The sequence below is a fragment of the Heloderma suspectum genome, chromosome 10 (genome assembly GCF_057233095.1).
Source record: "Heloderma suspectum isolate Gila_16-S chromosome 10, 16-S_ref, whole genome shotgun sequence".
NCBI classification, from domain to species: Eukaryota; Metazoa; Chordata; class Lepidosauria; order Squamata; family Helodermatidae; genus Heloderma; species Heloderma suspectum.
The window spans coordinates 40,913,161-41,035,056 of record NC_139467.1 but is presented as its reverse complement, the minus strand read 5'-3'; the positions used below and the strand labels follow the sequence as shown (position 1 = coordinate 41,035,056).

The 121,896-nt window shown below is 45.7% G+C and overlaps 1 protein-coding gene across 3 annotated transcripts; it reads right to left on the bottom strand.

Moving 5' to 3' along the window:
* Positions 1–744: 744 nt before the first annotated feature.
* On the bottom strand, positions 745–68,230 carry NFYC (nuclear transcription factor Y subunit gamma). Of its 3 annotated transcripts, none has more exons than XM_084816032.1 (10): positions 68,092–68,230; positions 27,934–28,043; positions 22,974–23,045; positions 19,886–19,999; positions 18,173–18,268; positions 7,627–7,800; positions 5,665–5,823; positions 3,268–3,375; positions 2,106–2,165; positions 745–1,639 (listed from the first exon to the last, which is right to left on the bottom strand). In XM_084816032.1, the coding sequence occupies exons 2-10, from the start codon at positions 28,033–28,035 to the stop codon at positions 1,520–1,522; spliced, it is 1,005 nt and encodes a 334-aa protein (XP_084672158.1). In that variant the 5' UTR covers positions 28,036–28,043; positions 68,092–68,230; the 3' UTR covers positions 745–1,519. The 3 variants fall into 3 exon arrangements, with proteins under 3 accessions (XP_084672158.1, XP_084672159.1, XP_084672160.1); XM_084816033.1 differs by lacking the exon at positions 68,092–68,230 and adding an exon at positions 56,975–57,356; XM_084816034.1 differs by lacking the exon at positions 19,886–19,999.
* Positions 68,231–121,896: the final 53,666 nt, after the last annotated feature.

Sequence of the window (121,896 nt, the reverse complement as noted above, 5' to 3'; positions counted from 1 at the left end):
CAAAACTCCACTCGGCCATAATCCCTACTGTGTGATCTTGGCCCAATCACTGCCTAGCAGGCTAAGGTATTTCATAGGACTGTCCATTACTCCCGGGAGGAAGGGCAGGATACAAACATGTTAATAACCACCACTGAATGAGAAAACCAACCCCAGCACCATAAGAAATGCAATCCAGTTTACCAATTTGGCAGCCTCTCCGCTTCAGTTATTTGAATTGTTGGGCTACTAAAGCTGATAGAACAAGAGCAGTCAGTCTGCAGTACAGATGCAACACAAGGCTGGGTGGGGACAGGTGGCTTGCGGCACAATGGACAGGAGGAGGAGAGCCTGAGGGCCCAGCTATGGCAAAGGACGAGCCCTACGCGCCTGTGTGCCTCTTCGGCACTGCCCCACTCACCAGACAAGTGGCAAATCTGCTGGGGTGGGGCTGGGGCTGCATAGGAAACACACGGAACAGATATGCAGACGTGCATGCTGGGCTTGGGTTGTGGCACATTTGCCCCCCAAATTGTTTTTAGAAAAAAGAACTCTTTAACAGTCAGGGCCAAATCTACCATCAGACGACCTGCCTCATGTGGAGCAGCCTTAAAACACAGCAAATCGCCCATTTTACCTCCAGATGGGAGGAGCCATTTATATCTTCTGCCTCAGGGACCAAAACGTGTTGGGTCATCTCTGACCAATTGAGGACTTTTTCGGGCCAGGGTCAACTGATAAGTTGAGAGATGCAGAGTACTGAGCTACCATAGGAAAAAAAAAGTTTATTGCATTTCATGCAGCTTTTAAACACATGCATTGACTGAACTTCATACACTTAACCAATAACTCATATCTGCGTATCCAACTGTTAAATACTTCCAAAATAATTCAAGGCCAACTTTAAAGCCTTTAGAAAATAGGTTTAATACAAGAACACCTGTGGTTTGTTTTTTGTCCTTGGAACCTGCAGACAGCAGTACCTACATCTGGGACATTTAAAAAAAACCCTGAGAACCCCCCTCCCCCCCCCACTCTCTCTCTCTCTCACACACACACACACACACACACACACTCTCACTCACACACTTGGTGATTGAATTATAATAGATATGTTCATCTAATGCTAAAGCAGGGGTGATACAGGATACAAGTGGGAGGGACAAAGAAAAGATGCTGGACCACTGAAGAAATAGAGAAATGAAGAGCAGTGACATCGTCTGACAGAGCCTTATAAAAATTTGTCAGTGTGTACAGAGTGGAACTGTCGAACAATGCAGAAGTTGCAACTTCTAAAAAATGAAAGAAAATGTTGCGTCATTGTCAGTTTGTGGGGTATACTTCCTCCCACCAGATTGAAGCAGTTTATACAATACAACGCAGATCACAGCCCTTGGTTCCTTTATACCAAATGAAGATATATCTCGGAGAAGGGGTGGGAAACAGGTGAGTTAAGGAGGCCTTCTGGGCCTGGTTGGTGGCACATCAATCAAGTTGGTGTAAATTCTGCCACAGCAGGAAACCTTCTGGCTGGACCAACTCAGTCTCCTGTAACCTGCGGGGCCTGTCCATCTGTCGTCTGATTGGTGGACTGAATGAACATGGGCTGGGTGATGTCCTGACCGGCAGGCATAGTCACTTGCTGGATCTGGTACAGTTGCTGGAAGAGAACAAGCAATGAGACCTATTCATCCCTTGAACATATGGAATTACACCATCTTGAAAAACTGTTCTGCAGGCAAAAGTGAGACCCGCTATGCTAGATCAAACAACTGAAACACAATGCCGATGCCGTGTACACCTCACCTGCATAATCTGCATTACTCAACTGGGGACAACTCACAATTGCCAGGGCCAATGGGAATCCCTCTGCCCATAAGGAAGTATTCAAAGTGTGGAAAGAACATGGTTGTTTACCATCCCAGTTTTAAATAAGCAGACGGAGCCATAGCATGAACTTCACCCAAGCCAGGAACTCCCTCCACTTTTTATTTTAATGAAAATAGTGGTGGGGAGACGGACGCCTGTTTAGTCAACAAGCGTGAGCAGGCCCACCTCCTTCTGGAGAGCTTCTGCCTACACCAATATGTCCCAACAACAAACGCCATGGCTTCTGAGGCTCATACCTGTCCATCTGTAAACTGGCTGAATTGCTGCTGTCCCTGTTGAACTTCCGTCTGTGCAATCTACAAAAGACATTAATTTATTGACATTTGCAGCCTCATTCTTTAAAAAAGGGTGGGGTATCAAAGGACACATGCCTTAACACACCAAAGAGAAAGAGAATATTGGAGACGACTTTGAATCTTAAGGCTCAACCTGGTGCTTTCCAGATGTGTTAGATCAGAACTCCCAAAGCATCCTGACCAGCTGAGCCACAGGTGTGCTTGCTGAAGCAGCCCTTAGTTGTAAACCTATTCAGATAAGTCGACAGGAGAGGCCTGAAGTCTAATGCTGTAGAAATGGGTGGGTTGGGACCCATACATGGATTGCACCTTGAACTAAAGTGGAAGACACAACTTTTTTTTAAAGAGGAGAAGCAAGGTAGAGGGGTGAGTGTGGGAAGAACAGAGAAATTGAGAAGGGGAAAGGCAATCCTATCTGGCAAAAAAATTAGGATTGATCCCAGGTTGCAGATAAAGGTGTATCCCCGGTCTGAAGAGCTGAAGACTACATGAATGTATTTAGCAGTGCTGAAAATAGTTTTTATGGAGCACTGGAAATTAGTTACATACAGTGCCTCAATACAAACAGTAGCAACCTGATGTCTGGCAGGTGGTCAAAATACAAAAGCTGACTGATACAACAGCCCTGGAAAAAGAGGAAAGGAACAGGGCTTAGCTGAATTTGCTGAACACTGGAACTACTTAACAGCCAGATTTCATATTCCAGCATGAAAACACTAGGTGGAATCTATAGTATCCTGTAATTTTCTTTGATGCGTGTAAGGTACTTCTTAAAAATGGGTATTAATTGTAAAAACATAAATAATGTTTTGTTTAGATAAGTGAACAATATGTAGTTCGTTTCTGGAAGTTGTCTTATGATGGTAACTCCAGTGTGCAAATCTCAGACCCTTGCTTGATATATGAAGGAGCAGGATCAACACAGATTTCCCCGAATGTCTGAGGATTTGTTTTATTTTTTTAACGGAGAACTCCAGCAGCAGAAACTCAAGATCAGCAAGGTGGCCCCCATCCGTTGCTTCTGTGCCTGCACCTTGGAAAAATCTACTGCTTTCCAACAGGCGAGGGATATTTTAAGAGCTTTTATCAAGCCAGTTTATACCTGCTGTGTGTTGGCTGCAAGCGTCTGGATCTGGCCCTGGACCACCTGGGTGCCAGACACGGGCTGAGCTAAGCGAATATACTGCAGCTGGCCGGCATTGAGCTGAACCTACAAAAAGCGGAGGGAGGAAAGGAGGAAGATGACACAGAGTTGGTAACCTGAAACACACAAGCCTGCCCGCTGGTCTCCAAGAGGCACAGAGAGATTATACCGACTGGAGGGCTGAATGGAGTCAGAGTTGAAATGTGAGCACATCCTACCCCGCTACCTCCACCCCAGCACCGTAGAAGAAGAGAAATCCAGGGAAACGAGAAAGAGCCCACTCTCCCCACTCCCAATGCTCCTCTCAGACGCAATAAACACCATTTGGAAAGAACAATTACCCTTACAGAAAGCAAGTTAAGGAGGAGGATTTTCATCCTGGACACTGGGCAATGCGTAATATTTGTGGAGGTGATTTTTTACATGGGATCCCCTCCTCGGCTCCATAAAACCCCATCAAATTTAAGCTTACTGTGGCATCTATAGTCTGCACACTAAAAATCACGGATCTGGCGCTTGCCAGAGGTGCTGTGGTACAAAAACATAGATTCAGGGCATCCTCATGGATCTTTATGTTTTTATATTAGATGCTAACAAACCACAGAGCTGGACACAGAGCTGACCTATAATTTGACGGTTTTGCAGGGAACCCTTGAAAAATGAGGGGTGCTCCTACTCCAAGTGGGGGGGGGGGGGCTTCCACTGTGCATGCATGTGCTCTCTGCGCACTTCCCCCCCAGCACTCTGTCCTCCTCTGCCCACCAGTTGATGTCCGACACCAACATGTACCAGGTGGTGGGAGTCCCTTGTCCTTTCCTCCTCCTCCTCTATTTTTTTTAAAGGAGGCACACTGCAAAGCAAAGTGCCGCCCAAGCTTCCAGTCACCACCATCTTCATTTCCTAAGAATGCCACTAGGTTCAGGTAGCACACCCGGCTGCCCAACAAAAATTTTGAACATTTTTGCCGGGGGCCTCATGGGTGCTGAGGGAGGCCTCGATGGTATCCATGGGTGCCACAGGAGGGAAGGCAGGCACATACATTCTCCCCACACCTTGCCAGAAGCCAGGCTGAGGTAGAACACTGATTTGGAGTAGAAGTGTCTTTTTTTCAGGGCTCCCCTATTTCCACCAGTCCTCTCCTTTACAAAACCTCCTCTCCCCACAGTAATCAAAACCAATGCCAGAGACCCCGGCATAACCATGTACATATATAGGACAAAGCAGCAGACAACTGCCATGGGCTTTTGCATCTCATATTTAAAACCTCCATGAAAATAAAACAAAGATTTAACGGGAGCATCAAGAAATTGGGTGGGACAAACTTCGATGAAGAGTTGTGTGGGGTGGATACCCATATTTATTTATCAAACATTAAGGGGAAACACCCAACCCAACATTTCTCATTGCTCTAAGTTCTACTTAATTACCACATTGAAGTATTTAACTTACTCCCCTTTTAACATCAGACACTAGTATATTATACATAAGAGGCATCTTTTTAAAACGGAGCAGGTGGGGAAGATTTTAGACAAAGTGCCTTAAAATCTGTTGTCAATGTCCAAAACCTCCTGAAGCTTGGAGTTTGCACCTCTGCTGGCTTCCCCATCATGCAATATCTCTCTCTCAAAGCAATCATCCCCTGCAGGCAAAGGACAGCCCCCTGTAGCAGCTATATACTTTCTGCAAGCACAAGCTTCTCTGCAGTTGTCTTTCACCACTGAAATATGCCTGCAGGGGAAAATGCTATTTGCAAGGAGAGGGCCCCTAGTTAGATTTTAACTAGAATAATTAACACTAAATGGACAAGGCAGACTTTCAGAGGTTTAACTTATTACTCTGCTGCAGGCAACCAAAGAGCTTTTGTCTCAGGAGAGACTAGTTAAAGTCCCCCCACACACACACACCCAAACGCACATTCCCCAGCTTTTAAGGAGTCAGTTTCGAGATATACCTGCAAAATATTTTCTTAAGCTGGGTGGGGTATATTTTGCAAACACTCCGGATGGGAGAGAAGGATGAGTGTGGCAGAGTTGGCTTGACTGTGTGTGTGTGTCTGGGGGGAAGGCATTGGAGGGAGCAGCATAGCAAAAGGCAGGTGCAGGAGAAAGCCACAGAGGGGGGCTCCTCGGTTCTTCACTCTATGTTAGTGAGTTCAGACGCAATCAAAAGTAGTGAGGGGCAGGGAGCTGATCGGAGTAAACACGCCTCCCCTGAGCAGAATCAGTGTCATTTTTACATCCTGTGCTGTGCTTAAAAGAAGAGGAAATTAAGAAGAATAAAGTCTGAAGACCAAACATCCCTCTTGAAGTGACGGCTAACAAGAGGACAGCGTGATGGTGAAGGAGGGCCCCTCACCGGGATTTGCTGGATTTCGCCTGTGTTGGTGATGATCTGCTGCATGACTTGCATGGTCTGCCCGGTCCCACTCTGTGCCGGCTGCCCCTGCCCCTGAGGCTGCGCCTGGACAATCTGCACCTGTTGCCCTTCGCCCACCTGCATGGTGACGGGAGTGGTCTGCAGGGAGAGAGCACAAGAGAAGCAGCCTGAGTCTTCTTGGGGCAACTCAGATGCAACTTCAAGCCTGGCTGGAGTCCTGCAACATGGCCAAAAGGAAGAGTCTTTTTCAAACAGTTTAAAGAAGCAAACTGTCAGCCAATTGCCACCAGCCACGACTTGCCAGAGACTGGCATGCTGACGGCCTCCGGGAAGGTGCGAGGGTTACATCTGGGTTTTCAGATGCTAAGCAAGCAACATCCCAAAAGCAGAAGGGGTGGTGCTGCCAGCACTGCTAACGGAAAGCACAAGTGAACCGAAAGCTCCATATGGACACTGGAAAATGGCCATGGCCAGAATGCTCCGTCACAAAAGGGAATTCATCCAAACTGCTTCAGCACCAACACTCGCAGAGGGAAACCATTTCTTCCCACTAGCTTATCTGGATGTGCAGCCTGCCAGATCATGGGGGGGGGGAGGGGGGGAGAGAGACACACAACACAAATGCAGCATGCACCTTATCCCAACTGCACACACACTAAATTAAGACTCTGGGAAAAAGGAGAAGCAGGAACACGAGGCAGGAAAGTTAACACCCTCTTCTGCTCCTGCCTTCCACCTATCTCACCATCTTTATTGTGCACACTGAAGGGATTCCTTCCTTTCTTCCCGAGGCAAACAAGGTCTTAATGTTTTATTATTTCTAGACGTGCCCACTCTATTTTATTTATTATTTATTTATTACATACCTCTATCTGTACATACCTCTGTCTTCCCTGCGTAGGCTTTCCTTGCGTAAGCTTGGGCAGCTTATGGAAAGCTTGAGACTCACAGCTTGCCCTCCAAGCACTTAAGACTTCCAGCCCTCCTAGCTAGCCCTCCTAGCTGCAGAGCTGAGCCAAGACACCACACGCTCGAACTTAAGGAACAGAGCGCAACTGAAGTCACCCTTCAGCCCAGCCCTAACACAGAGCACAGGCCCTCTTCCCTCACTGGCAATTCCACTGGTGCACAGAGGCCATAAACCACTTGGGGTACAAAAAGGAGAACTCCACCTGCCATCTCTGCAACCAGAGAGGCATGACACGTGTTGGCCCACCAGTTTCAAGTCAATCCTTACTCACACACTAAACTCACTCTCTGGTGTCATCCCAACTTAAACACTGGAAGCCAATCATCTTTGTGGACTGAGAATGGAATCCATACTTTAGATCAACCGGTGGGCTCAGGTGGGGATTTTTCAATGTTTTCCGACTTAAGGATTAAGTATAATTTTGCAGCTGAAGCAAACTGGCAACATTTACAAATCAAACACATTTTGGTATCTATGCATGGCTCCTCCAGCCCCAGCCCCTCCCGCTTTGCTAGAGGAATGGATTAACCAGTCCCAAGCAATTAAGCTCACATACCTTTTAGATATGACTAAATTTGACACATAACCGGAGCGGACCAGGGAACTTGAACATCCCATTTGGGAATAGCAATAGAAAATTGTCCTTAACTTCCCCCCGCTTTCCTTTTTCTTTGTGTTGTGTCTTTTTAGATTGTAAGCCTATTGGCAACCGTGGAGTGACGATTATTGGGACATTTGGGCTGCTTATACAGATTTGTATGCCTAACTTTCTTTTTTCTTCCAATATGAGCCTTACAGATTGATACCCAATATAAGGTGTCATTAATATTGTCTTGTCCTTCCAACTCCAAGCCCCCTTCCCTACCCTATTGTTTGCACTTGGTGGTGTTCAGCCATAAATGGAAAACCCCAATTAAAACTGGAAAGTAATAATGCAGAGCATGAGCCCTCTGGCACGGCCCTATACCAACCTGCCCTTGCTGAGGCTGCGCTATGATGATCTGCCCTGGCTGGATGGTGGTGGTGGACGTGGTTGTTTGCTGCCCTTGCTGCTGCCCCTGCACCTGGACAGCTGCGGGCTGCTGAGCAAGCGTGAAGTAGTACTGGACGGGCTCCGCCGGGGTCACAGCCTGGCGCACCTCCTCCTGTGCCAAAGAAGAAGAAAGGGGTGAAAAGGCCAAATTCACCAGCTGAAACCCTCTTCGTGGTACCCAACGCAGCAGCTTCTGCAAAACCATGGGATGGACAGTTTAGATCCTAAGTAACGTTCAGCAAACCTAAGCCTACCGAGATGAAAATGATGGATTCCGCCGGGTGGAAGGAACATAAAGAAATATTTAAAAATCAAAGCGCCTTAGGACTACTGAGAAGTCACCACTGCTCCGTTTGCCTCCCCTCTGACTGGAAAAGTCCTTATGTTTTACTGCATGTGCACATCAATCCTCTACTTTGCCCAGTGTGCCTCATTCACTCCTGTTCTGAAAACAATCTTCAAGTTCCTCCTAGCTACATCATTTCATGGAATCCATGGGTGACTTAAGGTTTTGTATATGGGCTTCCATGCCACGAGAACATCACTAATGGGCAAACCTCCAACTGATGGATTAAGGTGCTGTAAGAGAGAGAATGGTGACTGGGAAAAGGCAGGCCCAGGTTCCCATCTTTGCTCCTCTATGAAGGTCATCTTGGGCAAGTCTCTCAGTTTAATCTACCTAAGCAAGGGTGAAATGGGATGTGCCCTTGGATGCCACCCTGAGCTCCTTGAAGCACGGATGGGATATAACACGTGAGAAATAGAAGTCTAGAATGAGATTAAATCACTCCCATTCCAATGTCTCTAACATGGATTTGGAGAGCTGAGAGAACCTTGATCTCCACTCCATTCTTCTACAAGATGAAGAATTCTCTGTAACTTAAATGTCTTGGGGTAGGGGTGGAAAGTGCCTTCTCCTGGAGCATATAGTACAATCTGGACTAATGCTTCTCCCCCTGAAAGAATACGTAGCACTGGATAAGGCACAGCCCTACCTTTGCGCAGAAAGTTTCAATATGGGGGTGCACAACCTGCAGCCCCTGTAGCCAGCAGGCCCCCCACCGATTTTTCTCCTATGTGGAAACATTCCCAGCCTTCCAAGATCACTGTTTTCCCACTCCCAGTAGCGGAAGAGAAACAGCAATCTCAGTGGTGATCACTGGGGAACGAGAGAGGCTTTTCCTCTGCACCCCTGACCCACCAGTGATCCCTAGGTTTCTGCAGACAGGAAGGGGAGGTGTGTGTCTGTTTGTGCATGCATATATGGCCCTCAGCTGAAACTGGATGCTGCCCTCGGGACAGAAAAGGCTGTGCACCCCAGCTTTAACAGACGGCTTTTTGGTCCCTGCCAAACCTGTGAGTTATTAATAATGAATTAAGCTGCAATTTAAAGCATTACCCAATAAAACCTGATCCATTTCTTTTTTAAAAAAAGCTCTCGTTCCCATGTTGATTCTCTCTTTATATCGCTGAAAGAGAGGATTTGGGGAATAGATGCAAGTAATATAGCCTTCCAGCCACACACAGCCACATTTCCAACCCCACAAGGAATAAGAGCTGGTACTATACGATCACAGATTGAGACGATCAATCCATGGCAGAAGGCGTAAACAACCTTCTCCCAGCCACCACAAAGTCACAGCTGAGAGTGTAGGATGTTTACACGCGCTGCTGCATGGAAAATGCCAGGTTGGTAGAGCACACACAATGACCACTTGCCAAACAACTTCCATTTGCTTTCCCTCCTATCCATAATGGCTGAGAGAGGAGAGTCTCTACAGAGGCCAAAAGGTCATGGAGTTTTTTCACCTTTCAACTGCCAGTTGCAGCTCCTGCTCCAGTCAACTGTGACTGCATTCAGCTCTAGCCCAATGGCAGCTCAAACTTAACATCCAGTTCCTTGTAGGCAGACATGCACATCATACTTCAGAGCTTATGATTACAAGATCCCAAAATATTTTCAAAGCCCTTTCAAGAACCTCTGTTGCATCGAGGGTTAGGGCCCCACCACTATGCCATCCATCACTCTTGCTCAGCCAAGTTCTAATTCAGTGCGTTCCCTGACCCTGAGTAAATTATCTCCATGTACTCTGTATGGTGCATGAAGTGGCTCCACCTTCCAGTGGTCCAAACTGTAGATCCTGGGTTTATTCTTAAGAATCTTAAGATTCTTTACAGAGACAGATAAGAGTATACAAAGCAATCTTCTAACGCGCACTTAAAAAAAAAATTAAGCACAGTTTTCAATAGTTTCTGAAGCACTTTGAAAATGAACAGCTACTGGATTTGAATGAATTACTGCTTCAAAAAAGCCATCAAACAGTCATCAGACTTTTGCCAGCAGCCCTGCAGGTTAGCGGAAGCCAAGAGACAACACTGCAAAGAATGGCCGGAATGGATTCCATCAACATCACATAAGGATCTCTTGTGTGAAGTCACTGGCCTGTGTCAAGGCAGCTGACCCTGCATCTACAGAGTGGAACAAAAATCTTTATGGGGGAGGAAAAAATCCCTTTATGACTCAACAAGGATTGAAGGCTGCTTTGCTCACAGAATGCAGACCTGCAAGGGTCCCCCACTCTTTTGTCTAAACCCCAGACTTATTATCTGTCCACCAAAAGATGAGCGTCAGACACATTCCCATTCACTTAAGGAGAAGCCAACATTTATTTTACAAATGCAAAATGCTGCAGTGTATTTCCCCTTCCCTTAAGAGGAGAGTTGCTGTTTGGGGCTCCAGCCAGTCTGGAACTGAAGCCTTGGGGTGGGGTGGGGGTGAACGCGTGCGGGGAGGGGGCACGGAGGTGAAAAGAACACCTTTTTCTTCCTATCCCCTGTGAGATCTTCCCTGGCTGTGCTAGAGGGCTCAAGATTGTATAGCTACATAGCAGAGGGTGGGAAGAGGCTGGAGAGTGGGAAAGGGACAGTGTCCTTTTTCCTTTCCTTCCTCCCAAAATGTACCTCTACATAGTGGGCGGGGGGGGATTATTTTTTTAAACCACAGAGCACATATCCCACCAACCCCAATCCTTACCTCCATAATATATTTCTTATATAAACGGTTAATAGCTTAAGTAGGCCAATTCCCTCTTCTTTGCGCACCTCAGTTTTCCTCCACCCACCCCCAATATTCTATACTTCCTGAAATCTCACAGGTCTCTGTCAGGCTGTTTCGAGTGTGTTTTTAAATTCACATTTTTCTTGGAGTCTATTAAATATGTAGAAGCTACCTTATTTTTGGGTGGCCCCATCTCATCCCCAAACTGATAGTGAACGTGAATGGCTGAGTGCCTATTACAGGGAATGATGGGCTGAAAACAATCAGCTGACACCGCTGGCAGGATATGGCTTGGCTCAAACTGGTTCAGATGTAAAGCCATTTCTGCCTGAAGCACTGCAAAATATTAACTAGGAATGCAAGTTATACAGAGGCAGAGGGTGACTTCATTCTGTCCAAAAGCTTCATGGATTGTGGTGTTGCAATCCTTGGAATGTGACTGGGAGAAAGAGCTGCAGACATCCCCATCCGTGGTCTCCTGGGGCAGTGGACGGAGAGATTAAAATGGTACCTAACTTGGTGTACATTTGCAGTGAAATCACTGCTGAAAACAAACCAAGTATGCACTGGAATTCACCCAGGAAGGAGGGAAAGTGGAACAAACTTCAGAGTGTTGCAGCCCACCCTGCTGGAACAGGGGTTGCTGGCAATGATGGAGTGTGCACCAAAGCATGGCCCAGTTCTTTGGAACCACTCTGCAGTGAAGCAAGCTCACTCTCCCACTCACACACCTGAATTCTTTAGGGATGAAACAACCTGTCAGTTGGCTGAGCATAAGTTAGGTCTTTGGTTTGAACTACGTTTTGTTTTTAACACACTATTTTCCAGGCACATAGAATGAAATATCAGAATGAAATTTGGTATGCATCCTCAAGATAATTTCTTTCATTTCTGAAATTCAGGGGTGAATACTACTCCTTATGCAACCAAAATGGCACCATCCATGCAGAAGAGGGAGGTATCAGCCAGCCTGGGGAAATCCCAAGGTTTGCAGAAGCACAAAACATCTTTAGTGAGGTGAGGGACAGTTTGGAGGCGGAATGGAATTGAGTATCCTGGAACTGAACAGAAGCACTCCACAATGCAACATACTCTTGCCGGTTCTATTTGTACCACTCTATGCTTCAAGTGTGAACACCAGCTTGAGCCTTGAATCTGTGTTTTTTTTTAATGGAAGAAGAGATGCAAAGTACATCGCAATGTATTTGCTAGAGAGGCCTCCTGAACATTATAATTTGCTAGTATTTAGATCAGCATTCCCCAACCTGGTGCCCTCCAGATGTGCTTGACTACAACTTCCAGAACCCCAACTAGCATAGGTGTTTTTGCAAAAAGCTGGAAATGCTGTCCCTGCTCCCCCAGCCAGAGAGAATTCCAGTATTGAGGGGTGTGCATGTGTGTAGATTTTAAAGTCACAGAGAGCAGGAGATTGCTCCAGCATCAAGAGGCATTCCCTGTGGTAATCAGATGACAGAAGCAGAGGCGGCTGTACTGATGTGGGATTGAATTTCAAAGAGAGCAGGCCGTCCTTGTAGCAATTCTGGAGAGTCAGCTTCCTCAGAGCTATCTTAGGCCTTCCAGCAGAAGCTCTTAGATAACCCCAGATCTCCCGAACAGCAGCCCTGAACAAATGAGCAACAGCTCCTTCCAGAATCTCCTAATCCTCCCAGGTCTGGGGTATTCACAGAGCATTTGCATCACTGTAGACTTCAGGAGAAAGCTAACCAATGATTTGATGGATTATTGCAGGGGCAATGAGCAATCACCATTTACGCATCTACCAACTCCACTTAGATTACTCATTAACCCCATAATTTCCTTCCTACTAGCAAGCAACCTGCAGAAGACCACCAACTAAAGGCTGCTTTTGATATTGCTACAAACTCCCATTAAGATGCATGCCGATATCATTTAAGAACTGCCGCTCCATATAACTAAGCCTAATGATGTGTAGCCAAAGGTGGCAGACATCTATGCAGTTGGTAAAAACAAGACCTGGAGCTGATTGTAGTTCAGATCACAAACTTCTTATTGCACAATTTAGAATCAGACTAAAGAGAATAGGGAAGACCCACAGATCAGTTAGATATGAGCTCACTAATATTCCTCATGAATATGCAGTGGAGGTGAAGAATAGATTTAAGGGACTAGATTTAGTAGATAGGGTCCCGGAAGAACTATGGACAGAAGTTCGCAACATTGTTCAGGAGGCGGCAACAAAAAACATCCCAAAGAAAAAGAAAACCAAGAAGGCAAGATGGCTGTCTGCTGAGACACTGGAAACAGCCCAAGAAAGAAGGAAAGCAAAAGGCAACAGTGATCGGGGGAGATATGCCCAATTAAATGCAAAATTCCAGAGGTTAGCCAGAAGAGAGAAGGAATTATTTTTAAACAAGCAATGCATGGAAGCGGAAGAAGATAACAGAATAGGAAGGACAAGAGACCTCTTCCAGAAAATTAGAAACATTGGAGGTAAATTCCAGGCAAAAATGGGTATGATCAAAAACAAAGATGGCAAGGACATAACAGAAGCAGAAGAGACAGGTGGCAAGAATATACAGAAGGTCTGTATAGGAAGGATAATAATATCGGGGATAGATTTGACGGTGTGGTCAGTGAGCTAGAGCCAGACATCCTGAAGAGTGAGGTTGAATGGGCCTTAAGAAGCATTGCTAATAACATGGCAGCAGGAGATGACGGTATCCCAGCTGAACTGTTTAAAATCTTGCAAGATGATGCTGTCAAGGTGATGCATGCCATATGCCAGCAAATTTGGAAAACACAAGAATGGCCAACAGATTGGAAAAGATCAACTTATATCCCCATACCAAAAACGGGAAGCACCAAAGAATGTTCAAACTATCGAACAGTGGCACTTATTTCACATGCCAGTAAGGTCATGCTCAAGATCTTGCAAGGTAGACTCCAGCAATTCATGGAACGAGAATTGCCAGATGTACAAGCTGGGTTTAGAAAAGGCAGAGGAACTAGAGACCAAACTGCCAATATCCGCTGGATAATGGAGAAAGCCAGGGAGTTTCAGAAAAACATCTATTTCTCTTTTACTGACTATTCTAAAGCCTTTGACTGTGTGGATCATAACAAACTGTGGCAAGTTCTTGGTGGTATGGGGATACCAAGTCATCTTGTCTGCCTCCTGAGGAATCTGTATAACGACCAAGTAGCAATGGTAAGAACAGACCACGGAACAACGGACTGGTTTAAGATTGGGAAAGGAGTACGGCAGGGTTGTATACTCTCACCCTACCTATTCAACCTATATGCAGAACACATCATGTGACGTGCTGGGCTTGATGAAGCCAAGGCTGGAGTTAAAATCGCTGGAAGAAACATTAACAATCTCAGATATGCAGATGACACCACTTTGATGGCTGAAAGCGAGGAGGAGCTGAGGAACCTCATGACGAAGGTGAAAGAAGAAAGTGCAAAAGCTGGGTTGCAGTTAAACCTCAAAAAAACCAAGATTATGGCAACCAGCTTGATTGATAACTGGCAAATAGAGGGAGAAAACGTGGAGGCAGTGACAGACTTTGTCTTTCTAGGCGCAAAGATTACTGCAGACGCTGACTGCAGCCAGGAAATCAGAAGATGGTTACTTCTTGAAAGGACAGCAATGACAAATCTTGATAAAATAGTGAAGAGCAGAGACATCACACTGACAACAAAGGTCCGCATAGTTAAAGCAATGGTATTCCCTGTAGTAACCTCTGGCTGTGAGAGCTGGACCATAAGGAAGGCTGAGCGAAGGAAGATAGATGCTTTTGAACTGTGGTGCTGGAGGAAAATTCTGAGAGTGCCTTGGACTTCAAGAAGATCAAACCAGTCCATACTCCAGGAAATAAAGCCAGACTGCTCACTTGAGGGAAGGATATTAAAGGCAAAATGGAAGTACTTTGGCCACATAATGAGAAAACAGGATACCCTGAAGAAGATGCTGATGCTAGGGAAAGTGGAAGGCAAAAGGAAGAGGGGCTGACCAAGGGCAAGGTGGATGGATGATATTCTGGAGGTGATGGACTCGACCTTGGGGGAGCTGGGGGTGGCGACGGCCGACAGGAAGCTCTGGCGTGGGCTGGTCCATGAAGTCAGGAAGAGTCGGAAGCGACTGACCGAATAAACAACAACAAATTATGTGTAGCTGCATTTGCTCACATTCGTTCCCCTCCTGTTGCCTCCCACACCATCAAAATTTAGTTTGTAAGCCTTTCTGGGGCAGGACCTGCCTTGTTTGCTTATGAAACTCTGTAAAAGTGCCTTGTGCATGGATGGCATGTAGCTGCGAAAAGTTCAGTTGAACTTGTCTCTAGAGATCTTTCAAACATATTGTCTCTGCCATAAGGCAGGCACATTATAATAAGGGAGGCAGGGAAAACAGCACCACCTTGAGCTCCTTAGAGGAAATGTGGAATACAAAAGCAATAAGGGCTAGAAATAAATCAATAAAGCTAAATTATGAAATTATCAATAAAGCAACATCTATTACAGAACCTACGATGTGGGTCTATTTATGTATTAAAAGAAGCCCTGTAACATTTTTGTAAGCAGATATATTTTTGAACTCTAAAGCAGGTTTAGTGCAATGCTGTGGCTTAAAGAATTGATCTGGAACATATTCTAATTCTACAGTTGCCTCCAACCCAGATGTCAGCCCAGAGCGACTCTTCAATACAAACCCGTTTCGTTTCAGGAGGACTGCAGCAGCCTGCCGCTGTAAACATCCGACTGAAAGCCCCTTCGAGCACCGTACAGCTTCCAGTCAAGGATGTTTACAGGAGCAATGACTGCCCAGATAGATTCAGGCCATGATGTTCCTAGGGTGGTTCGTTCCTTGCTGCGAGGAGTAGGTGGGGCCTCCGTGTGATCTGGGATGGTGCTCTGTAGAGCTTCTTGGAGGAACTGGAGTCTTCTAGAAGGTGGCAGTTCTTCTAATTAGCCCAATTCTTTGTTTGTTGTTGCTGTTCTAATAAGTTAATGTTATATATATTTGCCCAGCCGACTGGCCAAGGTTTTTTGACCAGTCAAATGCAAGCGCCCTAATGAAAGTTCCAGATGGCCAAGGGGAAAGTGTCATAAGCCTGTATGCATCCAGTCTCTAAGCATCTGGCATCAACCTACGGCATCGTGCGCAGGTCATTGCTTATGTAACTGGAACCCGCTGTGCAGGTAATCAAGTGCCCAATTGTGGGTCCAGGGAGCGGGGGACACTCACCACTTCAAATCAATACTCATGCTGCTTTTCACAATTTCTGAAGCATTCAATTACCTGTCTCAAAAGCACCAGCAATACCACCTGTCACACTGACATGACAGAAAAACTAAGGGTTTCGGAGAATAAGCCATGTACCATACCGTGTTTTAAAAATATTTTTTAAAAGCAGAGGACTACTGAAGCTGGGTGAATAACTTGTTCCATCCACAACAGGAGAGGATATAAGCCCTGGCAGGCATTCACGTCAGTTGAATTTCCATCTATATTCAACAATTTAAGGCCTGGTTCTACACTGCATCCATTACCTGTAGTAAGTCTGGACCTTGCGTCTCCCCCATCCATTAAAGCTGCCACCCCTATTTTCCCTCAGCCATCTCTGCATTGCCCCTTTAGGTCTTTGGCTGCTCCAGAGGGGAACAGGGGAGAAGGTGTTATGAGGATGCTTAAGGTGCAGCGAGTGCTTACTTTGTGCTTAGTCTCCCACAGCCTCTGAGAATGAACTTGGCCACTCAGGATGGAGGATGGTGCACAGTGAAGAAGTGGCTCTACTGGAAGCTGCTGCCACTGCCACTCAGATCCCCATTCCGAGAAGCCTGCCTGCATATTGCTCTGAGCTTACAGAGCAGCCAAAACTGGGAAGCTGAATCGAGTGCCCATTGCTAGAAGTCTCCCCACCACTCAGCAGCCAACATACGGGCACACCACTAGAACCGATAGCACGGGGGACCCAGAGAGATTGCTGTAAGCTCTGTCTCTTCATCAGCTTTACGCCAGCTTTGTGCACTGCAAAGGATGTTGTCAACCAGCCTTCCCTAACTGGGCGCCCACCAGAAATTTTGGACTACAACTCCCATCACCCCCAGCCATTGACCAGGCTGGTTGAGGCTAATGGGAGTTGTATTCCAAAACATTTGGAGGACCCCAGGTTGAGGAAAGCTGTTTTGGGGGGGAATGGAATGCCACCTATATGGGATTTCAACTGCATAAGATGTAAAGAACCAATGAACTCTAGATGTATACCCAAAGTCCATTGTATGAAGACTGGGGTCAGCTTGTACTACAGCTTAACCTTAAAATAATCTATTATTTATAAAAACACCTAATATATTGCAGATACTATACAAAAACAGAAAAGCTGGAACATGAGTATTGTGTAGGCACTATTTTAGCAAGGGCTACACTGAATGCTTGACCACTTAAGATTCAGGGTGAGGGAGGTGAAGAAAAATGCTTTCTGGCCCTTCCAAAATCCTTCCCTTCCACTGGTAATGTTCACTTTTTAGTGCTCAGAGTCAAACCAAGAGGAATGGTTTCCAGACCACTCAAAACCAAACCACAAAGTAAAAAAAGGCCAGGACACAATTTATAAATTTTACTCAAAAATATCCCTATAACACTAGAATTATTTATAAACATAGTAATACAATGGAGTGCATACAAACCCACAATAAAAGACAACCAAACATTTTTCAGTAGCCAAACATAGCGATAAAACAACTTCTGAACTCCATAGTTACATACATATGGTAACATACAGGGGATACTGAAAGACAGAGAGAATAACCTATTATAAATGACCAATACTTTAGATTCTCAGAAAAATCTACTGCAATTGATAGTGTTCATCTGCAATAGATTCTTCTTGGGAACCTAGAGTGTTTGTCATTTAATAAGTTTTCTCTAAAACTATGGAGTTTAGAGGCTGGTTTACTGCTCTATTTGGCAACTGAAAAATGCTTGGTTGTATTTTGTTGTGAATTTGTAAGCAATGTCTTGGCCTTTTTTACACTGCAGTTTTACCGTTTAGTACTCTCATCATTCCCACAGTTTCCTCCTGCCTTGGTACCACATTTTCCTTCAAGGTCTTCTCTCTTTCATAGAGTGATTCAAGCTAATCAGGCATCACCCAGTGACAATAAGATCAGCACAAGGCTATACAGCCAATCATTGAGGGCAAACAGCTGGTTTAGAATGAGCACACTGATTCTGGACTGGTCATATGTTGATCATTCTAAGCAGGAATGGGAGGGCAAACGAAGCCTGTTTTGCAGTGACCTTATGGGGGGCAGAGGGGAACACAGTAAAATGGGAGACAGCACCGTTCAGCACAGACAAATCTTGGTAAAGATTCACACACATTCCAAATTTTAAGAGACCATACACATGAACACAGCACAGACTCTTGTTCACCCTCACCTGGCGCTTGGGAGGTTTAAGTTCATCCCTTGGAACGATGTCAATGAGAAAGTCAAACTGATCAAACTTTGTGATGGCCATGGCAATATCATTTCTCTGTAATGAAGAGAAGGTAACGGTAACATTTATTACTTGCGTTCTATAACTTTTGCATGTCTATATGCTGTTTTGCCAAGCAACAGTAGTGCCTCAGAAGTATAAGCAGCTCTGGAAGCCTTTTTAGCTAAAGGGCAGGGTAAAAAAAACGCTTAAAATAAATAAATGATATGTTCACCCTTGACTCTGATGGTGAACTCTGGATCCTGAGAATCTCAGCTTTCACTTTGTCCCCTGTACTAAATTTCTAGTTCTCACTGTTGGAAAGACCAGTCTGGAAACTCCAAGGGCATGAAAAATGAATGCTTACAAGTCTGAAGAGGGCAAGGTGAGGTTTTCAGCAGCCAGGGCTTTATTGGCTAAAACAGAGAGTATCCACTCAGTCCCTAGAGCATCATGCTCCTAGTATCAACTAACCTTCATCAGGAGGTGGGACACCAGGAGTGGAAAAATCCCAGGCTTCAGTTGCTCACGCACCAAAGATGTGCTGCTAAATTTTAGCTATGTTTCAACCCAACACAAAGCTGCCATCCCCCCAAAAGTCATGTGGCTCCCAAACAGTTGAAAATATACTTCTGTCCCTGGGGCCACTATATTCTGCTCCAGCAACCTTCTCCAAATGTTTTTCAAGAGCCTTTTAAGAGAAAAAATATATTTGGCGGTATAAGACTCACTAAGTAGAACACAGCTCTTCAAATCCAGTTCAGCTTCTGCAATTCCATGATTGGAGTTCACCCTTTTCTTTGCAATGCTAATTTCAGCCACTGGGCCATCTCATTCAAACTGGGGCCATGATGCTGGGGGGGGGGGGGCGTTTCCCCCCCAGGACTAATTTCCCCCAGTCTGAATTGCTCCACTTGAGCAATTTTCTCCACAGAGGAAAAAACATACATGTTTCAACTTCGGGATCCCAGCAGCTGCATTTTGTGTTTTTAAAAACATGGAAGATATGACCATAGATCTCTCTAGTTTGGTCCTCAATGGAGCTCACAAAAAATCAAGGCTGAATATATTGGATTGATACTGGAATGTGTTTGTTCAACAAGCTACAGACTGGTGGACTGCTAGTTCAGTCAAACAATCACTACATCATTAATTGCAAGCAGGAGTAGAAGCAGTGTTTCAGAAGAGGGATTTTTCCTCTTGCAAAAGTTAGTTGCTTTTGCCTTCAAACTCTTCCTAAATATCAAACCAGTCTAGCAGTCACTAATAACAATCTAGCTGTAGTTGGAAAGACACTGGACTTTGGGGACATTCCACAGATGTTCAGTGGAGGTTCCTGAGAGATCGTTTCCCCCAGCAACTCTATTGTCCCCATCCCATCTAGCATCTTTCTCCTAGCCAGGGTTCCAGATGTGCATGCAATGGATAGATCTGGAAGAGGTAGGTAGGGAACAGGTTAAGCTCCTATCTCCTCCTTCTCCACTGCAAGTCCTGGTACCACTTTGCAGCAGAGAAGCCACAGTTGGGCATTTGCATACCTAAGCTGACTAGCAAGGTATAGTTCAGGTCTCCTATATCCTCCTCCACCCCCCACCCTCCACTGAAGGAATATTCAAAGAGCAAAGGAGACACCATGGCACTTTAAAGGTAACTTAGACATAAGTCTTCCATTACCTGCAAGGTCCTGCGCTTATTGTCTTCTGTGTGTATCCAGGCCCGTAACGTCAGTTCTGTGATAAATATCTGAGCAGCCTTGGCAAACAGAACAGGTGCTTCTGCACTTATCATCTACAGAGAAAAGGGGGCATTTTACTCTGACTATAGACAGAACAACTCGACTGCAGAACCCCTCCCCCATCTTAGTGGTACACCCCACCCCCTGGTTAAGTCTCACTGGTCAGAGTCCAGATACAGGACTTTTTCCATGTACAGGAAAGAGCTGTCAAATCACTTATTTCAGTATATCACATTGGCACCTTGCTCTTCTTCTGCAGAGCTCAGAGTGGCACATGTGGGAGTTATCCCATTTTATCCTCGCAACAATTCTGTGAAATAGGCTGGACAGAGAAAGTCACGGGAGAGCAGACATTTGCCCCTGGGTCTTCTCTATGCTCTTTACCTGCAGGCTTTCAACTGTAAAGGCTGCAAATGTAAAAGCACCTCATGGCCTCTCCAAGTCAAGTTGTTGCATGATTTCAAAGTAAGCTGTGTAGCAAGATTTCTGAAGGGGTATGGAGGTCTGTGGGCAGATGCCCTTAATGCAGGGAAATTGTGGAGAAAGGGCAAGCATGTGTGTCTTGGTCATCCTTGCAATTTAAGAATAGGCATTACATCCTACAAGCCATTGGCACAGCAGGCCAACTTCCTCTCTCACACAGGGAACGTCTCCTTTCGCTCTGATCAAACTGCCAGTTTCAGTTCACCTCCTGCTACTTCTCTAACTAACATTCCAGGTACTGTATAAGTAGGACAGTCACTCAAAGAAATCTTAAAACAAACAATCATGGGTTTAAATCCATGTGCTTCTGAATAGGATAAGCACTCTTTTTTAAAATTCATGCAAACCTGAAAGCAAGCAGCCACCTCAAAAGACACATTCCTTCCTGTGTGTGAGGGGAGCAATATCTCTTTTCAGAATGCATCAGCCACCCACAGATTTGTATGTACTTCCATTAAAGACAATTATTTTAAGAAATCTGTTGCCCATTTTTTTGTGGAGGGTGGGGAGAAAACCCTTTTACTCAAAAGATTTTCTTTATTTGATTGATTAAACATTGTCCCCTAATTAAAATGCGTGTGGAAATGGTCGACATTGGACATTTTATGGCAAGGCTAGGCCTCCACCAACCCTGCTGAAATTTGAAAACAACCTAAATGTGTCCTTTTTAAACCTCCATATTTTTTTGGCCACTGCCACACCACTAAGCTTCAGTGGAAGCAACAGCACAGCCCACTGGGGCAGGAGGTGGAAAGTGGCCACTGGATGCCCCGAAGTTGTCCATCCATTTTCAGAAAATTCTGTCACAGCACCCTGGATTCCAGACATAAAATAGAGGCCTGCATTGCACGGATTTCAAAATTCAACCCTAAATGGGGTGGATGCTAGACCTGGCCCCAAGTGCCTGTGCACCACCTGAAACCAACCCATAACCAACCCATCCAACCCATAACCAACCCATCCACCCCATAATCCCTTGAAAAACTCCAAGATGTCATCCCCCGCCTTCACACTCCTTGAGGGACCAGGTTTATGTTCAAGACCAACAGTGTGACCTGGCCAGTCTCTAAATGGGTAGAGGGCAACTGGCATCTGACTCGTGTATTTGGATCTGATAAGATCAGGATAAGCCTGCAGCTTCTACTGTAAATACATTTTAACACATGGTCAGCACACCCATACTAGATGTGTACAAAAATAGGGAATTTGTTTTTATCAGCCATAAATCATTTGCAAGGGAATGTAGCTTTGAAAGCAAAACACAAATCAAAAACAGGTCAAACAAAAAGGATAAATGGGGCATGGAGACAAAGACAAGAAACATAATTTGGATGCGTCTGTCCAGCTGCATCAACTTGGACATTTTATTGTCATCTGAGGCATGAAAAGCACTGATGTCAGGTCCTGCTCTAGATCTATGGAGTTTTTTTATCTGCTCATGGTTTAGACACTGTCCAAGGGTGAAGCTTTCAACAACCTCTTTCCAATCCTGAGTGCCACCAAGGCCAGTTGGAAGAGGACAAGGCTGACCTGTCCCCCAAGTCTTGCTACTAAGGAAAGAGAATAGAAGGAGCAAGGATGCAAAAACTGAAGACCAAGAAAAGCATGTTTTTTTGCTACAAGATGCAATGACCATTAGCTTAGATGGTTTAAACAGGGGTTAGCCAAATCCACGGACAAAAGGCTTATCAATATCTACTAGTCATGGTGGTTATATAGAACTTACAGGTTCATAGGCCCTTTACTACCAAGTATCAGTTGCTGGGGAGCAACAGCAACAGGATGGGTCTATTGCCTACACATGGGCTTCCCACAGGCATCTGCTTGGTCTGCACAGCTGCAGGAAACAGGATGCTGGACTAGTTGGACTTTTGGTCTGATCCATCATGGCTCCTCTTATGTTCCACAATGCACTTTTATGATAAGGAAACCCAACAGGATCTTCTTCTTTTAACAAAATAGCAGGACTGATCTTGTTGCTGTGGGTTGCCCCAACACTGATGAGCAAAGCTGCCCAACTCCACAAGAGGAGGCTTCTTGCTACAGACTTTCCTCCTTGTATGGAAAATTGACTCAAAGGTGTAACTTTATAGCAGCCATACTGGCAAACACAGGGTGATCCCTTTGACATTTCAAAACACCAACTGCATGCAAATTTTAAAAAGTAGAAGAGAGAAAGGTGACCTACTTCTGCTTGAGGAAGGATGGAAGACCAGATTTACAAATTTGAGAAGCTGAAAAACTGTCCTAAAATGGGAGCCTACAGCATAACCTACTTCCACTTCAGTTAGGAACATTTGGCATTCCGAGTCCACCCTCAAAGAATGAATTGCTCTCACTTGCCACAAGGCCTTTGCCAGAGTCAGCACAACTGCTTGTGCTGCATTTTAACTCGTAGGTCAGCTGTGAGACAGGCTGCACTTTATTACCAACCCCAAAAGAAAGAGGAACCCTCCAGGGAGGTGTTTTCAATAATAAATCAAATGAGCGCAGAACTCATTTTATCGGTTTTACACAGGGTCAAAAATTTTGCAAGGACTTTACCTTCACATCTTCATCTAGTTTCATGATCTTCTTAATGCGTGCCAATGGAAGTTCCTGAACTCTGAAGTCTTTCTGCAGAGGTCAACAGAAAAGAAGAGGGACTTACTATCACCTGGCTACACAACATTCAATACTCAAATGTATCCATAAAAAACCTGGATTTTTAGTGGCACAAGGTAGCTTAGAAATCTGTTTTACCAGTGACTGCCCATATTTCCCCAAGCAATGGCAAATGTAGTAACTTCACCTTTGTTGCTCCTCCTACTCTCTTTTATTAGTGCTCTGTTGCTACAGTTATGCAAGAACCCCACAGGTCTGAAAGAGACAGTTTGATTTCATGTAATACAATCAAGCTCTCCATACATGAGATGAAAAGAAAATATGGTTAAATATATTCTAATGGCTCCTGTCCATGTTCAACCCACAGCGTTCATTAAACTGAAGTTCACTAGAATGCATGCTGGCCACCATCCATCTAAACAAACTTGGGATGACAATTCCTTGGCCTTCTTTTCCCAAATTAGGTAAACGACACAACCTTCAAGCCCTTGAACTAACTCAGGAGCTGTGACGTGCCAGGGATAGACTTGTCCAATTGTAAAAAAAAAAAGTGTATCCAACGTTAGAATATGTAACATAAAACTACCTATGCAAACAAGAAGACAGGCTTAGCAGCAGTAAATTCAACTCCAGATGCCCTAAAAATTAATCCTACTTGAACAAATAATGCTTTGCACATTCAGCCCCCAAAGTCAGAAGGGATAGCCATTTCTAAAGTTCAAGGAGAAAGATGCAATATAGCTCCAGGGTCACTACAAAAGAGACTTTGATCTATCCTCCACCTCTTCTTACAACAAGAGGGTTGGGGGGAGTGGGCAGCGGATTTGCTGTCTCACTTTGCCACCCAAGTTCCCCTGCATTCAGGTAGTGTCTGATGTGCCTATTATGCTACGTTGGCTATATGTCGTTAGCTCATTCCCTCTGACTGTGTAAACTTCGAACAGGCAAACCTCTCCTAGAATGGCTGTGACCAGGGTGCAACCAAAGTCTAGCATAGTTTAGCACCCTGTTTAAGCTATTCTAGGAAAAATTTAAGCCATCACTAGTGCAGGGGCCACTTGAGATCTGCCATTCTACTCGTCTGCATGCAAAAAGGCTCAAGAGTTGGGGGAGTGTGCATTCCATCTGCATTGTACAGGGGAAGTGTACAGCTTTCATGCTCATTTAGGCGATTCTGTGCATTCCAAGAGAAGAGACAGCCTCTATCAACTTCCACCGCTAGTCATTCTCACCCTACTGCCCATAGCTATGGGATCATGTAGAACAGAGCAGGGGGATGCATCACTAGACCAAAGGAAAAGTTTGGTGCATGTCATCACTGTGACTGCTGTTATGAAGATAGGTTTCTAAGCATGCCTTATAACAGGCAAGGGGACTCATACTGGGGAGGGGGGGCAATTTCAGTGATATGCAGGGTCCAGGGTATGAGATGGGCTATAAAAGACCAACATCAGAACCTTGAAAGGGGCCTGGAAGCTAAAAGGATGCAGGCCAGGTGTCATGGGTTAAAGATGTTCATGCATCCTCAGCTTTGAAAGCAGAGCATTTCACACCTATTGAAACTTCCAAATCATTTGGGAAGAACTGCCATTAAGCCAGCAGTCAGTGAAAAGAACTGTGTGGCAAGACCTCCTGAACGAGTCACTGCTATCTGCTCTGCTTCCGGATCGATCTGGTGTGCATGGACATCATGGCTCCATGATCTTGGCTCCATCGCCAAGGCCAAAACAGCCCAAACTGCCACTAATTTCAGTGAGAGAGGAGGGCAGCTTCATCAAGCTCTTCCTTAGAGCTTGATTCCAACTGCCATCAAGCCAACTGTCTACAGGAAAAGCTGTATGGCAGGAGCAAACTCTGACCTGGGAAAAATGCCATTATCATAATTTGATTGACTGATTTATAATTTATGAGTTGCCAATCACCTCCAGATAATGGAATGAAATCCGGTGGCCACAAAGCTGCCAAGAGGCTTAGGACAATGGCTTCCAAAGTGTATTTTGGGAGACACTGTGGTTCCTTGGAAGTTTATCATAGGTTCTTTAGACAGAAGATCAGTAATGGCAAACAACCTTCCCTGAAAGACAGTTGTCCAGCACTTCTCAACTTCTCCTACAATGGAGGGTTGAGTGTTCTCCATGGTGAGCACTTAGCTGTTCACACAAGGTGACAGCAAAGCCCAATAAACCTGGCCAGCATGCCACATGAATTAAGCACTCTAAAGGATGCCTCAGAATCCTCTGCAACATGCAGGGGTTCCTTGACAAACAAGTCAATGTGGAAATGGCCCTCAGAAACTAGAAATATCTGAAAACTATTGTTGAGAGAAAAAGAGAGAAAGGAAAGTGTTTACTTCTGCTGGCCTCTCGATAAAAAACAGGCACTACAACTACCACCAATAAATTCTCTGTCCCAGATCAGGCACCCAACTGAAATGGGTCTTGTTCAGCTCCCATGTATTCCATTGGGTTACATGCAGCCCAATAGCAGATACTGAGGTCACCTCAAACAGCAGGAAACCTGAATGTTTCGTACCCCCAATGATTACAGGGCATGGGTAAAGCAGAAGACTTCTATTTGCATAAGCAGATACACATATGGAACATTCAGTGGATTGTCTATACAAGGCATAATTTCAGCATTGATTACAAGTAGGAAGCTGCAGAAGTCTTTTTTTGTGTTATTATCTTTCTTCCACAGTCCCTATTAAAATTTCCATTCAGGCAGAAGGGTTATGGCTTGACATTCAACGTTTTGTTCACTCGCAATTGCAATAAATGGATTCACATGACTAGGGTGTTCAAAATTAAAAACTGCCCCTTTCTTGGAAAGGTGCAGAATTAAGACTATTTACCATATCAAGCTGAAATTTCAAACCTGCAGCTCCTGCATGGCAGAGCTCTGCATACCAAAGGATCAGAGTAATTAATTCTGTTGTTTTGGTTTTTAAGCATCCAGATCTCTCCACTGGTCCCTGAAAAAAGTGTCACACTGAAAAGGGAACCATATCTTTAGCCGGTAGGTTCTGAGCTGGGCTCTTGGATTTTACAGGGTGCATTTCCTAACCTAGAAGCCTTTTGTTTTTGGAAAATTTTCAATTAAAATACCAGACACTGAAATTTATGACCAACTCTTATAACATGGTGGAGATGCAGGTCTCTAAGAGGGTCTTGTTTGTGTCTCTATTTCTTCTTTTTAGCCCCACACAATCATTTTAAACGAAGTTTGACAAAGACAACAGTATTTCAAGAAGGAAGTTTAACATATACTGTTTAGCTTTTCTTCCTTGCAATCTGGACTGCAGTTAGATGCCATCCTGGATTATTTTTAAGAGTTCAATAATGAAGCAGTGGGAAGAAAGCCACAGAAATATAGCAAAAGGTCGAGTTTCTACACAAATTTGTAAGAGACACAGAACCTCAGTCCAATGGGCCAAATGAAATCCTTCTTGAATGTAAAAGCCCCGCTGGATCACACCACAGCTCCATCTGATCCAGAATCCAGTTTTTAACAGGCCAGAAAGATGTTTTCAGAAAGTCCACAAGCTGAACATGAAGCTTTCCCACTCTGCTGCCTCTGACCCTGCCTCTGACCCTGGAGATTCCATTTAACGATCACGGCTAATAACCACTGAAAACTACTCATGCTCTATGAATTTTCCTAATCCCCTTTTAAAGCCATCAGACTTTACGTTGGCCCACGACAACTTCTCCATGATCCCTATGGAACTTGCCTTAGCCCCTGCCTCCACTTTGTATGTGTGTGGTTGGTTCCAATAAAGGTGGGACTAGCCAGCTGGCCTCTGAAAAGCGCTCCAAGATTCCTCTAACCCTACTATCCTCTGGAGACCTGCTCTATGTGCCTTCATTTAGAGAGTTGTGATCTGCGCATGCACAGGCATGCTGGGCCTTCTCAGTGGGGCCACCAGTATTGTGAACCAACCTTTCAATAGAGGCTTGCCAGGCTTTGTCACTGCTTGAACTCCGTCAGAGGGCAAGGATCTTATTATTTCTCAATGATTTTCAAGTATGATTTTAATAGGTCCCATTATCCTGGTTTTTACACTTGCCTGGCTATATTTAGTCTTTACTGCTGTTAAAATGTATAACTTTCAGCAGCACTTTATATGTACGTCAGTTGTTTTAGATTTCAAATTTAAGTCACCTTGAGCATTTTTAATAGAAAACCATCCAATAAATTAAGCTCAGAAATAAGACGTGAGAAGACTACAGATCACATGTGTTAGCCAAGGGCATGAGTATCTACTCTTAGCCTGGGTTGTGAAGAGATTACAACCATCTCAGCTACACAACATTTTTCCAAACTCATGACTCTACAATCCATTTCTGGCCTGAAGATAGGTATTTTTTACGGTTCTATTAGCAGGCATGGGGCAAAGTCCTGCTACTGGACATCTCCGTAATACTGTATTTTTGTACATTTATTTCAATGGGGAACTGAGCTAAGAATGGTGGAACTGAGCAAGCCACATGCCTGGCATGGCAAATACTGAGTACTTGCCCCTGCACAGACTTCAGTACACCTCTGGCTATGTTCAGGAGCCCTTCTTAGGATCCTCTCTGGAATCCTAAGAAGGGCTCCTGAACTTAGCCAGAGAGTACAGCAAGCCATTTTCTCTTGATGGAAAAGCAGGTAGTGGGTAGATTTCCCACCCGCTAGTTGTACTACTGAGTGACTAACTGTATATCAGGAGACTTTTGGGAGATGGGAAGTCTATGGTCACCAGAAATTTGTACGTCCTAATCTTTTATTCCTTGGAAAGGCAGCATGGAAGTCACCAGGTACCTATAGATACAACTAGTAAGAGGCCTACAACCCACTCCTAAATAGCTGCTCAAAAACTATCTGAGAGTTCTGGAATGCTATGAAAAGAATCTCTTACCACTGTTAGGTTTCGAATCTCTTCCATGACCCGAGGCCAGAAAGACTGAAGGCACTGCTGGGCATCACTGTTACCTCCTGCAAAGCCCCCATCCGTGGACATTATGGTAACTGGAAATAAATCAACAGACATGTTAGAGGGGGAAAGGAGATCAGGTTTGAGGAGATGCAGAGTTCGCTTTTTAAAAAGTCCTCTAAGACAGCGGTCCCCAACCTTTTTGGGACCAGGGACTGGTCTGCGTAAGACAATTTTTCCACGGACCGGGGGGAGGGGGGATGGGATCAGGCCGCAGTAGGGGTATGGGAACCCCCCTTACCTTGGGTCCGCAGGGGGGGAGGCGATCCGTCCCTCCACCCCCCCTCGGAATCCTCATCGGCCCTGGATTCGCTGCGGAGCTGCCAGCCGGCTCCAGCCAGGGGAGGACTTCCGGCCGCTGGGACGCAAATGGCGTCCGCTTAGCGGACACCATTTACATCCCTGTTCTTTGCACTAATAGGCTATTACTGCAAAGAACAGGGCTGGAGCTGGCTGGCAGCTCCGCGGACTTGCCGCGGAGCGGAGCCGGCCAGGGCCGATGAGGATTCCGGGGCGGGGGGGAGGGATGGATCGCCTCCCTCCCCCATGGACCCAAGGTAAGGGGGGTTCCCATAACCCTACTGCAGCCCGATCCCTAACAGGCCACGGACCGGGACCGGGACCGGTCCGCGGCCCGGGTTGGGAACCCCTGCTCTAAGATGGTCTGTAATAAAATACAGACACACACACACACGAACATACAGCCTTTAGTGTCATCCAAGAACCTGGAGAGACACCCCACGATTTCCCTTCATTATCATAAATTGTATTTTTTCAGAGTCTAGGAAAGACAGAAAGTTGGACTTCTCCAGGGATTCTGTAAGATTCCATTCCTATAAACACTATTTGTCTGAAGTAGCTAAAAGTTTTGCATTTGTAACAAGCAGAGTATTTAGGGAGTGTCTTCTCCCACGTGAAGCTTTTTATCTCCTCAGAAAATTTGTGCAAGCACCCCTCCACATCCCCTCCTTCCATGATGCAAGATCTGTGAGAGCCTTCTTTGCCATGGCATCACCTACATTGTATAACAGTCTCCCCAAGGAAGCCTGCCAGGCAACCTCACTACTTACCTTCCACTGTTATGATTCAGATATTTTTGTTCCCTACGGCTGCAATCTAGGTACTCATACACAGATATTACATTCCATTGAATGTAGTGGGACTTCTTTCGGAGCAAATATGAATAAAATTTTGGTGAGGCTCTAAGTTAGCCTTTCCTGGCTTGCCAATACGTGTGGTTGTACATAGCTATATATTTTCAAAGTTACTGTGTAACGTTTTTGATTGTAAAGTTTATTGCTTTAATTGGGCAACTTTATTAAGAACTAGCTTGTGAATGATGTGCATAAACCTCAGGTCCCCTTAGCAGTGACAGTGTTTTACTTTTAGAAGTATACTGCCATATATTCTGGCAGCACAACCCTGTGGTGACACCAGGAGCTAAAGCCACACATATATTTGTGTGTCTGCATCTATATCTATATTATCATTTGATATACAGATACTTTGTTGGTCTCAACGATATTAAGAGATGATATTTTTAACTGGGGTAATATTTGTGTTAAAGCATGAATTCCCAAACTGTGTGCCATGAGAAATAAAATAATAAAATAAATTAAAGGCTCTGGTTGGCCAAGTACCCACCCACAAAAAAGGCAACCCACTGCATCTCCCCATGATTCACCACTCTGCCCTCACCTCTCTCATTTCAGCCACATCACCTCTTTGCAGAGAGTGTGATTAGAAGCAACTGATTGAATGCAGATGCACAGCAGAATAATCAGACCTCAGAGGCTGCACCCTTGGAGGCTGCCCATTATTTCTCTACATGAGTCACTGGTCTGGGGTCGCCTTTTTCCACTCAGGAAGCACACTAAACAGAAACACTAAAACACAAGAGGGGAGCTCCTCTGAGGGCAGGTAAGGGCAGGTTGCTTACCTGTAACTGTAGTTCTTTGAGTGGTCATCTGTGCATTCACACATATGGGCTCTGCGCTTGTGCAGAGCCTCTATTCAAGAAACTTCCATAGCTGAGGAATGCTGTTTTTGCAGCAACCCTCCCCCTGTCCCACTGCGCATGTCCAAGTGGGTTCCCGCTGATCTCCTCAGTTCCTTGAGACCGTGTACACAGTCTCGAATCCAAGGAAGAAATCCTTGGTATCAATACCAAAAAGATACTGACACCAAAGAAGGGACAGTGGGTGGGTTGTGTGAATGCACAGATGACCACTCAAAGAACTACAGTTACAGGTAAGCAACCTGCCTTTCTTCTTTGTAGTCTCTGTGCATCATACATATAGGCGATTAACAAGCCAACTTACTGGTTGTGGGTGTGTGTGTCATCATAACACTGTCGACAAAACTGCTCTTCCAACCTTGCAATCCAACCTTGCGTGCACATCCAACTTGTGGTGTTTCACAAAACAGATGGGGTAAAGGCACCCTCTACCAAATGCTGTAGACGCCAACATCGCTCTCTTCGAGCGTGCATGAATCTGAGACAAAGTGTCTTGACCCATAAGCTGGTATGCTAATTTTATAGTCTGAATTATCCAAGCAGCCAGTTTTTGAGATGATATAGATAAGCCCTTATTGGGGCTGCCATAACAGACAAATAATCTCCAAAATTTTCAAAAAGATTCAGTTCGGGCTTTGTAAAAAGCCAGTGGCCTGTGAACATGCAGGCTTCTTTCCAACTCTGAAGGTGACGAGAAGTAGGCTGGGATAACTACCGGCTGGTTTACATGAATCTCCGACACTACCTTTGGCAGGAACGAACTGTCTGGTTGAAGAACAACCTTGTCCTTATGAAACACAGTAAAAGGACTGTCAATATGGACAGCACACAATTCGCATGCCCTCCAAGCTGAACTGATGGCTACCAAGAAAGCTACTTTCCAAGAACGTACACTAATTTCAATAGTAGCCATTGGTTCAAATGGCTTCGGCTTCAAAGCCTGTAGCACCAAGGAAGGTCCCAATCTGGGACCATCTTTCTTAAGGGGAGAACCAAATTCTGTATTCCATGCAAAAGCTGTTTGGTGAGTGGATGCGTAAACACAGAAGTTCCCTGTACCTGCCCTCTCAGTACTGACACTGCTGCCGCATATACTCTAATTGACAAATACTTAAGTCCCTTCTTAAACAAGTGATGAAGGAATGACAAAAGTTTGTAATGGAACAAGAAGAGGGGGGGGAACCCTTAGACTCTGCAAACTTTTGGAAAGTTGCCCATTTATTATTGTAAGAGCGGCGAGTCGCCTCGCAGCGTCCAATATTTGCTGAACCGGAGAAGGGACTGACCGGATTGAAGTAATCCTCCACACCGTCAGCTTCCATGTTTGTATGTCTGGATGCCAGATTCTCCCCCGATCCAGACTTCTTATGAGTGGGAGACAAATGAAATTGCCTTTGGCCATGTCTGACAGGATTGTGAACCAAGGCTGTCTTGGCCACCACATAGTAATCAACATGCAGTTGGTCCTCTCCTCCCTGATCTTCACTATCCCTCTAGATAGCAGAGGAAATGGAGGAAAGAGATAGAAGAACGCTCCGCTCCAGTGAAGGAGAAATGTGTCTCCTACTGATGAATGGCCTACTCCCACTCTCAAACAAAACGTCCTCTACACCACATTCAACAGTGTTGCGAATAACTCCTCTGACAGACAGCCCCACCTTTGAAATATCTGCATAGGATGACTGGAGAGAGTTCCCATTCGTGGGATGTCCAGAATGTGTGACTGAGGGAGTCCACCAGGAAGTTTTCTGTCCCCACAGTGTAAATCGCCATGATGCGTATCCCCTTGGAGACCACCTAATAAATTTTTAGGGTAACGTCCACTAGCTTGGATGAATGAGCGTCCCCCTGTTTGTTCAGATGCCAAAGAATGGAAGTGTTGTCCATCAGGATTTGAACGTGTCTGCCCTTCAGGTAAATTGCAAAAGCCTGAAGAGCCTTCCATACTGCAAGGAGCTCCAAAAAATGTATGTGATCTTGATGCTCCACTGGCGCTCCATTGACCTTGGATTTGCAAAGGCCTGCAACGAGCTCCATGCCCAGTTAGTTAGGCATCAGTGGTGAGAATTCAAGATGGAGGGAGTTGCAGAAAAGGAATGCCTCGATTGAGGTTGCTGGAATCCATCCACCAGTGAAGGGACTGGGGATGTAGTCTGGAATTCTGAGTCTGGTTCAACGAGCGTCGGTCTCGTTGTGGAAAACCCGGATAAACCAGTTCTGTATGGGGCTGCATTCTCAATCAAGCCCACTCCACTACCAGCACCATTGCTGCCATATGTCCTAATAGATGCTGGATGTCATACGTGGAAACAAGTCTCTTTCAGTATAGAGTGCTTGCCAATTGCACTAGTTGAACTACACGATCCCGAGGAAGGTAAGCACGGCTTGTAGTGGCATCCAAAACCGCCCCCATGTGTTATGATTCCCTTAGCCCCCACTTCACTTCAGTGCCCAAACATACACAGACAAAAGGCTTCAGTCCACAGCTTTTAATCCATTACTTCACTGGGTCATATAGATACAAATTTTCAGAGAAACTCTCCGTCTACAAGGAATGCCTTCAGGGAATCCTAATGGAATTTACGACAGTTGCCTGCCATTTGAAGAGGGAGGCGGTCTCGCTAGCCTAACTTAAGGGAGGGAGGTCCCTCTCTTCTCGTGAGGCCTCTAAGTGCAGCTTCTCACACAAGGCCAATCGAGTAGACCGTCTAAGTTCCACCCCTGCCTTCTCTCTCTTTGCTCTGCGTCTGTGCCTGGCATCTATTAGGTCAACCTCCTGTTCGCTGCCTCTCATGGGGGGGGGGGATGAGGAGGGACACTCAAGCTCAGCCATCTGTACATTTATAACCTGAGAAGCAGGCCTACTCATATCTGGACTAGCCTGGGAAAACACCTCCCCCATGTCTGATGGTTCTCCTTCAGCATCTGAATTGCTATCCCACTCCCTGCACTCAGAAACACCCCTGACACTATGTATTTGATAGTTTGAGTAAGGGATAAGCTGGATTTCTCTTCGTTGAGACAAAGTCCTAGAGCATTGAGAAGACTCCGAAAAAAATTGACAGAACGAATCATGGCCTCCTTGGAAACGTCAACCAGGGGCCAGTCGTCTAAATACAAGTAAACTTCTATGCCTTTGAGCCAGAGATACGTGCAGACTACTGCCATGCATTTTGTAAACACCCTTGGTGCCATGGCAAGGCTGAAAGGCAGCATGCAGAACTGAAACATATCTGGTCCTACAGATAAGCAAAGGTACCTCCGGAATGACTCTTCGACTGCTATGTGGAAGTAAGCATCTTTGAGGTCCAACACTGTGAACCAGATGCCTTTCCGAAGGAGGAGGAGGACTGTTGAAAGCATAGTCATCCTGAATCTCTTGGGTGTAATAAACTCGTTTACCTTCCACAGGTCCAAAATAGGACAAAGACCTCCATCCTGTTTTGGAACTGTGAAGCAGCGGGAGAAAAAACTCTTGTTCTGCTCCTCGGATGAAATACGCTGGATGGCTCCTTTCCGAAGGAGGGACTCCATCTCTAGATGTAATGCTACTGATGGTGGGGTCGCTTGAATGGTTCCCACCGGAGGGAGAAAATCGAATTCAATCTTGTAACCATGTCGAACAATAGCCAACACCTACTGATCTGAGATTATTGGACACCAACTTGGGAAGAAGAACGAAAGACAATCATGAAACTGTAGGCCCCAGAGGGGATGACCAATGTGAGCCGGTACTGAGTCAAAGACGCCATTTGGAGGAGTTGTCTGGCTTATTACAGGAGGTATGAAATCTAATAGCAGAATACTGCTTCCTTTGCTGGTGCTGTTGAGGCTGATACCGAGAGGTATGGTCTGCAGCTTGCTTTTGATAGTATGAAAGCTGTTGTCTAAATCAACAGCGAGGTCTGTATGACTGTTGCTGTTGAGATTGTCCAATTCCCATCTTCTTAGCTGTTGCTCTGGCCTTCTGCACTGAGTCTATCTGGTCACTCGTCTTTGAATTAAATAGGCCTTCTCCATCATAAGGTAAATCCTAAATTCTAGAATAGGCCTCAGGTGTGAGTCCTGCAGACTGGAGCCACACATATTGCCTCAGTGCCATTGAGCCCACCATTGACCTTGCGCTGCTATCCGCTTGATGATGCGTGGTGTTGATTTGTTGGTGTGACCGTCTAACTGCCGCCGCTTGGAATACTCTGGCTAATTCCCTCTGATCTTTTGGCAGGTAAGTACATAGGGAATCCATTTTCTCCCACAAAAATAATTGATAACGAGACATCATGGCTTGGTAGTTAGCAACACGGAGTCCCAACGCTGCTGATGAATAAAATCTCCATCTCACAAGGTCTACATCCTTCTTTATCAACTGGGGACACGTGAGAGCGCTGCTATCGTCCCTGAGCTGATTATTATTGAGTTGGGAAGTAGGTGTGAAAAAAGGAATGCGGCATCCCTCTCCTGTACCTTGTACATTGATTCTAATATTTTAGACACAGGGGCCATCGAAGACAGGCAGACCACGTTTGTTTCACTGTTTGAAGAAGGGTCGGTAGGAACAGGATCACCACTGGTACTGAAGACTCGAATACACCACATCAAAGACTCGATCCTGGACCTTTTCTGTCAGCTGCTGCACCTCTATTCCCAATGACTGTGCCATTCGCAGAACGTGTTCTGAAAAAGGGCTCATATCCTCCAAAGGAGAAGCTCTATCTTGAGTGCCCATTACATCATCAGAAGAAGAGATAGATAGTGGAACAGAGGAATAAGATGAAGAATCTGACTGATAATCTTCTGCTGAGTCTAACTCCTTTTGAGTAGTAGACTTCAAATGTTCACTCTGTTCCTGCACCGGTGGGCTTGGTAAAGGACAACTTGGAAGGCTCCTATCCATGTTATCTCTAGCTAGCTGTAAAGAGGTCGAGCATGGAGGCACTGGTGGTGGCGGCTGAGAAACTTCAGTCTCTGGAGGGCATGAAACAGAAGCTGATGGATGGGTTCTGTATTGAGGAGAAGCTGCTCCTAAATATTTTGCATGAACATAGAACAGGTCATAGTCTCTTCTGAATGACCAATCATCACACTTATAAGATCTTGGGGGAGGCATAGACCAGCCCGGGTATTGATTCCACTCCCAGTGAGGACAGCATGTAATCCTCATCATAACAATGAAGGGGTGACCAGTACCGAGTGACTGGATCCCCATGAGCTGTCAAAGCATGTGGTCTCCCTTATCGAGAGGCTTGCCATCCTTGGTCATGGTATCATGTCTCTGGAGAATGGGAGCGTTGGTCCCAAGGACTGAGATTGGGCTGATGTCGAATGGGGGGGGAAATCTCTAAGCTCCCCTTCTGAGACCGTAGATGGAGGATCCAACGGTACGGTGGCAGTCGGTACTGAAGGCAAGGTCGGGATCAGTGAGTTCAAAAGAGGTGGAGGAGGAGGGACCTCCGACTCCGATGATCTTGGTGGAGTCTTTTTAACCTCCCCTTTCTTCCTTTTTCTAGGCAGAGCCTCCGTCACTGGTTTAGTGTGTTTTGCCTTTTTGAATATTTTCTTGGCCACCAAAACTGCAAGTGAAGGGCCAGGAGTAGGTGGATCTGCTCTCTCCACCTCAGACAAGGATCGAGGGGGAGAGGCTAGGTCAGAGATTGCCATCTTCTTAGCTCCTGTGGTGCCTGAATGAGATCCGGACTTCTGGGTTTCCACCGCTTGAAGAGCCTTTTGCCACAAAATCGCCTTAAGTCTATTGGAATTATTTTTACGGGCTTGCTTGGAGAAAGATTGACAATGGTGGCAGATGTCCAGGACATGAGCCTCCCCAAGACAAAGAAGGCGTAAAAAATGGCCACCAGAGGGTGGCAATTTGCTGCCACAATGGACGCACTTTCTGAAAGGGACCTTCAATGCCATACTCCAATAGGACAAGAAAAAAAGAAATACTCACAAACCTAACCTCCTTTTTTTATATTAGAAAGGAAAAAACAGAGAGAAAAAGTCAGAAAAGATGAACAGACAAAGCAAAAGAGAAAAAAATTCAGCAGTCTAGTCCTAGAAAAAAATGGATGATGTTCCCAGAGAGGCAACTGTAGAGGTGGACAAAAAGGAACTGAGGAGATCGGCAAGAACCCACTCAGACATGCGCAGTGGGACGGTGGGGGAGGGTTCCTGCCAAAAACAGCATTCCTCAGCTAAGGAAGTTTCCTGAATAGAGGCTCCGTGTAGGCGCAGAGTCCATATGTGTGATGCACAGAGACCACGAAAAAGAATTCCTACTTACATACGCCAAACAGTGAATCTTGACAGATCCAACTTTAATTCAGACAACTTTAAGTGTGCCTCAGCTACTGGGGAAATGAAAGCTACAGAAGAACCATACTACATAGCACTCATGTCCCTTCAGGATCCAGCATAGCAGTATGCAGAATGGGCAGGCACCCAAAGGGATTAGGGAGGCACCCAAAGGGATTAGGGAGTCCTTGCTGTGGGAGAACCTTCTGCAAAACCCTTCTACTAACTGCAGCATCTGCAGAAGCAAACACATCACCCTTATAATGCCATGCAAATGTGTGGACAGATGCCCAGATTGCTACTCTACAAATCTAGAACAGAGCTGCTCAAGAGCTGTAGATGATTTAGCCACCACTCTAAGAGAAAGACCCACGTGAGCTCTTGTGGTGCTGGCGGTTTTATCCAATGCTCTGTAGGCCAATTCAATCCATTCTAAGTCACGTAGAGATGTCTTCTTAGATGCATATTCTCCCAGCATCTAATCATGAACGGACACAATCAAGGCCCCCTAGAATCAGCCATCCTGGGTAGGAAGAACCTGAAAGTTCTCCACTTACCTAATATGCCAGCTTTTCTCATGAGGTTGGTCTGGATTTGGAAAAGAGGTGGGAAGAATGACTTCCCAAGACCTAGGGAAGACTGATTTCACGCTGGGTACAAAAAGAGGATCTGGCTGGAAGATCACCTAGTCCCCATGAACGATGTCTAGGTCTGGATGAGAGGAAAGGGCCTCCAATTAGTGATGTGATGTCTGTGAGGAAGACTGCCTTAAGGATGAGCCCTTTTAACAGCACCATAGTCACAGGCTCAAAAAAGGTGGACCCAACAGTGCAGTGAGAATACAATTCAAATTCCAGCTAGGAAATAAATGTACTATGGACAGGTTGAGATGTGCCACCTTTTCAAGGTGTGGATGCAGAGAGATGATATCCCTTTTCCAATATCCTGGGCTGCTACCTGGAACTTCAGAAGATTGGCTCAGAGTCCCCTGGAAAGTCTTTGGAACATCTGTCCTGTAGGAATTCAGAGCTCCGTGGGAAGTAGGCTCATGTGGCAAATACTCCCTACCCAACCGATGAAGGATGTGCTGGAAGGGGAGCAGGAAACAATAACAGAAATTAAAAAAAAGAAAACTGAAATCAGCGCTCTTCAGGGATAAAGCTGTTTCATGGCTCCTAGGCAGAGCCAATGTGGGAAACTGGGGAGCCCTCCCAAGGAAGGGCCAATCAGCTGGCCCTGCCTCAAGCTTACATGGAGATAATGTCCCAAAGGTCAATAAATGCCCTTCTTGCCTTATGGGAGAACTTGTTCCTTAGCAGGGAGGAGAAACTCAACAGGAAAGTGACTATTTGCCTTTACCAGAGGCAAATAGCCAAGGCTGACCAGCAAACTTTTAAGTCTGCTGAGCAATCTCTTGGAAAATAACTCCAAAACTGTTTTTTGAAATGATTATGTTAAATATATCTTTCTAAGTTTGCACAAAGGGGTGAGAGAAACTCCAGATTGCTTTATTTAAAAGTTTGAATACACACAATCTTTCCAAGTAGTGATGTAATGGGAAATGGCTTGAGGCCAAGAACAATTCTGACATAAGTGGGTACGATTCCCATTGACTTATGATCCATTGTGTATGGCAGGTTTTATTTTGGCCTTTTCTCAGGCAGAGAGAGGGAGAAGCAAGAACTTTCTACTCTTCCTCCCCATATACCTCATACACATACGAATAACATGACTGTATTGTTTATAACATAGTTGTCCAGGAGCAATTATTATGAGGACTTTGGCTCACGCTGCGTAAAATAGCGACTTCTTGTAAAAAAAAAAATCACAGTGCTAGATAATTCTATGGTGGAAAATTATTAGTAGTTAGGTTTGCTGATTCAAATCTATGAAGAACAACTGTACTGGTATAGAAAAGAAAAATAATAATAAAAGTCAGCTAGGACGGGTTAGGTTTTCAAAGAGCGGATGTTAAAGAGTTTGCATGTTTTGATGAATACCCCGTAACGGCACAGCATCTATAATACCGTCTGAAATAAAAGTTCTTTTGCAGTCTCTCCAGAGGTCTGGGTAAGAACAAACTTATTTAAATGTAATCAATCCATTCCAATATGTAATAAGTTGACTCCTGTAATAAGTTAAGCAGCCACAGGTACATGGATGCCATTTCCATCATCTATTCCAAACAGAGAATTCATGTGGAGTTGAAAGGGCCAAGGTGGCATGGAGTCCAATCCTCTGCCACAAAAGCAAGTCTAACCACTCGCCAGCTGTGTGCATATTGACCTGGTTCTCACAATCAAAATAAGCCATGGTGTCATGTCGTCTGAACCTGGGTAGCATGGCTTGTCAGAGGGGGAAACAACCCTCCAATAACCCACGTACTGTTGTAGGGCTATTGAAGGGCTGTTTCCCCCTCCAATAAGCCATGCCCCTGCAACACGACCAGCTGCACCTGGGCAGTGATTATGGGAATCATGCCTGACACACACCACAATTTAAATAAGCCACCATGACTTATCTTGATTGTGTGAATGTCTGCTAATGCAATCTACATCACAGGAGGCCACAAGAAGAGAGCACGTTCATGATGGAAAAAGCACCTGAAGAGCATATAGCTCCAAATGACAAGTCTACATTACCCAACGCCTCACCTCTAACTGCAGAAGCTAAATTAGGCCACAGAGGGATAGAACGACCTTTGTTCATGCTCACACATGGGTTGAAATTGTGGCCTGACCCCAATGGGTCACTTTGTGTGTTATGCTCCTTTCTGGAGGAGCCAATAGACACTTCCACACAGTAATGCTGCACACAGAAGGATAACTTCCTTCTATTTTATATATTTTAATTGGATTGTGTTAACAGATAAAAGGATAACATCAGCATGGAGCTTATTGTTCAGCCTGCTGGCTCATGTGAAATGCCCCGACACCAGTGCAAAACCCTGTCAAGGACATGGCATTGGATATTTGGAGCACTCCAACATCAGAGTACTCCTTCAAAGAGCATAGGATTGCACCCTAAGTGTGCTTTAATCCCCCCCCCAATATTTTAAGTCAAATATGTGTAGTGTACTGCAACAATAATATGGGGTACCTTTTTTAGCTTTGCAAACTGAAAGTTTTCTGATGCAAATTATGCTAATTTGCAGAAGAAAAATTTCCAATTCAAAATTTTCTGAAAAACCATCACCGCTATTTCTTTCAAAGGCAGCATATCCAACACTACCAATCTTTCCAAGGGTAATGATGCATTTTAGAGCACTCTCAGTTCTTGCAGGATGACAAGGCCCAGATGTCACGGCTAGTGTTCTCGGTGAACTGAGAGCATGCTAGAGTAAGCTCCCACCACCAGAATCCTCAGCAATGCACTAAGGTTCTGTGGCAGATGCCAGGGGTTGCTCGGCAGACAAGCCAACGCTGGAAGGGTTCTGAAGATAAAAATCTGCCAATTTAAGATAATCTTCCTTGACAGAGCACACATTAAATTCACCATGGGATTTAAATCTCTTAACTAGGGTCCATTTGCATTGTTAGCCTTCAGATGTTTGACAGCATCAGAGATTGAAATGTGTGCCTATTTGCTTTCCTACATGAAGATGACAATTATGGATTTAAGGACACACAAACTAATCCACCAGATCTGCTCTGTCCTGCCAGGAATCTCTTATGTAGCTGATCTTTCAATATTAGCTACTAGCACTAGACCAGGACTTTCTCCTTCCAAGCAGCAATGCAATTCACTCACAAAAGACAACATTAATGTACAATTCCTGCAGCGCCCTCCCATTTTCCTTCAGTCAAAAACTAGTTTACATTCTAATCTGCTTAACATGTGCATTGCACTAAAAGAGAGAGAGAGAATTATTAGGGTATACTTCACAGAATTTAAAAAGGACCAAACCACCGTGGGGGGGGGGGGGGTCAAAGGTAGTGTCTGACGTGAAAACATCTGAAAATAAATCTGGAGCATGAGAAAAGAGAAAGAAGTTTGATTTCTTGCTCCTGCAATGAGTCCAGAAAACCTGGAATAAAAACTTAAATAAAGCCTATTTATTCCAAGTAACGCCCTAGCGTTCTGGTTGGTCTTAAGGTATTACCCAATTGTGGATTTCAGATTTTTTTCCTCATAGGCCAGCACAAATACCATTGCTTTTTATGTGCCTCGATACCACATTTAGCTGTTTAGGGTGAAATCTACCACCAGAGCAAGATGATTTTCTACCACCTGAAGAGCGACTTTGCATTTCCAGGATTCCATTCCTTGCAATCACTAAAGACTACACAATGTGGCTTCAATTGTTTTTTAAATTAGTGCACCACCTAAAATTAATCTCCAGCTTTACTAATATAAAGACTGTCATTTTTCTCTTTACTTCTGCTCTCTGCCTACTTAGGAACCTGTGTGTTTTGCCCAAGGCAAGAACAGATCTCAGTCACAGCCTGCCTTTACGTTTTCGGAATTTGGGGTTAGCCATTGCTTCTTTGTCCCAGAATGCTCATTGTAATCCAGGGCCTGCAGCACCTACCACTGACTAATTCATTCAAGTCTACAATATCCATCTTGAGACCAAGTCTAAGCCACAGACCTCATGTCCACAACATCTGGCCTAATCTTTGTACTTTTTTGTCTCACCTGGGCTGCCACACCCCAGTTTATGTATCATGACGCACGGTTCTGGGAAACTTGAAAGCTTGCACATTCTTTTGTGGCATTTTGGTTGGCCCTAATAAAGGTGTTTCCCAACTGTGGAGAGAATGGCCTACAATCATCAAGTAAGCTCAAGCCTGAACTAAGATTTGAATCAGGGACTTTCTGGCTTACCATTTGAGAGTAAAAAGTACACGTGAGCACAGATAAAGACTGCAACCTGAGCATGCATACCTGAAAGAAAATTTAACTGAAATCAGTGGGGCAACTCCTAAACACATCAAGTTAGGATCAGGAAAAGGAAATGCACACAGGCACAAGTATTTTAATGAGTAAAATAATGTTCTGGAAAAAAAACACCCCAACACAGGCACATCAGAAGGAAGATCAATATCATAATGCTCCGTACTGCTTTCAAGAGAACCCACAGGAAAGCTGGACAGGAAATAATTTGATGGTTCACACAAATATATATCATCTTGTAACAGCTACATGCTTGCAGTAAGATTCCTGAAATGTTCTGGTACCAATGGCATTTCTGCAGAAGGAACCACATTATGCCAATTCAAGGTAGACTTTTAAAAAGGCTTCCATATTGTCTCCGTTACAGAGGATATCTTCAAACAGCAGTGGTCATTTAAAGATGTACAGGGGGGAAAGAAAGGGAATCTGCTTTAGTGAGTTGCCTGAAAAATGGAAAGTGTACTTGGAATCTAGAAGAAAAGTGATATTAAAATAGCATTGCTATCCCAAACATTGCATCACAGAATTAGGTAAAAGCTGTTAACACACAGCATTTCTGCTCACAAAACCAAGTCATCTACTTTCAGGGATTTTTCTAACTTTCTACCTTCAGAGATCCCTTTCCCCATGTCTGTTGAGGAACCTCTGCATTGCTGCCATAAAATCTCTGCAGAGGATTCTGGGGTTTGTTCTAGAAAACACACACAGCTCACATAGGACACTGGCAAAGCCTGTCAGGCATTACTGTCACCCTACACAAACTAAGGCCTTGTCCTAGAACACACTCAACAGGTCTGTGGGTGGCTGCACACTGCAGGGGGAGACTGATGTGGTGGACAACCTGTCCTTCAGGGAGCTTTCCCACCATTACTAATCTTCCCACTGAAGAACCCTGGGGCTCCCCTGGAAAATTTTGAAAAAACAAAATACCACTACCTGTTTGAAGATGGCTGGATAAGTTGTTGAAGCCTGAAAATCTCATTTTTATTAGTAGGAAGGAAAACTTCTCAGCGTAGAAGAACGAAGTTGGAGAACACATGAGAAATGTTTAGTTAAGATGGGGGGGTACATGGAGGACTTTGATCCTTAGGTCTATATTAACTAAAAATTACCACACCCTTTCAACCTGTCCAACCACAATTATAGGTCCAGCCAGATTTCCACCATCAATATTTGGGGGGGGGAGGGGGAGAGAATGCAACAGCCACATATACAAATGAACTTAATTTGCATATATTTAAAAATATCTGAGAATGGAATGTTTTGCTTTGGAACTAAATGGAAATTATATGCCATTCTGGGGCCAGAGCATACATAAATGCTTTTAAAGCATGTATTAATTCTTCATGTTGAATTGTGCTGTTCTACATTTATCCTCCAAAACAACACTAAAGTTTAGCACTGCATATTCGCAGCAATCGCAGTTTCAGAAATACAGGATCATTTTACATTAGCTTGTCTTAGACTGGTTTCTCTCATCGTTCCCAGCATAAATAAATGGAGCGGGGGAAGGAATAATCCGAGCATATAATTTCACACACACCACAGCTCCAATGATCTGTTTTCCTCCAGGCTTACGTCACTCTGCAGAATTCACACACAATCTTTCTCTTTTTAGCAATTGACCAAACCAGTGGGAAAAAGTAATGCAAAATATGTACTTTGGGTTTTTAAGTACACATGATATTGAATACTGCATTATTCAGATATTAACCATCTCCATGACATATGATCCTCCAAAAGAGGAAGGCAATTTAAACATAATAATAACAGAATTACAGTGCTGCAGAAGCAGAGCCAGAAAAAAGAACCACACTTGATTCCTTTTCCTTATCAAGCAACTCCCTGAATGGCCAGGAGTTCCACATCCAGAGCTACACCACTGCTGCTCTAGCATAGACCTGCTCACACAATCCATAAATGTATTATGTAACATGTTTGTGCACCGTGCAAATCTGGCCACAACCCCACCCATTTCTACAAGCAACCTCCACCTCCACTGCATAGTATCATAGCGTCATGGCACAATGTGAATGGGAGCTACAGCTAGGCTGTAGAAAACTTGTGTTCCAACTCTGGCTTGTTGCAGGAGAGACAAGCCAGAGTTCTAGGTTCAGACGTCATGCTAACAAACCCAGGGACGAAGCATCCCTGGCTTATTTAGCTGCTCCCACTGGCAGGAGGAGCCAAGTGGAAGCAACCAAGCTGCGTGAACTAGCACACTGTCGCTGGCTCTTTCACAGTATTCCAGGGTTACCAGTGTGTGCAGACAGAACCATGGTGTTCAAGCCCCACGAATTTACGGGGAAGGCTCAAGCAAGTCAAACTCCTTCAGGGTGGCTTTGAATATGTATAATATTCTATGTATATATAATACATAGAAAAGAACCCATAAATGCCTCATCTGAAGACGATACATAAATATATTTATTTATATAGAGATGTGTGCGTGCATCCAAGGCTAGAAAACTCCCAGACTACACAGGGCTGATGACAATGGCACCCAACGCTTAGACTGAAGTTGACACCTAGGGACTGAATTATTTTTCCAGCCCTACTTGCACCTCTATAGCTATCAGAACTGATGATCTGTTCACACAATCACTAGCAGGAAACCCTGCACATGTACTGGAGCATCACCCCACCCATAAAACAGGGGGGGAAGGAATGGGTGTGAGAGATCATAGGGATCACTGTTTTTGCTACTGTTATTATTGCTGTGATGATGATGATGTTCTGGGGCAAGCATGTCCAGAACCAATACCCCACTGTGCAGAATTATAGGATGCAGTTATGGTCAGATGGCATTAAAAAGGGACTTAACTATTCATGGAGGATAGGTCTATCAACAGTTATTGGCTAGAACGGGTAAATTAAACCTCTGCATACCTCGGAACATCAGATGCTGGGGACAAACAAGGGAAGGGGTGTTGCCTTCATGCAAGCTTCCCAGAAGCACATATTTATCCACTGTGGGAAACAGAATGCTGGACTACATTCAGAACTCCAGAATGCTGGAGCCTGGGGAAGGAGGACCAGCCAGCAGCTGCACTGGGTGGATCCTGAGCCTGAGCCTGCTTCTGCCCCCGCCCACAGGTACTTAAGGCGGGGCTGCCAGAGGCAGCGCCCTGGCGTGCGCCTCGGCGTCGCGCGAAGTGCGACGCTAAGTGTGCACTTAGCATCGCACTTGGAGTCGCGTAGGATCTGAAGACCCACCCACCTGCCTCTCCAGAGACACCAGCAGCCACAATACCAGTAGCAAATAGCAGCAGCAGAGGGCAGCAGCTTTAAAGACAAGGGGAAAGGAGCAAACGTGGACTTTATCTGCTCCTTCTTAGTTGCTGTTCTCTTTTATCTCTTTTATCTTTTATATTCTTTTAAACTGTTGAGCATTTTATATCCTAACATTTTAATATGTGCCTGGGAGGACTATTGGGCAACTCAGGGGGTCGGGGAGGTGCCACCATAACTGTGGTCACGGGCAGGGGGAGGTATGGCGTTGGGGGATTAACAGGCCAGCTGAGGAGAAGAGGGGCTAGACACCTTACAGCTGTCCCCTCTTCTGGTTCTTCCCCCAACCTGATGGTTCCTGGTAGCCTTACCAGTCTGCCCTCGGGTCTGGTGGTGCTGCTGCTGAATGCCAGGTCGGCCCAAAATAAAATCTCCCTCATCCATGATTTGATTGTGGATGAGGGGGCTGACCTGGCATGTATTACTGAGACCTGGGTGGGGGAACTGGGAGGGGTCACTCTCTCCCAGCTGTGCCCTCCTGGGTACTCGGTGCAGCACCAACACCGACTTGAGGGTCGGGGAGGGGGGGTTGCCGTGGTCTATAGGAATTCAATCTCCCTCTCTAGGCTTCCTGCTCATTCGAGTGCAGATCTTGAGTGTTTGTACCTTGTGTTGGGTACCCGGGACAGATTAGGGATTCTGTTGGTGTACCACCCACCCCGCTGCCCATCAGACTCCCTGCCTGAGCTGACGGAGGTGGTCTCGGACTTGGTGTTGAGGACCCCTAGGATGATGGTCCTGGGGGATCTCAACTTCCATGCCAAGGCCGCTGTATCCGGGGCGGCTCAGGACTTCATGGCCACCATGACAACCATGGGGCTGTCCCAACATGTCATCGGCCCAACGCATATAAAAGGACACACACGCTTGATCTGGTTTTCTCGACTGGGCAGGAGGATGGTGATCTGAAAGTGGAGGAATTAACATCTGTCCCTTTGTCATGGTCAGATCACTTCCTGCTGAGGTTTAGACTTCTGGCGGCCTTTCCCCTCTGCAAGGGTGGGGGACCTATTAAAATGGTCCGCCCCCAGAGATTAATGGATTCTGATGGATTCCAGAGGGCTCTGGGGGATTTTCCTGCTGGTATGGCTGGTGCTCCTGTCGAAGCCCAGGTCGCTCTGTGGAATGCAGAGATGACTCGGGCGGTTGACACGATCGCGCCCAAGCGCCCTCTCCCTCTGAGCAGAGCCCGGCCAGCTCTTTGGTATACACCTGAGCTGAGGACAATGAAGCAAGAGGGGAGACGGCTAGAACGCAGGTGGAGGAAAACTCGTGCTGAGTCTGACCGAACACAGGTAAGAGCCGACTATCAAGTCTACTCTGTGGCGGTGAGGGTGGCAAAGAGGAAGTTCTTTTCCACCAGCATTGCATCTTCTCAGTGTCGTCCAGCGGAGCTATTCCGAGTGGTTCGCGGCCTGTTACATTCTGGGCCAGGGAGAGAGACGGTGGAACCCTCAGTAGCACGCTGTGTCAAGTTTGCACGGCACTTTGAGGATAAAGTCGCTCAGATTCGTCATGAATTGGACACCACCATTAATGCAGTTCCATTGGTAGAGGCGTTCAGAGCACCGTCTGGTCCAGTTTTATTGGATGAGTTTCAGTTACTGAAGCCTGAGGATGCAGACAAGGTGCTTGGCCAAGTCCGATCGACCACTTGTGTGCTTGACCCTTGCCCTTCATGGCTTATTAAATCAAACAAGGAGGGGTTGTCTGGCTGGGTCCAGGAGGTTGTAAATTCCTCCTTGACAGAGGGAGTGGTGCCTGCCGCTTTAAAAGAGGCAGTAATTAGACCACTCCTGAAAAAGCCTAACCTGGACCCAGAGGATGTTAACAATTATAGGCCAGTGGCCAACATCCCCTTCCTGGGCAAGGTGCTTGAGCGGGTGGTTGTAGGACAGCTCCAGGCACTCTTGAATGAAACGGATTATCTAGATCCATTTCAATCGGGCCTCAGGCCTGGTTTTGGAACGGAAACTGCCTTGGTCGCCCTGTGGGATGACCTCTGCTGGGAGAGGGACAGGGGGAGTGTGACCCTGTTGATTCTCCTGGACCTCTCAGCGGCTTTCGATACCATCGACCATGGTATCCTTCTGGATAGGTTGTCTGGGTTAGGAGTTGGAGGCACTGCACTACAGTGGTTCCGCTCCTACTTGGATGGCCGATTCCAGAAGGTGGTGCTGGGGGATTATTGCTCTGTGCCATGGCAATTGTGCCATGGGGTTCCACAGGGCTCTATTTTATCCCCCATGCTGTTTAACATCACATGAAACCGCTGGGGGAGGTTATCCGGAGGTGTGGGCTGAGGTGCCATCAATATGCAGATGACACCCAGCTCTACCTCTTTCTCATCAAAACCAGGTGAGGCAGTGGCTGTTCTGAATCAGTGCCTGGGCACGGTAATGGACTGGATGAGGGCCAATAAACTGAAACTCAATCCAGACAAGACGGAGGTACTGTTAGTGGGTGGTTCGTCTGCCCGGCTAGGTGATATTCAACCTGTTCTGGAGGGGGTTGCACTCCCCCTAAAGGATCAGGTTCGTAGTTTGGGGGTGCTCTTGGATCCAGAACTGTCACTTGAGGCACAGGTGAACTCAGTGGCACGGAGCACTTTTTATCAGCTTAGGCTGGTATACCAACTACGCCCTTATCTAGACAGAGATAGCTTAGCTACAGTTATCCATGCTCTGATAACTTCTCGTCTGGATTACTGCAATGCGTTATACATGGGGCTGCCTTTGAAAATGGTCCGGAAACTTCAGCTGGTCCAAAATAAGGCAGCAAGATTGTTAACAGGGACTGGCCTGTGAGCTCATATTACGCCAGTACTTTTCCAGCTGCACTGGCTGCCAGTCCATTTCCGGGCCCGATTCAAAGTGCTGGTGTTAACATTCAAAGCCCTTAACGGCTTGGGGCCAGGTTACCTGAAGGATCACCTCCTCCCTGCCCGGACCTTAAGATCATCATCAGCGGCCCTTCTCCGTGAGCCCCTGCCAAAGGAAGTGAGGCGGGTGGCTACTAGGAGGAGGGCTTTTTCTGCTGTGGCACCACGGCTCTGGAATGAGCTCCCTAGTGAGGTTCGCCTGGCGCCTACATTGTATTCCTTTTGGCGCCAGGTGAAGACCTTTTTATTTTCCCAGGCATTTTAGCTTTCTAAATTTTTATCTTTGCTGTTTTAAATCTGTATTTTAAACTCCTGCACTGCTGCTAGATTTTATTGTGGTTGTATTGTTATATTGTGGTTTTAATATTCTATATATTTTAAATTGTTTTATTGTGGGTTTGGTTTTAATTTTTGTGAACCGCCCAGAGAGCTTCGGCTATTAGGCGGTATAGAAATGAAATAAATAAATAAATAAATAAATACATGCATTATTGGTCAGATCTAGCGGGGTTCTTATCTAGCTAGAAAGCAAAAGAGGCAAGAATTCTATTGGCAGAAAACTGCAAATCCCATATACTTACAAATGCATGGAAGAGCACAGAATCTGACTACCTGACTATCTCTACATAATCCTAATAATTTTCTAGTTTTCATGGCTACACAGGGCAGTTGGGAAATATGACAGAGAACTAATCATGTTAGCAACAAAAAGCTAGAGTGAACTTTTAAAGGCAACAACCTACTTCTTACCAGATGCATGAAGGAGACTGAAAAAGAGGGCACATGCAAGGGATACTGCAAAAGAACCTTACCAGCACATTTATTCTGAGCATACAGTATTTGTTTCTTTAGTGGAGAGTTTGGCCAACCCAATCACCAATCTTGGTTTAAGCCGTCCTTGACTATCCTACAAGGCCACTTCCCCATGTGACTTTTAGAGGACACAAGGTAGACACATACACACGTGCATTTTAGAATGGATGTTGGGAATGAGAACTTATTTTTGTTTGAGACATGTGCTACTTCTCGATCGACAACTGAATCATTCTACTGGTTCTACAAGCATATTCTCTTGAACAGAGATTTTGGGTGCAATCCTATGCATGGTTAGATAGAAAAAAGTCCTATAATTCCCAGCATTCCCCAGCCAGCTAGCTGGAGAATGCTGAGAGTTACAGGACTTTTTTCTGTCTGAACAGGCATAGGATTGCACCCTTAAACAGTAACTTTTCCACACATCGTCAGACATGAATAAGCATATCCGGGGCTCTTGTGAAAAAGTCTCCTTTTTGCAAGGTTATGTTTGCTAATCCAGACAATTAAAAGTGACTAAACACAATGGATTTGCATCCCACAAAATTAAGCAGATTTAATTAAACAAATCCACACCATATATAATCCACTACCTGCACAAAAAATGTGATACCACATTGTTGAAACACAGTGGTCTTGATAATTCTCTCCAACATGAGAATTTTTCAATTTACATGTTGATAGAAAAGCTACACACCAGGATAAGATCAGCGTGCAGCAACATTCCAGAAGAAAGGCATACAACTGAATGCCAACCAGGGAAGAAATGACCTTTTCCTAGTGACCCACCACAATCATGGCCTATTTGGAAAATGCTTCACTTGCTAGTTTTAAAAAGTAATGTATTAAGAGAAAAGCAGAACTCATCAGCATTGCTATTTCCATCAATTATTGCAGTTGCCTTTAAACCAAGCAGTTCAAGGACATATTTAAAAATGGTACTTTAAAAGTTAAACATTTACTGGGGCTGGCTTTGTTAAATGGTTCATTATATTAGATTTCCCCACCCCCATTCAGGTTTTCCTGGGTTAGTAAGGTATTTTCCAAGTGCAGAACCACCTCAGAAAAGAATTCAACACTGCTACTTCAGATCCATTATGAAATGCAAGTTAGAGAGGACTTAAACTTAGAGGTGATATGTACTGAACAGTATAACAGATGGTGTAATTTGTGCTCTACATTTTGAGATTCTAGTGTAAAATCTGTTATGTGTTATCTCTTTAACTGATATAATTCTATTAAGCAATAGACCTCAGGCTCAGGACACCCTGATCCCACTCCAGTCTGCACCTGCTCCTGCCCACGCATTTTTCCAAGACATTAAGAGACTAGTTTCTTAGATGCTATGAGACTATTAAGAAACAGCCCTCTAAGCACTTTTTTGTTTACTGTAGAAGAGCAGGATATACATTTTTTAAAATAAAAATGTAATAAAAATAGTGATGGAACATCTAAACTTCTTAGTGCAGGGCTTAACTCTGTGGCAGAGGTCATAGTCTACAAGCAAATGGTCCCACGTTCAAACCCCATCATTTCCAAGTAGGGCTGGGAAAGACCCCATATGAAATACTGGCGAGCCACTGCCAGTTAGTGTGTACATTATTGAACTAGACGGGTCATTGGTCCAACTAGGCATAATGCAACTTCCTATGTGTCTTTCTGGGTAGCCCCTTAAAAGAACACAGTCAGCGTATCAGTTCAGGAAACACAGGAGCTAGAAATCTGGGAGCATCCTAGTTCCACCCACTCACCAAATTACAATTTCCAGGGAGCCTAGGGGTGGGAAGGAAGCCAAGACAATAAATTTAGTGTAGACTCATAGTCAGGAGCTAGATTTATAGGAAGGCCATGTTTGAGGTGGTGATGGAGACTGGGACTCAGACCCACCCCTCCAAAATGGACTGCCATCCAAACCCATTACCAGGCTATCATAAATCCACATTCCAAGGACAAGAGCTCCTCAACACAATGCAGGATGGAGGGGAGAGTTTCTCATGTTATACAGAGCTTTGGAACAGGCAGAAGCATTACAAGAACCTCCAAAGTCCAGTAGGGCATGCAATGCCCCTGCCTCCCCTCTTCCAAGTTCTCTAACATACTTGGGTGACAAAGAGGAGTTAGTGACTTTCACAAATATAGGCTAGTAAAACAAGCCAAAATATGTAGACCTTCTGCCACTGTCAGACCAAGCCATTTCTCTTTCAACACAGTTTTGAATTGGCAGCTAGGAGTTAGTATATACTTCTTAGGGGGCCAAATCTGGCCTCGAGACCCATAGATGCTCATCCCTAATTGTCCAGGTCTAATACAAGATGTCTTTTGAACCTGTGTTGCACATGCTCACAGAACAGATTAACTGGCTGCTCCAGAATCATCAGAGAGCCAGCACATGTATCTTGTGACTTGAGCCACCCTTGTTGTTGTTGTTCAGTCGTGTCCAACTCTTCGTGACCCCATGGACCATAGCACGCCAGGCTTTCCTGTCCTGCGCTCTCTCCCGGAGCGTGCTCAAGTTCATATTCATTGCATCGGTGATGCTATCTAGCCATCTCATCCTCTGCCATCCCCTTCTCCTTTTGCCTTCAGTCTTTCCCAGCATCAGGGTCTTTTCCAGAGAGTTTTCTCTTCGCATTAGGTGGCCAAAATATTTGAGCTTCAGCTTCAGTATCTGTCCTTCCAATGAGCACTCAGGGTTGATTTCCCTTAGGATTGAAGAGCCACCCTTATTCTCTAGCAAAGGATCATGTGATCTGAGTTTCTCTTGGGTGGTCTTCACCAGCTCAAATACCTGGACCAAGTCAACTACAATGAGTAGATTGTTTTATGAGAAACTACAAAGTAGAACAGAAAAGTTCTAAACTGGCCACTGAACCATAGCAAGAATAGCAACAGGAGGATAATGCATGGTATTTTTCATGCAACATCCCGTTTAATAACAGCCAATTTCAAGTGCACTGGGAAGTCTGGACTATAGAGGGTAGACGGTATTTCCTCTATTTCCACCATTCATTTCCAGTCTCTGGGAGGATTGAGATCTCAGGCACACCCTAAACATCACATTCAACAAATTTAGATTTTCTCTTCTTCTATGAATCAGGCTACGCCTTATTTGTATTTCAATATCCTACCAGCCAGTACCAATGCAGGAGGTGGAAAGTATTCTAAATATTTTAATTGGATTGTGTTAACAGAACTTAAGGACATTACAAAGGTAGGTGAAAGGGTAAGCCAACTACTATTTCATATACTTCAGCCATACCCCTTCCCTTTAAGTGTGTGGTGTGGTGGCAAATGCTATGTGCTACCACACCCCTGTTGTACATACAACGTTGTTTGTAATGCTCAGTTTCTGCAATCCTTCCCCCCACTGCCACCCAAACAAGAGAATCATGGAAATCCAGAGCATCAAGCACACATGTACATGCATATCCATGCCTCACACATTAACTGTGCATGAAAGTCTGCTGTGTCCACAGTATTTCCAGACTGTACATTTGCGAGCTGGCCCTTGGCTGTCTCTCTTGTATTTTATTTATAAAATCTCAGTCTCACAATATGGCATACAAAACATTTAAGATGGGAGGAAATATGAAATAAAAATATGTAATAACCTTATGAGCTCTTAAAACTGAAATCACGACCACCTATCAAACATCATGCTAAAGGCTGCTTTTCTATGTAAGAGAAATAGACCCAAATGCCGAGGTCAAGTATTAAAACATGGCACAGAATTTCGTACATAACGACAACCCATAAGCCTGTCGAGGCCATGTACGAGCGAGAGTACTGCCTCCTGCCCTCTCACAACTTCTGCTTTACATCCTGTTTAGCAAACAATCCAGGAACACCTCTTTCTTGGGTTGTTTGCTGCAATGTCCCAGCACCCTGGGTTGTTGAGGAAGAAACAACTTGAAGCCATGGTTTCTTGTTGGGTTAAAACTTTGGGCTATTTCTTCCTCAACAACCTAGTGTGCCAGGCTTGGATGTCATGCCGAACAACCCAGGAACTGGGTTTTTGCTAAACTGGATGCAAAACAGAAGCAGTGAGTGGGTGGGAGGTGGTGCACTTGCTCATGTGCAGCCCTGGACCACCATGGCTTCATTAATTGACCCATGGTTGGTCATTACATGCGAACTGGGTCACAGTAAGTCATATACTATCTTTATTACTGTGGGCTTCCTAATAGACCCAGGGACTAGCAGCCAGGAAGTGCATATCCCCAAGATTATCTACAGAGCCCATATGGATGTCCTTGTACTCCTATTCTATGCTCTCCCAACTACCTGAGACATGCAATGTGGGCAGTTCTTAAATTATGAATATTTATGATTCTACCAAACCAAAGCATAAACATTTAATCTTGCTTCTCATGCTAGGTTGTATAAAGGCTCTACTTAGTTGCAAACCAGTGTGTTTTAATAGTTATTGCGACCATTTAGTATGCATGTTTCCACATGTTTTCAGAAGTGTGAAGAGATACTACATGTTAATGTTAACTCTTTGAGTTATGTGTGTGTAGTGTGCAATGTCTGGCAACACCCAAACATACACGCTCCACAATTGTGAAGTTATGGATCAGAAACCATGGTCTGTGCGAACTACAATTTCGCATCTCTGAACTGACAACCCACAGTTGCTATTGCTGCTCTGCCACCAGAGGCTGCTGCACTATGCACAGAGCAGATGGAAAATGAAGCACCCAGGCAGCTTTAAATCACAGGTTTCCAGTTTGTTTAAGAAGCTCAAACCATGGTTTTAGTCCTACACTATAGTTAGCACAAACCATTGCAGGGAGGAGAGCAACACTGCAGAGCAAGCTGCCTTAAACAGGAGCTTGCCTGCCACTACTAGTCATCTCAGCGTGGAACACAGAAAGCTGCTAAGGTATTCCAAGGTTCCCAAGAACATATGTCTGAAAACCATTCACAGTCTAAAACCAATGGCAAAACTGTACAGATATTTCATAATGGCTTCTATGTAAACCCTTTCCAAACTTGTTTCCCTCAAAACCAAGTCTTCCACTTCCTTCAAACTTGCCTCAAAAATTCAACTCCATAACCTTGTTTCTCTTCTCAGAACCCTCTCTAATAACCTACTGGCAGCCTAAAATGTAGTTACTAGAAATGAATACAAGACTTCAATTGAGGCGATTGAAACATACGTCACACACAAAAAAAACATCTGTCATCAAAACAGATGATGTGTCATCAAAACAGCAATCACCCTTTTTGGACATTACCACAGTACATATCTTTTAGATGGTGATCTATGACTACTCTCAATTTGCCAGCGAATTCAGTGACTACAATAAAGGGGTGGAAGGCTGTCACTTTATATATTACATGGAACTGGAAGGAACTGCAGGCATTATTGAGGATACGGTCAACACAATCTTGTGAAATTGGGCTGCTAAAATATCCTTAAGATGTGGGATACACATCTTTTATAAGAATATGGTACTGTAAGGCTTATTACCAGTGATCTACTGACCAATGTTGCTCATTTTTGTTTTCAACTGAACCTTGAGCAGTGCAGACATGCAGAAAATTTTGAAACTTTGAAAAAGTTCAAAGCTCAAACTTTGGGCAGTTCAGTAAGGGAGAAGGGAGAGGGCGGAGGCAAAGAGGAGGTTAATGCATATGCTCCACACTGTGCACGTAATGTAACATGTGATACAGTGTGTGTATGCACATGTAATAATGCTTACTCCTGTGAGGTCTTCAGAGTGCTGGGCCAATGAAAGGACAGGCACAGAATTTAGGGAAAGAGGCTAAAAAAAGTCAGCTGGAGGAGAAGGAAGAGAAGCTGAGAAGAGCTGAAAGACACCAGAGGGAGAAGACAGGGAAAATCTTACATCACGTGTTTTTGACCTCAAACTTCAAGAAATGGTAAACTATCTTTTTAAAAAGAACATCTTTTTTTTTGTTTTCACGTTTGCCAGTTTATTTGTAACACCTTTATTTTAAAAGTGTAAAGTTGTTCCAGTCGCAAGGAAAATGGGCAAACATATTTTTATCCAATCATTCTCAGACTACTAGTCCCTGTGGCGACACGGATTTGCACTAGTGTTATTTTAATGCTTTCCTGTTTTTAATGTTCCTCTTTATTGTTTTAAATTGTTGTACACCACATTGGGTTGGACTCGATGGTCTTATAGGCCCCTTCCAATCCTACTATTCTATGATTCCTGTTTAGCAAATAAGGTAGTATATAAATGTTAATAAATAAAACAAATAAGCAACAACGGCAATACCTTGTTTACAGTATATAGAAAGGCCAGTGCTGAAGTTTCTTAACACTCATGTGGTGCTTCACCTGTTCAGATGCAGAGAAGGGCCTCTCGCTTATGAGTGGTGGGCAATATATTGCTCTCATAATCTTATCAAACCCTTCAATCAGGAACTAGTACTGGTGCAATCCAGAAGCTTGCTAGAAGGCAATATGCTTATGAATGTAAACAGAATATGCCAGGGGCACAATCCACAAGGAGACTCTGCTGCAGAAGCTCCACTAAAAGGAACAGTGCTCTAGCACAGTTCCTATTCATTTCAAACTGTGTGCAGAGAAGAGCTTCCTGATGGACTGTGCCCTACTTCTTAACTATATCATGAACAAGGATGTGTAGATATTTTACAAAACTTAAGGTACCAGCTAGCAAAGAGAGAGATTGGAGACCCGAGTCTAACGGTGAGATGAGAGATCTTGCTCTTGCAGTACTTTATTGAGAGGTTCTACCAGGAAACTTTACTGAGAGGTGCTATCAGGATCTGTTTGGGAGATCTACCTCCAGGAAAGGTCTGCTTGCAAACAGGGACAAAGGAAGTAAGAGGAGGTCAAGGAGACAGCAATGAGGTCCCACACAAAGCAGCACCCGTGGAGGAAGGAGGAGAAACATGCTTCCTGCCCCCTTCAGCAACACGGGCTGATGCCAGGATCAACTCTGAGCTACCAGAGCCAGTGGATACCTGGATGTTTCCTAACCATGATAGTGAGCAGCTGATACTTGAAGGCTACTGTAAATCATGCCTGCAAGTTATTGCTTGGTAGAGTTTATTCTCAGGAGGCATTCCTTCATTATCACTGTGCTTAATAATTGCAGAATAGATGTTGTAAGGTTAAATTATGTCCTCTCTTGCCATCCCATTACATCTTTCAAGGGGAGGGGGGAATTGATAATCTGCTTTGAACTTTCAAAATATCACTCCCAAGGCCAGTGGATGTAGAAATCCTGGGTCTGTGTCATTCCACGTATTTCTGATCATCTGAAACATGACAGTCTCCTGGAATCTTTGGGACCAGGGTAGTGGAGAGATAAGAGGAAAAAGAGAGCCACTTCAAGGTTCTTTGTTAAAATAGCTTCAGTTTTAGCTCTTCCACCTATTCATACCAACTACAGTTTTCTCAGGTATTACAAATAGCTCTTTTCCCCCTCCCAACTCAGCCTCCTCTTGCCAGCTAAGAGTAGCATAAACAAACTTCGTCCTTCAGTTGCTAAAACTCAAGAGAAGCAGCGCTTCAAGGTCACTCTTGCTAGCAAAGGGAGGCCTTGCTCTAGCAACTTTTACTGCAACACTATTCCAACTACAAGAAGGGAAGGGAAAAAAATGTTAAAAATGTGGGTGTCACTCTTTACTCAAGGCAAACAGGTAAACTCTTTGCTATGAAAAACATTCCAGAGTGCACTTATTCCCCTTCTTCCATTGCAGGATGAGATCTCTCAATAGCAGGAACATTCCAGTGACCTTCATCATCTATTTGCAATTAAAAGGAAAAGCAAAAGCTTTCTCATACTTGTCAGAGGGTAGTGCAAGTCTGGAAAAGAGATGCAAGTTTTCCGGTACCCACAGTAAACTCTTTCTTTACCAGCCTGTGACTGAAGGACAGACTCTTCTCACTTAACCTAGATTTGGGGCAGAAACTACAAGGGCAAGTAATGGAGCTCCCACCCACCCACCTTCCGAAACTTTCAGACACTAACAAAATGTGGCTGCTGCAAAGGTTTTAAGATCACAGCATATGGACACTGACTTTATGACAGATGTAATACAATTACAACAGTTGCCTCTCAGAAAGGATGTGATATAAGAAAGTCACTCTCTCTCACACACACACACACACACACACACACACTGTTGTCACTCAAGCTACATAAACATGGGAAGGAGGGAGAGAAGGGGAAAAAAGAAGAGACAACATATGAAAAAATATTGTCAGCAATACATCATCCTTACAAATACATGGCATTTTCACCAGCTCTCATAAATACATACCAAGTAATGCATTACTTGAAGGCCTCAGATACCAAGACTGAATGGTATGGAAAGGGCAGGTTAATGCTAACCATCCTCCCCTGACCCCCAAAGTGCAGTGTCAATGTTCTTTGTATGCCCCAAAATCAAAAGGGCATTTGGAGAACAGCTCCCTTATGTTTTTCTCCTTCTATTAAAGCTTTAGTGCATTTGAACAAAGACAAATTATTGAAGGGGGGTGGGAGGGAGAAGAGTTCCAGGTTTTCAAACCTGCTATTACACAAACGGTTATGCATTTCTATGCAAATTAATTTTACAGCTACAGAAGTGGCGACACGGGAGGGGGGGAGCCAGCTAAAGGGCATGCACAAGCCAAGGAGAGCAAGGTAAGGTAGGTGTTCCGTAAGGTATGCAAGGAATGCAAAGGGGCCATTTTCTGAGACAGTTTAAACTTATCTGCACTCCTAGATTCTTGATTACTGCTAGGATCTCTACATAAAAACAAAAATGATTTTTTAAAAACTTACCAGGGATTGCGTTAATTTTATATGCAGTTAATTATGTCTCCTCTGACAGAGCTAATTAAGTCACTCCTAGCCCTTTTTCACAAAAAACAAAACAAAAAAACAAGAAAAACCCGAGGTAGAGGAAGAGGAAACAAAGGCAGCAGGAGATGCAGGAAAGGGTTTCTGGAGTGTCCACTGAGGTATAAAACCGAACAGCTGCCCTCCCAACAAACTATTCGCCATTTTTCTTTGTCTTTCAGCTGACCCCTGCCTCAGTGAAAAACTCCCAGAGACTCCAATGAAACACTGTGCAGCCTCCTTCCACTTTAACAGTCAAAGACATTCAATCTAGCATGCTATTTGACACCAAACCTCGCCTCCACCAGCATCGCATTGGCTAAGCCTCTTTATCTCGGAAGATCACAGAGCCTGGATTGGCTGTTCCAGTCATCACTAACCTCCTTTGTACACTTCCTGTTTTAAAGTTACCTTGAGATGCAGAACAGGGGTCAGGCACGGAGACTTCAAGCTAGAAACAACTTATATAAAAGGAACAGCAGCCAAAGATGCAGATTTAATAACAATCATAACAAATCATGAAAAGGAAGGCAGTCAGCTTTGTGACTACACCTACTAGTTAGATCTATATTTCTGAGCCTTGCCTTCACATTATAATAGAAAATCTTGGCATTGCAAAGCCTGGGATGATTTTAATTTTTACTGGTGTTTGAGGCTCCATTTTTAAAGAGGTAATTCAGCAGCATGCTGATTGGCCCCACAGGCTGTCCATATCGTAGCAGGATAAATTCCTAGGCAGTGCAATGCAAGAAGACAGCAAGCACTTACTTAACATTTGCTGGGGGTGAAGGGGAAGAGAAATGAGAGACAGAAGCCTTGGACTTCATTTATTGATTTAGGGCATTTTTATCCCGCCCCTCAGCCAAAAACACTCCTGGGGTGGCTTACACGCAATCAGTAAAACAAGACAGTCCCTGCCTGCAGGCTTCCAATCTAAAAAGATATAAAACACAAGGAATGACAGATGGGATAGGAAGGGAAGAGGAAAACTCGCTCTCCCCACCCATCCACACATAACAACTGCAGCAGCAGGATGTTTCAGCAGACTACTGGGGTGTCATGATAGCTGAGCCTCTGTGCAAAGTGGTCTCCTGGCAAAACTAGTTGCTCACCAAGGGATTCCCTCACAGTACAGCCATCGCACACTCTCTTCCCACATCAGCAATTACATGGAAAGCCAGCATGGAGCAGGTTATGATTGTCTCTAAATGAGATCAGCTTCCTGCAACTGCCAATGACAAGTCCATATAATAATTTTAAGGAAGCTGAAACCATCTTATGCATCTATATCTGCCGAGTCTGCTTGCCTGTCATGAGAATGTTCAAAGACTGCATATGCATTCATATGTCTACTAAAAAGCCTGCAGCCCCTCTCTCTTCCTGTGTTCCTTCTCTGTCAGGCTCATACCTTCTCTTTCCCTCATTCCTCTGAACCATTCCCTCTACCTCCTCCAAGCTCAAACCTTCATTTCCTGATGCTGCCTGCTTTACTCAGTCTGCTGCCTCATCAAACCCACTTCCCTAGACACAAGCTTCTTCTATCCCTCTTTTTCTAGGTCCTTCTTTCTGCCCTCTCTTTCTAGGTGGATCTCAGAGCAGCTCAGCCCATGGCAACAAGCCTACACTCCCTCTGCCACAGCACCATGACATTAGGTTAACAGTAACGTCATCCCAATAACTTTCTACATTACGATGAAAACCAACGTAGCCATGTTGACTATAAGGAAATTTCCAAAATCCCTATTAGTGTAATACCCTTATTAGGCCAACCCAAAGTTTGTCATGGCTGGCTGGGAGATGCTGGGAGTTGTAATCCAACACATCTGGAGGGCACCAGGCTGGGGAAGGCTAGTCTGCATGTTCAGAGTCTCAAGATGAAGTGGGGGAAGAGGAGTGGGTCCTTCACTTCATTTTGGGACTCTAAACATGCAGACACTGTAACTTCACCACCAAGTCATGTTTTTTTCTCTCCATCACACCACCCATCCCCACCAAACCTGCTAAGAGATCTCGGAAGTGTGCATGTTCTTTAAAATCTTTTAGTTGGCCTAATCTTTTGGTATCACCAAAATAGGGATTTTTGTACATTACAAAGTTTTCACTACAACACAGTAGTATTTCATAGAGCAATTATATCTGGAGAAACATTAATCCACTGAGGAAGCTGTACTTTTGTTTTGGAGACCATGAACTGTAGTCAAGTACTAAGGAATACACAAAACACTGGTGCAGATACTGTTCTTTTAAACTGTGTACACTAAGATATTGGCAACTGGCAGGACCTGGACCAAATACCACCTGTCCCCTTTTCCATTTCCCAACCCAGACACAAGAGAAATAGAACACTATGCTTTTGTTTAGTGCAAGTGCAACCAAAAAGAGTCCAAGTTCTTGGATTAGAATTATGCACTGCTTCAGTTAGCCTTGCTGTGAGCCACTTCCTTGGGAAGAGTTAACTATCCCTTGTAAGGCAGCAACTTGGCAAAGCCACCCTAACTCACAGGCACATTTGCATACAAATGTACAAGAACCAATTATTTTACATGAATCTGCAAGGTTGAGTTATCCTACTTCCAGTATCCCATTATTTAAAGTAAGGGATGGACTGGCAAAAGAACACTGAAGAACAAAGAGCAGGGTGACTGGGCCTAGACTTCTGGAGTTTGGGGGTTTGGCGCCACCAGTATGCTGATAATACCCAACTCTAGCTCTCCTTTCCATCTAAATCCAAGGAAGCTGTTCTGGTTCTAAAGCAGTGCCTGATGTCAGGAATGGGCTGTATGAGGGCAAACAAAGTGAAGCTTAATCCAGACAAGACAGGGGTGCTTCTGGTCAGTTGAAGGCAGACGAGGGAATAGGGATTCAACCTGTGCTGGATGAGGTAACAGTCCCCCTGAAGACTCAGGCTTGCAGTTTGGGTGTACTCTTCAACTTGGCCCTGAACCTGGATGCCCAGGTTTCGACAGTGGCCAAGAGCGCCACTAGCCTCAGCTATTGTCTGATCTAGCCATGTTAACGCATGCCTTAGTTACATTCTGTTTGGACTACTGTAACACGCTCTACGTGGGGCTGAATTTGAAAACTGTTCAAAAACTTCAACTGGTAGAGAATACTATGGCTATACTGTTGACTGGGGCCAGTTACAGGGAGAATGTGACTCACTTGTCACAACAGCTTCATGGGCTACCAGTTGGTTTCCGGGCAGAATTCAAAGTGCTGGTTATGACCTATAAAGCTCTATATGGCTTGGGACCAGGCTACCTGAAATACCGCCTTCTCCCACCCAAGTTTGCCCGGTTCTTAAGATCTTCTGGAGAGACCCTTCTTTCATGACTACCTTCAGAGACGTCCCAAGAGGGGGCGTTTTTGGTGGTTACTCCCAGGCTGTGGAACTCCCTCCCAAAGGAGGATAGGTTTGCTTTCTCTGCTGACCTTCCGCCAGCAGGCAAAGACCACTTTATTCAAGGCCTTTGGCCTGTAAGTAGGTCTGTTTGGTTGGGTGCTGGTTTTTTATTTTTAATGCTGTAATTGTTATGCTTTTATTGTACTTTAATGTATTGTTTTATTGTTTTAATCCATTTTAATTGTGTCTGTAAGCCGCCATGAGTACCATTTTTCGTAGAAAGGTGGGGTACAAATCAAATCAATAAATAATAGAAGAAGCAGAACTTCAGAGCACACAAAGTTTATCAGTGGAAGCTATACATCGAAGGGAGTAAGTTCTTGAAAAGGGGAAATAACCCACCCCATCTGTTAATGCTAATAATTGGCAGAACCTGCTTACAAAGTCTCCATTTCTTCCCCAAGTCAAGACAAATGGTGCCATATTCAGGAAGAAAAGTCTTGGGGGAGGTGTCTCCAACCAGGGGCTCCACTGACTTATCTCCTAAACCACCAGTGCTCTGCAAACTAGGCAGATTAGACTCTGTGAATCAAGGGCACCCTATAGACTGCATATCCACAGTGAATACAGCCAGCTGACCCCACAAGCCAGTTGGGACACACCAGGCCTTATAAAGCCTTTACATCCAGTCAGCTCTTGAGTCTGAGCAACTAATCTTACAAGGTGGCTACACAGATTCTTGTCTGGCCTTACTATCTTTTCTGCTTCATCTAAAACCTATCCCCCCACCCCCAGCCTGTGCTCAAGCATATCATCTTTCTCTGGCCTTTTTGGTTCTCATTTGCTTGAGCCAGAATCAGTCCCCAGCCTCTGTTAAGAGTTTGACCAAGGCCTGCCATATGCCTACTTTTCTAATCTGCCAAACTTCCCTAATAAGTCTTGCAACTCTTGCTTTTGGAATCTTGGAAGACACAAGGGACCAATATTTTATATTCTATATAGCATAACATTTTATGTTCTACCACTAGCACAGGGGAAATGGTCACACAGCCAAGTGTTTGGAGGGAGGGAATGTATGGAACAAGTATCTAACTGGGCAATGCCTTAACGATTATTAGTAACCCATTCAGGGTCAGTGAAGCTATAATGAATGAACCCTTGGCCGATGTCTGTTCTTTGAATGGGCTGGATTGTATGTGTGTGTTTTTTAAGACTTTCCTAAGAATTACTGACAGCAAACACTAGCTTCAGTGGGAAGAGGGTCTGGACAAAAAGTGAGCCCTTCAGCAGAGCGATCTTATGAAAACATTTCACAGATAAAGGTTCACAACATCGCATACTGTGATTTTCAGCTGATAATGGTTGTAGGGGGAAAAGCAGAATGAACTTTGAAACTTATGCAGGTTAAAGTTATTGGTTGTTGTTGTTTATTCGGTCAGTCGCTTCTGACTCTTCCTGACTTCATGGACCAGCCCATGCCAGAGCTTCCTGTCGGCCGTCGCCACCCCCAGCTCCCCCAGTGTCGAGTCCGTCACCTCCAGAATATCATCCATCCATCTTGCCCTTGGTCGGCTCCTCTTCCTTTTGCCTTCCACTTTCCCTAGCATCAGCATCTTCTTCAGGGTATCCTGTCTTCTCATTATGTGGCCAAAGTACTTCAGTTTTGCCTTTAATATTATTCCCTCAAGTGAGCAGTCTGGCTTTATTTCCTGGAGTATGGACTGGTTTGATCTTCTTGCAGTCCAAGGCACTCTCAGAATTTTCCTCCAGCACCACAGTTCAAAAGCATCTATCTTCCTTCGCTCAGCCTTAAAGTTATTGGTAACACCGCTGAAATTGCTATGGCTATGAATCATAATAGGGAAATGAACCAGTCTGTGTTCAAAGGCAGCATACCTCTACACAGCAGATGCACACGTCCCAATTAGGTGCTCTAGTGGCTGCCAGGAGACATCCTTGACTTCTGTTACATACACAAATCATTCCTCATCCAGGCAAACTGTCCTGCTCTGCCCCAAAAGAAGAGATAGAGATCAGAAAAAGAAAAGGTTACGGGTGGGGCAGAATGCAGTGAGGAAGGACAAAAAGGAAGAAGAACGGGGGGAGCCGAGGTGTGGCTGGGAGGTTGGACATACAGACTTCCCAAGTGGGGCTGCTACAAGGACAGAGAAAAAGCAGATAGCAGCCAGTAGGAACAAGGTTCCTGGTTTAATCAATCAGAGCTGGATGGCAAAGCCTAGTTATGAAACAAGGAAAGTCCACACAGAACCATGTTTGAGCTTGCCAGCATCTTGAGCTAGTAGCAGTCCATTGTTTCTCTAAAGTAAAGATCCACTTTGGAGAAAAAGGTAGACCTTCAGCACCATTAGAAAGCATTAATCTAATAATCACATAGAGGCCTCTTCAAAAGGATATCTGGATATGTAAGGACATGTGTCTCCTGTCTTAAGGCAACACTGTTACAAGAGGTTGGGGGATAGAAGAGAGATTTACCACTACGACTTCTTGAGAAGGCAATCATGTGACAAGGAAAACCAGAAGCTCTTGCAGGAGAAAGAAGAACTGGAGGCAGCTGAGGCCGAGCACAATTCCCTGTGATGGAACAATGAAGATCTCCAAAGACAATCTGGAGACCTTACAGGCTGAAAAAGGAGCCCTGTAACAGAAAATCCAACATCTCCAAGAACTGGAGGGCTCACAGGTCGAAGTGATGTAGATATAGACAACAATCAAAAGAATGCCCATATACAGATAGCAGAGGAATGGATTGCTGTATGCAGCAGTCTTTGGTGGAAATTCAGGGCAAAGATACTATAATAAGAATCTGGAAAAATAAAGGAAACAGCAATACATGCCTCGATGGTGTAAATTCTGTTATCATCAAAGGAGGAGATTTGAACATGAGTATTATCCCAAACAACTTATGAAGGGAGGCAGGGCCACTCCATCAGTTCTGCAGGGAGACCAGCAACTTTTGGTTCCTTGTCTCACTGAACCATATGCACTCCTGCGGTTTGTTATAAGAAATCTATAACTAAGAACTAGTGCCTGAGTTTGCTTTTTTCCTCCTCCCTCCCAATTCCTTCTCCTTTGGTATCTTGTCTTTTAGATTGTAAACTTGAGGACAGGGACTGCCTTATTATTGATCTCTTGAAAACTGCTCTGGGAGCCTTTGGGCTCAAGAGCAGGGTAAAAATGCTTCAAATAAAAATTATGAGATAGATGTTGAAAAGGAGCTTTTATAATATGGACGAATATTACATACATTATTTAACTAAATGTAGTTCATATCCCAGAATCAATTAGTTGTCTGGGTTGCCTAAGATTGTACAGATAACCCTTAGGCCAACTGTATTTCCTACAATGGTGTCAAATCATATTAGAGTAATAGTGCAATCATGTGAATGATCACTCAGAAGTCAGTCAAACTGATTTCAGTGTTGTGCATGCTCCGAAGTAAGCATGCACAAAATTGCAGTGCACAGCATCCTTCGCATGGAGAACGGACCCACTTCTTCTCCAAGACAGAGCTATCAGAAAGATGGCTAGGGGAGGAAGTTTGTTATTTATTTCACACTAATTTGACAAGAGTAGATCTTAGAGTAGTTTGAGAAACAATGACAATTTATACGAGATTTATTTAAGCCTCATTCAAGAAGAAATTGCTTTTGGAACATAATTAAATACAACGCAGAAGTTAGAGAAGATACATAAAAACCGTTCTATAACAGTATTGATGGGTCAGCTAGAAAGTGGCAATGAGAAATATAGAAACTAAGCAAACCTACTATCAGTGATGTGGGGTAGAAAAATTTCCAGTGCTTATTTTTCTATGGAAAATTTCCCATTTCATAAGTTCATTAGTAACAAGGAATGGATACCAATTGAAAATACAGTATTAGACAAGCTTGGCAGTTTCAAAGTTGTAATTTACATTTTCCAGGTGATTATCCCAAGCAAGTATGCAAGAGAATATATATATGACATTGAAATTGTTGTTGTTTCTAGGTCATTTTCCAATGCAAACTGAAAATATTCCAATTACCCAATGCAAGTTACCTTAATTAATTTTCCAATTCAAAATTTTCTGGAAAACCCGTATTACCACCTACTGTGCAGAAAAAATTACCTTTATCAGGAAAAAATATTTTGAAAGGGGAAATATGCCAGACTCCTAACTTCAGAACTGGCTAAAATAGACGAGTAATCAGCCCAGTTAAAATGCAGAATAATACTATGATATTCAATAATGTACAGGACTTAGAATGTTTCAAAGAATTTAATAATTTCTGTGTACATCAAGAAAACCACAAAGTGCTCAGATAAGAGAATGTATGGATGCTATTAAAAAAAACACCACTTAGGAGGAATATACAGTTTTAAATTGCTCTCTAAAAAGAGGATGAGTTAGGCAAAAAGGGGTGATTTTTTTCAATAGAATTTATGACAATGTATCTGGCTCCAATACTAACCTGTTTATAATCCAAGAAAGGAAAAACAATCTTTATTGGGATGTTGAGGTGAATCCAAAATAGTTATATGTAAGGATCCATTAAGCATGGAATGTTACAGAACGATCTTATTATTGAACTATGACCATAAAATATGAGCAGTTATTCTAGTAAGCAGACTGAATGGATTACTACTTAACTATTTACATACTGATTGAATTGGTCTTATTGAAGGAAGGAAACAAGATTAGTTGTGCAATTAATAACATAAATAGGAGTGGCATGACTAGAAACCCTACTACACTATATAGATGCTGAGAAAGACTCTGATCAAGTGGAGTGGCAATAGCTGCTAATAGTTATGGAGAAATTGGTTTACAAAACCGATTGAATTTATTTACATAGAAGCAAAGGCCTGTGTATTTTAAACCAATGAAGCCTTACTAGGAATTCTCCTTAGAAAGAAGATGGACACAACAGGAATGTTATTTTCTTCTAGTCATATTTGTTCTTGATATATCTCTCAAGGACATCAAGATGGATCAGGAATTTAACAAAAATAACATTGAGGGAAAACAAAAATGTATCTGTATCCAGATGATATCAAGATTAGTTGCCAACATTTGCTAGAGCGGTGATTATGAGGCAGCTACAAGGATAATTTCTGTAAGACTTCAGTGTGTGTGCCTTTTTTTGAAGACTCATCTTTAGATTCTGTTCAGTTTAGAAATGAGATCCTAATCAGCTTTTTGTCCATGGGTGGGAGAAGAATGACTGAAAATCCTAAAAACAAAAACAAAAACAGGAGAACTCTCTGGCTTGGCTAGCATTGTAACCTAGAGTTTGTTCTTGAGTTACAATTCTGGCTTGTTGGGACAGAGACAAGCCAGAGTTCCCAGTTCAGACATAACACTAACCAAGCCAGGGATGGAGAGTCCCTGGCTTGCGTAGCTGCTCCCACTGGCAGAACAAGCCACTGGGAGCGATCAAGTTGTGTGCACTAGCACATGGTTCACTCACAGTAACCCAGGATTTTCATTTACAATCACTGTGAATTTTTCCTAAAAGCTCTAAAATGGTGGTGGGCAGGATGGCTGAGGTGCTCTGTTGTGAATTAGGTCCAACCATCATATAACCAGCTGTTTATATATGTTGCTGTTAAACCTCTTAAGATTTTGACAGAGTAATCCTATCGGGGGTGGGTGGGGCGAGGGAAAGAGTCTTTGGTGAAGGAACCACCACTTCTAAGCCCCGCCAGGCTCACAATGGCCAGGGTGGAAAACAGGGGAGGTTCCTCCCCAACTTTTGCCACCGGTTTATCTTTATTATTTTACCTCCCATTGAAAACATTTACACCAGCTCCAGGACTGACGTTTTTCCCATTCCAGGAACATTTCAGGGGAAAGACAGGGCTTGGATCCACCAGATCCAAAGCTTTCCCCGATCTGCCCATGACAAGTCCCAGAATACCCTCCTCCTTAATGCCCTTACCTTTCTACTGTCAATCAACTGAGGACCTCTGCAGTGGACCTCCCTCTCTCTGGGCAGAGGTAAATAGTATCCTATGGTCCCTGGGATGCCCTCCCAGGGATCACAGGATTGCACCCGAAGAAGCCCAGTTGAAAGCATCAGAAAATTTACATTTACTAATTCATTACAGCAGCATCCCCCCCACCCCCGTCATCTTTTCAGAAAGTGCACCGTGGGTGACATTGCAATCCAATCCTACATGTTTACTCAAAACGTAACCTCATCCTCTCCAGAATGTGTGCATATGATTTATTTAAAATATCTCTACATCATCTTTCTACTAGCAGGGATGGGCAACTTGTGGCCCTTCTGATGCTGTAGGATGCCCATCAGCCCTAGCCAGTATAGCTAATGGTGAGGGATGAGGGAGTAGCAATCCAACAACATCTGGAGGGCCACAAGTCGCCTACCCCAAGATAGAATATTCAAAGCAGCTTACAAAAAGTTAAAACAAACAACTCAAGAACATACACGCCACAAAACATCACAAAAAGCTCAAATGAGCAGAACAGACTTTGCCTGGTGCCCAAAAAGATGATGAAGTACCAGGCAAGCACCCCACTGGAGCGAGTTCCATAAAATGGGAGCACGTGTTCATTTCCAGTTACCACTTTTAGAACTTGTTTATTGTGAGTTCGTTTCCTTTTGGAGGCCTGTTTTTTGGCAGAAAAGTACAATACAAATATTTTAAATAAATAATCAGAGTGCAACCACTATTATGGCCAGGCAGAAGGGAGCACAGAAAAGGACCTATGTGATTATGACCTCAGCTACTGGACAGCTTATTTATTTCACACCTCACCCTTCTTCTAAGGAGCTCTGGGCAACATACACGGCCCTCCAGCTTTCTCCTGTTTTTAACCTAACATCCATGCGGAAGTTAGGCTGAGAGACGGCAATCCAGCCCAAGTTCACCAAGGGCTTCATCCCTTGCTCCGTGGCTGCGCAAAGGATTCAAGCCTGGGTCTCCCCACTGCTAGTCCAGCATTCTAACGACAATCCAGAGATCAAGTCCCACTTTGCTCAAAGGGCATCTAAACTGCATGCAACAGGGGTGGGCAGCTCGTGGCCCTCCAGATGTTGTTGGACTGCAATTCCCATCACCATATCCAGCAGAACGAATGGTAAGGAACGCTGGGAACTGCAGTCCAACAACATCCGGAGGGCCACAATTTGCCCACCCCTGGCCTGTACAAGCTGTTCCAGTCGCATAACTTGTTCCAGCCTTCCCCAACCTATGTTCTCCAGATGTGCTGGACACGGACTGCAACTCCCAGCATCCCCCAGCCAGGCTGGGGATGCTGGGAGTCGCAGTACGACACACCGGGGGGGCGCCAGGCTGGGGAGGGTAGTTTATCCAGATCCTGACCCCTCCCGCAGCTCCCTCTTCCACTCCCCCTCCTTCCGTCCGCAGGGTTAACCAGGCCCACAGGCCTCGCCCCCTTGGGCCCCGCCCCTTGACCGTTGCGAGCTCCAGGGTGCCGGGGAGGGCGGGAAAAACACGCTATTTCCGTTGCATCCTGTCTCCACCGCGGTCCGTCACCGACGCTGTGCAAAAGTTCCGGCCGCCCGCCTTTCCCTCCGCCGACCAATCAGAGGCGAAAGCGGAGGGGAATCCCAGCCAATCAGAAGCGCGAAGGCCGTGAATGGCGGCGAGGGGGAGGAAGAGGGGGAGGGGAGTCCAGCCGCCGCTCCTCCGCGAAGTCTCCGCCCAGCCCGTCCCTCTCCTCACTCACCGGCCTGGTCGGAGTCCGTGGCGTCCGTTGCGCTGCGGCCCTAGCTACGAATGCCGGCGCGCCAACCGCCGCCGGCGCGCTCCCGGCCGAAACGAGGGGGGCGGGGATGTGAGGGACGGAGCGATCGCGAGGTGGCGGCGAAACAAGATGGCGGCGCGGCTGAGTTTGAGGAGAAGGGCAAGCCCCGCCCCTTCCCTACGTCCGTGACTCTTTTCGGCCACTGCGCAGGCGTGAGGAACCAAGCGCTCTTCTCATCCCCCCCCCAGTTCCCATTTAGAAGTAAGGTGCCGCGAGAGGTTGGGGAAATGGAGAGATTTTTCCGCCTGTGGATCGCTGGGGTATCTTTCCCGCGCGGAATCCTGGGAATCGTAGTTTTCTCCAGCTGAGGGGTGTCCCAGGGAAAAGCCACGCAGGACGAGCGAGACAGAGGGGAGCAGGATCGCAACACGCTTACTTGGGAGTAAATGCTATTGAGTTCAGTGGGGCTTGCTTCTGAGTATGGGGCTTGCTTCTGCCTCGAGCCTAATCACCTTTTTGTTGTTGTTGTTCAGTCGTGTCCGACTCTTCGTGACCCCATGGACCACAGCACGCCAGGCCTTCCTGTCCTGCGCTCTCTCCCGGAGCGTGCTCAAGTTCATATTCATTGCATCGGCGATGCTATCTAGCCATCTCATCCTCTGCCGTCCCCTTCTCCTTTTGCCTTCAGTCTTTCCCAGCATCAGGGTCTTTTCCAGGGAGTTTTCTCTTCGCATTAGGTGGCCAAAATACTGGAGCTTCAGCTTCAGTACCTGTCCTTCCAATGAGCACTCAGGGTTGATTTCCTTTAGGATGGACTGATTGGACCTCCTTGCAGTCCAGGGGACTCGTAGGAGTCTTCTCCAGCACCACAGTTCGAAAGCATCAATTCTTTGGCGCTCAGCCTTCCTTATAGTCCAGCTCTCACAGCCATACGTTGCTACTGGGAAAACCATAGCTTTGATTAGACGGACCTTTGTCGGCAAGGTGATGTCTCTGCTTCTGACTATGCTGTCTAGGTTGGCCATAGCTTTCCTCCCAAGGAGCAAGCGTCTTTTAATTTCATGGCTACAGACACCGTCTGCGGTGATCTTGGAGCCCAAGAAAGTAAAATCTGTCACTGCTTCCATTTCTTCCCCTTCTATATGCCAGGAAGTGATACGGCCAGATGCCATGATCTTAGTTTTTTTAATGTTGAGTTTCAAACCAGCTTTTGCACTCTCCTCTTTCACCCTCAACAAGAGGCTCTTGAGATCCTCTTCGCTTTCTGCCATTAGGGTGGTATCGTCTGCATATCGGAGGTTGTTGATAATTCTCCCGGCAATCTTAATTCCGACCTCTGATTCATCCAACCCGGCATTTCTCATGATGTACTCTGCATATAAGTTAAATAAGCAGGGTGACAATATGCAGCCTTGTCGTACTCCTTTCCCAATTTTGAACCACTCGGTTGTTCCATGTCTGGTTCTTACTGTTGCTTCTTGACCCTCGTACAGGTTTCTCAGGAGACAGGTAAGGTGGTCTGGTACTCCCATCACTTTAAGAATTTGCCACAGTTTGTTGTGATCCACACAATCAAAGGCTTTAGCGTAGTCAATGAAGCAGAAATAGACGTTTTTCTGGAATTCTCTTGCTTTCTCCATGATGCAGCGAATGTTGGCGATTTGATCTCTAGTTCCTCTGCCTCTTCGAAACCCAGCTTGTACTTCCGGTAGTTCTCGGTTCGCATACTGCTGAAGCCTAGCTTGTAGGATTTTGAGCATCACCTTGCTGGCATGTGAAATGAGCGCAACTGTGCGGTAGTTTGAACACTCTTTGGCGTTGCCCTTCTTTGGAATTGGAATGTAAACTGACCTTTTCCAGTCTTGTGGCCACTGTTGAGTGTTCCAGATTTGTTGGCATATTGAATGCAGCACTTTAGTAGCATCATCTTTTAGGATTTTAAATAGCTCAGCTGGAATACTGTCATCTCCGCTAGCTTTGTTGTTACTAATGCTTCCTAAGGCCCACTTGACTTCACTCTCGAGGATGTCCGGCTCAAGTTCAGTGACCGCATTATCATGGCTATCAGGGACATTAAGATCTTTCCTGTATAGTTCTTCTGTGTATTCTTGCCACCTCTTCTTAATCTCATCTGCTTCTGTTAGGTCCCTGCCTTCTTTGTCCTTTATCATGCCCGTCTTTGCACAAAACGTTCCCTTGAGATCTCCAATTTTCTTGAAGAGATCTCTAGTCTTTCCCATTCTGTTGTTTTCCTCGATTTCTTTGCATTGTTCATTTAAGAAGGCCTTCTTGTCTCTCCTTGCTATTCTCTGGAACTCTGCATTCAGTTGGGTATATCTTCCCCTTTCTCCTTTGCTTTTCACTTCCCTTCTTTCGTGAGCTACTTGTAAAGCGTCATCAGACAGCCACTTGGCTTTCTTGCATTTCTTTTTCTTTGGGACGGATTTCGTTGCTGCCTCCTGAACAATGTTACGGACCTCCGTCCATAGTTCCTCAGGCACTCTGTCTATCAGGTCTAATCCCTGAAATCTATTCCTCACCTCCACTGTATATTCATCAGGGATATGATTTAGGTCATACCTGAAAGGTTTAGTGGCTTTCCCTACGTTCTTCAATTTAAGCCGAAATTTTGCAAGAAGCAGCTCATGATCTGAGCCACAGTCAGCTCCAGGTCTTCTTTTTACTAACTGTATGGAGCTTCTCCATCTTTGGCTGCAAAGGACATAATCAATCTGATTTCGATATTGACCATCTGGTGACATCCATGTGTAGAGACGCCTCTTGTGCTGTTGGAAAAGAGTGTTTGCTATGATCAGCATGTTCTCTTGGCAAAACTCTATTAGCGTTTGTCCTGCTTCATTTTGTACACCAAGGCCATGCCTGCCTGTTACCCCGGTGATTTCTTGACTTCCTACTTTAGCATTCCAATCCCCTATGATGAAGAGGACATCTTTTTTTGGTGTTAGTTCTAGAAGGTGTTGTAGGTCTTCATAGAACCGATCAACCTCAGCTTCTTCGGCCTCAGTGGTTGGGGCATAGACTTGAATTACTGTGATGTTGAATGGTTTGCCTTGGATTCGTACTGAGATCATTCTATCATTTTTAAGATTGTACCCCAGTACTGCTTTTCCCACCCTTTTGTTGACTATGAGTGCTACTCCATTTCTTCTAAGGGATTCTTGCCCACAATAGTAGATATGATGGTCACCTGAATTAAATTCGCCCATGCCTGTCCATTTGAGTTCGCTGATTCCCAAGGTGTCGATGTTCAATCTTGCCATCTCATGTTTGACCATCTCCAGCTTACCTTGATTCATTGATCTGACATTCCAGGTTCCTAAACAATATTGTTCTTTACAGCATCGGATTTTCTTTTCACCACCAGACACATCCACAGCTGAGTGTCCTTTCGGGTTTGGCCCAGCCGCTTCACTCTTTCTGGTGCTACTTGGAAATACCCTCTGCTCTTCCCCAGTAGCATATTGGACACCTTCCGACCTGAGGGGCTCATCTTCCGGCGTCATCTCTTTTAGCCTTGTGATACGTTCCATGGGGTTTTCTTGGCAAGAATACTGGAGTGGGTTGCCATTTCCTTCTCCAGTGGACCACATTTTGTCAGAACTCTCTGCCATGACCTGTCCGTCTTGGGTGGCCCTGCACGGCATAGCTTATGGCTTCACTGAGTTACGCAAGCCCCTTCGCCACAACAAGGCAGTGATCCATGAAGGGGCGCAACACGCTTACTTTGGAGTAAATGCTATTGAGTTCAGTGGGGCTTGCTTCTGAGTATGGGGCTTGCTTCTGCCTCGAGCCTAATCACCTTTTTGTTGTTGTTGTTCAGTCGTGTCCGACTCTTCGTGACCCCATGGACCACAGCACGCCGGGCCTTCCTGTCCTGCGCTCTCTCCCGGAGCGTGCTCAAGTTCATATTCATTGCATCGGCGATGCTATCTAGCCATCTCATCCTCTGCCGTCCCCTTCTCCTTTTGCCTTCAGTCTTTCCCAGCATCAGGGTCTTTTCCAGGGAGTTTTCTCTTCGCATTAGGTGGCCAAAATACTGGAGCTTCAGCTTCAGTACCTGTCCTTCCAATGAGCACTCAGGGTTGATTTCCTTTAGGATGGACTGATTGGACCTCCTTGCAGTCCAGGGGACTCGTAGGAGTCTTCTCCAGCACCACAGTTCGAAAGCATCAATTCTTTGGCGCTCAGCCTTCCTTATAGTCCAGCTCTCACAGCCATACGTTGCTACTGGGAAAACCATAGCTTTGATTAGACGGACCTTTGTCGGCAAGGTGATGTCTCTGCTTCTGACTATGCTGTCTAGGTTGGCCATAGCTTTCCTCCCAAGGAGCAAGCGTCTTTTAATTTCATGGCTACAGACACCGTCTGCGGTGATCTTGGAGCCCAAGAAAGTAAAATCTGTCACTGCTTCCATTTCTTCCCCTTCTATCTGCCAGGAAGTGATGGGGCCAGATGCCATGATCTTCGTTTTTTTAATGTTGAGTTTCAAACCAGCTTTTGCACTCTCCTCTTTCACCCTCAACAAGAGGCTCTTGAGATCCTCTTCGCTTTCTGCCATTAGGGTGGTATCGTCTGCATATCGGAGGTTGTTGATAATTCTCCCGGCAATCTTAATTCCGACCTCTGATTCATCCAACCCGGCATTTCTCATGATGTACTCTGCATATAAGTTAAATAAGCAGGGTGACAATATGCAGCCTTGTCGTACTCCTTTCCCAATTTTGAACCACTCGGTTGTTCCATGTCTGGTTCTTACTGTTGCTTCTTGACCCTCGTACAGGTTTCTCAGGAGACAGGTAAGGTGGTCTGGTACTCCCATCACTTTAAGAATTTGCCACAGTTTGTTGTGATCCACACAATCAAAGGCTTTAGCGTAGTCAATGAAGCAGAAATAGACGTTTTTCTGGAATTCTCTTGCTTTCTCCATGATGCAGCGAATGTTGGCGATTTGATCTCTAGTTCCTCTGCCTCTTCGAAACCCAGCTTGTACTTCCGGTAGTTCTCGGTTCGCATACTGCTGAAGCCTAGCTTGTAGGATTTTGAGCATCACCTTGCTGGCATGTGAAATGAGCGCAATTGTGCGGTAGTTTGAACACTCTTTGGCGTTGCCCTTCTTTGGAATTGGAATGTAAACTGACCTTTTCCAGTCTTGTGGCCACTGTTGAGTGTTCCAGATTTGTTGGCATATTGAATGCAGCACTTTAGTAGCATCATCTTTTAGGATTTTAAATAGCTCAGCTGGAATACTGTCATCTCCGCTAGCTTTGTTGTTACTAATGCTTCCTAAGGCCCACTTGACTTCACTCTCGAGGATGTCCGGCTCAAGTTCAGTGACCGCATTATCATGGCTATCAGGGACATTAAGATCTTTCCTGTATAGTTCTTCTGTGTATTCTTGCCACCTCTTCTTAATCTCATCTGCTTCTGTTAGGTCCCTGCCTTCTTTGTCCTTTATCATGCCCGTCTTTGCACAAAACGTTCCCTTGAGATCTCCAATTTTCTTGAAGAGATCTCTAGTCTTTCCCATTCTGTTGTTTTCCTCGATTTCTTTGCATTGTTCATTTAAGAAGGCCTTCTTGTCTCTCCTTGCTATTCTCTGGAACTCTGCATTCAGTTGGGTATATCTTCCCCTTTCTCCTTTGCTTTTCACTTCCCTTCTTTCGTGAGCTACTTGTAAAGCGTCATCAGACAGCCACTTGGCTTTCTTGCATTTCTTTTTCTTTGGGACGGATTTCGTTGCTGCCTCCTGAACAATGTTACGGACCTCCGTCCATAGTTCCTCAGGCACTCTGTCTATCAGGTCTAATCCCTGAAATCTATTCCTCACCTCCACTGTATATTCATCAGGGATATGATTTAGGTCATACCTGAAAGGTTTAGTGGCTTTCCCTACGTTCTTCAATTTAAGCCGAAATTTTGCAAGAAGCAGCTCATGATCTGAGCCACAGTCAGCTCCAGGTCTTCTTTTTACTAACTGTATGGAGCTTCTCCATCTTTGGCTGCAAAGGACATAATCAATCTGATTTCGATATTGACCATCTGGTGACATCCATGTGTAGAGACGCCTCTTGTGCTGTTGGAAAAGAGTGTTTGCTATGATCAGCATGTTCTCTTGGCAAAACTCTATTAGCGTTTGTCCTGCTTCATTTTGTACACCAAGGCCATGCCTGCCTGTTACCCCGGTGATTTCTTGACTTCCTACTTTAGCATTCCAATCCCCTATGATGAAGAGGACATCTTTTTTTGGTGTTAGTTCTAGAAGGTGTTGTAGGTCTTCATAGAACCGATCAACCTCAGCTTCTTCGGCCTCAGTGGTTGGGGCATAGACTTGAATTACTGTGATGTTGAATGGTTTGCCTTGGATTCGTACTGAGATCATTCTATCATTTTTAAGATTGTACCCCAGTACTGCTTTTCCCACCCTTTTGTTGACTATGAGTGCTACTCCATTTCTTCTAAGGGATTCTTGCCCACAATAGTAGATATGATGGTCACCTGAATTAAATTCGCCCATGCCTGTCCATTTGAGTTCGCTGATTCCCAAGGTGTCGATGTTCAATCTTGCCATCTCATGTTTGACCATCTCCAGCTTACCTTGATTCATTGATCTGACATTCCAGGTTCCTAAACAATATTGTTCTTTACAGCATCGGATTTTCTTTTCACCACCAGACACATCCACAGCTGAGTGTCCTTTCGGGTTTGGCCCAGCCGCTTCACTCTTTCTGGTGCTACTTGGAAATACCCTCTGCTCTTCCCCAGTAGCATATTGGACACCTTCCGACCTGAGGGGCTCATCTTCCGGCGTCATCTCTTTTAGCCTTGTGATACGTTCCATGGGGTTTTCTTGGCAAGAATACTGGAGTGGGTTGCCATTTCCTTCTCCAGTGGACCACATTTTGTCAGAACTCTCTGCCATGACCTGTCCGTCTTGGGTGGCCCTGCACGGCATAGCTTATGGCTTCACTGAGTTACGCAAGCCCCTTCGCCACAACAAGGCAGTGATCCATGAAGGGGCGCAACACGCTTACTTTGGAGTAAATGCTATTGAGTTCAGTGGGGCTTGCTTCTGAGTATGGGGCTTGCTTCTGCCTCGAGCCTAAACACCTTTTTGTTGTTGTTGTTCAGTCGTTCAGTCGTGTCCGACTCTTCGTGACCCCATGGACCATAGCACGCCGGGCCTTCCTGTCCTGCGCTCTCTCCCGGAGCGTGCTCAAGTTCATATTCATTGCATCGGTGATGCTATCTAGCCATCTCATCTTCTGCCGTCCCCTTCTCCTTTTGCCTTCAATCTTTCCCAGCATCAAGGTCTTTTCCAGGGAGTTTTCTCTTCGCATTAGGTGGCCAAAATATTTGAGGTTCAGCTTCAGCATCTGTCCTTCCAATGAGCACTCAGGGTTGATTTCCTTTAGGATGGACTGATTTGTCCTCGTTGCAGTCCAGGGGACTCATAAGAGTCTTCTCCAGCACCACAGTTCGAAAGCATCAATTCTTCGGCGCTCAGCCTTCCTTATAGTCCAGCTCTCACAGCCATACATTACTACTGGGAAAACCACAGCTTTGATTAGACGGACCTTTGTCGGCAAGGTGATGTCTCTGCTTCTTACTGTGCTGTCTAGGTGTGCCGTAGCTTTCCTCCCAAGGAGCAAGCGTCTTTTAATTTCATGGCTACAGTCACCGTCTGCGGTGATCTTGGAGCCCAAGAAAGTAAAATCTGTCACTGCTTCCATTTCTTCCCCTTCTATATGCCAGAAAGTGATGGGGTCAGATGCCATGATCTTCGTTTTTTTAATGTTGAGTTTCAAGCCAGCTTTTGCACTCTCCTCTTTCACCCTCAACAAGAGGCTCTTTAGATCCTCTTCGCTTTCTGCCATTAGGGTGGTATCGTCTGCACATCAGAGGTTGTTGATAATTCTCCCGGCAATCTTAATTCCGACCTCTGATTCATCCAACCCGGCGTTTCTCATGATGTACTCTGCATATAAGTTAAATAAGCAGGGTGACAATATGCAGCCTTGTCGTACTCCTTTCCCAATTTTGAACCACTCGGTTGTTCCATGTCTGGTTCTTACTGTTGCTTCTTGACCCTCGTACAGGTTTCTCAGGAGACAGGTAAGGTGGTCTGGTACTCCCATCACTTTAAGAATTTGCCACATTTTGTTGTGATCCACACAATCAAAGCTTTAGCGTAGTCAATGAAGCAGAAATAGACGTTTTTCTGGAATTCTCTTGCTTTCTCCATGATCAACACCTTTACCCAGAAGTAAATTCAGGGGGTAGTATCCAACGTTAGTCTTGCTTAAAGTAGACCCATTGAAATGAATAGGACTTGGGTGAGTCATGAGTAACCTAAGTCCCATGCATTTTAACGGGTCTACTCTGTGGGGCTAGTCTGTGCAGCAAAAAGAGCAAAAAAAAGTTCTGTGCCATCTTAAGGATGTAACAAATTTCTTCTGACATAAGGTTGCCAGGACCACAGTCCACTTCATTAGACTCAAGAAGCACTTCTGAACCATCCAGAGAACTTTGGCTAGTGGGTGGTATGGAAATATAATAAATATAACCTCAAATTGGCAGATTTTTAAACACAAGCTGGGGAATGTAAATTGTGTTGTCAGAGGGAACTGCATACAGTACAGACATTACTGTACATCTTAACAACTGCCATTCACCAAACAGTATTTGGTGATAACACAGCCTTCATTGCAATGCTGAGCAGATTAACATACACAGTGTGATTTTAAAAACAACAACCCTATGTCCTTATTCAACCCACAGGAAACAGAGTTGAATCTCTTGATGAATTGTACTTCACCAATTTCGTGTTGATACCTCGCTTTGAACTAAGGACTTTGAAAGACACATACCAACATGAAATTGCTGAAGTATAATTCATCAAGAGAGTCAACTCTTATTTCCTGCATGTTGAATAAGGACAAAGAGGTTTTATCATATATGTTAATCAGCTCGGCCTTGCATTGCTGTCTGTGTTATCCTCCAACCACGTTTTATGAATGGCAGCTGTTAAGGTAATCTTCATTGTCAGTACTTCCTGTATTTCAGTTTCCTCTGACAACACAGTTTACATCCCCACCCCCATTATGTGTATATAAATTTACCAATTTGAGGTTAACGCTTCATGCCTCTGATGAAATGTGCAGTGTGCATGAAAGCTTACGCCAGAATAAATTTATTAAAATGCCACAATACTGTTTGTTACTTTTGTGTTACTTAAGTAAAAGCCCCTTTCATTGAACTTAATGGGACTTACTTCCAAATAAACATTCTAAGTATATATCTTTTGCACCAGGCTCTGGTTGATGGATCTTGGGGTTCTAATAAAAAAACCCCAAAGTAGATCCTGCAAGCCATAAATCATCCTACACTTGTTGCATTTACAACTGTTACTCTCAGACAAAGAAAAAGCTAATCTAACTAAACAGTGCAGCTTCTATGACGTTTCGAAGTACTTACATTTTTAAAATGGTGGATAGCATATGACTGACTTTTTTCAGTAAGAAATGTTGGGATTATGGATTTTAACTCCCCCACAGGGAGTTCATAATTCCAAGAAGCAAGAGACTAGCCATGTGGGTTTTCTGGAAAATTTTGAATTGGACATTTTTTTAAATGCAGAATAGGCTAATTTGCATAGGAAATTTTTCTGAAGCTCTGCAGTATTCTAATTTAACATGATTATTTTATTTGTATTCAGCAAACAAAGCTAAAAAAGCACACTGTGTTCATTTTTTTGTCCCAATACACCACAAGTATTTGACCTGAAATATTTGAAGGGGGAAATTAAAGCTGAATGTGATTTAAATGTTATATTATGTAGAAAATTTCATTGGGCTACTTTTAAAATTCAAAAACAATTGCATGTACTTCCCTTACATTGTTTAAATTTAAGGTGGAGAGCCAGTGTAGCGTAGTGGTGAGAGTGACGGACTGGGAGCTGGGAGATCCGGGTTCTAGTCCCCACTCGGCTATGGATGCTCACTGGGTGGCTTTGGGCCCGTCACAGACTCTCAGCCCAACCTACTTCACAGGGTTGTTGTTGTGAGGATAAAATGGAGAGGAGGAGGATAACGTAAGCCGCCTTGGGTTCCTTGCAAGAGGAAAAAAGGCGGGGTATAAATGCAATAAATAAATAAATAAATTTAAGGTGAACCCCCCACCCCAAAGGTACTGCAAACCAATACATTTTAGCAACTCAAAGATATGCATGATATGTGGACAACCATTCTCTGTTTCTACAGAGTTCAACTCTCTTCCACTGATGTTGCTGGGGCAACTTTGGTTTTGCTGTCACTACTGGTCAGTTCCATTTCACACAGGCATATTTCAATTACATATATGTATTCTCTCACATACTTGCTAGGGATAATCACTTGAAAGACATTAATTATAACTTTGAGAATGCCAAACTTGCCTAATATTGTATTTGAAGTTGGCATACATTTGTTACTAGTTAACTTAGGGAGGGGAAATTCTACAGCACTGGAAAATTTTCTGTTACGCAAAATTTTCCATGGAAAATTTTCTGCTCAACATCACTGTAAGAGACACTTGGTCAAAGAAAGACCCACAGATGTATTGATCCCTACTTGGATTCTTCTGTCAGTGAGGTTCATCTCACTAAAAGAGAAAATAAGAATGTAAGAATTGCCTTGCTAGAAAAGACCAAAGTCTGTGAAGTTCACCTTTCTGTTGCCACCAACTGAGAATCAAATATGTCTGGACATTCACAAGCTGAACATGATGCGATATCCCCTCCCCGTTACATTAATCCCCAGCATCTGATACTCATTGACCGGTTCACACATCATGTGAACGAGCAGAAGTGAGCAAGGGTTCCCAGGGACACTTCTACGACATCATAGGGGTAGCCATGGTTACCCCGGTAGGTGCCCACACCACAGCAGGGGCCCACTGGCACGTGCTGCCTGGAGTTGCTCTTCCTCTTCACCACTGCAACCCTCCTTGTTCACCTGACTCTTGCTCTGGCCTAGACAACAGGGGTGGTGAAAAGGAGGGGCAGGAGACCCCCCAGCCTGCTTGCTCACTGGCTCTCTATCTGTCAAGCAAACAAATGGTAGCAATGTTAAGAGAGAGGAGAGCTGGTGACAATGGCAGTAAGAAGGTAGACTCACAGTGAGAAGGCGTCCATTGAGGGTTTCTTGCCCAAGGGCCTTCAAAAACCCGGAGCCGGCACTGCAAGGGACAGTTAGTTTAAGGTTATTATATCACATACTGCTCTGAATCACTGAGACTATATTTCGTAACCCTTACTCCTTCAGAAGTACCTGACCTGGTTCTCTTTTAAAAATAGGGTGTCTGTTTTTAGTGATACTTAGATGGCGTTGTCTGAAATAAAACTTTTCTGAAAGAAGGAACTGTATCAGTGGAACTTGCCAATTTTATATTGCTTATGCTTTCTCTTTGTTGTGACTAGCACAGCAGCAGCCATCTATACTGAACGTCTTAGGTGATCATTCTGATCTTCACTCTTGGAAGCATTTAATTTCCACACAAGGACTATGAGGTCCTAATTGGGTTGCCCCAATGTGAAAACGTGGTTACAGATGTTCGGCCATGCACATCCCCTCCACCCCATTGTACATCCAACATCTGCCGAAGGACTGCTGAATTTGTTCCCTTGTGTCCTTCAAGACCAAACCAGTAGTTTATTTCAAGCCAGCTGGTGGGTCCAGATGGGCTTCAGGACACTTCTGTCCATCCTCTTGCTCATTCAGTTTATTTCTCACATTCTCTATCACTAATCGAGCGATGCTCCATTTCCTACCCACCAGCCTTCTCATCAGAAAACAAGGGCATTGTTTGCTCAGAATGGCCAGCTTGCAGTACAGAAACCACCCCTTTTGCAGACTACGGTCTCTGTGGGCCAGACCTGTCAAGTTGCAACTTGCAGAACAGCAGCAGCAGTGAAGTTTTCTGCACCCTCGGCATTCCAACAGACATCTGCAAAAAATGTTTACATCCTCCTCCCTCCGTTTCAGATGGAGCAACATCTGCTGTCTGTGATGATTTTATTGCCAGCCTCATGGGGTGTGGCTGCTGAAACAGGGAGAAATAATTTTTCAGAAGTGTGGTGTTCAACTATGGAAAATCATACTATGTTTAGGAGTATTTTTGTCCTCTGTACATGTCTTCTATTCCTGGCAGTTACCATGTGGAACATAGGAATATAGGCAGCTGCCTTATACTGAGTCAAACCCTTGGTCCATCTAGCCCAGTATTGTCAACACTGACTGGCAGCAGCTCCCCAGGGTTTCAGGCAGGCGTTTTTCCAGCCCTACCTGGAGATGCTGGGGATCGAACCTGGGACCTTCTGCATGCAAAGCAGGGGCTCTACCACATGGAGCCACAGCCTCTCTCTGTGCCTACAGTAATCCAGTGAAATAGGTTCATGGTTTACAAACCTATGAAAATTCTGGAAATGAATAGATGGCAGGGTGCAGGAATACTATAGGAAAACATGCATCTAAGTATGTGCCGTTCCATTGTCGCCAAGTAACTATAAAATGAAATAATCCTTGACTGGCAATAAAGCATGGTTTCTAAATAAAGGTTAGGCTCCAATGTTCCAAGCCAAAATATTTTGTCTCAATATTGAAACGCCACTTTTATTATTTGATCAACACCTGCCCTCTAGGAAGGATCTCAGGAGAGAGGGGCAGGCATGGAAGGCAGGCAAAAAAGACCTCCATCTGGACTCCCCACCCCACCCCACCCCACGCACACCTTCAGATTCTAGAAGAGGGAGGGAGGTGAGGATAACACCAGATAAATGCTCCTGCATGACACTGTCCCTTGTCTCCAGGGGCATCTGCCACCAGCTGAACTTAAGAACATAGGAAGTTGCTTTATACCAATGGTCCACTGGAACATAGGAAGCTGCTTGATGTGTCCTGAAAGGCACATATAATTAGTAGTAATAAATAAGGGTGCAATCCTATGCATGTTTAGACAGAAAAAGGTCCTACAATTCCCAGCATGCCCCAGCCAGCCATGGCTGGCTGGGGCATGCTGGGAGTTGTACGACTTTTTTCTGTTTAAACATGCATAGAATTGTACCCTATGTAAATAAATACAATATTGATTTCAGCAGCTTTTGTTTTCTTCTATCTTAAAAGCAGTTCTATAACTGAAGACCATATTAGAAGAGATTCGGCTTTTCAGCATGATACACTCCTTTCACATTGGCAATGTTAAAACCATCCAAAGTTTATTTTCTCAACTACTATTTAAAGCAGATAAGAGCAAAACATGCCATACAACTGACACTAACATTCTCATTCATTCATAATGTTTTCATTTTTTTGCTCTGATAAGCTTTAAATATTAGCTGACAAAGTAAATCTTCAAGAGAGACTTCTACAATTATGGAATAGTTTTTAAACTGGGGTTGGGGGAAGGAGTAGTTCATTACCAACCAAAACATTAGGATAAACTTATCAGCATTCTAGACATAAATGAATGACAGACCATGAGAGAAAGCCACTGAAGAGGTCTGTTGAGTAAAACACATTTTTGGAATTCAGTTTTAATTTGGAATGCTGTCACTCTCTGTGTGAGAGCTTTATACAATACTGTATTTACATAGTACTGATTGCATTGTAAATCTGAGGTGAAGAGAGTCAGTGTTTGCAATCGGATTTTGTCTGTGTAAATCAAAGATAATAGATATGAGATCAAAGTTTGTCACAGGATTTTAATGGCATTGTAAGAATAGATTTTGCACTTTGGAACACAAAAAGGCAGTGGAAGATGAAGTGTTGCCCTTTATTAAACAGGTTAAAATATATAACTATGATAAGGGAAAGAGGAATGCCAGCAACTTGGAAATATGGAGATGATCTTTTTTCAGTATTGTGGAAAAAATGTGGGAATTAATTATACAGTTGGGTTGAGATGATGGCTTGTTCAGATGTGTTGTTTTATAGCCTATAACTATTGGAAGTGAGTTGTAATTTCATGTAAGAACGCAAGAGCCCTGCTGAACATACCAAAGGCCCATTTAGTCCAGCATTCTGTTCTGTTTCCACAGCAGCCAACCTGATGCCTATGGGAAACTCACAAGCAGGACATGAGTGATTCCACACACAGCCTTTTGTCAATAACATGCAGTACAGCTTCCCCCAACCTGGTGCCCTCGAGATGACTTGGACATCAAGTTGGAGAAGGCTGTTCTAGGTCTAGAACTTAATCTCTTGTCAAGACTAGCCCTGGATTCACCTGAACGCATGAGGGCTTAACATGGGTAGCACAATGGGGCCATGGACACTGGCCCTGCTTCCTACATCTCTGGGCACTCACTTGAATGCAAGTAGAACTCTCTGTTCGTATAACTCTCTGTTATAAGGTTCTCTCTGTTCATATAACTCTCTGTTATAAGGTTCGTATAATCAAAGTTATGGTTTTCCCAGTAGCAACATATGGCTGTGAGAGCTGGACTATAAGGAAGGCTGAGCACCGAAGAATTGATGCTTTCGAACTGTGGTGCTGGAGAAGACTCTTACGAGTCCCCTGGACTGCAAGGAGGTCAAATCAGTCAGTCCTAAAGGAAATCAACCCTGACTGCTCATTGGAAGGACAGATACTGAAGCTGAAGCTCAAATATTTTGGCCACCTAATGCGAAGAGAAAAGTCACTGGAAAAGACCCTGATGCTGGGAAGGATTGAAGGCAAAAGGAGAAGGGGGCAGCAGAGGATGAGATGGCTAGATAGCATCACCAATGCAGTGAATATGAACTTGAGCACACTCCGGGAGAGAGTGGAGGACAGGAAGGCCTGGCATTCTATGGTCCGTGGGGTCACGAAGAGTCAGACACGACTTAACGACTGAACAACAACAAGAATTCTCTGTGCAATCAGGAACCCGGATAAGGCAGAGGCTGCAAGCATGCAGAGAGTTCTACTTGCATTCAAGGGAATGTGAGTAGAGCTCCTGCTCAAGACCTTCACAATTCAATACTGCAAGGTCTGAACTGAGGTGGGCAGAGCCAGCCTACAATGCCCCATTGCTCTACCCCACCTTAAGCCTTCAGGCAAACGTCTGAACAGGCCTATTTACCTCTGTTCCTCATCCACTCTTCCTTAAAATAACTGTTCAGGCACAGGTATCTGTCCTACATCTTCTGCAGTGATGACAGATGCAAATAATTCATTCAGCTTCTCTGCAACCATCTTCTCCTCCTTTAGTACTCCTTTAACACCGATGTCATCCAGTGGTCCAGCTGCCTCCCTAGCCGGTTTTCTGCTTCTGGGGTATTTAAATACTTGTGTAATGTTAATGTTATTAGCAGCATGATTCTCAAAATCCTTTTTGCATTCCTTACTGTCTGCTTGCATTTCTTTTGTGCAAATTTGTGTTCCTTTTTGTTCTCTTTGTTTGTGCAAGACTGCCATGGCTGGCTGGAGGATGCTGGGAGTTGTAGAACTGTTTTCTGTCTAAACATGCATAGGATTGCACCTTAAATTTGTTAAACTTGTTAAATTTGCTCCTCAAATGTGTTAAACATGCATAGTTAGGATTGCACCTTAAATTTGTTAAACTTACTCAGCCCTTACTTCTTGTGTAACGACTGATGTTTGAAGGGTTACATACCTTTTTTCCCATGGTTACAAAAGTGAGTGTTTTAGCATAATGATGTCATACATTATTTTATTAGAGAGAGAGATACATTACATTATAATTAAGTTAAACTGAAACTATATTATGTATTATAATTTTGTTCTTTGATGTGCAGATGAAGGATTTTAATGCTTAATGTGTATTAAGTACCTGCAGCCACTTCTAACATGTCTTGATTTAGGGCTGGAGTCTCCATTGTGGTGCCCACCATCACCAATGTGCCTGCAGACACCCTCTCTTGGTACCTGCCAGATTCCCTGCCTCTACAGATTTTTTTCCAATGTAAGATTAAAAACAAAACAAAACTGGAAGGCTGGTACACTACAAAGCGAAGTGCTGCCCTCCAGCACCATTTTTATTTGGGTTCAGTTCTTTGCTCTCCCATCCACCACCACCCCTGTGATCTTCTCCACTGTCAGTATTTAGAATGTAAGCCCCTCAGGGCAGGGAGCTCCATGTGACTCTCTCAAGTCCCATATTTGCTGATATCAATAATAATCTTCCACCACAATCTAAACAACGGGCCAATGGCTTCCCCTGATCTGCACAATCTTAACTATTAATAAAATCAATAATTTGCGCTTATTTCAGAGCAAGCCAGCATTTATGCGCAATGCGTATTTCAACTCACACTTTTTTCCTCCATGCCCATAAAACTGAAATCCTACAAGCCAAGCTTCTGCAAAATCAGCACATTGCTTAATTAGTCTTGTGCAGAATCAGAGGTTTGGGGGTTGGTTCCTGGCTGAGCATGAACTCCCCTGGCGAGTCTGGGTCTGCAAAGGAAAACAAGATTCTCCTTTTGCCTCCAGGTGGAGGTAGAGAGCAACCTTTGATCCTCATCTGGCAAGTGGCGGCTGTTGCCCAGCAGAAGGAGGGGAGGATGGTGTGTTACAAAGACGAGGAGGCCGCTCGAAAATGCCAGCTTCAGAGCGAGAGCAGCTGAATCTGCCATTCCCCCAGCACACAGGGATAACTAATTTGCAATCAAGCAGAACAGCTCACTGGCAAAAGATGATAGGTTAATATCTTCACACTCCAAATCAAAACACTAGCTGGTGTTTGATGCTATAAAGTCAGGCGATCTCTGTGCCATGAGCCCCCAACTGGCTTAGCTTCCTTAGTGGGATTGACCCTGGAAAGGAACCAGATGGGAATCTAGGTCTAGCAGGCTCCACTAAGTCTGGGGCCTCTGTTGGACCTGGCGGTGTATGCCCAGATGTCTCCCAGATCAATGTCACAATTGACTACACATCATGCTGGAGACCTGTGTATACAGCTGGCCCAGCAGCTGTTCCAGGCTCCATTTTGGAGCCCAGAATGGATGTCCCAGAAGACATCAGTTTCAGTGGAAACTAACCTGGAAATGTTGCTGGCATCTGGGAGGGCAAAAAAACTGCATAGTGAATCTTCAGTTCTGCTATTATCAGTTACAGGATCACCAACATGGAAGATCAGAAAGTCTGGTACTCTAAATCAAGGTTTCCCATCCAATCAACAATTCTTCTCCTCTTTCCTTGAGGAGGCCATCCGTAGCCACATGCTGCAATGAAAGGTCCCCATCAATGAATCAACTAAAGCTTTAGCTTTAGGAGGGGTCCACCTTGTCTTCAGTTTGTTACCCTGCCATATTTTCCCACCACTTCTTTCATTTTTCTTTCTTAATTGAAAAAAAACCCAAAACCTGTTAATGAAAAAAAGATGGAATAGTCGTGCTGTGCCTTTTGACTGGGAGCCCATTGTCTGAGAGCATCCTGGAGAACAGAACTATCTAATACTTTTCTACATAGGGTTAGTTTCTTTTCAGTGTGTGCTGAACCAAAAGGTCACAAGTTCAGGAAGCTGAAGCCCTCCTGCCACCAGGTCCGCAAAAGCAAGCAAGAGAACAGAAAGTTCAGCAGACGGTCAGCAAGGTAAGGAGCTTACAAAAGGGTTTTGTTTTCACCGGGGTGCAGAAGGATTGATGATTGCAAGAAGCAAAGTTTCGCAGAAGTTGTTTGCCGAAAGCCCTGAAAAAGGGCACAGGAACTCAGCAGAAGGAATTTAGGGCAACGGCGAGCCCTCCTGATTGGTCAAAGTTACAAGAGCACAAGCTAACTTTATGATATAAAACTTGAGGCCAAAAAGGCTGGGGTTTTTTTTAGAGAGGCTGGAAGGAGGAAAGAAAAAAGAACAAGAAAGAAAGCTGCTTGGGAAAGCTGAGAACTCTGACTGGAAGATATTCTTGGGAAGAACTTGGATAAGATATTGACAGTCTGGATTAAGTGGATTCATTTTGCTGGGGTGTTCATTTTGAAATCATGATCCCACCCCTGGTCTTGCCAAGAGAATAGTAGAGATTGAGCTGGACAGGCGCTTTGATGCAGATTACCTCCCTTTTTATTATTATCATCACCCCTATACAGATTACTTCCCTTCCAACTTTCCCCCAAAGAGCTCAACTGGTGTACATGATCCCCACATTTTATCCTCACAACAGCCCTGTGAGGTAGGCTAGGCTGAGAGAGACAGCGACTGGCCCAAGGCTACCCACTGATAGGGGTGGCCATCATGGGGAAATCCTGTTTGCTTTTGGCTCAATGGATCCCTGTAACACCCCCAACTCAGTGAGCATTTGCAAGTCAAGCAGCAATTCAGTTCCCAAAACTCAGGAACGTTCCCGCCTTTTAAAAAAATCTGCAAGATGCTATTTGTGCAAAATTGTGGGTACATTTATGGAAATTGTGATTTGCACAAAATGAAGGACATAAATAGTGCAATTTTGTGGAAATTGCATTATTGATGGCTGCCATTTTGCACAAATCACAATTTTTGTAAATATACCCGCAATTTGTGCAAATAAAAAGCACAAAACCACAAGCTTGCCTGACTTGGCATGTGTCAAGTCGGGCAGTCCTGGAAATCCACAAGCCAGAGTCCGGGGGCGGGGGAGAGCTGGCAAAATCTCACTTGAGTTCTACCCCCCCTCAACCAGATTCCTCCGACATCCCTACCCACTGAGCTACATGTGGAGCTGAGTGGGGATTTGAAGCAGGGTCTCCTCACTCCTAGTCTGACATTATTTAAACCGCTACACTGCACTGTCTCCCAACAGCCATTGTAAAGGAGATGCTCCACAGTGCGATGTGCAGCTCAGTCCAATCATTCTCTTGGCAAGAGAGATGCCTGCTTGATATCTCAGTGTTCCTTTTTATATATCACCTTCCACAACTCCCAAGTGCACTCAAATGAAGATGCTTTCTCCTCCCCAAGTCCTGGCGGAGGGAAATAAAGGTGAACGTAGGGACAAAACATGGACACTGCATTGCCAGGAACAGTTACAAGAAAGCAGAGACCATCCACAGCAGCAGCTGGAGCATTTTCATCTCTGTTTGGTTGCCCCTGCGATACTGCCGAAATGGGAGACCCTTTTTTTGCAGGGGATTAAATGTTTTGTGAAAAGGAACTCCATGGGTGGTATCCAATGTCAGTCCTACATAGAGCAGACCCATCAAAACAAATGAGGCTGCAGTTAGTCATGATTAAATTCAGCCCCATTCATTTAAATGGGTCTACTCTATGTAGGACTAACGTTGGATACTACCCCGTTTCCACTTCACTCTGGTAGAGCAGGGTGTATACTTAAATAAAAGAAGGCATCTTACATACTCCAGCCATCATCCATGGCATTATCCCAGAGGGCAGCACTGAGACCTACCCTTCACCCACCTGCATTGCCAGCTCTTCCCATTCTCTAGCCCAGATCACAGTTTGGCTTGGAGTCCAAGCAAGCAAGCCCTCCTTGAATCTTCTTAAGATGTGTCTGGAAAGGCTAATCTGGTTAAAGCCGTGCATTTCCTTTGCAGAAAACCAGGCAACAGCAATCACCAGGATAAAGTGGCACAGATCCAACTTCTTTTAACGGCTGAGCTCTTTAAAGGGTGATTAGAATCCAGAGATCTAAGAGGCTCCAGAGATAGAAAGAGTTCTAGCTACAGAACAATCCAGAGATTTTGTCAGTGCTTTTTGATTTGAGTGTCAAATTTGACTTCCTCAAGAATGCTGCTAGTACTCACTCCAGGTTTGATTTTTTTGGCTGCTGACTTCTTACAGGAATTTCCTCCTGTAAGGGAGCCGTAGCTCAGTGGTAGAGCACCTGCTTTGCATGAAGGAGGTCCCGGGTTTGATCCCCGGCTTCTCCAGGAAAGGCTAGGAAAGAATCCTGCCTGAAGCCCTGGAGAGCTGCTGCCACTCAATGTCAGCACTACTGGGCTAGATGGACCCATGGTCTGACTGAGTATAAGACAGGTTCCTATTTTCCTAATGTATTTGCCAAATGGTTTGGTCCAATTCTGACAGAATATTCTTCTGCACTTCCCTCCCCAAGTATCCCCTGAAGTGAAACTCTGGAGGGATACATGCGAAAAGGAACTGGATTTGAACCCGGAGCCTTTTGGACTGGGCATGATGGTGGCTCCTCAGCTTTGGAACACCCTCCCTGGGGTGATACACCAGGTTCCCTCTTTACCTGTGTTTAAATGTGCAAACAAAATGGTCTCGGTCCAGCAGGCTTTTTGCTTGTGTGTTTAGTTTGTCCTTTTAATCCTAATGGTTGAGTTGATTTATTTTTTTGCTGCTGTTCTTCTGTCTTAGGTTCCATTGTGATTTTTAATCATTATTTTAATTATTGTAAATATTTTAATATATATTTATTTTTCTTTCCTTTTTTGGCACTTGGCCTATTGTAGTGTACAAAGACTTAAAACTTTTTTTTGGGGGGTGTCCCATTTTCTGCCCTTTGTTATTCTTAGAGCCCCTAATGCTTCTGCTTGGTATTATTAATATTTGTATCTTTTATTTAACTTTCACACTCTTGTTGTATATATTATACAACCACATTCTATATTTGTTTTTGTTTTCTAAAATAAAAATTTAAACATGAACTTTTGCTCAGGATGGAAAATGCTCTGCAATTTTGCAGGAAAGAAACATCTGGCTTGCGCATCGTTTTGGCAAAGACATGGGAGAATAACATGCTAGCAAGCAAAGGGTTAACACTCTTTCCTTTGGGTCCACACAGGAAGGACAGAACCAAGTCTAGCCAGCATTCAGGGATTTGCAGCTGGGCTGGCTGTGGGGAATTAATGTATTGATCCCCAGTCACATTGTGGACAGGATGGCCTATGTAGAGCTGCCAAATGTCCGGAGGCATGCTAAGATGGTGCGCTCATTTTTCTCTAGCTATGGTGCATGTTTTTGAGTAAGTGCTGCATCCTTGAAACCCCCTATGAAGAAGGACATTCCCAAGGTTAAAAGTCCAGAGCTTTACAGTTGGAGATCTGCCGCACCTTCTATGTCAGGTTATAAGTACAGCTGTATTTAAGTCAGTAAGCACTTTTGGAATTTGAAGAGAGTGTCATGGATGCTCTCACAAAATGGCTGCCACTGTGGGTGTGACCAGTCACAAAACACCTGTTTCCCAGAAGGCAAACTGATGAGGCTCAGAGACAAGTAATTTGGCCTGAGTACAAGGCAGGGGTGGGGTCAGAACCATAAATGCCCAGTCACCTTTTGCCACCACAGAGCACAACAAAAGAACAAATCACAGAAGGCAAACTAGAAGCGCTCACACAAACACACACACAGGCAAAGCACCCACACGCACCCAACCCCAAAACAAACAAGCTAACACACACTACGGCAATCACACAGAGAGTACAGAAATGAACACTCCCCTTACGTCCCCCACCTGGATGCTCCCTACCACCCCAACCTTCCCTTTTTCTTTTTTGCTGGATGACTGAGCATGCTGTGCTGCAGCCGCCATTTTTATTTCAAAGAATGACTCTGGGACCCACATGGGGCTTGGAGGCATTCCAGGGAATAAAAATGGTGCTGGGAGCCAGCATTTTGCTTTGCAGCATGCCAGCCTCCCAGTTAATTTTTCTTTAGCACCTTCCCCCCTTAATAATTACAAAAATCAGGAGGGTCAGGGAGCCTGGCAGGTGTTTATGGGCACCACAGTGGAGTTCCCAGTTCTTGGCCCTGACTCAGTCTTCCATCCTCTGCAAGTACAGATCCTCTAGTCCGCACTCAAAAGCCCCCCACCCATTTTACTGAGCCCCCTCCTGCCTAATCTGCACCAGGAAATCAAGAAAAAAAGTTATCTCCATGATGAGGCAAGGAAGGTGCCAGCACAGCCTGCAAAGTCTTTGAATCCTCTTGCTATCCCTTGCTGGCCTTGATATCAGAGATGGGGAATATGTGTCCCTCTGGATGTTGGTGGACTGCAGTTCCCATCATTCCTCTCCATTGGCTATGCCGGCTAGGGCTGATGGGAGTTGCAGTTCGGCAACACCTGGAGGCCACATGGTCCCTATCCCGGGTTTATAGAGTACCATAGCCCTGCCCATAGAAGGAAACATGCCAGATCTAGGGGTGTACGAAACCCCGCTTACCTGGCTTCGCCGGGTTCCGCTGAGGGGGGAGGCGCTCTGCACCTCCGCCCGGAATCCTAGCTGGCCAGCTCCGCTCCACGGGGATTCCGTGGAGCCGCCGGCCGGCTCCGCCAGCAGCCAGACATCCGGCCACTAGCTAGCAGGGATGCAAATGGCGGCGGCCATATCCACCGCCGTTTGCATCCCTGAATTCAGCAGTGATAGGCCACGTAAAGACTTACGTAGCCTATCACGTCTGGGTTAAAAAAAAAAAAGTGTACGCAAATGGCAGCGGCTATGGCTGCCTCCATTTGTGTTCCCCCTTATTTTCGCTGTCTTAGTCTACATAAATATTTACGTAGTCTAAGATGGCCAAAAATAAGGAATGCAAATGGCGGCGGCCGTAGCCGCTGCCATTTGCGTACATTTTATTTTTTTAAACCCAGATGTGATAGGCTACGTAAGTCTTTATGTAGCCTATCACAAATGGGGGGGGGGAACAGACTGCAAATGGTGGTGGCGGCGGCAGCTGGTCGGAAGACCAGCCACCACTGCCGCCGAAGCCGCCGCCGTCCAGAACATCCGCCCCAGGTAAGTCTCATCCTGGGGGGGATCCACGGGGGGTGGGGGGGTTGCAGGCCATTCCGCCAGGGAGTTCGGGGGGCCGAATGCACTGGCATTCGGCCTCACCGAGATCCGTGGCGGAATTCTCTGACATCCCTAGCCAGATCCCCTGGGTGTACCTTCCTCCTCCTGCCGCCAGCTCCAATGGAGTTAAATCCAGCTATAGCTCTACCAGCTAGGGATGGGTGAGAATTTCATTTCAGTTCATTTTGTATAAGCATTTACCAAAATTTGCAAAGTTATCTATATTTGGGACAGAAAGTACTTGAGATTTAAAAAGGCCAAATGTGGGAGAAATCAGAACTGACATATTCATCCATCCAAGCCCAGGGCTTTGAACACTTTACTCGTAAGAGGCTGGGTTTGAATCCCTGTGTATCCAACCATGTTGGTGCTGAATTAGAGTTGCCACCTCTTTTTTTCTGACAGGCTCCTCATCTTTAACAACTACGTGGGAGGCAGGCACATCATGGTTGTCTCTGCTGGGAATAGCTGTACCTGTTGAATTTGGCCAATGTAGGTGGATGAGAATTTTGTTTCAGTTTGGTTTTGATAAAAGTTTACAAACATTTGCAATGTTCATATTTGGGGGGGAAAGAACTTGGTATTTTAAAAAATCAAGTGTGGAAGAAAGCAGACAGATTTAGACATCCCTAGTACCAGCTGCCTCAAACCTGTGTCCATCAGGGCTTCCTCACATTTTTCAGTGAAGAGGACAGCTTTGTTGATGCAAACAGAGGCCTGGTTCACACATAATGACAACCCAGAGTACAGGTTGAGGATGGGTTGTCATTGAATCATGGGTTGTTGAATCGTGGGTTGTCATTATGTGCAAACTGTGCACTGTGGTTTACCTATAGGTTGTTAACCAGAAACAACCCAGGAAGAGAAGCCATGGTTTGTTACTGGCTTGTGAACTTTGGGTTGTTTGTGGTTAACAACCCATAGTTAAACAACAGCCCAGGGTTCACATGTAAGACAACTCACGATTCAACAACAACCCGTACATAACTCTGGGTTGTCAATAGATGTGAACCAGGTCAGCGTATGAAGCTCTCTCCACCTGCACTGAAGTGACTAGAGAGCTCAAGGCATTTGGAGCTGTCTTAATTGTAGTCATTCAGACAGGTTGCCATATTCTGAGTCCCCCAAGTCTGGGTAGCCTATTTTGCATATTATGCAAATCATCTGCTAATGATGCCAATTGGAAAGGGTTAAGCAACCCCCACCCCTACTGATTTCCTCCTCCAAAACACCCCTTTCAAAGTTGCTCCATAGCAAGGAAACAGATAGTCTGCTTTTCTCAGATGCTTTTGCACATAACATGTATTTGAACCCTCAAAGGATGACTAAAACTTAAGACAATTACATATTGTAAGAAATCTGAGGATACAATCTTGTGCACACACTCCTGAGAGTAAGTACAGTGGCCCTGCTTCTGAGTAAACATGAATAGAATTGCCCAGCTAGTCTAACAAAGTAACCCACAATTTGTTTCCAAAGGCTGCACATTCCTTCATAATCTGCTATTTTTTAAACATTAAAAAAGTAGACATTATTTTGAAAATGGGAGGCCAGCGGGCTGCAAATCAAAGTGTTCGTTTCCAGTGCCCTCGTTATTCACAAGAATCTTTATTTACAATCTTAGACAATTAGCGTGTGCGGGGAGGGTTGTTTCATGTGTGGTGTGCGTGTGGCTGGGTGTTTAGCTGGGTTTGAGGGGGGAACGTATTTGCTGTGTGTGTGTGTATGCGTGTTTTGCCTGGGTTTCTTCTTTCTCTTCTTTTGGTGTGGTGTTTTGCCGGGGTGTTCATTTAATGTATTTCCTTGGCATGGTGTGGTGTTTTTCTGGTGAGTGGACAGGGATGATGGAATTTGTAGTCCAACAACATCCAGGAGGTGGCAACACGAGTTCCCCAACTCGTGTTCAGCCATACATACATAAATGACTGCAGGCAGGTGTGACAGCGCCATCCTGCGCTTGCCTGCCCATAGTTAAGCCCGGTCGCGTTCAATGGGTCGGCGGGTATGGGATTGTTCAGCTTATCAACGGAAACGCCTTTCACCGGGCGCAGGGTGGCCCCGCTTAGCAACAGAATGGGGCCTTTCTCCCGCACTTCAGAGCCAATACATCAGACTTCTCCAAGCTGGTGGTCTCCAGCTGCATCGCACCCAGCACATCTGGAGGGCAACAGGTTGGAGGAGGCTGCGGCGTGGGAAAGACGTGCCCGCCGAGGGCTTCAGTCTCGCCCCCGAGGAAATTCCACCCGGCGAAAGGGGGGTTACTGCTGGCCATCGCGCGCTGCCGCGGCGAGAGGTGCCGTGGGCGGGCGGCCGGGCGGGGGGAGGACGGCCGGGGGGGGCAGCGCCTTCGTGGCCGGAGCAGCTGCATCTGCGTGGCCCAGCCCCGAGTCACACCTTCCCCGGCTCCCCTCGCCTCCGCCCCAGCTGCGATCTCCAGAGGGATGCTGCTGTGCCGCCGCCGCCGCCGCCGCTGACTTCCATCCCGAGGGACCCGCCCGCGCCTCCACGCCGGCTGCCATCCCCGAACCCGGCGGCGGCGGCGTCTCTTTCTCCCACCAGCAGAAGAGGGGAAGGGCGCCGGGGGCCAGCGGATGCATGCAGGAGGCCGGGGGGAGCAGCCCTTCGCCGGGGGAAGGAGGAGGGAGACCCCGGGCGGTGAGTACCGGCCCTCGTCCGGAAGCGGGGCGACGGTGCTCGGCGGGCACGTCTCCGGGGACGCCGCTGCCGAGGCGCGGGGCGCGGGGGCCGTGCCAGAGCCCGGGCGCGTCGGATCCCGGCAGCCGCGGCCCCCTCCGAGCTGCGCAAGGGGCCCGCCTGCGTCTCGGCGGCGCCCCCCCCCCCCGCAGAGGGGTCGGCGGCTAGGCGCCGCGCCCCGCGCGCCTGCCCGCGCGCCTGCCCGCCGCGCCCCGCGCCCGCCGAGGAACTCGTCCCGGGCAGCCTTCCCAACCCGGCTCCCTCCAGCGGCGTCGGACTACGGCTCCCATGCCCCTTGCTGGGCCGATGGGAGCTGTCGTCCGGCACCGTTGGCGGGTGCTGGCGCTGCCGCGCGACGCCTCTGGAGGGGCCAGGCTGCGGAAAGCTGGCCCGAGGGCTCTGCCGCTCGCCTCTGCCGCCCCTCCGCTCGCCCTGCCGCGCGCCGGGGACTCGAGAGGAGGGCCGCCCCCTTCCTCCGGGGCCCTGCAGGCAGGGCTGCCACCGGCTGGGCGCCGCCGGCTCTGCTCCTGCGCCTTTAGTAGCGGGCCGACCCCAACCCACGCGCCAGGGCTCGTGTCCCCCGCCGCCGAGCCCCGCGACCAGAAGCTGCTAGCCCTTCGTGTGCGCGCGGCTACTAAAGGCGCAGAAGCAGAGGAGGTGAAAAACCCAACGCGCACCTGGCAGTCCTCCCTCGAAGCGGCCGCTGCGAGGAAGAAGATACTGAAGAGCGTGCAATTTTTACTCTCTGAAGGTTCTCTCTTTCATCCCCTGCCAACAATATAAGAACAATATGCAGTCGCTGTATTTACTATCCGGAATATGATTGCCTTGCTTTTCTCACCTAGGCTCCAGGCAGCTTGGAGTGAAGAATTCATCGTGGAGAGTAAGGCAATGATCCTGTGCATGTTTACTTGTGAGAAAGCCCCATTGAGCTCAGTAGGAGTTTTTTCTGAGTAAACAGGCCTAGAACAAGACTGCATGTGATCCTGCTGCAATTCAGTACCCAAAAACTTTAACACAGGCTTCTTACGGTAATTTCAATAGCACTGCTGGAATTGTGATTTTTTTATTTTTATTTTTTTTACTGCTCACTGCTTCAGTGCCTTTGGTAGCATCTTGGTCTGTAGGCATTACCGGGTGATAATGTTTTTAGGCTGGAGTCGAAAATGTGTGTGTATGTGCTTAATTTTGCATGGCTTTTTATGAATACAATTCATGCTAGTTTTATATAGATAGGCAGGTATAGATGTTTGTTTGATGTTCGAATTCTGGTTGCATTCTTGCTGCAGTGTTTTAATGTTGGGAGCCACCTTGGGGATTTCACACACCCCATTGTTAAAAGGGGGGGGGATAAAAATGACTTAAATAAAATAATAAATAAGCAAATAGAACAAACAAAGCTGACCTCCATACGATGAAGATTGCTGCAGCTGCTGTTAAAGGCAGAAGAGCAGGGCAGCCCTCTTTTCTGGTCATTTGGCAACCCTGGCCCAAATCCAGCTAAACCCCATTGCGCCTAAGAGCCCCAATGCAGAATTCTATGTTTGGAGCTTCCTATGCCTTTTTCTTTCTCAAAAAGGGGGAGGGGAAGAGGCATTAGATGCTCTCCCTCTGCACTTGCTTTTGAGATGGGGTGGGGGCAGAGGAAGATATCAGGAGTTCCAAATGCAGAGCTTCACGCCTACGCCATGCGGAGTTTGAGCCTATGGCTCAAAACCAATGGAACAAGTTAAGTCAAAAAGCACTCTGTGCTTTCAAAGAGACATGCAGACTGCTTTTGACTGTATGCATCTGGAAGCAAGCCCAGTGTGTTCAGTGACATTTACCCCAAGGTAAGGGTGCAACATTGGATAGCAACCTTACTTATGATAAACCTTTAGGTGGTGGATCAGGGGGCCAATGAGACAAGTGGACTTTTCTCTTGGGGCAGTTCAACCGTTGGGCTGTTGAATTTGACGAACTTGATAGTCATATTTGGATGTTCTCCTAGATACCGTTGTTGAGTCACCATCCCCCTACATCAGGGCTGGGCAACATATAGCCTCCAAGTGTTTTGGCCTACAACTCCAATCATCAGCTGGGTTGGCTAGGGTGAAGGGGAGTTGTAAGCCAAAACATCCAGAAGGCCAGAAATGGCCCACCCTTGTCCTTCACTTTGTGCCCCAGGTTCAAGCTGCGTGGAATGGCTTTCCTTGGCTTGCCCCTTGTGGCTTCTGTTTCTCACCATGGATCACTTGGTTCATACAAAGACAGAGCTGGGAGGACTCGGTGGATCCATTCAGCCTTCCCCAACCTGGTGCCCATGACCATGCTGGCTGGGAGCTGCAGGCCAACATACCCAGAAGGCTCCACATCAGGAAGGCTGCTGTTCCCAGACAAGAAGGTTTAAAAAAAAAAAAGAAAATGTTCCCAGACTAGAAGGTTTTTTTAAAAATGTGGTCAGCTAGCAGATCAGTGTTTAGTTGAATGAAGGTGCAATCCTATGTGTGTTTACACAGAAAAAAGTCCAACAATTCCCTAGCCAGCTCTGCTGTATGTACAGGAGGATAAGCTTGGTAGCCCCATCGAGAGCATCTGGATAAAAATAAATGGAGCAAAGAATAAAAGGAACCTGGTGGTCAGAGTCTACTACCAGCTACCCAATCAAGGAGAAGACAAGGATGAAACTTTTGAAAAGCAAATAGCCAATGTTTTAAGGAAGCATGATGTAGTAGTAATGGGGGACTTCAATTTCCCCAATATTTGTTGGGAGACAAATTCTGCAAAACATGGCCCCTCTAAGAAATTCCTGACTTGTGTGGCGGATAACTTCCTCCTACAGAAAGTAGAGGAAGGAACTAGAGGATCGGCTATCCTTGACTTGATCCTAACCAACAGAGATGAATTAGTGGATAAAGTAGCAGTTACAGGAACTCTGGGGAGAAGCGACCATGTTGTACTTGAGTTCTTGGTTCTAAGGGAAGCAAAAGCCGAGTGTAGTCAAACGCGTACCCTGGATTTTAGGAAAGCTGATTTTCATAAACTCAGAACAATGATCAGTAAGGTCCCATGGCAAGCGACGCTAACGAGAAAAGGAGTCCAAGATGGGTGGGAGCTTTTAAAAAAGGAAATTCTCAAGGCACAATTACAAACAATTCCAACAAGAATAAAAGGTGGAAGACAACAGAAGAAGCCAATGTGGCTTCACAAAAAGATTAGGGATGACCTGAAAACAAAAAAGCACACATATAGGAAGTGGAAGGAAAGCCAAGCTACAAAGGAAGAGTACAGGCAGGTAGCACAGAATTGCAGGGATGGTGTCAGGAAGGCTAAAGCTGAGAATGAGCTGAGGTTAGCAAGGGATGCTAAAAACAACAGAAAGGCTTGCTTCAGCTACGTGCATAGTAAAAGGCAGAGGAAAGAAATGGTTGTTCAGCTATTAAATAAGGTTGGCAAAATGATAACAGATGACAAAGAAAAGGCAGAGGTGCTCAATTCCTACTTTGGCTCAGTCTTCTCCCAAAAGAGGGTCTATGACCCCCCTGGCAAAGGTGAAGTACAGGGACTGATCAGGGGACTGGAAACAAAGCCCTGTGAAGAGAGACTGAAAGAAATGGGCATGTTTAGCCTTGAGAAGAGAAGACTGAGGGGAGATAGGATAGCGCTCTTCAAGTACCTGAAAGGTTGTCACAGAGAGGAAGGCCAGGATCTCTTCTTGATCATCCCAGAGTGCAGGACATGGAATAATGGGCTCAAGTGACAGGAAGCCAGATTCCGGCTGAACATCAGGAAAAACTTCCTGACTGTTAGAGCAATACGACAATGGAACCCATGACCTGGGGAGGTGGTGGGCTCTCCCACACTGGAGGCGTTCAAGTCGAGGCTGGACAGCCATCTGTCAGGGATGCTCTGACCTGGATTCCTGCACTGAGCAGGAGGTTGGACTCGATGACCTTGTAGGCCCCTTCCAACCCTACTATTCTATGATTCTATTCTATGATTCTATGTATCTGGAAGGGATACATATAATTCCCAGCATTCCTGTTGGCTGGGGAATGCTGGGAATTATATGGCTTTTTCCTGTCTAAATTTGCATAGGATTGCACCCTTAATCAGTTAAACTCATTGGTTTAAAACCCATTGATCAACAATTAATCAGGCAGCAAGCTGTTGTAGTTCTCCAAGGTTAATTATCTTTTAATGCAAGAATCTCCAGTTCCGGCACCATGATAAACAAGGCATTATTCTTCTCATCTTGCACAGAGGAGAATGACTCTTTCAAGGGTGATGCCTGTTGCATGGGAGTATTATCTGAAAATAGTGTTTTTCCCCTTCACAACAACTCACATGCAGATTTAACTGGTTAGTTAATTGCAGCTCATGTGATTGATTACGGTTTTCTTAATCGGGGTGAGAACATTACTGGCTCCTGATAAATCTTGTTCCATCTGTCCTGCTAGGGTTGCCAACAAGGGGGTTGGCAGTCAAGGGGATTAGGACAATTCATGGAGAATAAGGCAATCAAGGCTACTAGTCATGATGGCTCTATGCTACTTCCAGGATCAGAGGCAACATGAATACCAGTTACTGGGAAACAACAGCGGAGAGGGCTATTGCCCTCCTGCCCTGCTTGAGGGCATCCCAAAGGCATCTGGTTGGCCACCTTTTTGGTCTGATCCAGCAGGACTCTCCTTATGACCCAAAGATAAGTTGGCCTGGTTTCTTTAAAAGTACCTCAGTGCCAGATATTAGCAGGTGATGCTTTCCATGGCATTATCAGCTGCTAATATCTGAAGATCAAGCTGTTGTGAAATGTGTTTCATCACTGGACCCGCAGCCAGATTCTGTGTATGGAGGTAATATCCACTGTATTCATCAGGACTTACTCCTATATAAGTGTGCATAGACCTGCAACTGTGTAGCCTGATCCTAAACATGTTTATTCACAGGTTAGCCTCATTCAGTTTCATGAGAATGACTTCCTAGTAAGTGCGCTTAAGGTCTGCAGCCATGATTGGATGGTTTCTTTGGGCATAATCCAACCAAAGTTAAGTGCCTCTAAGTCCCAGTGATTTCAGCCAGAGAGATCAATGCATGTATTTAACTTGTGGAAATCAATGGACCTTACTTCCTAACTTTGGTTAGAGCTTTCTTTCTGCACAGCTTTTCCTATAATGCAGAGATGGGGGTGAGCTGAATCCTTTTCTTGTTGAATTTCTGCTCATCAGGGTTAATGGCACAGGAGCCTTACCAGAAAAAAGTTGGCAACCCTAAGCAGTCTGGTAGTCCCCCCTCCCCTGCCTCCTCTAGCGCTTCAATTCAGCTTTGGAGCATGTCATACATGGTTGAAAATCATACTCACTCCACACTCCCAAGGAACCACAACCAGTCTCCACAGATCAGGAAGCAAGAACAGGCCTCCCAGTTTTCTTCCAAACAAGCCAGGGCTCTGGAATGACCTGGTTTGCCTGTAATGACAATCCAGAGTACAGGCTGAATCATGGGTTGTTGTTGAATTGTGGGTTGTCATTATGTGTTAACTCTACACTATGATTTAACTACAGGTTATTAACCACAAACAACCCAGAGTTCACAACCCAACAACAATCCATGGGTTCTCTTCCTGGGCTGTTTGTGGCTAACAACCTGTAGTTAAATCATAGTGTAGGATTAGCATCTAACAACAACCCATGATTCAACCCATACTCAACATGTATTCTGGTTTGTCATTATGTGCGAACGAGGGTATCTTCTCAGAAATGAATGCCTGGATAAGGTGCAGCCGAAGTTCTTGTGGGTAGACCATCGCAGGACAGTAATCCAGCCAATCTACAACCTTGTGGTGGGGGGCAAGGAGCCTGTAATGACGGATCAGTCAGCCAGGGGTTAAAATTCTATCTTCAGCAGCCAGAAGCTCTCTTCCAATTAGCTTTAATAAGACAGCAGCAGGCCCTTCAGGGAAATGGGGCTAGCACTAATTGGCAGCAAGCCGAAACAGTTTGCCCTGTTGCTGGGAATGTACAGCCCATAATGGTTTGAGGTGTGGGGGAGTTTGCAGGGCTAAGGAGGAGTGCTAGAAGGTAGGTCCCCTAGGGCACTGGCTGGCACCTTTTCTCTCTGGCAAGGCTCTTTAGGCACTTTGCATATTCTCAGGGGCACTGTTGGCTGTGATCCAGCTGTGCTGGAGTAGAGTTCTAAAACTGAAATCAGGGTTCCAGGGCTGAGTTGTGGTGACTTCTGAGCCTTGGTTCAGTGTGAGCATGGAATATTCTTCGGTTCATCAGGGCGTATGCCCTCACAGCCACTTTGATCAGGCACAATAACTGCCGTTGCCTCATGGCAGGGCCTTGGGGCCCGATTCACTCCGGAGCCAGTCCAGCACTGACAGCAATCTTTCAGACGTCCAGAGGACATCCGGGGAATTAATCCGATGATTCCAGATTAATGCTAGTGCAGATTTGGGTGGGCCCACCTATCACTAAAAAGATCGGGTTTTAATGACTGGAAGGCGAGGGCGGGTGGCTTTTATACCCAACCTGCGGTTTCAGGATGGGGCAGGCTTGGGAAGCACTGCCCCATCTGTGTGTCTGCTTCAATAATTTGGACATACGCTTTGGGAATCAGTTATACTATTACTCCAGAGCTTTCCCCCACCCTCCAGATATTTTGAGCTACAATTCCCATAATCCCTGACCATTGGCCATGTTAGCTGGGAATGATGGGGTTTGTAGTAAAAAAAAATCTGGTGGGAAAGACGTGTAGATACTTCTTGGTTTTCCCTTCTCAGCCAAGGAGGCATTTAATGTGATACTTCAAGGCTGTGCTAAACAACCAATTAGCCCAGTGCTGTATTACATCACCTGGCGCACCAAAGTGGATCTCGTGGGTCTAGAGTGGCTGATTTCATTAGCACCATGCTGGGGCCTTGTATTGTTTGAGAGAGACTGGCTCATGCCTCCCCAAACCTTGGCAGGCTATTTGGTGCCTCTTCCCTTAACCCCGCTACAGTCTGCCATGAAAACTCCAGCGTAAGCAGGCATCCCTCTAGGGGTCAGTAATGACCGGTGCTTGCACAGGAGGAACCTTTCCTTTTCCCCTTAATTTTGGAGTGGAAACACCCATGTCGGTAGGGCAGCTTTCGTCCACCTGGGGCCCTCCAGATGTGCTCCACTGGTAACTCACACCACCCCCTGTCAGCGAGGGATGGGTGTTGTAGTCCAGCACAGCTGAAGGGTGCAAGGGGGGGGCAAGGCTGCAGTAGGGTGAGTGGAATCAAAAGGAGATGGGTGGAGGTGGGCAATAGGTTCTATGTTATTGCAGACTATGGCCACGTGGAGCTTGTCTTCCATGGGGCAAGAGAGCCGCGGTCTAAGTAGAAAAAGCTCCTCTTGCCGGTCCCGAGCATAGGAAGCTCGGTGATGCAGCTACAGCTGGGTCTCAGAGCCAAAATCCAGGGCTCTGCAGCCCAGGTGCCCTCCAGCTGACCACCCAGAGAGCAAACGGGCCTGAAATCAGCACCTGTGACCCACTGGGGCAGATGCTGCCCACGGCTGCATCCTCGCCCTCTTCTTATTTAAAAACAAAACAAACGTTTTATAGTTGGGGTGGCTTACCAGGCATGTGCCTGGGTTTCAGATGCTCATTTTCTTATTTTTACTTTTAAAGTATATTATCCTTTTTGATAACAAAATGGTGCTTATTCCCAAATAAAGCATCGACGCAGCTGAAGCAAACACAATTTTGTTCCTGTTGTCATGACGGAGCTGTGGTTTAAGAGCATTTAAAATGCGAAACTGCACCTGGCCATGGTATTCAAGGACGGCAAACAGGGTGTTGCTGACTGGGTTCGCACAGCACACTAACCACACTCAGTGGTGGAGTGTGGGTTGTTGTTGAACCGTGGGTCAGTGCATTTTCTGAACACAGTGCACCTGAATGCACCTGAACACAGTGCATTTTCTGCAGGGTGGCTTGTTAACCATGCAGTATGGCTTATTTTTCTCAAACAAGCCACTTCGAGAACCCGTGGTTTGTTGTTGGTTGTTGTTCTGAACAACCCAACGGGGTGGTTAACAGGGTGGTTAACTGCATAGTTAACAAGCTGCCCTGCGGAAAATGTCCTGGGTTCAGACAACATGCTAACGCACAGTTCAACAACATTCAACCACTGAGTCTTTTTTTTTTTTGGTGGGGAGTGCTCTAACGTGTCAGGAATGTAGAAGCAGTTGTTGAGCATGAAATGGTGTTTTCAGGATGTGGGGAGAAGAGAAATGTTGTGCGCTTCACAACTGAAGGGGGCCTCCACGGGACTGTTAAATCCAGGCCCTAAAATGATGCTGCTGCACGACCGATGAAGCTGCCTTCAGCTGCCAGACCATTGATCCGCCTAGCCCTGCCTTGTCTGCACTACTGGAAGTGACTCCTTGGGGACTAGAGCTGGGATGATTCTCCCTTTTGTAATTCTCAGTGAGAGCCTTTATAACAGGAGCTGCCAGAGAGCGTGGATGGGAACTTCTGCATGTAAAACCAGGCTGGGTAACTTGCACTGTGTACAGTTCTGGTCACCTCACCTAAGAAAAGACACTGTAGAGTTGGAAAAAGTGCAGAAAAGGCAACTAAGATGATCAAGGGGCTGGAGCAACTCCCCTATGAGGAAAGGTTACAACATCTGGGGCTGTGCAGCTTAGAAAAAAGGCCAGTAAGGAGAGACATGAGAGAGGTGTACGAAATTATGCGTGGTGTGGAAAAAGTGGATAGGGAGACATTTTCTCCCTCTCTCAGAATGCTAGAACCCAGTGGGATCCTCCCTTTAAGCTGATTGGTGGGAGACTCAGGACAGATAAAAGGCAGGATTTCTTCAGACAGCACATAGTTAAACTATGGAACTCACTATCACAAGACGTAGTGGTGGCCACCAATTTGGATGGCTTTAAAGGGGGATTGGACAAATTCATGGAGGAGGAGAAGGCTATCAGTGTCCACTAGTCCTGATGGCCATGTGCTACCTCCAGTATCAGAGGCAGTGTGCCTTTGTGTACCAGTTGCTGGGGAACTTGGTCGGAAGGGTGCTATTGCACTCATGTTCTACTTGTGGATTTCCTATGCTGGACTAGATGGACCCTTGATCTGATCCAGCATGGCTCTTCTTAAGTTCTTGTTAAGCTCCAGACGTTTTGGCCTACAAGTCCCGTCAGCCCTAGCCAGCATAGCCAATGGCCAGGGAGGGTGGGAGTTGTAGGCCAAAACATCTGGAAGGCCACAGGTCTCCCAGCTCTGACAAGCTCTCCCACTGAGTTATAAATTTTTAAAATGCATTTATATCCCGCCTCATCATAAGGATGCTTCCAGATGTGGCTTTTATCATGCAATTGTCCTGCCTTGTTCACAGAATTCTACCAGTGTGTATCCAGATCTCATTGTCTTCCATTTGTAACCCTTCTGTGTTTTCCCACCGCTTTTCCATCCTTTTTTCCCCACAAAAAAATCCGTTAAGGATGGTGAGTCAGAATGAGGCCCTCCAAATGCACAATATCTTTTGATTGGCAGTGTGAGGAGTCTTCCATCTGGAAGCACCCCAAGGCAGCTGGCAATTTAATAACAACAAAAAATGACAGTATTAAAGCTAAACATACAACAGTGCTAAAACAAGAGTAAAATCCCAGCAGTTAAATGACATCCAACAACATGAAAAGCAGCAGGAAAGTTAGAACAGCATTAAAAGCAGTAGGAAGTAGATAAAACAACACATATTCTGAATTAAAAGGCCTGGACAACTGAAACTGTTTTCACCTGGGCCCTAAAACACAGGACCAAACAACACATTACATTATTCACACACACAACACACACACACACACATATATTGGGGGGGAGGAGCAGTTGTGGGGGCCCCAGTCCAGGAGGTGCTCCCAGTCTGGATTGGGGCCCTGTGTCTTTTTCCCCTGAAAATCCCCCAACCACCCCACTAGAGAGTATTTGGGGAAGGGGCAAATAGCAGTGAGTGGTCCCTCGGACACCTGAGTCACAAGCTGCAAAGAGCTTTTGTGCTAAGGTTAAAACCAGCACTTAAATCTGGGCCCAGAAATGCACAGGAAGCTGTTTTAGAACCATCTAAATACAACCTGTGACAGTCAGCAGTCTGGCTGCTATATTTTGGCTTAACTGAAGTTTCCAAAAGGTCTTCAAAGGCAGACCCACAAACAGCCCATTTCTGTACTCCATTTTGGACATTCCCATAGCATGGATGACAGGAACCAGGTGATGGCGCTTTCTACTGATGGGCATTATGGGCATTTGAATCAGACTATGGGTCCAGTATTGTCTACTCAAGCATTCCCCAACTGGGCACCCTCCAGAAGTGGTAGACTACAGTCTTCATCACCTTACAGGTTGGCTGGGGATTTTGGGATTGTAGTTCACCATATCTAGGGGGTGTCCAGTTTGGGAAGGCTGCTGTACTCTGGCTGGCTGCAATTCTCCAGGACTTAAAGGTAGAGAGCTCCCATCCTCATACCCAAGTCCCTTTTATCTGGTAATGCTAAGGATTGGGCCTGGGCACAGCATTTGCTCTACCACTGAGCTCTCCGTTTTCCCCTTGGCCTGGGTCTTGGGACCCCTCCTCTTTCAAATGAGGCCATTTAGGCCTGCCCCTGAAGAAATGATCAGAGATGAAGTAAGATTATGTCAGGAAAGAACATCTGAAGATGTGGACAGTTTGCATGTTCTTCACCAGAGAGAAACTGTATCCTGCCACCACATTTTTTAGAATTAAAGATTGGGGGTTCCCTTTCAGGGCAGATGGCAGGGCTCCCACATGGGCTCTGCATCCCAGCACCTCTTCTAAGAAATGGGCACCCTTCCCAAGCTTCCCTTGAGAGAATTCTGAGGGTACTGTCCATTCTCCTTCTCCTTCTTGTTCGTTGTGGGTTTTCTGTACTTCTGCTAAGTTTTATGGCAACTATGTTCACTTTTACTACTCCTGCCAAAATTCCTCCTCCTCCCTTTATAAGCTGTTAGATGCTCCAAAACGTCTCCAGGGGAAGATCTTGAGCAGGACCTAGACTGGAGAACACTGGAGGATTTTGTAAGTGAAATTGTGGCGAATGGGTTTTAGTCCTTCTTTCTTTGTTGTCTGGAAAGGCAATAGGAGCCAATCATGCTGTAGCAACATAATAACGATGATGATAATGATGAAGGGCTAAGGGGGAGTTAAAGCAACAGTGCTAGAAGCTAATTACTTAATTGGAAATTGCTTAGGAAGCTGCGAGGAAGGTTCAAATCAGATCAGGAGAAAGATAACGTTGGCAGATCTTGTTTAGAAATGGACAGGCTCCCTGGTTCTAGTCTGGAAATGATCTGGACCTATCAGATCATTTTGCCAGATGTCCGGAAAGAATCTGTAGTGTAGCCTGGGATGAGCTATGGGCACTTAACGTGGGCTGATTTCATGGTCTGCATCAGTGTGCCAGGCTGCGGGAAGGGTGCAGAGGCGCATGTTCTGTCTAAAGTGTGATGGATGTGACTTAGACTTCCAACACACATTCTCCACCCCGGAACAAATGCCTTGGAATGCTGTGAAAGTGGGTTCCTGTCTGTCTGTGTGTCATAAGTATCTTTATACCACCTTTCAAAAATATTTCCAAGGTTGATATTTCCAAGGTTGGTATTTCCACAGTCATTTCAGTGGTAGTGGGGCCAGGGTTTGCAGGGATGCAGCGCTGACACTTTTTTATTAGCAGGGACGCTGATGTCATCTGCCGCCCCCCTCAGAATTCCCTGTTCCCTCTGAGCTTAGCTGCGATCCTCACAGTAGCTGGGGTGGCGGCGGGAGGGGCGGAATACTTTGCATCCTGTTGTGATGCAAAGTATTTTGGGGTGGCTTGGTCTGGAATGGACAATTAAGACCCATTAGCTTTGCAGAAAGCCTGTTCCCAGGGGAGATGAAACCTTCTAGAACTGGTTTGTTGATATGGCTTAACACAGCAGCCTGAATTTTTAGACTTTCCTTTGGAACATGGCAATGGGGACTGTCATGACGAGCGCCTGCACTTCAAATTTATCACTCGCCGTAGTTTACAAAAAGAATCCAAACGTCAATACAAAAAACAAAATGCCCCACACATAATAAACCAAAAGGCCACAAAAACATAAAAGCAGCATAAAACAGTCAGCAAGATTTAGAAAACTTGAAAAATAAAGAAGGTCTTTTTTTGGCATCCAAAGAACAACAAGGTGAGCCTCTGTGGGGACAGCATTCCACCTTTGCGGTGCCACTGCTGAGAAGGCCCTCTTTCTGGTAACCATTCCCTTCCCTTCAGTCAGTGAGAGAATCTGTAGGATGTTCTCTACTGCAATTCTTAATGATTGGATAGGTGCATATCGAGACAGATGGTCCATCAAGTCCCCTGGTCCTAAGCCAGGAAGGGCTTTAACGGTCAAAGCCAGGTGCTTTGAACTGGGCCCAGAAATGGACTGAGAGCCAGTGCAGCTGGCAGAGCACAGATGTAATATGATCCAAATACCCCAGTCTCAGTTTGTAATCTAGCAGCCACATTCTGCACACATAGCAGTTTCTGAACTGTCTTCAATGGCCGCCCCATGTAGAGCACATTACAGTAGTCTAACCTGGAGGTAACCAGAACATGGATCATCATCATTTAATTTATATGCCGCTTTTCTACAAAAAGTGCCCAAAGCGACGTACAAAACAGCAATACAACAACAAAAAGCATACCAATTCATCATTCTAATAGGACCTCGTTACAGTCATAAACAACTCATTTCACTAACATAATAACATTTCAGATTAATTACAAAATAGGCAAAATCAAACATTGCAACACAGTATCAGTTATTATCTTTCAGTAGTGTGTAAACCAGAGCCCAATGAACTAAATATTTTCTATGCATTAAGGCTTTAATAAACACTACGAACTGCAACAGCTACGCCAGGAAAACGAAGTTCAGAAAATAGCAGCCAGGTTTCTTACAGCCTGCAGCATCTGATGTCTCCCATGCTCCACTCTCTCACGCTGGTGAAGTTCTCAAGGCTCCAGCAGAGACAAGGGTGGCGGTGTTCAGTCTCTTCCCCTGTGCTCTGGATGTTTCTGCTGGATAACTGAGGCTACGCTAGATCTGCCCACGTAGGGTTGACCACTCTTTATATCGTATATACAGATAGCAAACTCAATTCTCTGAATCCTCATGTAGCAAAAATTGCACTATCCATGCACGAGAGGGAGGCATCGGCTGACTGAGGGGAACCCCAAAGTTTGCAGAAGTACAAAACATCTAACAACAAGCCCTAAAGGGGGAGGGGAAACCAAAAACAACCCAGGCAGAACTGAGCATGCTGGGGGCCACAGAATGCTGTCTGACTGTTGGAGCCGCAGGGGGAACAGAAGAGCAGGGACTTGACGGGGGAATGGAATGGCTGGAAAACTGCACTTTACGCTGCAGCGTATTGTTGCAGGTCCCACTAGTTTGCATAGATAAAGGTAAGCCTCCCCAGCCTGGCACCCTCCAGATATGTTGGACTACATGTCTCATCAACCTCAGCCAGCATAGCCAATGGCCAGAGAGCGCAGGACAGGAAGGCCTGGCGTGCTATGGTCCATGGGGTCACGAAGAGTCGGACATGACTGAACGACTGAACAACAAGTCCAACACATCTGAAAGGCCCCAGGTTGGGGAAAGCTGATAGAGATGTATTTCCAAACTTATGCCTGATTATCTGATTGCCCCACCCCGATACCCCCAACTCTCGCCACTTCTAGAATGCAGACGCTTTTCCCCATAGGGCTGGAACGCACCCTCCTCCCCTCCCCTCCCCTCCCCTCCCCTCCCCTCCCCGAGAGCTTCTCTTTTGTTTGTGGCAAGCATGGTCTCCTCCAGGGCTCGCTGCGTCCTTTTGGAGTTTCCCCGAGGGAAGATTAAGTTCTGTTGTTGATGAGGCTGCATTGCCCTCATGACACTCAGGCACTTTGCTTTTCGAGGATCGGCCACTGCTTCACGTGTCAGGGCAAAGCACAGGCGAGTCGCCACAAGGTGGGTGTCAGCGGCAGCTGGCGGCCTTTGGGCGAGATCTGGCCTTCTGGGGAGTACTGCCTGATCCTTCCAACTGCCAGCCAGAGGGCTAATGGGTGTAGCAGGTGTGCCCTTTGCAGACCTGGCTCCAGGTTTTTGAGATTCCTTGGGCAAGACTCCCTCAGTGGGCCCCATCCCTGAGTCAGGGACCTTCTCAGCTCCTCCTCCTCTTTCTCATCATTGCCACCACTTGCTTGCTTGGCAGGCAGACAGCCAGGGAGCAAGGAGGCCGCGGCATCTGCTTTTCTCCTCACCACCACCACCACCACCATTGTCTGGGCCAGAACCAGACGCAGGTGAACAAGCAGGTTGCAATGGTGAAGAGGAGGAGCAACTCCTGGTGGCTTATATCAGTGGGCCCCTGCTGGGGTGTGGGTCCTCAGCACCTGCCCAACCATACTTACCCTTGGTGCCAGCCCTGGTCCTTTGTTTCAAGGACCTTTGGAATTTTCTGTTGGGAGGGGGTAACCCTGAGTAGTTTCATTTCCCTGGTTAAGCGTCAGTTTAATTTCTCCACTCAAGTTTCATTTCTTCAGGTTTGAAGCAGTACTTTTGGTTTTGAGGGAGGAGGGTATATAAAGAGAGGGAGCGAGCCAGTAAGAGTCAGAAATGCCAGGCTGCAGCCAGAGCAAGAGAGAGACAGCCAGAGCCTGAAGTGAGAGCAGGGTCTGAAGAGTGAGGAGGAAGCAGCAGCCTAGAAAAGACTTAAGGATAGCTAGGGTAAAGGAATTTGCGTTTTGCTACTTTTATTTTCTCTTAATGCCTTTTGTATTCTCAGCTCTATTGTGTAAATGCCTTTAGTTGTGATTTGCTTGCTTTAATTTACCAGTTAATGGTTAAACCCTGTTGTGGTTAAACCCTGTGTCTAGAGTGTCAGTCACCCCACTCCTACAGCCTAAACCCCATGTTACTGGGAGGGGGAAGTTTAAGAGAAGGAAGGTGGGATTCTTAAGGAGGCAAGAGATCCTTAAGGGGTTGCTCAGGGAGTCCAGGTCATAAGGGGAACCTTGGTAAAAAAAGCAGAGTGGACCATTGGTTAAAGAGCTGAAACTGTGACCAGCGATGCTGATGGCCTGACTTTGAGGATGGCTGTTCCTTTTCCTTGAGGCCTGAGGTGCACACCCCGCTCCCATCATTTAACATGGGGTTCTCCCACATGATCTGCATAGCTGGGCCGCCTCTCCTCTGTTCTGGCCCCTGCTACAAAGACCTGCTTTTTCCTCGCAATTCTTTTTTGCTTAACCCAAGTCAGATTTTCAGGCCCACACCTTGAGAGGGCTCCTGCCCTTTAAAGTAACCCTAATGCCAGATGCAGCTGTCTCCTTGGCCAGCAGCACCATAGTGGTAAAAGCCTCTGCTGATGAAATGCTCCCTTCTAGGTGACTCGTACATGCTTCACAGTGATCGAAGAGTCATTTCTCTCTCCAGAGGGCATGCCAGGAAATGTAGTTCTGTGAGCATCTGCTTTGTCTTGCAAAGGTTCAGTGCCTGGGACCTCCATTTTTCAGCGACTCCTTGACACGTAATACCTGGGGAGCAAAATCCTGGGGACTACACTTCAGCGAGGGTGCTGGGAATTCTGTCTTGAATATATGATGCTGCCTTCCCATCACCAAAGTACAGTTCCCAGGATTTTGGCTGGGGGAGCCATGACAGTTAAACTGGGATGAAGTGTTCATAGAATAGTAGGGTTGGAAGGTGCCTGTAAGACCATTGAGTCCAACCTGCTCAATGCAGGAATCCAAGTCAGAGCATCCCCGATAGATGGCTATCCAGCTTCATCTTGAAAGCCTCCAGCATGGGAGAGCCCACCGCCTCCCCAGGGAATTGGTTCCATTGTCGTATTGCTCTAACAGTCAGGAAGTTTTTCCTGATGTTCAGCCGGAATCTGGCTTCCTGTCACTTGAGCCCATTATTCCGTGTCCTGCATTCTGGGATGATCAAGAAGAGATCCTGGCCTTCCTCTCTGTGACAACCTTTCAAGTACTTGAAGAGCGCTATCATATCTCCCCTCAGTCTTCTCTTCTCAAGGCTAAACATGCCCAGTTCTTTCAGTCTCTCCTCGGAGGGCTTTGTTTCCAGTCCCCTGATCATCTTCGTTGCCCTCCTCTGAACCCCCTGCAGCTTGTCTGCATCCTTCTTAAAGTGTGGTGCCCAGAACTGGACACAGTACTCCCGATGAGGCCTAACCAGTGCTGAGTAGAGGGGAACTAGTATGTCCTGGGATTTGGAAGCTATGCTTCTATGAATGCAGCTCAAAAGAGCATTTGCCTTTTTTTGCAGCCACATCACATTGTTGGCTCATATTCAGCTCGTGATCTACAACAATTCCAAGATCCTTCTTGCTTGTAGTGTTGCTGAGCCAAGTATCCCCCATCTTGTAACTGTGCATTTGGTTTCTTTTTCCTAGGTGCAGAACTTGGCATTTATCCCTATTAAATTTCATTCTCTTTTCAGCCCAGCGCTCCAGTCTATCAAGATCACTTTGAATTTTGTTTCTGTCTTCCAAGATATTAGCTATCCCGCCCAATTTTGTGTCATCTACAAATTTGATCAGTGTTTCCTGCAGCTCCTCATCCAAGTCATTCATAAAAATGTTGAAGAGCACTGAGTGCTACGGTACCCGCTCATTACCTCTCCCCAGTTTAGGAAGATCCCATTGATAAGCACTCTTTGAGTCCGATCCTGTAGCCAACTGTGGATCCACCGGATCGTTGTTTCATCTAGCCCACTCTTAGCTAGTTTGCTCATCAGAATATCATGGGGCACCTTGTTGAAAACTTTGCTGAAGTCGAAGTATATTATATCCACAGCATTCCCACAGTCTACAAGGGAGGTGACTGGATCAAAAGATGAGATCAGATTCATCTGGCAGGATTTGTTCTTGACAACTCCCTGTTGGCTTTGAGTAATCACTGCATTGTTTTCAAGGTGCTTACAGAATGATTGCTTTATCATCTGCTCCAGAATATCCCCAGGGATTGATGTCAGACTGACTGGTCTGTGATGTTTCTATTGCAGATAGTGTCCTTTAAAGCATCAGGAACCAGAGTCGTGACCTGGCTACTTTATGCTAGAAAGAGTGAGCAAAGTATCTCAATTCTGCTTTCTTCTGTAGATTTGCCACCCATGACAGAGCAGAGGTCAGGTGCTGGCATTCAATTGTGTGCATGTCGGGGGGTTAAGGAAGGGAAACCAGAATCCTCAGTTCTTTCCAATAATCAAATGGAGCAGTGGTTGTCAGCCAGAAAGACAGACAGTAACCCTTCTCCTAGAGGGAATCACATTATGCAATATTGATAGGATTCTCAGGCACACATGCACACAGCAGAAGCCTCCGAGGGATTATTCGAGCTGCATTGCAGAAGTCAGGAGTCTGTAACGTGGGGCAAAGCCAGCAAGGAAGAACTGAATCCTGGCAACACAAGTGTCTTCGCGTCTTGTTCCCAGCCCCACTAAGTTAAGAAAACCCACAGGACAAATCATTGCAGCAGAGAGGTTGTCTTTCCTGCTTTGAAGGTGTAAACCAACCTTCCTCTAGCTGATGTCCTCGGATGTGTTGGACTTCAACTCCCAGCATCCCGCAACCAGCATGAGAGTTGTAGTCCATCACATATGGAGGGCACCAGGATGGTGTAAAGTCCACGTAGTACAGACTTGCATACTGATGTCTTCGTTACTAGTATCTTGCTAGTATCTTACATACTAGTTACAAGCGTTTCATCTGAGTGCCTCAAGAAGCGACTTTGCTCTATGCCTACCTTGGGATGTTGGTCTCCAGGGATGCCTCCATACAGAGAGCTCCAAGCATCACCAATCAGAAGCCATAGTGCAGCTCTTCCGACTTTTTCGCTGTAACAGATTTTTTTTGCGGTTAAAAAAAAAGACAGAAGAAGTGGCAGGAAAACAGGGGAGGGTTATGAGTGGAAGAAGATGACATCTGGACCTGTCCCCCACACCCCCGGTAAAATTCCATGTATGAGGCAGGGACATAGTGCAAGGAAAGCCTTGTCTGGAAGCCCCCACGCCCCCCGTTGCTATTAGTTAACAACGAAAGGTGTTTCTTGAATGGGTTTGATGGCTAGTCACTGAACAGACTTCACCGGCTTGGCTGGGGGTGGAAGGAAATTCCAACCCCCCTGCATGGAGCAGGGGGTTGGACTCGATGGCCTTGGAGGCCCCTTCCAACCCTACTATTCTATGATTCTATGAAATCAGTTTGATGGTGGGAAAGCAGCCGGCAAAGAAGAAAAGTATCCGAGGACCGACCCGTTCAAACAGCAGCAGTTTACTCCATCAGTAGCTTCAGCACGCAGGGCAGGCCGCAAAGGTAGGCGTACTCGGACATCTGCCAAGGGCCTGTACCCTAGCAAGGGCCCACGGACAAGAACCCCCTGGAATTGTTCCTTCCCCATTGCAACCTGCTTGTTCCCCTGCCTCTCGCTCGGGCCCAGACAACGGTGGTGGTGAGACAGAGGAGCAGTGGATGCCACGGCCTCCTTACTCACTGGCTGTCTGCATGCAAGTCAGAGCAGTGATGAGAAAGAGGTGGAGACGCCAGAACAGTGGGTGACCATGGCGGTGAGAAGGGGGACTCGCTCAAGGAGGAGGCTGATTGCGGGCGTCTTGCCCAAGGGCCCTTCCAAGCCTGAATGGCTGGCACTGTTCAGTTGCAAAGGGCTTCCCTTTAGTACTGTCCATGCTAGGGGAGAGTAATTCAGTGTGTCTGCACCCACCAAGATGAAGTACTTCACTGCTGAATTGATTGCTGAAGTAAGTCAGCTTGCTTTTTCAGAACAGAGAGTGGAGGGCCTGGATCGCCCATTGGTGCAGGCATCTCCCCAGGACTGTTTTAGGGCACAAAAGACTGAAGTGGGGACCCCTCGCCTATTCTGAGGGGGCGTCCATCAGACACTTTAAAAAGGGAAGCCCCTATAAGTAAGCACGATTCCCAAACCATCAGTAGCACAGGTACTACTAATGTGGTGTAGAGTGTTAGACTGGGACTTGGGAGACCCAGGTTCTAGTCCCCATTCAGCCATGAAACTCACTGGGTGACTTTGGGCCTGTTACTGACTCTCAGCCTAACCTACCTCACAGGGTTGTTGTGAGCGTAAAATGAAGAGTACTCCCAGCAGCCTGAGTACTCCCAGCAGTTGGCCTGAGTACTCCCAGCAGCTGACTGGGCGGGAAGCTTCAGTCTGTTTCCCGCCTCCCAGCTGAGCAGAGCAGAGCAGAGCAAGCTGCTCCAGCTGGTCCAGGGACTACAGAAGCAGGCAAGCTCCCAGAGAGCGAGCAAACAGAGCGAGCGAACAGGGGGAGCAAACAGGAGTTGGCCAGGGGAGTTGCAGGGGTTGAAGAGAAAGGAGACAAAGGAGACAGAGGCTAAGAGGTAAGTGGGTTGCAGGAAGCCCAGGGCGCTGCCCTTTATCCTTCTGACTGGCTGTGAGCTCACCAGGAGCTTCTGAGAGCTCCAACTGAATTGGAGGGGTGTGGCCTGAGTACTCCCAGCAGCTGACTGGGCGGGAAGCTTCAGTCTGTTTCCCGCCTCCCAGCTGAGCAGAGCAGAGCAGAGCAAGCTGCTCCAGCTGGTCCAGGGACTACAGAAGCAGGCAAGCTCCCAGAGAGCGAGCGAACAGAGTGAGCAGACAGGGGGAGCAAACAGGAGTTGGCCAGGGGAGTTCGGCAGGGGAGGTCAAGGGGGAGGCCCCTAACATTTTTTTTTATTTATTTATTTTTTACTAACTTTTTTCATTTATTTGTCTTGTAACACACACTTCCACACCAGTGGGACTCTGCTTTTAACCTCTACTGAGTAGAGGAGCAGGCACAGGCTAGTCTAGAACAATCACAAAGCTAGACACAAAAAGGGAAAAGAGGCTATGGAAGGACAAGACTCTCCAGTGGTGGTGACCTGCAAGGTGTGTGCAATGTTTGTTTTCTTGCCTGAGAACAACTTGGCCTACACCTGCAACAAGTGCAAGTTGATCACGCTGCTGGAGGAAAAAGTAAGTGGACTGGAGCGGCGACTGTCAACCCTCCGGGGAATAAGAGAACACGAAGAGTTCTTGGACAGAATGGGGGAACTACAGCAACAAAGGGCAGACCAGAAGCTTGAAGAGCAACAGCAAGATGAGGCAGTGGGAAATGCTGAGGTGAAGAAAAATGGAGTAGAGGATACTCCTTGGAAAACGGTGACAGTTAGGAGAAGAAGAACTAGACGCCACTCTGCACCAGTGGAAGCGGTGGAGCTGTGGAACCGATTCCAGGTACTTGCAGATGAGACTGGAGGACAGCCTGCAGAGGAAGAATCACAGGGGAACCTGCATGAGAGTGAGCAAGAGGCTAAAGGTCAGTCAAACAGAGGCGATGAAACCCAGGCCTACAAGAAGAAGAAGAGAAGAGTGGTAGTAGTGGGAGACTCCTTGCTGCGTGGGATCGAGACCCAAGTATGTCGCGAAGACCCGTGGACTCGCCAGGTATGTTGTCTCCCGGGAGGACAGATTAGAGACGTGACTGAAAGGTTGCCTGCACTCATAAAGCCCACTGACAGGTATCCCTTTCTTCTCATCCATGTGGGAACAAATGATACCGCCAAGCGGAGCTACGAAGAGATCACGTCAGACTTTGAAGCTTTGGGAAGGAAACTCAAGAACTTTGGGGCCCAGATAGTTTTCTCATCCATCCTTCCAGTAGTTAGAAGAGGGATAGAAAGGGAACGAAAAATACTCTGGGTGAATGACTGGCTACGAAGGTGGTGCCGACGAGAGAGATTTGGATTCTGGGACCACGGGCTATACTTCCTGGAAGATGGGCTGTTGGCTAGGGATGGGTTGCACCTCACAAAGGCTGGGAAGAATGTGTTTGGCCACAGCATGAAGAACTTCATCAGGAGGGCTTTAAACTGAATCCTACGGGGAAGGGAGATGTAATGTTGGGGGTAACAATGGACGTAGGCGCATGCACTGCAATGGAGAGAACAGCTCTGATAGCGCCCAATAATAGTCTTCAGACACAGGTAGGAAGAAAGCCAGACTATGAAGCACATGGTCTTCGATGTCTATATACTAATGCCCAGAGTATGGGAAACAAACAGAACGAACTTGAACTCTTAATACAGGAGGGAAATTATGACTTGATAGGTATAACTGAGACTTGGTGGGATGACTCTCATGACTGGAATACAGCAGTTGAAGGATATAACTTGTTCAAAAAGAACAGGAGGAACAGAAAGGGAGGCGGGGTTGCACTGTATGTGAAAAATACATATCTCTGCACAGAAATACAGGAGGAGGAGCTTGGTAGCCCCATCGAGAGCATCTGGGTTGAAATAAATGGAGCAAAGAATAAAAGGAACCTGGTGGTCGGAGTCTACTACCGGCCACCCAATCAAGGAGAAGACAAGGATGAAACTTTTGAAAAGCAAATAGCCAATTTTTTAAGGAAGCATGATGTAGTAGTAATGGGGGACTTCAATTTCCCCGATATTTGTTGGGAGACAAATTCTGCAAAACATGGCCCCTCCAGGAAATTCCTGACTTGTGTGGCGGATAACTTCCTCCTACAGAAAGTAGAGGAAGGAACTAGAGGATCGGCTATCCTTGACTTGATCCTAACCAACAGAGATGACTTAGTGGATAAAGTAGCAGTTACAGGAACTCTGGGGGAAAGCGACCACGTTGTACTTGAGTTCTTGGTTCTAAGGGAAGCAAAAGCCGAGTGTACTCAAACGCGTACCCTGGATTTTAGGAAAGCTGATTTTAATAAACTCAGAACAATGATCAGTAAGGTCCCATGGCAAGCAATGCTAGCGAGAAAAGGAGTCCAAGATGGGTGGGAACTTTTAAAAAAGGAAATTCTCAAGGCACAATCACAAACAATTCCAACAAGAAGAAAAGGTGGAAGACAACAGAAGAAGCCAATGTGGCTTCACAAAAAGCTTAGGGATGACCTGAAAACAAAAAAGGACACATATAGGAAGTGGAAAGAAGGCCAAGTAACAAAGGAAGAGTACAGGCAGGTAGCACAGAATTGCAGGGATGGCGTCAGGAAGGCTAAAGCGGAGAACGAGGTGAGGTTAGCGAGGGATGCTAAAAACAACAAAAAGGCTTTCTTCAGCTACGTGCATAGTAAAAGGCAGAGGAAAGAAATGGTTGTTCAGCTATTAAATAAGGATGGCAAAATGATAACAGAGGACAAAGAAAAGGCAGAGGTGCTCAATTCCTACTTTGGCTCAGTCTTCTCCCAAAAGAGGGTCTATGACCCCCCTGGCAAAGGCGAAGTACAGGCTGAAGGGGCAGGATTGCAGCTTGAGATCGACAGGCATATGGTCAAGGAACACCTCATTACTTTGAATGAGTTCAAATCTCCAGGGCCAGATGAACTGCATCCTAGAGTCATAAAGGAACTGGCAGAAGAACTCTCAGAACCGCTGTCTATTCTCTTTGAGAAATCATGGAGGACAGGGGAAGTGCCAGATGACTGGAGGAGGGCTAACGTTGTCCCTATCTTCAAAAAGGGTAAAAAGGAGGAACCTGGGAACTACAGACCAGTCAGTCTGACATCAATCCCTGGGAAAATTCTGGAGCAGATCATAAAGCAATCCATCTGGAAGCACCTTGACAACAATGCCGTGATTACTCGAAGCCAACATGGATTTGTCAAAAACAAGTCCTGCCAGACAAATCTGATCTCATTTTTTGATCAAGTCACCTCCCTTGTAGACTGTGGGAATGCTGTAGACATCATATACCTCGACTTCAGCAAAGCTTTCGACAAAGTGCCCCATGATATCCTGATGAGCAAACTAGCTCGAAGTGGGCTAGATGAAACAACGATCCGGTGGATCCACAGTTGGCTACAGAATCGGACTCAAAGAGTGCTTATCAATGGGACCTTCTCAAGCTGGGGAGAGGTAACGAGTGGGGTACCGCAGGGCTCAGTCCTGGGCCCAGTGCTCTTCAACATTTTTATTAATGACTTGGAGGAGGAGGTGCAGGGAATGCTGATCAAATTTGCAGATGACACAAAATTGGGAGGGATAGCTAATACTTTGGAAGACAGAAACAAAATTCAAAGTGATCTGGATAGACTGGAGTGCTGGGCAGAAAACAACAGAATGGCATTTAATAGGGACAAATGCCAAGTTCTGCACCTAGGAAAAAGAAACCAAATGCACAGTTACAAGATGGGGGATAAGTGGCTCAACCACACGACGAGCGAGAAGGATCTTGGAATTGTCGTCGATCACAAGCTGAATATGAGCCAACAATGTGATGTGGCTGCAAAAAAGGCAAATGCTATTTTGGGCTGCATTCATAGAAGCATCGCTTCCAAATCCCGGGAAGTACTAGTTCCCCTCTACTCAGCACTGGTTAGGCCTCATCTGGAGTACTGTGTCCAGTTCTGGGCACCACACTTTAAGAAGGATGCAGACAAGCTGGAGAGGGTTCAAAGGAGGGCAACAAAGATGATCAGGGGACTGGAAACAAAGCCCTATGAAGAGAGACTGAAAGAACTGGGCATGTTTAGCCTTGAGAAGAGAAGACTGAGGGGAGATATGATAGCACTCTTCAAGTACTTGAAAGGTTGTCACAGAGAAGAAGGCCAGGATCTCTTCTTGATCATCCCAGAGTGCAGGACACGGAATAATGGGCTCAAGTTACAGGAAGCCAGATTCCGACTGAACATCAGGAAAAACTTCCTGAGTGTCAGAGCAATACGGCAATGGAACCAATTACCTGGGGAGGTGGTGGGCTCTCCCACACTGGAGGCCTTCAAGACGAGGCTGGACAGCCATTTGTCAGGGATGCTCTGACTTGGATTCCTGCATTGAGCAGGGGGTTGGACTCGATGGCCTTGTAGGCCCCTTCCAACCCTACTATTCTATGATTCTATGATTCTATGATTCTAAGACAAGGAGGATCATATAAGCCGCCTTGGGTTCCTTGCAAGAGGAAAAAAGGCAGGATATAAATAAAAAAGAAATAAAAACAGGGCCAAGCAGTGCAGTGGGTAAGGCAAGTGTGTGGAATTAATCTCTTAGACATAAGCTAAGTCTAAGTATGCAAAAGGAAAAGGTTACATTTACTACAGAAGTCAGAATTTACAGCAATGAATTCCCCCCTGCCTGTACTCTCCACTCGATTCCCCAGATATCCTCATATAAATCACTGCTAGCCGCAATCTGTCTCAGAATCTCTAGTGTGTGTGTGTGTGTGTGTGTGTGTGGGGCAGACCCCTGAACCAGCATCCCGTGCAGCCCCCAGGTTGAAAAGGTTGTGCGTTCCTGTGCTAACAGCTTGTAGTCTCCTGGGAGAAAGGCATGGGTGTTTAGACCTGCATTCATGTTAGGGGGTGAGGATATACTGCAACATTTTCTTGCAGCCCCACTCGTGAACAGGTATTATTAAAAAAATAACAGCCTGAGCACTTCAGTTCTCTCTTTCCCCGCCCTGCAAAAGTCTTCCCCCTGAAAATGTTTACCCCTTGGGGCGTTTTGGGGAATGCAAACTAATGTGATAGTCCCGTGTTTTAGCAGGACACCTTGTAAATGAATAACCAAGCACGTGACACACCTGTCTGGCGTAAAAGCAGCTGATGCGCCCCCCCTCCCCCGAGAGGCCGCCCTGCGACGCAATCAATAAACATCACATTCGCCGTCAGTTCTACTCAGAGACATCTTTGCAGCCCTCCAGGTCTGATTGCTTATTGATCCAGGTGGCAGCTTCCATTAAGCCTGTTTCTCTCAGTGTCTGGCCTTGTTTTATAACTGATGATGGAAAGTGTCATAGCTTCCCTCAAAGGATTCTGGGAAATGAAGTTTGGCAAGGTGTGCAAAGAACTCGCAGAGATCCCCAGCTCGCTTGTAAAACTACATTCTCCAAGATTCTGTGAGGGGAGGGAATTACTGTTAATCTAGTTTCAGTAGTTTGGATCAGTGGAGGCTGGTGGCTGCAACATCAGTGGGGCTGTGAATCCACTCTGGGTTTCAGTCAGAACTCTAAAGGAGCTATCCAAGGTGCTTCTGGTTTGGATCATGCGCTCAGTCACACATGGGTGAGTCATGCCAGTTCCTGCCTATGCTCTTCTTTTCTTCACCCTTTTCTGACTCCCTCGTTGTTGAAAATTAGATTGTCAGCTCCGTGGGGTGGGGTGGGGTGGGGGGGTCTCCCTGGTTTTTTGCTTGCATTCCTCTCTAAAGGACAATATTGCGTAAAATCCAGCATAAGTCCAACTTAGAGTAGACCCATTGAAATTAATTGGACTTAAGTTAGTCGTGACTAACATAAGCCCCATTCATTTTAATGGGTTTACTCTAAGTAGGGCTTACATTGGATTTTAGCCATTGGCGATTTATTATTATTAGTCTTCAGGGCCGGCCCTACCATTAGGCAAAATGAGGCAGTTGCCTCAAGCGGCAGATGCTGGGAGGTGGCAGCAAGTTGTTGGAGGGGAGAGCTGTGCACCATGTGGCCTGCTCGGTACCCTGTAAGCTGGCTTGCTGCCTTCAGGTGCGGTGGAGGACACTGTCTCATCACTGATGTTGGAAACAGATTCATCTGTGGGTCCGGTCAGTTTTTGTACATGGGATGGAAAGGGGCAACATTTTGTTTTTCACCTCAGGCAGTGAAGCGGTTTCGGCTGGTTCTGGTGGTTCCAGTAGTAGGACCAAACAAAATACCCCAGGGACAGCCCTGTTCTTCTATATTTATCAAGTCACCTCTGTCAAATCTCTCCTCTGAGATCCGTTCCTTCGCCTCGATTGAACCATGCTGGTTTCTGCTTACCTTGCTCCCCTAACCCAAGGTTGCACCAAGAGTTCCAAGTGCTACCAATCCGAAGGCCTTGCGTGGTTGTGCCATCTTCTTCTCCTTAATGGGTTTTCTGTAGTAAGAAAAAGGACGGAAGAAGCGGGGGAAAGCACAGGGTGGCTATGAGTAGAAGATGACGATGTCATCTGAACACCCCATAAAATCCTGTAAATGAGGCAGGGCAATGGTGAGATAAAAGCCTCGTCTGGAAGCGCCCCCCCAGCCCTTATCTGTCAGTCTCTGAGCTCTTCATTGTTCCTGGTTCCTCTCATGCAGACTGTAGCAACCAGAAGGGACCATGGATGCACACATGCTACAGCCAGGGAAGGCCGGAGGCTCCGATGTCAGTGGGGTGGCAAATCCGCTCTGGGTATCAATCAGAACCAGCCAGAACTCTGCAGGAGCTATCTGAGGTCCATATGCTATGATTCTTCCAGCTTTGTGATTCTAGGATTTTAAATCCTGGAGGCATTACTGGCCTCTCTCCTGCCTTTTCAAACATCTAATTCATAGGTCACTGGTGCGCTCTCGCAGCCACTTCCCTTGGCAAGCACCCACACAACTCCAGTCCCATTTGTATAACAGAATAACAGTCTGATCCCCTCCTGCCCACACGATTCCACTATCCAAATATTATGATTGCAGCGTGGGATGCAGCCCTGTGGAAGCAGCAGCGGCGTTGCCCCGTGAGGCACGGATCAGCCCTCCCGGGAGCAATCTGATGTGACAATCGGCAGCCTGTAACAGGTTCCCCTCTCTGCTTCCCCCCCACCCCGCTCCCTTGGAAGTGTAGGATTTGCATCCAGGGGCCTTAAAAGTCTTCATCATTTGCATGCTTCCCTGCGATTGGGCAGTGCCCGCTGCAGAGCACTGGAGGGTGCCCAGGGAGAGCATGTAAATTTCGGCATCTGTTCTCGTTACTATGTCAGAAGTTTGATGCTCTGGCAGATTAGCTCTTGAGAAGCATCAGACGTGCGTCTCAGTGGCATCAGGTGAAGGGTGGTGCCGTTGCTGAGCGGGTCTGCCAGACAGCGGCACACGTGACAGAAGGATCATGATCTTGAGATGCCGGTAGAACATGACTACAGGAGATTACATAAATGGTTTCCGTCGCCATTGCCTTAGTGTAGCATAACCTTCCCCTACCCGGTGCCCTTTAGGTGTATTGAATGACAACCTCCATCATCCTTGGTCTGCAGAATTGTGCTAAATTGGAGGTCATGGGAGTTGTAGTCCAACACATCTGGAGGGCACTGGATTGGGGAAGGCTGGTGTAGCAAAATCGTACTAGTCGAGACAAATGTATGACCAAGGCTACTATTCTTGTGTAATAAACGCACTTTGGAGGTGTGGTCTGGGGATCCAGGATAAAACAAAATAGTGACACTTGTTTAAAACAATAAGAACAAAGGCATAAGGTGTTGAGCATAAGGGGGGGGGATCCAAAATTCTTGCTGGTGTAATCCCTCTATTAGGTGAACTAAAAGATCACCAAAAATGTGAATCTTTTGAGATCTCTGGATCACTTCATCAGGCAAGATGTTACAAAATGCAGATTTGGTGGGGTGGGGGTGGGGGAAGGGGGGGAAGAAGAAAAAACTGACTTGCTGTTGGAGTCACATTGACTTGGTTTGGACAACATGACAGCCCATCATGGGTTAATTTACCCTTGAAGAGCTGTGGTGGGTGCCAGCTGCCATTATGAATATGCATGGGGTGAGTGGGTGTCTGGGGTTGTCATGTCCTGTGAACCCAACCGGCAGGTGTTATTTGAGAGCTAAACAACCCTCACATAACCCAAGATCTGATACAGGTTATGTGAAGGTCATTTGACCCTCAGATAACCCCCGCCAGCTGGGTTCACATGACACAACAACCTCCAGGCAGAGGGTTGCATATTTAATCATAATGGCAGCCAGCACACGCTGTAGCACTTTGAGGGGATATTAATCCACGATGGGCTGTCACATCATGTGAACTGGCCCAGTGTCTGCATGGTCCAGATGAAGTGGGGGAGGAGGGGTTTTGCTGGGCAGGGTAAACCACCAAGCAGGAATAGGCTGTGAGGGGCAGCACACACACCCCCGGCCTATATACAGCAAAACTATTATGCTCTAGGTTTGCAGCTGTGGTGGCTTAGTTTGGTTGTAACAGTGAGTCCTTGGCATTTGTATAGCATTTTCGAGTGTTCAGAACACTTCACATGCATTATTATCAGAAAAAGAAAAAGGTGGCAACCCTAGCAAATATGTGGCTTTGTGGGAGGAAACTGGGTCAAAAGAAAACTGCACGAAAGATGTGGATATGTGAATTTAAATGGACTAGTGTATAATTTATATTTCTAAAAAGCTGTTAAAGCTCCCTAATGAAGCTGGACTCTCTTTAATGGAAACTCTGGATTTAGGCTCAAATGGGAGGATCAGTAGCTTCCTTGTACGTGGCCAGATAAATCTGTCCGTTACGTTTATATATT

What these genes read in the sequence shown, in the direction of transcription:
- NFYC (XM_084816032.1), bottom strand. Translation starts at nt 28,035, where the DNA reads ATGTCCACGGATGGGGGCTTTGCAGGAGGTAACAGTGATGCCCAGCAG. An exon ending in CGCAGCCTCAGCAAGGGCAG is followed by an intron (nt 5,824 to 7,626) that starts GTTGGTATAGGG and finishes CTCTCCCTGCAG; the next exon opens with ACCACTCCCGTCACCATGCA. An exon ending in GCCAGTTTACAGATGGACAG is followed by an intron (nt 1,640 to 2,105) that starts GTATGAGCCTCA and finishes GTTCTCTTCCAG; the next exon opens with CAACTGTACCAGATCCAGCA.